The following is a 136,026-nucleotide window of genomic DNA, read 5'->3' as shown; positions in this document are numbered from 1 at the left end:
ATTCTTGCCACCTCTTCTTAAATCTTCTGCTTCTGTTAGGTCCATACCATTTCTGTCCTTTATCGAGCCCATCTTTGCATGAAATGTTCCCTTGGGATCTCTAATTTTCTTGAAGAGATCTCTAGTCTTTCCCATTCTGTTGTTTTCCTCTATTTCTTTGCATTGATTGCTGAGGAAGGCTTTCTTATCTCTCTTTGCCATTCTTTGGAACTCTGCATTCAGATGGGAATATCTTTCCTTTTCTCCTTTGCATTTTGCTTCTCTTCTTTTCTCAGCTATTTGTAAGGCCTCCTCAGACAGCCATTTTGCTTTTTTGCATTTCTTTTCCATGGGGATGGTCTTGATCCCTGTCTCCTGTACAGTGTCACGAACCTCTGTCCATAGTTCATCAGGCACTCTGTCTGTCAGATCTAGTCCCTTAAATCTATTTGTCACTTCCACTGTATAATCATAAGGGATTTGATTTAGGTCATACCTGAATGGTCTAGTGGTTTATTGCTCTCATCTCCTATACTAGCAAGGTGATGCTCCAAATCCTTCAAGCTAGGCTTCAACAGCATGTAAACTGAGAACTTCAAGATGTGCAAGCTGGATTTAGAAAAGGCAGAGGAACCAGAGATCAAATTGCCAACATCCATTCAGTTTAGTTCAGTTCAGTCGCTCAGTCGTTTCTGACTCTTTGCGACCCCATGAATCACAGCATGCCAGGCCTCCCTGTCCATCACCATCTCCTGGAGTCTACCCAAACTCATGTCCATCGAGTCAGTGATGCCATCTAGCCATCTCATCCTCTGTTGTCCCCTTCTCCTGCCCCCAATACTTCCCAGCATTAGGATCTTTTCCAATGAGTCAACTCTTTGCATGAGGTGGACAAAGTATTGGAGTTTCAGCTTCAACATCAGTCTTCCAATGAACACCCAGGACTGATCTCCTTTAGGATGGACTGGTTGGATCTTCTTGCAATCCAAAGGACTCTCAAGAGTCTTCTCCAACACCACAGTTCAAAAGTGTCAGTTTTTCGGCGCTCAGCTTTCTTCACCGTCCAACTCTCACATCCATACATGACCACTGGAAAAACCATAGCCTTGACTAGACAGACCTTTGTTGGCACAGTAATGTCTCTGCTTTTAAACATGCTATCTAGGTTGGTCATAACCTTCCTTCCAAGGAGTAAGTGTCTTTTAATTTCATGGCTGCAATCACCATCTACAGTGATTTTGGAGCCCCCAAAAATAAAGTCTGCCACTGTTTCCACTGTTTCCCCATCTATTTCCCATGAAGTGATGGGACCAGATGCCATGATCTTAGTTTTCTGAATGTTGAGCTTTAAGCCAACTTTTTTACTCTTCTCTTTCACTTTCATCAAGAGGCCCTTTAGTTCTTCTTCACTTTCTGCCATAAGGGTGGTGTCATCTGCATATCTGAGGTTATTGATATTTCTCCTAACAATCTTGATTCCAGCTTGTGTTTCTTCCAGCCCAGTGTTTCTGATGATGTACTCTGCATATAAGTTAAATAAGCATTGGATCATACAAAAAGCAAGGGAATTCCAGAGAAACATCTACTTCTGCTTCGTTGACTACTCAAAAGCTTTTGACTGTTGGATCACAACAAACTGTGGAGAATTCTTAGAGAAATGGGAATACCAGACCACCTTGCCTGCCTCCTGAGAAACCTGTATGCAGGTCAAGAAGCAACAGTTCAAACCAGACATGGAACAACAGACTGGTTCAAAACTGGGAAAGGAGTACATCAAGGCTATATATTGTCACCTTGCTTATTTAACTTCTATGCAGAGTACATCATGTGAGATCCTGAGCTGGCAAGCTGGAATCAAGACTGCAGAGAGAAATATCAATAACTTCAGATATGCAGATGGTACCACTCTAATGGCAGAAAGTGAAGAAGAATTAAATAGCCCCTTAATGAGGGTGAAAGACGGGAGTGAAAACGCTGGTTCGAAACTCAACATTCAAAAAACGACGGTCATGGCATCTGGCCCAATCACGTTATGGCTAATAGATGGGAAAAAATGGAAACAGTGACAAATTTTATTTTCTTCGGCTCCAAAATCACTGAGGATGGTGACTGTCACCATGAAATTAAAGGGCACTTGCTCTTTGAAAGGAAAGCTGTGACCAACCTAGACAGCATATTAAAAAGCAGAGACATCACTTTGCTGACAAAGATCTGTCTAGCCAAAGCTATGGTTTTTCCAGTAGTCATCTACACATGTGAGAGTTGAACTGTAAAGAAGGCTGAGTGCCTAAGAATTGATACTTTCGAATTGTGGTCTGGAGAAGACTCTTGAGAATCCCCTTGAACAGCAAGGAGATCCAATGAATCAATCCTAAAGGAAATCAACCCTGAATATTCATTGGAAGGACTGATGCTGAAGCTGAAGCTCTAATACTTTGGACACCTGATATGAAAAGCCAACTCACTGGAAAAGACCTTGATACTGGGAGGTATTGAGGGCAAGAGGAGAGGGGGTGACAGAGGATGAGGTGGGTGGATGGCATCGCTGACTCAATGGACATGAGTTTGGGCAAACTCTGGGAGATAGTGAAGGACAGAGAAGCATGGTATGCTGCAGTCCACGGTGTCACAAAGAGTTGGCCATGACTTAGTGACTGAACAGCAAGTCTGATTGGTCAAGCTGTGTCTTGTGCTCATCCGTGGACCAATAACAGCACCAAAACACTGCAAGGAGCTGCTAGTATTAGCCTTCACTGGCTCCACCCCCAGAGCTGAAAGGGGGGCAAACATTCCCAGAATAGGGGGGCTGGCCAGAGGAGGATTCTGTTGGGAAGGTATAAGGAGATGTATGGAAGCAACTTTAAAGAACTGGTGACCCTTGTTAGCTGGAGGACTGGGGGAACCCTGGGTTACACAATACTGTGTGCTCATCCAGTGTCCAATGGTGCTGGATCCAGAGGAAGAAGAGGTTTATTTGGATTGAGGGTGGAGGTATGTTTTTGGAGGATCCCTGGAGGCTTTGCCTCTGAATCCTGAAATATGAGAAAGATTTCCTCAGCCGGGAAAGTCTGGGCAGAGAGTCAGAGGGTATAGCATGAGCAAAGGTCTGTCGATTTCGGGGAAGTTGGGACCCTGGGCAGAGTAGCCTGTGGGGAGGGAGGTGGATTGTGAGATGGGGCCTCAGGGCACAGGACTCCCTCCTCCCCACCTCACCTCTAGGCTGAGAGGACCAGAATAACAGATAACATTACCAAGTGCTTGCTGTGTGTGCATACTTTCTGGGCAATTAATCCTCCTCTCAGCTCTAGGGAGAAGTACTGCTACTGTCCCATTTTACAGCTGGGGAAAGTGAGACACAGATTAAGTAATTGGCCTAAGATCATACAACTGGCCAGGGCAGACCTGGGCCACAAATCCAAGCAGTCTGACCTCAAAGCCTATGCTTTCAACATGCCCTTTACCTTCCTTGCTTGTCCCTATCCCAGCAGGGGGTGAGCAGCAAGGGGCAGGGAGAGGGAAGTTCCATCAGGCCTGTGAGTCATTTTGTGAGTCACTGTAGCTGGTGGTTGCGGCAGCAGGGGCACCTGCATCTGGCAAACAAAGGCTCAAGAAGGTTTTGTCTCCAGTGGGCCGGGAGCCGGCCCCCCTCCTGAGGCATGGGAGACAGGGAGAAAGTGGGAGAGCTGACGTGGAAGGAGCTCCAGGACCAGGAGATCTTCCTTCTTAGTACTTGAGTTCTTTAAGTCTCCGTTCTCTCTTTTGAAATAATAATAATTCTCATTATTCCAAATATCATGCTATTAGGAGGAGGCAGATGGAACTCGGTAAAGAATACAAAGCTGCTTTTTACCATGTCATTCAAAGGTTATTTGTTTTTCTTGCTAAAGCAGAAATCTTGCGTTGGAAATGTTAGCAGTGATTGCCTTTGCAGCTTCATTCTTTGTTCTGGTTTTCTTTTTTTTTTTAAATCTTCTGTACAATGAACATATTTTACTTTTTAATGGACTCTCCCCCACAAAGAAGAACATTAAAATTCATTATTAAAGTTCTGCCACGGGATATATCTACATAAACCTATGCAGATGTATGTAGAATGGCTTTGGAAGGCAACCCAGGAAAATGACTGCGTGTAGCCTAGGGGAGGGGAAATGAGAGCCTGGGGTGGGGGCGGGGGACTGCCCTTGAGCTGTAGGCTCTCTGGACTGCTTGAATTATTATTTATTTATTTTACCATTTGCTTGTATAACCTCTCAAAAACTTTTTTTTTTTTCCCAGTCAAGAGAAAGAATCAGACCCAACCACCAAATCCTCACTGGGTCCCCTGGGGACCATACTTGGGATCCATCTCTGAGCTCCTCTTCCCCTTCTCTGTTCTGGCTCTTTAAGAGATGCCTTCGGGAGGGACGACTGGAAGATTGACTTGCCTTGTCTCAAAGCCAAGTGACTGATTCCAATGAAGTGGGTGTCAGACATCTTGCGGGGAAGCGGGGAGTTCTTCCCACACTCAGCACAGATCTACTCACTGCATCCTCCACACCAAGACCACATTTCTTTTCTTTGTAGTTAATAAAATGAATTAATCTGTAACCGTGATGAGTCTTCGTTGCTGTGCATGCTCAGGCTTTTTCTAGCTGCAGAGAGTGAGGGCTGCCCTTCGTGGTGGTACGAGGGCTTCTTATTGTGGAGGCTTCTCTTGTTGCAGAGCACGGCTCTAGGCACCGAGGTTTCAGGAGTTGCAGCCTGTGGGCTTAGTTGCTCTGCTGCATATGGGATCTTCCCAGACCAGGGGTTGAACCCATATGCCCTTCATTGGCAGGCGGATTCTTAACCACTGGACCACCAGGGAAATCCTGGCCACATTTCTTAGGGCAGTATAAGGCCCTCCCTGCCTGGTCTTTCTTCTGTCCAGTTTCACCCTCTCCACCCCCTGATCTCAGACTGATGGATGGCCAGGCCCAGAAAGAGCCTATCTTCTCTCACCCTAGGTCCACACACAAGCTGTTCCCTCCACCTGAACAGTCCTTCTCCCCTGTCTGCACAGCTAATATCAACTGATTATGCAAACCTCATCTTACATGGAACCTCCTCCAGGAAGCTCTCCTTGATCCATCCTGTTAGGGGCCCTCCTCTGGACTCCCACAACACCCTGGGATCCCCTAGTGCAGAATTCTAGCTGTGCCACTTTTGCCCTGACTCTGTAGCTCTGGGTTAATGACCTAGCCTCTCTGTGCCTCAGTTTCCTCATGTATAAAAGAGCACTTAGCTCAGACTTGTAAAGATGATATGACTCAATGCAGAATGTTAAAAATCGTGCCTGGTACATAGTAAACTCTGGATAACTCTTGTTCTTATCACATGATATTTTGGAATGGCCTGTTTATCTGTCTCCCCTGCTAGATTGTTATGAGATTCCTGAACCCTGTGGCTGGGTCATGTCCTGATGTTCACTCAGGGCCTGGTACATATTAAGACAATCTTGAAAAATTCCTGTTAAATGAGTGAAATAATCTGTTCAGATTAATAAACATTTCTTGAGCACATGCAAAGCGTGTACAATATGTAACACTCCTTATCAGACATTTCACTTAACCCTTATTACAAGGGTTTGAGTTAGGTACTTGCAGCATTCCCATTTCACAGATGGGTAAACTTTCTGTCCCCTTGACCTGTTTAATTTTCTCATCACAGAACATCACCTCTTGACATATTATGCATTTATTTGTCTGTGAGAGAGCCTGCCTCCCCCGGCAGTTCTGTAAGAGCAGAGACTCTATTTCGTGTTATATTTTGCAGTGTTCACAGGGCCTAGGACAATGTCTTGCACAGAGCAGGTGCTCATTTTTTGTCTGTATTAAACACCATCACCTTTTGAAAAACCTCTGATGACTGTCTTCCACCCCAAACTAAGTTAGATGCCCCCATCTATGCTTTCATAGCACCTGGAAATTATGTGCATTTCCCCTAACCCAGCAGTTATCAGGCTTTGCTGATATTTCTTCTTAAATCTGTGGTTTTCCCTGCTTCTGGGTCGGGGTTTCGTACGTAGCAGAGCAGCTCCCTCACTGCGATCTATTGAAAGTCAGCCCTCGACACAAGGGTTTGAGAAGAAAAAAAAAAAAGAGAGAAATAAGAAAATAACAAAAAAAAGGAAAAAAATAAAAAATAAAAAAAAAATAAAAAAAAGAAAAAAAAAAATCTGTGGTTTTCTTGGCCAATTGGCAGACTCTGGAAGGGCAGGAGCTTGTGGTTAATAATAATAATAATAAACAGTGAACATTTGTTGAGTATTTAGCGTGGGACAGCTCTTTCCATGAGGTATCTATCCCACTCAGTAGTTTCAAGGAGCCTATGAGGTAGCATGTTGTCTCCATTTTACAGAGGAGGAAAACTGAGGCTCCTGGAGGTGAAGAGACTTGCTGCAGGTAAAGTGAGTAGCAAGTCACGTGCTAGCAGTCCTGGCCCAGGCAGTCCGAATTTAGCATTGGGATCCTTAACCACTACACGTATTGCCTCTTTAGAAAAGACAACAGCTATCTATGCCACAGCTGAGTGGGGAGCCCTTGAGAAATGTCTTCTGAATGCCTCTGACAAGCAGGAAACAAAAAGGTGTTCCCAGTTCCGGTTCTGCTGATTTCTGGTCCACTGGAGACAATAGGGGCGGGGTGCTGAACCAGTCTGTGCAAAGGGAGGAATCACGCAGGGTTTTTGGAAAGGACGTGACAGTGCTTCCTCCTCCTCACTCTCCAGCGCGGGTCCCAGAGGCTCAGAATCCCTGGAAAGGCCAGTGGTTAAGCCGGTACCGCTGTTGTTTCCTGGCTGGCCCAGCCCCTATGGCCAGACTTGGGGGTGGCCCCAGTGATGAGGATCTAGGAGGCTGGAATGTCTTCCTGGCTATTAGCAAAAGGGAAACCAATCAACACACTAAAAAGTCCTTTGAAAGAGAGATATCATAGAATGAGTTCCGTTGGTTCAGCCACTCCAAGAGAGAGGAAAAAAACTTCCTGGATTTCAGTTAGGAATCTAGCTTTTCCTGCCTCCAGGCCCCTATGATGTTTATTTTAATTTAAAGTAATTTCAAACCAACTGAAAAGTTGCAAGAATAATATGAAAGCTCACATTATTTATAAGCTTATTTATATAAGATATATAAATATATGTTATTTATATATGAGAAATATATAAATATTTGTCACCTAGATTCTACAAACTTTTTACATTTTGCAACATTTATTTTCTCTCTCCATAGACAGATAGATGATAGATGTTAGATATAGGTCGATAAATAAATGGATATTAGATATAGATAGATGTTAGAAAGAGATGTGGATATACATCTAATTCTATGGTTTCTGAACCATTTGAGAGTAGACTGCAGACATCACACTCCTTATCCCTTAATAAGTGAAGTTGCTCAGTCGTGTCCAACTCTTTGCGACCGCATGGACTGTAGCCTACCAGGTCCCTCCGTTCATGGGATTTTTCAGGTAAGAATATTGGAGTGGGTTGCCATTTCCTTCTCTAGGAGATCTTCCCAACCCAGGGATTGAACCTGAGTCTCCTGCATTGTAGGCAGACGCTTTACTGTCTGAACCACCAGGGAAGTCAGTATATATTTCCAAAAATAAGGGTATTCTCTTTCATAACCACAGTACGGCCATGAAATTCAGGAAACTTAGCATTGACATGATTCTGTAATTCCTGTGCGTACTGCAATCCAGTCAGTTGATGCAGTAACTCTCTTTATGATATTCCTTTCTCTAGTACAAGCTCCAGGCCGAGGTTATGTGCTGTGTTTGGCTGTTGCATCTTTTTACTCTCCTCTAACCTGGAAGAGAGCCCTGCCTTTCTTTGCATTCATGACATTGAAATCTTGAAGAAGACAGAACGTTTTACAGAATGTTGCTCGTTTGGGATGTTTCTGATCTCTCCTCATGATTAGATTTGGGTTATACACCCTCAGCGATCAGTGCAAAGAAACAGAGGAAAACAACAGATTGGGAAAGACTAGAGATCTCTTCAAGAAAATTAGAGATACCAAAGGAACATTTCATGCAAAGATAGGCTCGATAAAGGAAAGAAATGGTATGGACCTAACAGAAGCAGAAGATATTAAGAAGAGGTGGCAAGAATACACAGAAGAACTGTACAAAAAAGATCTTCATGACCCATATAATGACAACGGTGTGATCACTCACCTAGAGCCAGACATCCTGGAATGTGAAGTCAAATGGGCCTTAGAAAGCATCACTACGAACAAAGCTAGTGGAGATGATGGAATTCCAGTTGAGCGATTTCAGATCCTCAAAGGTGATGCTGTGAAAGTGCTGCACTCGATATGCCAGCAAATTTGGAAAACTCAGCAGTGGCCACAGGACTGGAAAAGGTCAGTTTTCATTCCAGTCCCAAAGAAAAGCAATGCCAAAGAATGCTCAAACTACTGCACAATTGCACTCATCTCACATGCTAGTAAAGTAATGCTCAAAATTCTCCAAGCCAGGCTTCAGCAATACGTGAACCGTGAACTTCCAGATGTTCAAGCTGGTTTTAGAAAAGGCAGAGGAACCAGAGATCAAATTGCCAACATCCGCTGGATCATCAAAAAAGCAAGAGAGTTCCAGAAACACATCTATTTCTGCTTTATTGACTGCGCCAAAGCCTTTGACTGTGTGGATCACAATAAACTGTGGAAAATTCTGAAAGAGATGGGAATACCAGACCATCTGACCTGTCTCTTGAGAAACCTGTATGCAGGTCAGGAAGCAACAGTTAGAACTGGACATGGAAAAACAGACTGGTTCCAGATAGGAAAAGAGTATGTCAAAGCTGTATATTGTCACCCTGCTTATTTAACTTATATGCAGAATACATCATGAGAAACGCTGGGCTGGAGGAAGCACAAGCTGGAATCAAGATTGCCGGGAGAAATATCAATAACCTCAGATATGCGGATGACACCACCCTTATGGCAGAAAGTGAAGAAGAACTAAAGAGCCTCTTGATGAAAGTGAAAGAGGAGAGTGAAAAAGTTGGCTTAAAGCTCAACGTTCAGAAAACTAAGATCATGGCATCTGGTCCCATCACTTCATGGGAAATAGATGGGGAAACAGTGGAAACAGTGTCAGACTTTATTTTTTGGGCTCCAAAATCACTGCTGATGGTGATTGCAGCCATGAAATTAAAAGACGCTTACTCCTTGGAAGGAAGGTTATGGCCAACCTAGATAGCATATTTAAAAGCAGAGACATTACTTTGCCAACAAAAGTCCGTCTAGTCAAGGCTATGGTTTTTCCAGTGGTCATGTATGGATGTGAGAGTTGGACGGTGAAGAAAGCTGAGTGCCGAAGAATTGATGCTTTTGAACTGTGGTGTTGGAGAAGACTCTTGAGAGTCCCTTGGACTGCAAGGAGATCCAATCAATCCATCCTAAAAGAGATCAATCCTGGGTGTTCATTGGAAGGACTGATGTTGAAGCTGAAACGCCAATATTTTGGCCACCTCATGCGAGGAGTTGACACATTGGAAAAGACCCTGATGCTGGGAAGGATTGGGGGCAGGAGGAGAAGGGGACGACAGAGGATGAGATGGTTGGATGGCATCACCAACTCGATGGACATGGGTTTGGGTGGACTCCGGGAGTTGGTGATGGACAGAGAGGCCTGGCGTGCTGCAATTCATGGTATCTGAAAGAGTCGGACACGACTGAGTGACTGAACTGAACTGAACTGATACACTCTCAGCTGGAATCTTACAAAAGTGATGCTGTGTGCTTCTTCGGGCATCACTTAAAGAACCCCCCGATGTCTGTCTGCATGGAGAGGGTGCTCTTTTTATTTTTCCTAATTTGTTATTTTATATTGGAGTATAGCCAATTAACAATGTTGTGGTAGTTTTGGGTGGACAGTGAAGAGATTCAGTCATACATATCAGTTCAGTTCAGTTCAGTCGCTCAGTCGTGTCCAACTCTTGGCGACCCCGTGGACAGCAGCACACCAGGCCTCCCTGTCCATCACCAACTCCCGGAGCTTACTCAAACTCATGTCCATTGAGTCAGTGATGCCATCCAGCCATCTCATCCTGTATCGTCCCCTTCTCTTCCTGCTTTCAATCTTTCCCAGCATCAGGGTCTTTTCCAATGAGTCAGCTCTTCACATGAGGTGGCCAAAGTATTGGAGTTTCAGCTTCAACATCAGTTCTTCCAATGAACATTTCAGGACTGATCTCCTTTAGGATGGACTGGTTGGATCTCCTTGCAGTCCAAGGGACTCTCAAGAGTCTTCTCCAACACCACAGTTCAAAAGCATCAATTCTTTGGCGCTCAGCTTTCTTTATAGTCCAGCTCTCACATCAATACATGACTACTAGAAAAACCATAGCCTTGACTAGATGGACCTTTGTTGGCAAAGTAATGTCTTTGCTTTTTAATATGCTGTCTAGGTTGGTCATAACTTTCCTTCCAAAGAGTAAGCATCTTTTAATTTCATGGCTGCAGTCACCATCTGCAGTGATTTTGGAGCCCCCAAAAATAAAGTCTGCCACTGTTTCCATTGTTTCCCCATCTATTTTCCATGAAGTGATGGGACTGGATGCCATGATCTTCGATTTCTGAATATTGAGCTCTAAGCCAACTTTTTCACTCTCCTCTTTCACTTTCATCAAGAGGCTCTTTAGTTCTTCTTCACTTTCTGCCATAAGGGTGGTGTCATCTGCATATCTGAGGTTATTGATATTTCTCCCGGCAATCTTGATTCCAGCTTGTGTTTCTTCCAGCCCAGTGTTTCTCATGATGTACTCTGCATATAAATTAAATAAGCAGGGTGACAATATACAGCCTTGAAGGACTCCTTTTCCTATCTGGAACCAGTCTGTTGTTCCATGTCCAGTTCTAACTGTTACTTCCTGAACTGCATACAGATTTCTCAAGAGGCAGGTCAGATTGTCTGGTATTCCCATCTCTTTCAGAATTTTCCACAGTTTATTGTGATCCACACAGTCAAAGGCTTTGCCATAGTCAACAAAGCAGAAATAGATGTTTTCCTGGAATTCTCTTGCTTTTTCAATGATCTAACAGATGTTGGCAATTTGATCTCTGGTTCCTCTGCCTTTTCTAAACCCAGCTTGAACATCTGGAAGTTCACAGTTCATGTATTGCTGAAGCTTGGCTTGGAGAATTTTAAGCATTACTTTACTAGCCTGTGAGATGAGTGCAATTGTGTGGTAGTTTGAGCATTCTTTGGCATTGCCTTTCTTTGGGATTGGAATGAAAATTGACCTTTTCCAGTCCCGTGGCCACTGCTGAGTTTTCCAAATTTGCTGGCATATCGAGTGCAGCACTTTCACAGCATCATCTTTTAGGATTTGAAATAGCTCAACTGGGATTCCATCACCTCCACTAGCTTTGTTCGTAGTGATGCTTTCTAAGGCCCATTTGACTTCACATTCCAGGATGTCTTGCTCTAGGTGAGTGATCACATCATCGTGATTATCTGGGTTATGAAGATCTTGTTTGTACAGTTCTCCATACATATACATGTATCCATTCTCCCCCAGACTCCCCTCCCACCCAGTCTGCCACATAACATGGAGAAGAGTTCCCTGTGCTACACAATATGTCCTCATTGTTTATCCATTTTAAATAAAACAGTGTGTATGTGTCGATGGAGAGTGTGCTCATTTTGATCACTGGGTTAGGAGGCAGTCTGGTTTCTCCACTGTATAAGTTACAATCTCCCTCCCGTGCTGGGGGGGTGGGGGTGGGGAGAGGGAAGCAATCTGTTAGGGGGCACTTCAAGGTCAAGTAAATATCCTGTTCCCGCTGATTCTTGCAGTGTTTATTTCCGATCAGCAGGAAGAGGTGCCCAGTCCTCTTTTACCTTCCTTGTCCCAGTCAGCCCTCACACTGTGAAACTGGGATGAGGCCTGCCCTAGCATACTTCATCAGCGTTCTGTGGGGCTTAGACATGTTTACCCCACCTGACCCTGTTATTTGAATCCAGGGACTCTGGTCCCTGCCTTTGGACTCAGCAGCTGAAGGGTACGGGCAGGTTCTGGGCAAGAAAGGACTCCTTTTAGAGTTTCACTTGAAAACAGAGGCAAACCAAGTGGGGGAAAAACAGTAAGTGTTGGGCTTAGCCTTCAGAACCCTGGTCATGTCTGAGATCAGCTCAGGAGGAATGGCTGTTTTCCTTCTGTTAGGGACTGTGTGTATACAAATACTGGCAGTCCTAGTCCAAATACAGACAGCCCAATAGGAAGCACAGTGCTGTTTGAGGAGTGTTGAGGAGATGAGTGATTCTTTGATATGGGAAACAAACAGATCAGCTAGCCAAGCCTCCAAGTATCACCAAGCCACCGACCAGAGGGAGGAGGACTGAGCATGTGGGATGCAGCTGGGAGAACACGGACCCGCGGCTTGCAGGTCTCCTCTGGCTGCTGAGACTCGGCCTGGCTCAGAGCTGGGGGCCGTGTTTATTCTTTTGAAGCATGAAGGGTACTTCTCAGCTTTGAAAAACTACAGTTGCTGGCTTGAGTTTCAAATAGTTCAACGCCCCCTCTGCTACCTAGCTGTGATCTGAAAAACTGGGATCGTTCAGGTCTCAGAGTACCAAATAAATGAACTGTGACTGCCCAAGGATGAGAAAGAAATGTCCTTATTCAAATCAACCTTTGTGGCTGGAAAAGATGGTCGATTTTTGTTGCAGGGAAGCTGCTGGGGGCTGGAGACCCACCCCTATGTTCTCTTGTGGCAGCAGCTGGCTGTCCCTGCACCTTTAGATCGTAGGAAATGAGCACCTCATCTGAGTTGAGGCCACCAGCTCTAGTGGTAAGAGCTACTTCTCTATGCTGAAGGTCATATCCATGGTCTTAGGTCAAGAGGCAGAGTGCGGAACAGGCATCTGGGGGAAGACGGTTGAACACAGGGTACTGCCCACAGAATGGCTATGGGTGATGGGAGGGGGTAGTGCAGTCTGGAGTCAGAATTGATTTGGGTTCAAATCCCACCTCTGTCTCTTACCAGCTATTTGACTTGGGCAACTGATTGAAGGTCTCTAAGCCTCAGTTTCTTCCTCTGCAAAATGGGGTTCACTAATAACAATGGACTTGGGTTGTAGGTATTGTATGAGATTGTGTATACAGTGTACTCAATGAAGCATATATTAAGTGCTAAATGCACCTCTAATAATAAGAACAGTGATGATGGCAGTGGTCATTATTATTATTTCTGAACCTCCAGGCTATGTTTGGCTTGGCTAGGAGGTTGGAGCTGGGATGGAGGTGGGAGTGGGGATGTGGGCCAAGGGAGCAGTGAGTGGCACTGAATTGAGGCCACCAGGCACAGAATGCCATCATCCTGATGGCCAACTCCACTAGCTCCTACCCTCATCAGCAGCCTTATTCTCAGCAACCTTGAACACCATTTTAAGCAACTGTGTATTATTGCATTGTGTAGATGAACTATGGGGGTTTTTTGAACTATGTTTTATTTGAGGAATTTTTAACAGCTGCAGAATATTCCAGTGATTGGTTGGATCATGTTTTGACATTGAAACAAAATGGTGTATTAGGATACAAACAGGCATTGGAAATACAGATCTTCAACTGTTTAGTCAACATTTTTTGAGCATCAACTTTGGGCCAGGCCCTGTGCTGTGTGCTGATCATCCAAGGGTAAAGAAGACTGACAGGGACCTGTCGTCATGATGCTTAGGGTCTAGAGGGGCTGACAAGCATACAAGCGGACCTGAGTTTAAACCCTGGCTGTGGGATCTTAGTCTTGTGTCTTCCCTGAGCCATAGTTTCCTCGTATACAGAGGCTCAGTGCAGAGTGTTACAGGCACAGTATTCGGCCAACAAACATTAGTTCTCTTTTGTACATATGCATATATACATATGCATGTATATGTGGTTTTATATATATGCATATATATGTGTGGTTTTATATATATGCATATATATAAACATATATATATATATCTGTATTATATATATATCTAATTATAAAATATAAATAACATAATTAGTAATATATACATCTTTTTTTGCCCTTATGGGTAATATAGCCATGGATAGCTTCCTAAAATATCTTTTTCTTTTGGGGATAGATTATTTATTGTCATGAGATGATTCTGTTATCCAGCTAAAGAAGATGGTTTTGCTTTCTTTCTTCCTTTCTTTGTTTTTTTAAGCTGTGCTGGAGGCTTGTGGGATCTTATTTCCTGGACCAGGGATTGACCTGGCAGTGAAAGCACCAAGTCCTAACCAGTGAACCACCAGGGAATTCCCTAAAGAAGTTTTTCTAAACCCTCTTCAGTGTTCACCAGGCAAAGAAGTGGGCAGGAACCACTGAATTGACAGGAGGTCTGAGCAAGAAAGTCAGATCTTTTGTTTCTCATCTGCCTATTTTGTGTTCCTCCAACACACCAAGGAAATTCTTGCCTCGGTGCCTTTGCACTTGCTGTTCTCTCTGCCTAAAGCACTAGATACCACCTAGATATCACCTTCACTTTCTTCAGGTCTTTACTTAAATGTCATCTTATCAGAGAGGCTGTTCCTAACCACCCACCCCCCCCAACTCCTCTCTTCATCCCCTTTCTCCTATTTCTTCTTCATAACTTTTATTATCTCCTAGCACAGGCATATTGGCCTGCGTACTGGCTTATTATGTCTTCCTAAATGGAATGATATGTTTGTGAAAACCAGGATGTTGTCTGACCTGGGCCTGGAACAATGCCTGGCATATAGGAGACCCTCAGTAAAAATTGGCATAAGTAAATAAAGACTACTCATAATATGTACAGTACATACTAGTGTCTGGAAACAGTAAAAAGCTGTTCAAATGAAAGGGAAAATGAAAATAATTGGAAACTGAATACAGTACCTTATGTGGGTGATAGGACTTTGAAGATCTTGGCTGGGGTATATGTGAGTGGGGATTGGGGTCGGAGAGGCAGTATTTCTTCCCTGCCAAGCTGCAGTGAGAGGCTAATGGCCTCTATGGGGATCCAATCCAATTAAGGCCCTGGCTCCAAATCAACTCGGGTTCCCTTGCTGGCTGCAGCAGCTTCCAAGTGACAAAATGAAACCTGTAACTTTCCCGAGATGAGACAGTCTCCAGGCGAGCAGGGCAGAAAGGGGCTGAGGGTAGGGTTTCTGCTCCCAAGGGAGCAAATCTGCATTGCATGCACATGGTTCTAATATTCTGTGTATGTGTGTGTCTATGCGTGTGTGTGTCTATATGTCTGTGTGTGTGTCTATGTGTGTGTGTGTCTGTGTGTGTGTGCATTCCAGGCAAAGTGACTGTTTACCATCCTCCAAAACCAGTGCTCACAGAGAAGCAGCTGGATGTGGTGGAAAGACATCAGATGCAAAGCAAGGGGACATGGGTTCTGAGATCCGCTCCCACAGAGCTGTGTGATAGGGCAAGAAACCAAAAAGGCAGGGAGGCTGAGACCTGCCCGGACTCACATAGCTCCCTACTACAGAGCTAGAAAGGTGACTGTCCACAAGTTTAGGCTGCATTGCCCTCAGAATGCTCTTTCCACTGTTGTTTTTTTTTTTCCTTTAAAAAAACCTTTTTTGGAAAGGTAATACATGGCCAATGGACAAAATTTTTAATTTATGTAAAAAAATAATCTATATTGTAGTAAACAAATGTACACCTCTATCCCCAGTGACCTAGTTCTCCTTTCTGGGGGTAAACACTGTGTCCAATTTCTTGTGTATCCTTCCAGAGAGAAATGCACTTGTGACATAGAGTTATGAAAAGATTATTATGATATGTGAATGTGATACACAGGCATGCAGAAATGATGCACAAGCATTACATTAAAATTTAGACTAATATAGAGAAATCTAATATCACAGGTATAGATTATGCTTCTTCATGTATCCAAGCATTTTCAAGGTATTTTGATGAATATATTATATGTGTGTATGCACTCAATTGCTCAGTTATGTTTCTTTGTGACCCCCTGGACTGTAGCCTGCCAGTCTCCTCTGTCCATGGGATTTTTCAGGCAAGAATATTGTGGAGTGGGTTCCCATTTCCTATTCCAGACTATCTTCCCAACCTAGGGATCAAACCCACGTCTCTTGCATCTCCTGCCTTGGCAGGCAGATTTTTTACCACTTTACCACCTGGGAAACGTGGTGCACATATATGTGTATCAGTTCAGTTCAGTTGCTCAGTCATGTCTAATGCTTTGCGACCCCATGGACTGCAGCACGCCAGGCCTCCCTGTCCATCACCAACTCCCGGAGCTTGCTCAAACTCACATCCATCAAGTTGGTGATGCCAGGTGATGCCACCCAATCATCTCATCCTCTGTCGTCCCCTTCTTATTCTGCCTTCAATCTTTCCCAGCCTCAGGGTCTGGGTCTTTTCCAGTGAGTCAGTTCTTTGCATCAGGTGGCCAAAGTACTGGAGTTTCAGCTTCATCATCAGTCCTTCCAATGAATATATATATATATATATTAGCAGTAGTTCTGCCCTCCTGCCCTGTCTGGATCCTTAAGCTGCCCTTCTCCCAATCTCTGGATATTTGGTTCCCAACCTTCCCCTACTTCCTGTCCCTGTTCAGTATAATCATGGGATTTAGGCACTGCTATCAAGCACGAAGAGGAACAGAAGTGATGTTAGTTCTGGAGCAAAAATTCCTGAGCTTCAGGGAGCATCCTGGCCTCTGGAAGGAGGTGCTGAGCTGAGCTGAACAGGGCCATCTCTCCATCCCCCTTTCCTCCCTTCCAGACCTCCTCCCATCATCCATAATCATGGGTCCTTTGGGCCCCCTTGCATTTTGCTTGTGTGTGGGTATGTATGTGTGTGTATATGTGTGTGCATGTGGGTGTGCTTGCAAAATAATAAAGATATTAGAGACCTATTTTAGAAGGAGCCTAGGCTGAATTTGATTCCAAGAGAGCTTAGTATGACAGCACCCCGGGATTGGGCAGAAGTATTCTGGACCTCATATGATTTAGGCAGTTACGTGAAACCGCCCTCATGCATGTTTTCATTCATTTTGTGTGTTCATCAGACACACACTGAACACCTGTTTGTCAGACACTATGCTAGGAATACAGAACTGAGTCAGACATGATCTCTACCGTCCTACTAGGAAGATGCTAGTTCATGAGTTCCTGTGGTTAGCTGAATCAGGTATGAGTGCTTTGAATTTGAAAAGAGAGCGATCACCTCCAGGCTTTCCGGAGGTCACTTTTGAGCTGGACCTTAAGTTGGTAGGATTTGGTTGGGTACTAGGAGCAGAGCCTGGGCTCTGGGGACAGTTCTAGTCCCATTTTTTATTACTTTCTAGTTTGACACTGAGCAAGTCATTTGACCTTTCTGTGCCTCAGTTTCCTCATTTATAAAACGGGGGGCTAACAGTATTTATCTACCTCATAGGATTTAATGATGTCAAACTCCTCACTGGAGGCCTTATCCTTGCTTAGAGCCCAGTGTGTGCCAACACCTCAGAATACAAGTCTTCACATGCCTGACGCCTGACGGCTTCTGATCCCAATTGTTACGGACAGAAGGAGCCTCCAGATTTGGGAGATGCTGAATGCTCTGGTTGTTGGAAAAGTTCCAGGCCATTGATGGGGTTTACTTGGTAAGTGGAGGGCCTAAGGCACCCTATAGCTTAAATCACATATAACTGAGTGCCTAGATCTCAACCTGGGTTGTGAGGAGGTAGGGGAGAGGTAGCCTGGGCCACATCCTGGCTGAATGAGTGTGATGTTCCTTTTGGGAAATAACTGTTAGTTGCAGAGGCAGCTCAGTGTGTTGCCATGAGATCAGTCTTTGTTTCTTCACATATACCATCAGACCATCACCTTGTCCTTATCTATATACTACATTTTTGTTTTTTAAAAGTTTAATCAATTGTAATTACCCAAGTAACGAGTGAATTTTCTTTTTAAGAAATTAGATTGTTGCAAATAATGGTAGTCATTCAACTACCATTCCGCCGTCCCATCTTAATTGCTGTAATGTCTGTTGTACATCCATCTTAACTTTAAGACTTTTACATGTGAATTCATTGAATATATTGTGTTTTATGCAGATGATATATTGACTCATTCTGCGGTTTTCTTTCTTTGCTTAGCTATATTTTTGAGATCTATGCATGTTGCTAAATGTAGAAGCATTTCATCCTTTGTAATTGTTAGGTAGATTGTCATTATGTGACTCTACCACATTTTATTTACCCATTTCTCATGTGATAGGGAGAAGGAAATGGCACCCCACTCCAGTACTCTTGCCTGGAAAATCCCATGGACAGAAGAGCCTGGTAGGCTGCAGTCCATGGGGTCGCGAAGAGTCAGACACAACTGAGCGACTTCACTTTCACTTTTCACTCTCATGCATTGGAGAAGGAAATGGCAACCCACTCCAGTGTTCTTGCCTGGAGAATCCCAGGGACAGCGGAGCCTGGTGGGCTTCCGTCTATGGGGTCGCACAGAGTCGGACACGACTGAAGCGACGCAGCAGCAGCAGCAGCAGAGTATATATATTTTAAGAATATATTCTAAGCATATATATATGCTAAGTTGCTTTAGTCGTGTCTGACTCTGACCCTATGGACTGTAGCCCACCAGGTTCCTCAGTCCATGGGATTCTCCAGGCAAGAATACTGGAATGGATTGCCATTCCCTCCTCCAGGGAATCTTGCTGACCCAGGGATTGAACCCGGGTTTCTTTTTCCTGTGTTGTAGATAGATTCTTTACTGCTGAGCCACCAGGGAAGCCCAATTTCCCTTATAATGTGCCTTATTTATATATAATATATAAATTACATATTTATATATTAAATAAATTATATACAACATATAAGGCGCCATATATATATATTTTTCTCAAAAACATGTTTGATAGAACTTCACATATTATTGAGGAATTTCCTATTCCCAAATATTTTTATGTTTTTGGTTGCCGTAATATCTGAGATGTTTACTTCTGTTATAATTTCAAACTGGCAGAGCTTTGAATACAGGAAGCCACTGGTTTCTAAAAAAAATATTAACTTTATATCTTATCATTTCCATGAGATTGCTTACTATTTTGTTGTTGTAGTTGTTTTGGTCATGCCATGTGGCATGTGGGATCTTAGTCCCCAGACCAGGGATTAAACCCATGCCCACTGCAATGGAAGTATGGTGTCTTAACCACTGGACTGCCAGGGGAATCCCAAGGTTGCTTATTGTTGCTTACGGATTTCCAGTTGTTTTTCTTTGGAACTAATGTAGAAGACAGTCAGCCCAGTAGATCCTGCTCCCACGGATGCTTTGTTAATAAACTCTTTTTGATGTGACTTATGACCTATCACGTCTGTGTAAACTTCCCCTTCTTTCCCTGAATCAACATAAGCCTCTGTTATAGACATTATCCCCACACTTGACAGAAGAAATTGAGGCTTGGCAAGGTGAAATGATTTGCCTTAGCTAGTGAGTGGCAGACCTGGCATTTTAACTGAGGTCTGTTATGCAAAATCTTTTCATCCTAGGATGGCGAAACGAAGGAGAGAAGAGGTTAGAGAGGGGTTTGTGCAAAAGCAGCAGAAGACGACATTTTTTGAATGCCTAAGCCGTGCCGAAAACTTTATGTACTATCTTTTTGAATGCTCATAAGGTCTCTTGGAGGCCAGCGCTATGAGCAGATGGTTGGCCAGGGCCTGGGCGCAAGGACAAAGAGATCTGGGTTTGATTATTAGCTCGGCCACTTCCCAGCTGTGTGACCCTAGGCACATTGCTAAACTTTTCTGAGCCTCAGTTTCTCTGCTGTATCCTTGTTACAGACGGTACCTAAATGGTCCTTCTCTCAAAAGTCTGTGTCCTGGAGCTTGTGGCCAAGAACATCTCAGTCCTTGGACCCACACACTGGAATTCTGTTTCTAGAGCCTAGAAAAGTTGAATTGACATGTGTCTCCGGCTCCTATGTTTGTTGAATGACTTTGCTTCCTGCAGGGGAGCCCATATCTACAGGGATGTGGGAAGTTGGTGCTTCTGTGAACACAGTATTCAGGTTAAACTTTAGCCAAAATTATGGCTGTCACAATTAGCAGGATTTTATAGGGCCTAATTTATACTGTGGGGACACATTTGAAGTTCAAAGATGCATTGAGATTTTCTATAACTGAGTTGACGGACATCACTAGTTTGTTGTTGTTGTTTAATTACTCAGTTGTGTCCGACTGTTTTTGACCCCGTAGACTGTAGTCCACCAGGCTCCTCGGTCCATGGGATTTCCCGGGCAAGAATAACTGGAGTTGCCATTAACCTACACAGGGGATCTTCCAGACTCAGGGACCAAACTCATGGCTCCTGACACGTCTCTGGCATTGCAGGTTGATTCTTTACTGCTGAGCCACTGGGGAAGCCCCCGGAGATTAATTAAGCACCTGTTACAGGTGCAATGCGAGAAACAATGGTGTGAAACTTAGGAGATGGAGGTTAAAAAGGCAATGTTTGAATTTTATTTATTCTTTCACTGACTCTCATCAAACTTGGGGCTTCCCAGGTGGTGCTAGTGGTAAAGAACCTGCCTGCCAATGCAGGAGACATAAGAGTCTCGGGTTCAACCCCTGGGTCAGGAAGATGCCCTGGAGGAGGCCGTCAAGATTATTATTATTTTATTATGTCCCAAGCACTGAGCTAGGTATAAGAAAGTATAAATAAGAATTACAGGCATACATGATTTTGTTGTACTTCATTGTATTGTGCTTTGTAGATATTCCATTTTCTTACAAATTAAAGGTTTTTGGCAACCTGGCATTGAGCAAGTCTATTGGCACTATTTCTCCAACACTTTATTTCATATACTTATTTTTTAAATGTATTTCACATCTGTAATGTATCAAGTACTCTGCTAAATTATTTGCATGTATTATCTCACTTAATCCTCACAATTACCCTGTGATATTAGTATTCTTATCACCCTTATCTTATACATAAAGAAACTGAGGCTTACAGACTAATTTGCTATTTTTCCCATTGTCAATTGAGTTAGCAAAGAATAAATATTTGAAACCCAGGTCTAGTGTACCAACAGTGTTATTTTTATTTACTTAATTACTGTATTTATTTATTTATTTTTGCTTGTTATTTTTGGCTGGGCCATGGGATCTTAGTTCCCCAACCAGGGATCAAACTTGTGCCCTCAGCAGTGAAAGCGTGGCATCCTTCCACCAGGGAGTTTTCTAACAGCATTATTTCTTTTTTGAATTTTTAAATTTTTTTTTAAAACTTCCAATTTTGTATTGGGTTTAGCCAATTATTAATGTCATGATGGTTTCAGGTGAACAGCAAAGGGACTCAGCCATACATACACTTGTGTCCATTCTCCCCCAAACTCCCCTCCCATCCAGGCTGCCATATAACATTGAGCAGGGTTCCATGTGCTATACAATAGAACAGCATTATTTTTAAATTAAAGTATGTATATTATTTTTTTCAGGATAATGCTACTGCACACTTAATAGACTATGTAGTGCAAACATAATTTTTATATGTACTGGGAAACCAAAAAATTTGTGTGACTTGCTTTATTAAGATACTGGCTTTATGAGTTAGAGGTAATTGCAGAGGGAATTGAAAGCTCAGGCTTTGCTGTGGTCATGTTTCTCCAGTATGACTATAGTGGGCAGGGATACCAGGTCTACAGGCTGAAGAAGCCTGACTCTATGGGACAACAGACCCGCTGGGCCTATCCCACTCAATTCTCCCTGGACGACAAATACTTTCAAGATTAAATCACCATCAATAAATGCTTCAAGGTGCTCGTGACCCAGCAACCTCGGCCCGTCCTCTGAGCATCTCTTAAAATCTCACGTCCCTTCTGCTGCCTGCTATCTCCAGACTTTCTGAAACCATGCTCTTCAATCTGTGAGCCTTGAAGTCTTGCTGTAACTCTTGCTTCTTGAATCCGGTCTCATCCTTGCCTTTGATCATGCTTGTTGTGAGGCAATCAGGGTAGCATCCTCTTTAAAGGGAAGATGTTTGAATCATCTTTTCATACTTTGAATCACTGCCAGGTTATTAAAATGATTTGAAAGAGAAAAAGAAAAGATACTGGCTTTATTACGGTGGCCTGGTACTGAACTCACTTCTCTAAGGCCTGCCTCTCATGTTTATTAGCACTTAGTATATGCCAGGCAGTGTATTAAGAAGCTTTACATTTATTTACCTGTTTAATCTCCATAACAACCCCATGAGATAGGTATTGTAATTATCATCATTTTATAAGAGAAAATTGGTATAGAGAGGACTACTTGCTCAAAATCACACAGCTGGAAAATAAGATATTTTGCTCAACTAAAGATGGATATAAGGTTCCTTTTACTCCGAGAATCTCACAGTATACCAAGGAAGAAGACATTGATATGAACAGTAATAATAGCTAACATTTATTAAATATTTATAATTAAATGCTTAACACGGATTATCTCATTTAATCCTCAAAGTGACTTTATTAGTTAGGTTCTATTCTAGTCTCTTGTGATGAGGAGGCTTGCTTGAGTTAAATAACTTGTCCAAATGGAGTTCAAAATCAGGCAGTTTGCTAGGGAAGCTCATGTTAGTACATGCAACACCACCTAACCTCCTTGATGGGTGATATAGAATCCAGATGAATGCATTCATTCAAGGCAGCTCCTTGGAGCAGGGGAATATTTGAGTTGGGCCTTAAAGGATAGATAGGAGCTTACCCATACCCACTAAGTATACAATGTGCTGAAGAGACAATTGTGGGTTGAAGTCTCAGCTCTGCCACCTTCCCAGCTGAATGACTTGTATTTAATCTCCTCCATTTCCTAGTTTCCTTAATTGTAAGTGTGGACAGTGAAAATTATTCATCTGAAACACCATGAGGAATAAAGTTTTTTCATTTTTTTAAGAGTGCAGTCTCAGTAGTTGTGGCACACACAGGCTTATTTGCTCCAGGGTATGTGGGATCTTCCAGATGTACAAGCTGCATATAGAAAAGGAAGAGGAATCAGAGATAAAATTGCCAGAATCTTTTGGATCATAGAAAAAGCGAAGGAAGTTCCAGAAAAACATCTGCTTCATTGACTACTCAAAAGCCTTTGACTATGTGGGCCACAAAAAAATGTGGAAAATTTTTAAAGAGATGGGAATACCAGGCCATCTTACTGGCCTCCTGAGAAACCTGTATGTGGGTCAAGAAGTAACAGTTAGAACTTTATATGGAACAACTGACTGGTTCCAAACTGAGAAAGGAGTACGTCAAGGCTATACATTTTCACCCTCTTTATTTAACTTATATGCAGAGTACACCATGCAAAATGCTGGGCTGGATGATCACAAGCTGGAATCAAGATTGCTGGGAAAAATATAAACAACCTCAGATATGCAGATGATACCATTTAATGGCAGAAAGTGAAGAGGAACTAAAAAGCCTCTTGATGAAAGTGAAAGAAGAGAGTGAAAAAACTGGTTTAAAACTCAACATTCAAAAAACTAAGATCATGGGATCTGGGCCCATCACTTCAAGGCAAATAGAAGGGGAAAAAGTGGACATAGTGACAGATTTTCTTTTCTTGGTCTCCAAAATCACTGCAGACAGTGACTGCAGCCATGAAGTTAAAAGACGCTTAATCCTTGGAAGAAAAGCTATGATCAACCTAGACAGCATATTAGAAAGCAGAGGCATCACTTTGCCAACAAAGGTCCGTTTAGTCAAAGCTATGGTTTTTCCAGTAGTCATGCACAGATGTGAGAATTGGACCATCAAGAAGGCTGAGCACTGAAGAATTGATGCTTTCTAATTGTGGTGCTGGAGAAGACTCTGGAGAGTCCCTTGGACTGCAAGGATATCCAATGAGTCAATTCTCAAGGAAATCAACCCTGAGTATTCATTGGTAGGACTGATGCTGAAGCCGAAGCTCCAAAACTTTGGCCACCTGATGCAAAGAGATGACTCATTGGAAGACCCTGATGCTGGAAAAGAGTGAAGGCAAAAAAAGAAGAGAACAGCAGAGGATAAGATGATTAGATAGCAACATCAACTCAGTGGATGTGAATCTGAACAAACTCTCAGAGACAGTGAAGGATAGGGAAGCCTGTAGGCCATGGAGTCACAAAGAGTTGGACATGACTTAGGGACTGAACAACAATATGTGAGATCTTAGTTCCCCAACCAGGGATCAAACCCACATTCCCTTTATTGGAAGGCAGATTCTTAACCACTGGACCCCCAGGGAAGTCCCCATGAGGAATAAATGTGAGTGGATATAAAAACACTCAGGTATCTGGCATGCAGCATGGGAGTTCAGTAGTTGAGATTAAGGACAGATGGGTTTAAGACCAACAGCTTGTTCCTAAGCAGCACTTACCATGCACCAGGCACCACTGCAAGCATTTAACATGGATTTACTTATCCACAATCCTATTCACTCATTAAAAATCATAACTATTATTAGTTATTATTTTTAGACCCATTTTACAGAGGAGCAAAATGAACATAGCCAAGTTAAATAAGGTATTCTGAGCCAGCAAACGACAGTGGCAGAACTGCAACCCAGGCAGTCTGACCCAGAGTCCACGTGCATAGCACTTCACTGCCTCAGTTGCAGAGAGTGGGGTTGAGACAGTCAGCTAGAGAAGCAGTACAGAATCAGGACTGGGAAGAGGCAAGTGTGCCAGCAGTGGGGGCTTTCTGGAAGTGCCATCTTACCCCTTGGAAAACCTGACTTCTCATTTAGCAGCAATCACAGACAAACACAAACCACCTGACCTCTCAGAAGGGGCGAGCACGACCTTCCAAAGGGTACGTCAGGAGTACAGGAAACTATAGCTTAAACAAGGCATATACACCCATTCCATAAGTTCTTACTGTGTATCATGAATTGTTTTATGAGCTGGGAATATTAGCCATAACCAAAAATCAAAAAAAAGTTCTGATGTTTAGTGGCAAGAGAGAGACAATAAGCAAATAAACAAGTAAAATGTATTTCAGAGGGTGGTAAGTGTTACGGAGAGAAATAAAGTGGAGTAGAATGAGGTTGAACCACTTGCAATGTTGAGTAGGATGGCACTGGGGGCGATTTCCCTGAGAAAGAGGTATGTGAGCAAAGACCTGAAGAATGCAAGGGAATGGGAATTGCAGGAATCCTGGGGGAAGAATGTTCCTCTAGGGGAGGAATGTTCCATAGAAGAAGAACAAGTGCAAAGGCCCTGAGGCAAGAGGGCATTTGGCACATTCAAAGAATAGCAAGGAGGCAGGTGTGCCTGGGATAGAGAGCAAAGGGGAGAGGAATAAGAGATGAGGTCAGAAGCGAGTGGGGATGGAAGAGGGAGGAGAACACATCTCTACCTGTCTTCAAGATCTGTGTGTGTGTTATAAAAACAAATGAATACAGAATGCAAAACATGCATGCATTTCAATACTGGAATATGAGGCTTAAATGCAATATGCTTGTGAACCCTCCCCCACATACACTTCCTGTTTCTCTCTCTTTCTTCCTCTCCCTGGACTGGCTCTGCCCATCCATGCAAGCCACATGGTGGTGGAAATTGGGAAATGTAGGTATAAGTGACTGTGATCAGATTTCTAAGCACAGGCTCTGGCTCTCAGCCTTGGAGATCATCACTGCCTCAAGGTTCTGTGGGGGAGAATGTCAGTGGCTTCGTCCCAGTTAGGATCTGCCTCAGTAAGGCCTAAAAACCCCTGGTCAGCTCATCCCTCCATGCCTTGGTCACCTCCATGTCCTCGGCCGAGAGGCCAGTATGGGGCTGTCTGCAGACACTCACCACAGGTAATAGTAACTGATTCAAGCTGAATTTGATGACCATCAGGCAACCTTTTGAAAAGAGGACTGCCTGGAAATATTCCTTTGCCTCAGGGCCAGTCTGGGGTCATCTTGGAGGTCCCATGTGATTGTTTTGGACCTGGATCTGCTTTGAACTGGTTCACTATTTTGGTTCCTTGTCAGGCAGGTAGAGACCGGAAGCAAACTTTGGTTCACTTTCCTGACTCCATGAAGAACTAACACTAGGTTCAGTTGGCACTTCAGTTTTTGTTTTTAGGTTTGGGTTCCCATCTTGGGGACAGCTTCCTGGCATTTACTTCTTTTCAACAAACGGGCTGGTCTTGGAGAGTTGAGTATGACGCCATCCTCGCCTGCAGGGGTGGACAGGGACAGTAGGAGGCCTAGAGTAGCGATAATAGCTATCACTGACTGAGCAGGACGTGAGGTAAGGAAGGCCCAGTAACAGCCCCACCCCCATCTAGAGAATGAAACTGAGGCTTAGGGAGTTGGGGCTTCCCAGGTGGCTCAGTGGTAAAATAATCTGCCTGCCAATGCAGATTCGATCCCTGTGTCGGGAAGATCCCCTGGAGGAGGAAATGGCAATCCACTCCAGTATTCTTGCCTGGAGAATCCCACGGACAGAGGCGCCTGGCAGGCTACAGTTCATGGGGTCGCAAACTGAGTGACTGAGCAGGCAGGGATTTCAGGATCTTGCAGTTTCAGGGCTTAGTCTGACTCTAGATCATGTGCTCCTAACCCCTGGGGTAGGCTGTTTCTTTAACAGAGTTCCTGCAAGAGAATTTGAGCAACACGCTATGGACTGGGAGAGGGAGGAGCTGCCGGTTTTACTATATTTTCACACGTACGTTCAATTGTTAAAACATTCTGACATGTGCTATGCTTTGAGGATGTGGCGAGATAAACCTCGGTCTGATCCTCTCAGAACTCAACCTTCAACTTAAGCTAGGAGGTGGGGAGGAGTAGCTGAGTCATGTGTTAACAGAAAGTCAGAAGAGGGGACAAGTAACTGTTTCCAGAGGGGATGACACTTGCCCTAGGCATTCATCAGTCGCAAAACCAGACCGGTGCTTACCTCCTGCCTGACTCAAAGTATACAGCCACTGTCCTCAGGGACTTCAAATCCCAGTAGAGTTTTTCCAGTTTGAAGACCACCTGCATCAAAAAGGTCCCGGTGCTTGTTAAAATGGGAATTTCTCCCTTCCCCTCGGGAGGAGAATCAGAGAATTGGGTAAAGCAGGTCCGGGTGTAGCACCCAGGTGATTCTGATACACACTTCAGGTTTGCCAGGTGGATGGGGAAAGGAAATCACTTCAGGGAAGAGGAACCCTATGGATTCCTTGAGAGTCCTTCGTAGCCTCCGGGAAAAGGCGTTCAGTGCTCTCGGAGGAGAGGGATCACGGTCCGCGCTGTTTACTGCAGGGGGCTGGGGGCTGGGGGTGGGGTGGGGTGGGGGACAGGCACACGGTAGGGCCTCATAAATATTTGTTAATATACTGTCTCCCAAGATAGACGTGATGGGAGAGTCAAAAGGGAAAACGTAGAAGTCAGAGAGGAAGGATAAAACGGTGCTTCTAAGGGGATGAAAACTTTCTCCGAAGAGGCAGAAGGGAGCTCTGCCTAACTGAGGGTGTTGGGGGGGAGGCGAGTCCTGGGGGGCTGCAGCAGAGAGGAGAGGGCGGGAGATGCCTTCTCGCCTCTCCAGGCCGGCCGAAGGCTGAGGTCACCTGGCACAGCACCAGTAGCAGCTGCGAGGACGCGCCCGCGCTTCGGCGGGAGGCGGTGTCAGGCGCTGGTCCCCGGGGGACTTTTCCCTCCGCCCCACCTCGGGAGGCGAGGCTCGGAGTCCCGCCCTCCGCTCGCCCAAGCCCTGGCTTCACTCGGTCCCCACCGGCGCCACACCCCTGAGCCGCCTCAGCAGCCTCCAGGGGTCGGAGCCATCCTTCTGCCGCCCCCCCTCCCCCGCCCCGCGCCGCACCTCAACACCCTCCTGGCCGAGGCCACGCCCCCGAGCTCCGGTCGCCCACTTTTCCTCTGGAGAGTCCGGAGAAGCCGGCCTTTGGCCCCGCCCCCAACCGAGACCCCGCCCCCGGCGCCCCGCCCCCGCGACTTGAAGGGGCCGGGGCTGAGGCCGCCTCAGAGTGGCGCGCGCGGGGCGTGGGGCGGTGCTGAGGAGACTACCCTGAGGCGCGGAGGCTGAGGCGAGCTAGACGCCGGGACAGTCCAGGGAGCTGCAGCGCGGCGGGAGCCCGTAGCCAGAGCAGTCCCGGAGCAGAAACAGCCGCCGCCGCCGTCCGCGGAGCCCAGCCGAACCGGCCATGGCGTTGTCGATGCCGCTGAACGGGTTGAAGGAGGAGGACAAAGAGCCCATCATCGAGCTCTTCGTCAAGGTGAGCGCTCGCCGCCGTCCCGTCGTCCCAGAGCCGCCAACCCCCCAGCCCTGCGCCCGCCTGGCCGCGGGGGGCGGCGTCCCTTGGGAGCTCCTCAGCCGCGGCGCCCCCACGCGGCGCAGGGCAAGCGGGCTGGAGGGGAGCTTTGCTCCCGCGCCCCCGGCCCATTGTCTTGGGCCCACCCGCGCCTTCCCGCCGCTGAGGCCGGTCGAGGGAGCCGAGGGGTGACCGGGACCCCAGAAAGCCAGCACTGCGGGGCGGGGGAGGGGGGCGGGCACCTCCTCCAGCCGCGGGGACCCCGGCGGCTGCCGCACCATCGTCCCGCGTCCGGGTGGGGCGAGCTTCTCCCCCCACCCCCGCCGCCACCCCGGGGCCCCGGAGGCCCCAGTTCCCGGGACCGGGGCGGGGGTGGGTCCTGTCACCCCTCTCTCCCCAAGCCACCGCCGGGGCGCCCGACCCCACCCCACCTCAGCCCTCGACTCTCGACCCAAGTCCACTCCCAGCCCGGGAGGCGAAGCCTCAGCCCCGTCGTGAGCTGATGAACTGAACTTCTTTGAACGCTTTCTGAAAGAGCGTGTCACTCCCGGCTGTAGGAAACGAACTTGAATTTTCGATTCCATCTGAAAAAATGTTTTAAAAAGAGCAGACATTCCTGGGCCTCCGGAAAAGACCGAGATTCCCAACTTGGGTTTTCCTCTCTTAGGTATTTTACCACCATCTGGTTTCTTGTTTCTCAAGCGTGAGTGTTTTGTATGATGCAACATTTTGGCTGCTCCCCTCGGTGTTTCTGCCTCGGGAAAGATTATGTGCCCTTTTGTTTTGAAAGAAAAACTGATGAGGAAAGAATTCGTAACTTGCTTGGGCTTTAAAGGGTTGATTTTTTTTCCCTTCTGGTCTCTTCAGTTTTTATATCCTGAAACTACCATGTTTGTTGACAAGTACTACCTCTAGCCCTTTACTTTTTTCTTCAGTATTTTTCGTTTTCTCAAAGGAGAAAGATAGAAGTTATGAACATCTGGATCCAACTGCCTCTCTCAAAACTTCTTTAAAATCCTCGAGATTTTCTTTCTTAGTCACTTACTTAAGCCAGCTCTCAGATTTAAGCTCTTAGTTGGAGAATTTGACAGAAATCCGGAACAATTTTGTTCTTTATTCCCTGAGTTTTTATTCTAAAGTACAGAAGACATTTAGGGGTGTGTTTGAGACATGGAAGGAAGAAATGCTCTGCAAGTGATGGAAACAGTGTTTTAATATTTAAAACAGTGTTTTAAATTTCTTTCAGTTATTAGTTTTAGAAGCAGTTTGATTCAGGGAAGTGAAACAGCAGACAGGTATAGAACCCGCAGAGTCTCAGTTATTTGTAGTGGCAGATATAGTACTTTGAGATGCAGAGAATGTAGGAAGAAATCTGAAATAAGAAAAAGGGAAAAAAGAAAAAGGAAGAAGCCTGGAAGGTAGCATGGAGAAGGGAGACGGGTGGGTCAGAGAGTATTCAAAAAATTTCACTGAGCCACGAATAGGATGGAATTTACATAAATTCAAAAACAGTGTATCTACTGAAAACCTAAAAAACATGTTACTTAAGCATATTACTTTAGAAGTATCATTAAATTTACAGTCAGATAAAGGTGCTATCTGTAGTGGCCTTTCAGCATTGTACTGGAGGTCTAGCCAATACAATAAGACAAGAAAAAGAAATAAAGGATATAATTACAGGCAAGGAGATCAGTGCTTAATGCCCTATTACTATTAATTTAACTCTTGAGTTAGGAGAGAGATGTGGTGCCTTGTTTCCCAGACTTGAGTCACTTGTATATATCCCTTCTTAATCTTCTGTACCTTTCTTGAATTGGTATTATTTATTAAATCCAGCTCACTTTTTAAAAAGCATAAACACATTGCCCTAAGCAATAATGCTTGTGAAACTGAATTAGGTGTGGTGATTATATTTCTTATGTACATAACTATCAAAATCAATGTTTGTGAGCCATTTAAAAGCATCTTGCTTATCAATAGTCTAAGCCTCTGTCACTGGGCTTGGTGGCAAAGAACTAGGTTCAAGTCATAGTTCTGTACTCACTGGCTAGTTTAACCTGGGCAGGTTATTTTCCCTCTCTGAGCCTTGTTTTCCTCTTTATGAAGTAAGAGGTGAAATGTTTTCTGCTGCCCCATGATTCTGCATAGGCAAAACTGATATAAATCAGGATAGCTGTTTCAAAGGGGGAAAAGGGGACACGTAAGTTGTGGTAAAGAGTGTTCTTGATTGCCAAAATCTATGTGTGGGAAATGCCAGTGGGGAAAATACCCTTGTAAATAAAATTATTTTGAAAGCAGCAAAGGGGTGGAGACTGTGGTTGTCCAGTGTGGTGTGTTAAACACCTGAGTTTGTAGCAGGAAACTGTTACCTACACCTAAAGGAAATGAGTATAAACATGCTACCTGTTTAGGTAGCATTAAATTTTATGGAAATAGGCTAGGACCTTACCAGCTAGTGTGACTAAACTCACAGCTACTTTTTTTTTCCCCTGTGAGTGTTGTTTTTGGAGTTGTCTGTTCATGAGCCCAGTGAATTCTCATTGCCTGTATAATAGCAGTGCTCCATTTTTGTTTGTTTACCCCAGCATGTACAGGATGGGGGGTACCCTCCTAACAGTAAAAGAGGCCTACAAAGGCAGTCATCCTCAAGAGTTAGGATGCCCTCTTTTTCCTACTCTGAGAAGCCTGGTATGGATTTTGATACACTAGTCCTACTTGGGGACCACTGATTAATAGGGTGAAGTTCAAGCCCTTTAGCAAGGTCATAAAGTCTCTTATCTGCTGCCAAGTTTCTAATCCAATTTGTCCACTTACTAATTGTGAGTCCCAGAACACATTACTTAAACCTCTCTATGGCTCATCTGCATAGGTGAGATATTAATAGACCAGCCTCATGGGATTAAATTAGTTAATAGATATGGTGATAATAAGCTTAGAACAATGCCTAGTTCTAAGATACTAGAAGTAAATAAATAAGTAAATAAATGCTAGTAGTGTGCCATTTTGTATATACTTATTTGTATATACATCTTCCCTACTTGATAGGCAGTAAGTTTCTTGATGGTAAGGTCTGTGTATTGTTCTGAGTGGGTACCTAAGATGGTACCAAATAGTTGGAATGAGATTGTTTCCTTCTTTCTGAGCATTTTGGTGTCGATATATGTGTCTGACATGCTTTGGAATTGAGGGCTACTTACTTTTTAGATCCTGATAGTCTGTGTCTCAAACCTTGGTCCTTCATTTGTTCAGCTTTGCTTACCCTCCAGCCTCCAAAACTGTGTGGTTTTATCTATTTTCCCTTCCATTTTTGGTACTTCTAGTCTTTTCATGTATCTGCCATATATTTTCCACCAATATTTCTTCTTGGTTACATTCAGAATTTGAAAACCCAGATTTCTATATGGGGTAAAAGTAAATACTGTGTTGAACAACAAAATGAGAGAAGTTGAGAAGAGTCTGAATCTTTGGATTTTTCCTTTGCTTCTATATGCCTAACTCCTAATTGATTCCCCTGCTGCCCTCTCGCCCCACCCCCTGCTAGAATCTTTGGTATGATGTGATGGTGTTTCTGATCTTGGGGAGGAGGATTCCCTTTGCAGAGTTTACTTTTATTGGCTGGAATGTAAAGTTGTTGGTGTTGCCATTTTGAACTGGGACACTCACTCACTATTGGCAGTCATTCCTAAATTGCTAGAATTGGAGTGGTGTAAAAAGTTAATCTGGTGCAGAGTGGCTTAACACACAAGAATAATTGTTTCTTTTGAGGTATTTGGCAGAATTTTTAATGTGCGTGAACCCTGACTGCTTGGAGCCAGACTGCATGGCTTGAATCTGGCTTCTAGTAGTGTGTCAGGGAAGTTTCTTAAGTTCTTAGTACCTCAGTTTCTTGACCTCTAATATTGAGGTGATGATAACAGCACAATTTTATGGGGTTGCTGAGGGGATTAATTGGTGATCTATGTGTATTAATTAGGGTAATCTAAGCTTCTATAATAAGTACGGTTATTTACCCGAAACAGTTGTTCAAACAAAATGGAAGTTAATTTCCTTTCTCACCTGGCAACCCAGGCAGGGTGTTCTCAATGTTGACAGCTTTCCTCCTTAGAGTCATTTAGGGACCAAAGCGCTTTTCAGCTTCTTTTTACACCAGCCCCGATGGCATTATCCTCTCAGTTAGCAGAGCTGGTAACTGAGAAATCCTGGTTGCAGCTGTTGGTGAAGAGTATGGAGGAGGCTCATCATAAGGGCACCAGCCTAGAACTTCTACCTGTCACTTCCTTTCATTCTCCACTGGGGAGAACTATAATCACATTTCATCTTACTGCAAGGAATGCTGGGAAACATGATCCAGCCATATATCATCTTATGTAAAGTATTAGGAATAGTGCTTGGCACACAGTAGAACAGTGGACACCTATTTTCATTCTTGATAATACATTCTTCTTCTTCTTCTTTTGGCTGTGTTGTGTGGCTTCGTAGGATCTTATTTCCCACCAGGGATTAAACCCAGGCTGTTGACAGTGAAAGTAAAATCCTAACCACTAGATTTCCAGAGAATTCCCAATAGTGTATTATTCATAAGTATGAGCTTCATTAATTGGATTCAGGGGATTTCGTAAATACTTAAAATTACATTTAAAATTCTATATGAATCTCTTTTTCTGGCAATTAGGAACCATTGTTCTAAAAAGTAGATGGTGGCATTCTGATTGTTGAGTATTAATTCATATAAGAAAGATATAGAAGAAAAGTTTGGCCTAGATGATCCTTAAAGTCATTTCATCTGATTATCTGTGATTTAAAGCATTTATTGGAATGAAGTAAGTGCCTAAAACCGAGTTAGTTATTATGGGAAACATAAGAAATTATTAAACATTTTCTATTTTTAGCTTTATAAATTTTATTGGAAAGAAAACAACAGTACAGGTTAGTACATGCTTAACGAGTCAATTGTGGTTCACATTAAGTTGGGCCAGGACAGATGGGTAAAGGCAGAGGAGTAAGCTTTGACTTGACTTTGAAAAAATAGCTATCATAAGGGAATTGGGAATAGCCAAGAATGGGAATGTTAGGTGTGTGTGTGTGTTTAATTTTATTTATTTATTTTGGCTGTGCTAGATCTTTGTTGCTGCAAGGGCTTTTCTCTAGCTGCTGTGCGCAAACTTCTTATTTCGGTGAAGGCTTCTCTTGTTGCAGAGCACAGGTTCTAGGACATGCAGGCTTCAGTAGTTGCAACTCCTAGCCTCAAGAGCATAGGCTCAATAGTCGTGGGATAGGGACTTAATTGCTCTGCATCATGTGGGATCGACCTTGGACCAACTCAAGTCTCCTGCATTAACAGGTGGATTCTTTACCACTGAGCCACCAGGGAAGCCCTGGGAATGTTAGTTTTGACATCACTTGTAAACTCATTATGCAGGAAACAGTAGATAGATGATACTTTCAGAAGAAGGAACGAGCAATGTTTCAAACCCATAGTGTCAGGGAGACGAGTTATTTAAAAGTTGAGAACGAGACTTTCAAAACCTAAGTCTGAGTCTCATTGTTTTCCCAACACTTCTCTACTCTTTGGATTGCTGTCTATTCATCAGCTTCTCAGCAGCATTTGGAAAGGTGCAAATGGATTATGGGCAGGCTCGCAGCTGTCTTTTTTTTTTTTTTTAACTGTGTAAATTGGGAGTTCTTCATGTTTTGTTTCGAGGGCAGGCTTTTTTTTAAACACAGACAAATGAAATTAATTTTCTATAGGCAGTGATGCTGAGAACTTTGATTTAATAATTGAACAAAAACTAACCCAACATCAAGACAATGTTACCTTGGATGAATTGCTTTGACATTATTTCAGGTTTTCAGAGGGGAAAATTCAGGAGATAGAAATGAATGTAAAAATGTGAAGTTAATGGCAACTCTATTTTGTTATGTTTTGTCTGAGCTGTTCCTGAAGACTTAACAGTGCTCCTCTGGGCAAAGGCCAAGGTGATAACGACTAAATGTAAAATTCTGAGAGAAAGGGACCCCAAATGGGTAACAGATGGGAGGATTCTGAGACAAGGTGACTGAACACATGCAAAGTCTAACATGAAGGAAGAAGATTGGTGGGAGGGATAAATTATGAGGTAAAGGTTAACACATACACACTACTATATATAAAGTAGATAAACAACAAGAATCTACTCTATAGCACAGGGACCTGTACTCAATATTTTGTAATAACCCATAAGGAAAAAGAGTCTGAGAAAGAGACTGTGTGTGTATAACTGAAGCACTGTGCTGTACACCTGAAACTAACACAACATTCTAAATCAACTATACGTCAATTAAAAAAGTCTAATAGTATGAATAATAATAGGAAAGAGCAATGCGGAGGACCTGGCTGTCACTAAAAGTTAAGAGTTGGTTTGGAAGGGTGCTTACAGAGATGTCTGGAAGCCAGTAAAATGATGGTGAGCAAGACTTTCCCATTTCCTGTTTCATTGGCAGTGTGGAACCTCAGTGTTCTTATGTCTCCTGACTAGGGAATTAGTGAGTCCATAAAAGGGAAATTTGTTAGCCAGGCTGAAGAGTGTGATTAAGGCAGATTTCAATCAAGTAGGGGAGTAAGTTAGGATGGGTTTGTCCATTGTATAGGTTCTTGTAGAAAATGGAAAGGGAGTTTCTGAAGGAAAGTAACATTAAGGTCATGAATGCAAACTGTCCAAGTTTGATTTAATAGAAATCTAAATTTAATTCAGAGATCAGTTTGTGAATTCTTTTGGAAGTTTTACTCCTTTTGTCTTTTTGGTAACTTGGCTTTTATCCCTCAGTACTCAGTACCAAGAAATGGTATACAGAATATCAATTAGCCTTATTTGGTTTGTTATTTTCCTTTATTTAGAATATAAAACCAGGAAACTATATTAGTGTAAATTGATGGCAATACCAACTTAATGTAGATAAATGAGACTGTATTTGAAAGGTGTGCCAGAGATGGTCTAGGAGTATTTTATATTTTAATATCAATATTTTGAAGAAGTAGTAATATTAGAATCAGGGCCAGGTATTGACCCTCAGAGCATATATTTTGTTCTATAGATTTTTTTTTTTTGCCGCTTTGCTTAGAGCTGAAATACAGTGTGACTCTGGGCAAGAGGTATAACAGTTTTCTTACTTTTTTTGTAATAAAATTATCACTTCCAGGTGAAATAATTTATTTTTATGGAAAGAATTAAGTTTTCATTATAATAGAATTGTAAAAATGTCAATCATCTGTAATAATTTAAGTATTAAATTTTATCATCATGTAGCATAGCTATTTATTTGTATGTGTGAGAGAAGGAAAAAGGAGAATCTGAATAAATATTGGAGACTACAAAAGCAATTAGCTGAAAGTTGAAGTAATTAAGAACTTTCAAGGATATGTGAGTTCTGTGTATGTTTTTCTTAGTTAACAACCTATTGCTTTATTATGGAGGTAGAGACCAGGGGGTAGATTGCTAGAGTGAGAGTTCGTTAAAAGCTAAAGACAACCCAATTAGCCTGTTGTGCTATGTAGGAAAAGGGAAGAGTGGTAGCTCTGAGGTTGGACTACATAGACTGATTGAGAGAAAAGAAGACAGTTAGACTTAAATGAAGTTTTCGCCTTGAATATACATATGCCCAAGACTTAACTGAAAAATTTGCAGAGACATAAACTTACGAAGAGTGTGAAATTTTGTATTATTTGATTTTCTAGGTTACAGAATATATTGGTTAACATGTGAAATGAAAGTTGCTCGGTTGTGTCCGACTCTTTGTGACCCCATGGTCTATACAGTCCATGTAATTCTCCTGGCCAGAATGCTGGAGTGGGTAGCTTTTCCCTTCTCCAGGGGATCTTTCCAACCCAGGAATCAAACCCAGGTCTCCTGCAGTGCAGGCAGATTCTTTACCAGCTGAGCCACAAGGGAAGCCCAGGAATACTGGAGTGGGTAGCCTATCCCTTTTCTAGCAGATCTTGCCGACCCAGGAACTGAACTGGGGTCTCATGCATTGCAGGTGGATTCTTTACCAACTGAGCTATCAGGGAAATCCATATTAACATAGGGATCTAAATTTTTGATTTACAGGTGTTGAGGGCTTGTTGATTCTTCATTAAATCCAGTAAAAACTAATGCTAGCCATCAATAACATAGACTTTACCGACATTTTAATTATCAGCAGGACCCTTGATTGCAAAGTTATCTAAAAAACATGACTCAGCATAAGTGGTATCTAACCTTAGTCTGTTTTAGTTTAAATATTGGCCCTAAATTTGAAAAATAATGTCATTTTTCTTCTGCTTCCTAGTATATTCATCTGTATGTATTATGCTTTTTAAAAAATGTTTCTTTCTATAAAACCAACAGTTATTTACTGTAGACAACCTGGAAAACACAGAAAAGCATCATAAAATAAAATTACTTTTGTCCCCCTTTTCTTGAAATGACTGCTGTTGCTATTTTGTTATATGTTCCAATTTTATTCATAAACTTGCATGGACAGTTTATGTGTAATGTTTTAATGTTCTTCATGCAGAATACTTGGAAGAATGAAAAGTAAAACCCAATCTAAAGTAACATGTATTGAGTTAAGTGAGTTGGTTTAAAGAAAATTAACTTTATTTAGGTTTTACCAGAGAAACTCAGATTGAATTTGGATTTATTTTCCTATTGGCACTAAAAGAACATTTACCGTGTTTGATCTTTGCAGGAAGAAGGGAGCTTTTATGTTGTGAAATCTGCCAACACCTGTAATTGCTCTTAGTATAGATATTGTTTAAATGGTTTGAAGGTAGGCCCTCCTCTGTGCTCTTTGGGAAATCCGTTTTGGAAAGTCTTTTTTTTAAGTATTTTCCCCCTCAAGTTCTATCTATTAATAGTGGTAGTTTGAGGTATGCTCATTTTATAGTTGGAAGATATAAGATGCAGTCTTTGTCTAGGAACAGTCAAGTGCAGTATAGGGATCATAATAGAAGCAAACACTGAATACTTTCCATGCACCAAGTGCTGGAAAGATAAAGGAATAAGAACAGTTTCCTTTGTCTTCAAGGAGCTCGCAAAACAGTTTAATGGACAGAGGGTGAGTAAATGAGCCCTGTTTGATGATGGTGTTTTCCATATAATACAGTGACTTTTTGTCTCATGTGCTTTTTAAAATCCAGTTGAATTAAGGTCTTAAGACACGATTTATGTGGCAACCTAAATGACAAAATTGACTTGAGAGATGAGTGAAATGTTTATGTTGTGTTAACAGATGAAGGATAGTTGGTATTACTGAATCTACCAGGTATTGTATTAGTTTGAAGAAACTTTTATCCTTTCCTTCAATAATTGTGTTATAGTCTGTAATTTTGCCTGAAATAAAACTGATACTTTAGTCATAAATCTTAAATGGATCCTACTTTCTCTAGCTGTTTATTGAATTAGATACAAAGTCCATGCTCTAACGTTTGTAGTCTTTCAGATCATGTTCCTAGCGTGTTTTCAGTCTTATCCCCCCACTGCAGCTGCAGATATGTTATGTTCTAGCTAGACTGGTCCTCAACATGCCCTGTACTTCTCTGCCTTCATGGAAGATTTTTGCTCTAGTTTCTTTCATCTGAAATATGCCAGCCTCTGGCCCTTCCTCTAGTTTCTGCCTGCTGGAATAATATTTGTTATTTTTTCAATCAGTCATTTAACAAATATTGCGATACTGTTCCTATGGACTTGGATACACCAAAGAACATTATGGCATTCATATTCAGTTGAGGGAGGCATGTTGTAAATGTATGTCTACTAGTGATAAGTAGAAGAAAAATGTGAAGAAAAATGAAGTGTAGGGTAAGGAGTACAGAGAATGATAGGGGTGCTCTTTTTGATTTAACAGGACATTCTGTTAAATCTTTAGCTCTGCAGAAAGTGGCAAATAGGGAGGTGAGGGCAGAAGCAAGGAGACTAAGTAATCTTTTATAATTCAGGCAAGAAATGATGGTGGCTTGAACTAAGGTGAGAAGTAGTCTAATTTTGGATATATTCCTAAGATGGAGATCACAGGATTTCCTGATGGATTGGATGTGGAATTTGAGAGAAGGAGAAGTCAAATATGATGCTGAGATTTTTGTTCTGAACAACTAGAATGATGGAGTTGCTGTTAGCCAAGATGGGAAATGCTTTGGGAAGGGCTGGTTCTGATGGAGAGATCAGGAATTTTGGTTTTGATATGTTAAATGTGACTATTTTAAAACCTCATAGAACCTGTTGTCTAGTGAAAGAGGCTTCTGTTAAATACACAGATATGGTATATAGTTACATTAAGGACAAGAACCAGGGTATCTTGAGAAAGAATGACAGGAAACCAATTTAAATGGATGCTTAATGGGAGCTTCTCTGGGAAAACGACTTGTAGGATGAATAGTAATTAGGGGAAGAATGAGAGGAAGATCATTCCAAGCTGGAGGAATTGGCATAAGTAAAGGCTGGAAATATTCAGTGGAGGTATTCAACAAATTGAGACTGTGGCTGAAATAGAGAGAACAAGACTGAGGTGCAGAGTGAGAAATAGACAGGCCACATCATGGAGGTCCTTGTGTGTCTTATGAGTTTTATCCTTAGTAAAACGGCAGTGTCATGATTTAATCTGCGTTTTAGGATGAATAGTCTAGCCATTTTGTAGCAGGAGTGGAAACAGGGAACACTACTTGTAGGCTATTGTGATGGACAAAGATGGTGGTGGTGGCTTGAATTAGGATGGTGATGGAGAGAACAGAATGGATTTGAGATAAATTTTGGAAGTGGAGTACATAGGAAGATGCTGAAGAAAGAGTTCTGTGAGATGACGGGGGCATCTTAGTAGGATCACTGGTTGATAGTGGTGCCTTTTATGAGAAGGAGGAGGAGCAGTGTTCAGGCTTTGACTTGTTGAGTGTGAGATGACCGAGAGTCAAGTGGACATTTCTAATAGAAAGTTGGATGTACAGACCCATTGCTTGGAAAGAAGTCTCAGGAGGGTAGGGAAATTTGGGACGTGTGTGTGTGTGTACATACTTTATTTGTTTATGTGGTATTTAAAGTGTGTGAGATCATTCTGTGAGTGAGTGAAGAGTAGGAAAAATGCTCAGGACCAAATTCTTGGGAGCTCACAACACTGAAGGTTTGTGTAATAAAGAATCTGGAAAAGGGGAAGTAGGAGGAGTTGCAATCAAGCAGTAGTGGGAAGAGGAAGACTATAAGAGCAAGGTACCAAGGAAACTAGAAATTTTTAAGGAGGGAGTGATTGGTTGTGTCAAGTAAAAGATGAGTGTTCTACTTGCTTTATCAGCCTGAAAGTCATGGGTAACCTTAGTAGTAACAGCTTTGGTGGCGAGGTGGTGGGGGGAAGCTATAATAGAGCTAGAAGAGGGAAGAGGAAGTGGGTTCAGTGAGTAAGTAAAGCCAAACTTGAACAAGAACTTTGGCTGTGTCAAAGAGACAGGTGGGTAGGTAGAAGGATACACATCAAGGGAAGGGCTTTTTAAAAAAGTTCAACTGTAAGAGCTATAATGTAGGAAGGAAAACTTACAACATCATCTTGGAGATGAAAATAGTTCTTGTGAGAATCATGTTAATTCACTGACTGAGATGCCTTTTTACTACAAGGAAGATCTGATTTGTAGATGTTAAAGAACAGATGCTTAATCTCACTGACTTAATTTTTCTGTTGCATTTTCCAAATGCACGAGATAGAAATGTAGAAGAGTATTTCATACTTAACTGAACTAATATAAATATTTATGAAGTGCTTTCTATGTGCCAGGCACCACTGTTCACTGCATTACGTATATTAACTCATTTGATTCTTCTTCAATAAAATATTTGCTGAAAGAATATATAGAAGCTTTTTTTTTTTTTTTTCCCTGTTCCCTTTAACAGGGTTGATTCCAGAGGAGACTGGGGGGTAAAGAAGAAATAAAAAATCACATTACTGGGGAAAAGCAGATGCCTATTAAATTCACAGAAATCTTCATATAGAGAATCCAGAGAAATAGGCTGAGAGTATAGTGCACATCACTGGGCTCAGTTCATATTTGCAGTTTTGATTTAGTACCTCAAAATCATTGTTACTTTAGATTGAAATGAACAGTTACCTTTTTTTCCTGGCAAAATAAAAAATTGCAGGGAGAGTCCTTGGCTGTGTTCTGGCCCTGAGTTTGTGGTTTAACAGCCGCTGGGAGGAAGAGTTGCTGTCATTGTCCTGATGACTCAGCAGGGACCCCATGCTAGATTGTAGTGTTGCCTTAATGTTGCTTGCAAAAGTTCTTTCTATCCTGTGTAATATTTGAGATTCCAGATCCCAAAATCAGAGTCAGGGAGTGATTGTTGACTTGAAGTATCATTTGTATTCCCTCTGTAGGCACTGAAATGGTCTACTTCAGAGTTGAAGATCATTAGGATTAATATTTCAAGTAAGGTAACTGAAGTGTCATTTGGAAGACTGGTTCTTTGTGTTACTTTGCTGCTACAGGGTAGTGGTTAAGAGCATAGGCTCTGAAGCCAGGTAGACTGTTTTAATCTTAGTTCTACCTTTCTGCCTGAGTGTCTCCACTGGGTAACAGTATTTACTTCTTGGATTTTGTGAAAATTAAGAGTTAATATAAGAAAAGCATTTAGTGTCTGATACAGTTTGCTTTGGGAATGCTGAGTTAAGACTGCCTATGGTTATTTTATATGTTTAACGTATATGGTTGCAACCACCAGGATGTTACTATGAGAAGCATCTGCCAATCTGTCATAGGTGGGGAATTTTCTATTCTTTATCAGAAGACCAGGTTTAGTACAAAAAAAGTCTAAGGTTAGTTCTGAACTTATTCCTGAATTTAACTTCAGTGAACCATGATCCTGTTGACACTTATTAGGTAATCAAAGGACAGTCATGTTGGACTCTGCCATCTTAGAACATCTGCCTCAGCAGCTCTTTCTGGACTTGGAGCTAAAGCTGAGAGTCTGTTATCAAGAGTGTTTTCTTATTTTTTTATTTCTTCTTTTTCTTTTCTTTTTGTGACAGCATAAAAGAAATAGAGATATCTATAACATATAGGATCTAGTGGTTCTGCAGAATTATGTTATAATTATGGATCTTTCTGTATATGTGTGTGTGTATATATATGTGTGTCTGTGTGTTAGTTGCTCAGTCGTGTCTGACTCTTTGTGACCCCATGGACAGTAGCCTGCCAGGCTCCTCTGTCCATGGAATTCTCCAGGCAAGAATATTGGAGTGGGTTGCCATTTCCTTCTCCAGAGGATCTTCCAGACTGAGGGATCAAACCCCAGTTTCATGCATTGCAGGCAGATTCTTTACCATCTGAGCCCCCAGAATATCCAATATATATATATGTGTGTGTGTGTGTGTGTATTTTTTTCCATTTAGCTCCCTGTGCTACTAAATTTCACTCTTCCTTGATTTTTATGGTAAACTTTGGCATGACTGTAATTGGTAGATAATGTAAGGATCATAAAGTGACTTTGAAATACCTCATTTTATAATGTTATAAGTTTCTTGAAACTACTTGTTTTATTCCTATGCAAGATGGAGTACACTGGTACATGAAAATGAACAGTAGGTTTTTGTTTTCCTGTTAAAGTCAGAATAATAGTCATAAGATAATAGATAGCATTGAGTGCTTGCTGTGGTTCATGCACAGTGTGCCAAGCCCTTTAACTGTGTTAGGTAATTTAATCCTCATTTAAACTCAGAAATAAGTACCATCAATACTGTTTAACACATGAGGTTTAGGTCATTTCTTGTGTATGGTCCCAGGGCTGGTAAGTAGCAGTACTGGAATTTGTACCAGGGTCTTTGTGATTCAGAGAGGCTGCGTCTTAACCACTAAGAGCTTTTTTATTTGTTTGTATTCTTTTTCTCTATTTGAAACTTGAATTTTTAACTGAGTTTTGTTTTCACTATTCACTATTTTCAGTCACCCTGAAAAATAAAAAAGAAAGAACTCAGAGAATGTTTAAGAATATTTCTAAAACACTAACCCATGGACTTAAATGGTTTTTAAATGAGTTTGGTGCTTCCAGTTCTCTTGGTTAAATTTGAAGGAAGCTGTAAATTTTGCATTACTTCATTTCTTTGCATTTTGGGAGCCTGGTTAATTAGTATTTTTTAAAGTACTTTAAGGGTTTATTTATAAACTTGTTGAGGAACTTGAACATCACATATTTGATTTTAGGATTGTTTTCCAATTTAAAAGTTTCAAACAGTCCCAAGTTTAACAAAAATCACATACTAAATTGTTAGTTTTCCTGTTCTTTTTATTTTTTAACCTCTCCCTTCAGAGGAGCCTGCACTAATCTTTGCATTGTTGATAGAAAAAAAGCAAGGAAGTTTCTTTTTGTGGAGAGAGGAAATGGCTGTTAGTTAGGACTTTATCCATATTAGGTATAAACTAAATATAGATGTGTAATCCAGGAGTGAAGTCATATCTATAAAGTTTCTTAAGCAGAGCTAATGACATCAGTTAGTGCTTTTGGATCTGGGTTTTTTTCTTTAAATTTTTGTTGTTGTTGGACTTTTGGTTCACTAAAACGTTACCAAACTGATTAGTTCTATGATCTGCCTTCCATGTCCCTTGAATTTTAAAATAAGGAATCCTTTCTTTAAGCAAACATAAATAAAAAAATTCTGGTTTGTGTGTAAGGAATAGTTGCTTATGCTTTTTTTTTTTGGCTGCACCACACAGCTTGCTGGACCTCTGTTCCCTGACCAAGGATTGAACCCTGGTAGTGAAAACCCAAAATCCTAACCACTAGGTCACCAGGGAACTCCTGCTTATGCCTCTTTGAGGGGAGGTAATAGATATGTTAGTGTCTTGACCCTATTGTTATTTTCCTATCTCTGTGGTTTTTTTCTTTTTTAAACTCAGTTGTACCCTTAAGTCTTCTTTACACATATTTGTACTACACGGCTAGACTCGTGTTGTCTTGTGTAAGAAATGTGTTTTACTTAGCATCTTGGTTTAAGTCAGATCTTAGTGTGGTCAAGTGGTAACAGGATTCTTCTGATTAGTTGGTTAGTACAAATACTGTAGCAGAACAGAATGAAGGAATAAATTTCCTGTTTCTGGGCAAAAGCACAAATGAGGACTTTTAAAAGACCCCCAAAGAATTCTTATAAATGTCAGCTCTTATGCTTCTTCTCAGAGCCCTTTGCAAGCATGCCAACACATTCAGGCATATTGTCATTATAAATATTTTAAAATACAAACTAACTGTAAAAAAGTTTATCTTAACATGCCTCAAGGGTTTTAGTTCATGAAACCAGTGCCCTCCAAGGTTTAATTTGAAATAGCTTGTGAATCCGTCTCTGACCTTGTTACTCCTTCAGTGAAGCTAATCCTTTCTGCTATCTGTCTGGAGCACTTTGTGTATTTGCATATTCTGTCACTCATTGAATCATTTTTCTTCATATCTTTGTTCCAGTTAGAATGTGAATTCCATGAGATCAGGGATCAAGGATTATTTTCTTCATCTTTTGTATCTCCTGACACAAATCTTGTTACACAGGAGATAACTCATTAATTCAGTAAATATCTATTAATGTTTTGGGACAAATTGTTACGTGTAGTCTGGGGATGGAAGCATATAAGAGAGTATGAAGCCTATTTCTGGTATTGTATTCCAAATTACCTCATAGTAAAATACCAGAAATAAAAATAGTGTTCAGTTATTGAACTTGAGACTTGTAATTTGGGTTTTATGACTAAGCTGTTCACTAGACAGATAGCTGTTATTCTAAACTTAATAATAGATTGGTTTAGAGAGTGAGAATCTTCAAATTATACAACTGGAAGATCAGGTTTAGGTTGTTTTCATCTGTAAATCAGGTGTGGTTTCTTAGAAATGATGACCACTTTAGCTCAGATTTATGTTATGTACCCAAAGTAGACTTAGTCTTGAGTATTTAGGCCCAGACAGAAAGTTGAGACCTGAGATTTCAAAATCAGGTCCAGATAATTAAATTTTCATAATTGGAAGCAGTTTATTAGAAAACAGATATAAATGGAGCCAATAAAATGTCTCAGTGATAATGGGGGCCGTTTGCCAGAGAAGTGAAAAATATTTCAGGAGTAACTTATTTGACCAGAAAGAATATATTGTATTTTTCAGATAAACTACCTGAAACATAATGGGAAGCTTTTGTTGTATCTAAAAAAATAAAAGATATAGAACTATTTTAAGTTCTGTAGAACTTAGTTCTATAGTTCTTGTACTATAGTACAAGAAAGAACTATAGTACAAAAAGAACTATATTGTCTTTATAGTATTCAAGGCACCCATGCATTAAAATGGTAAGTAACTTTTCACACCTGCAATATGTTGTTGAATATATAGTTTTAAAAGAAAAACTTATTTTGTAATATATTTTAATGAAAAATCTAAACATAGATAATCCAAAATAAAATACCAGAGAAAGATTAATTCATTCGTATGTTTATTGTATGCCAATATTGTATATTAAAATATTCTATAGCATTTTTATGACTGCAGTTTTGCATTGCTCATTATCACTATTAATCCTCTGTTCCTAGTCATTTAGAGGTCCAAAATTAGCTATTAAACAATACTATAGTGTAATGAACACTTGAAAAGGTGCTCAACATCTCTAGTAATTAGAGAAATGCACATCAGAACTACAGTGAGGTATCACTTCACACTGGTCAGGATGGCTATCATCAAAAAAATCTCCAAATAATAATTGCTGGACAGGGTGTGGGGAAAAGGGAACCCTTGTACACTGTTGGGACTGTAAATTGGTATAGCCACTATGGAAAAACAGTGTGGAGTTTCCTTAAAAAACTAAGACTCCATCTACCATATGATCCACCAATCCTACTCCTGGGCATATATCTGCAAAAGATGAAAATTCTAATTTGAAAAGATACATGCACCCCTAATAGCACTCTTTACGCTGGCCAAGACATGGGGGCAACCTAAATGTCCAGTGACAGGTAAATGGATAAAGAAGATGTGGTACATATGTACAGTGGAATATTACTCAGCCATATAAAAGAATGGAATATTGCCATTTTTAGCATGGATGGACCTAGAGATTATCATACTAAGTGAAGTAAGTTAGAGAAAGACAAATATGTTATCACTTTATGTAAAATCTAAAAAATAGAATCAATGAATCTATCTATGAAGCAGAAACAGATTCATAGACATAGAAAACAAATTTATAGTTACCAAAGGGGAAAGGGAAGGGTGGAGTATGGAATAAACATATGTACACTACTGTATGTAGAATAGTTAAGCAACAAGGATTTACTGTATAGCAAAGGGAACTATGGTCTTCCCTGGTGGTTCAGATCGTAGAGAATCTGCCTGTAATGCAGGAGACCTGGGTTCGATCTCTGGGTCGGGAAGATCCTCTGGAGAAGGAAATGGCAACCCACTCCAGTATTCTTGCCTGGGAAACCTCATGGACCAAAGAGCCTGGCGGGCTATAGTCTGTGGTGTTGCAAGAGTTGACACGACTTAGTGACTAAAATCACCATCATCACAGGGAACTGTATTCAATATCTTGTAATAACTTGTAATAGAAAATAATCTGAAATATACATCCATAACTGAATTACTTTGCTGTGTACCTTGAAAAGTGAAAGTCACTTCATCGTGTCCGACTCTTTGTGACCCCATGGGCTGTAGCCCACCAGGCTCCTCTGTCCATGGAATTCTCCAGGCAAGAATGCTGGAGTGGGTTGCTATTTCCTTCTCCGGGGGGTGTATACCTTAAACTAACACAAAATTGGAAATCAGCTGTATTTCAATTTTAAAAAAAGGCAAAAATAAATAAATAGATCAAGAAAAAAAATACCCCGTGCTGTAATGTGTATCTTTATAGCCAATTTTCTGTGCATAACCGTATCATGTAATTGTTTTTAAAGACCCTCATCTATCTCACTTATCCTCTGAATTCTTCGTTTTCCTTTATTTATGTAAGATGTGATCTCTTAGGTTCTTTGTGCTCAGTTGTGTCCAACTCTTTGCCACCCCATGGACTGTAGCCCACCAGGCTCCTCTGTCCATGGAATTTTCCAGGTAAGAATACTGGAGTGGGTTGCCATTTCCTACTCCAGGGTAGATTCTTTAGAAAGGAGGAAATTTTTGACTCGACCGCTGAATGCTTGATGGAATTTCTAGTTAAAATTGCTGGGTCTGGGAACATGTTGGTAAAGAGAAGTAGCTCTTACCCACTCTAGTTAGGCGGCTGCCGCAAGCACAGCTGGGGAGGGAGAGGTGTTTTTTCACACGTAATTGTTTTCTTCCTCTCCTAGGGTTCTTTCTGTATATTTTTTAACTCCCTTTAGGGATTTTGACTTGCATTAGAATTTCACTCATCCCTCTAACGTATTTGTCTTCAGCTGATAAGCAGAGGAGCGCTTTGACAGTTAGTGAATTTATCTTTGGTTAGAAGACGTTAAAAGAACAAGGCTTAGGCAGTGACAAAGTTTGAGATACATTTTATGTATGTGACCAAAATGAGAATATGTAATTGTAAAGGGGATATGTTTCTTTTTAGAAATAATATAATCATGCCTTAATATAATAAACATTAACTAGTTTTCTGTGTTCCTGAAATTAACTCATTTAAATGTCAAACATTCAAATTCTATATAGTTTTATCCGAAAGTGTCTTGATTCACCTCCATTTTAAGATATTTTTCCTGGATATAAGGTTTGGGGCTGATGTTTGTTGTTTTTGTTGTTACTGTTTTTATTTCAGTATTGTAAAAATGTAATTCTGTGTTTTATGGCCTCCATTATTTCTGATGAGAATTCAGATGTCATTCAAATCATTATTCCTTTGTTTGCAGTGTGTGTGTGTTTATTCTGGTTCCTGTTAGGATTTTCTTTCTTTTTTTTCAATTTCTAGCATTTTAATTATGATTTACCTAGGTGTGGCTTTCTTTATGTTACTTCTACTTGATGTTAAACTTCTTGAATCTGCAAATTTGTCTTAATTTGGGAAAACTGTCTGTTATTTCTTGTAATTTTTTTGCCTCATTCTTTCCTCTCCTTCTGAGGTTCTAATTAAACATATAGACCTTTTGATATTTTCATAGGTCTTTGATGTTCTCTTAGTTTTTTTTCCACTTGTTTTCTTCAGTTCTTCAGATTGAGTAGTTTCTTGCATCTGTCTTCACATTCATAGATTCTTTTCTCTCTATTCTACTGTTAAACCCATCTTGTGGTTTTTAAAATTTTTCAGATACTGTATGTTTTAGTTCTAGAATTTACAGTTCATTCTTTTTTTGTGGTCTTCTTTCTCTACTGAGACTTTTCTACCTTTCTTTATCATGAGCTTATTTTCATTTGTCTTTGAACATAGTTACAATAACTGCTTCAGAAATTCTTGTCTAGGGACTTTCCTGGAGGTCCAGTGTCTAAGACTTCATGCTCCCAATGCAGAGGGCCTGGGTGCGATCCCTGATCAGAGAACTAGATCTTGCAGCCCACAGCTAAAGATTCCACATGCTGCAATGAAAATCAAAGATACCGCATGCTGCATCTAAGACTCGGTGCAGCCAAATAAATAATATTTTTTAAAAAAATCTTGTCTGTAAAATGCAGCATCTGGGACAGTTGACCATGTGTCTCCTTGATTATTTTTCCTCTTGAGAACGGTTCGTGTTTTCCATGTTTTTATAGGGAATCATTTGGATTGTATTCTGGATATTGTGAATAATAAATTGTAGAAAATTTGGATTTTGTTATATTCTTCTGAAGAGTATTTTTTTTTTTCTTCTTTTTTTTTTCAGGCTAGTAGTTTACTCGGCTGAACTCAAATGTCTCTTGAAGTGAAGGCAGCTCATATTTCAATTCAGTTCTTTTAGCTGTCCTACTTGGAATCTGCCCTATGCATGTGTATGCCAGGGATCAGCCAGAGATCTACACAGAGTTTTGTGCAGATTTTAAGACTCCCTTCCTTTAGTTCTCTTTTTTGTGATGTTCGACGTTATTTTCCATTGGTGATGGTTTCCCTGAATCTCTGAACTCTGTTCTTCAGTTCTTCAAGCCAGCAGGACTGTGAATTGTTCATTGAAATTTTAGCTGCCCTGCATAGCACAAGGTTAAAAGATAAAAATTGGAGAAACTTGTCCGGTGCATTTTCTTCCTAGGTATCAGCTCCCCTCCAGCATTTGTTGCATTTGTTCATTCTGCAGTGTAGTTCACCCCAAGTGGCCGTTTTTGTCTAGATGTTATCATTGTTATGGGTGCAGAGGGTTGATCTTATGGGAACTACTGGGCCGTACTAAATGCCTCAGATTGTTTTTTTAAAGCTAACTTTGTAATTTTGGAATAGTTTTAGATTATAGAAAATTTGCAAAAATAGTGTAGAGTTCTAATTGTTTGGTTTTTTTTTTAACTTATTTTCTTTGTCATTGCGCTGGGTCTTCCTGGCTGTGCACAGCCTTTCTGTAGTTGTGGTGGGGGCGGGGGGCACCACTGTCTAGTTGTGGTGCACGGGCTTCTCATTGCAGTGACTTCTCTTGTTGTGGAGCATGGGCTCTAGGCAGGTGGGCTTCAGTAGCTGTGGCACAGCTACAGTTGCCCCAGGGCCTGTGGAATCTTCTTGGAGCATGGATCAAACCCATGCCCCCTGCACTGGCAGGTGGATTCCTATCCACTGCACCACCAGGGAAGTCTAAAATTGATTTTAAATGAAAATATTTCTAAAATATGTTAATACTTCCTGGACTTCTTAAAATGCTGAGTTTAACTGTCAATTAATGTCAGCATTCTGAATACAAATTCAGAAATGCAATGATGGCCTCAGAAACTGTTGAGCTATGTGGACTATTTTTGCCTTTCTGCTAAAGGGCCTCAGCTATTGTGCTTTTTGAATCTCCTGTGTGTGTGTGTACATATCATGGTTGCGTGTGTGTTTATGTGTGTGTTTTCTATTTCTTCCTTTGCCAGCTGAACTCTATTGATGCAGCCCATTTCCTTTAATTTTCTATTGTAATCTTTTGTGGCTTGGGTAAGCCAGATAAACAAACTCATTAAAGTTTGTTTGAAATAAGAGTAAATAATCTGAGTTTCACTGTTGAGTTGATGCATCAGGTACATGACCTTAGTACATGGTCTCGGTGACAGACATTAGTGTTTGTTGTTCACAGGCTGACTATCTGGCCATGTGCTGTCTGGTATGATAGCCACTAGCCCTATGTGGTTGTTAAGTGCTTGTTCGAATTGAGATGTACTCTAAATATAAAATACACACCAGATTTCAGAGATTTAGTACAAAGAAAATAAGCTAACAACTCTGTTGATTACATGTTCAGATGATACTAATAATATTCTAGATATATTGGATAGAATAAAATATTATTTAAATTAATTTCACTTTTTTTTCTTTTCAAAATATGGCTGCTGGAAAATTTTAAATAACATTTCTAGATCATCTTGTCATGGTTGTGGTTCAGGTAATTTAACTTACTTGATAGTAATGTCATGTGTAAGATGGTGGTTGTACCGTACAGATCATGAGACTAAGCAGGTGCCATTCCAGGTTTTCTTTATCTTGGTGTTAGAAACTGTAGAAGTGGTTAATAGCATAAACTTAAAGTTCAAACTTCAGTTCTGCCACTCCTCAGGTGTATGACCTATGGCAGGTTACTCAGTCTCTCTAAATCTCAGTTTCTTTATTTGAAATATGAAGAAAACAATACCTAACTTCATAGGTTATTGTGAGGATTAATGTATCAATAAAAAGCACTTTCCTATAGTGCAGTTGAATGAGAAAGTAACCACTAAGTTAAACAGTAGCTGTTAACCTGTTTGCAGGCAGTTTTGGCAACATTTTCATTTATTATTGTTGATTCTTATAAGGAATACTTTCAAGATTGATCCAGACAAGGAAAAGGGTTATACCTTTGGCTGTCTTTTTTTTCTTCAGTATCATTCAATATTTTTGGTTATATGGATAATTATTTGTTCTGAAGAGATAGTAGACTTTGTCCCTCCTAATTTAGGCTTTTGGTGAGTGACCGTGAACAGAGCTTGTTTTTTTCCATTATGGTTCTGTTGTTCTTAGATGGAAAGTCTCGTCATTATATATCTGGCACTTAGTTTTAACAAATGATTCTGGCTGAGACAGTTCAGATTTGATATTAATCTTGATTAGAACCTTTGTTTTCATTTTCAGCATACACTTCAAATATATAACAGAGAACAAAAGTAGTACTTAGTAGAATCTTGACTGTCATTAATTCCCTACGTTAGTTCAGGTAGTAGTTTTTGAGTTTGCATTCAGAATTTCTTTTGAGTTTTTCCTAGTGCTTGAAAAAAATGCTGTCATATTTAAACAGCTAAATCTTCTGACACTGATGAGGGGCAGGAATAAGATTATCATGTATAAACATGTGGAACATTTTCTTTAAAAATTTTCTTAAATCTTGAGAAAAAACAGTACAGAGATGTATAAAGTTAATACCCCTCTTTCTACCTTTCTCCAAGTCTGTCCTGAGGTATAAACAACGTTAATTTTGGTTTGTAGTCTCCCACACCTGAGAAAGACCTTCAAGTCAAGATTATAGCTCTCTCCTAAGAGCTGTACGTGGTTATCTCTTGAAGGGATTTCTCTTTCTGTTCTCCAGAAAAGAATAGGCAGGCACACCCTCACCTCCATCCATCTTGAGGCTTTTCTCTACCGAGTTGCTGAAACCCAGAAATCTAGAAGATACTTGATTTCTTCCTTTCCCTCACTTCCCACATCCAAACCATCCACAATTTAGGATTAAACCCTCCCCAATTCAATTTAATCCATGCATTTCTTTCCACCTTCATTGCCTCTCTGTAATCCAAGCCACATTCCACTGGGACTATTGCAGTAGATCTCTCAGCTTCCGTTATTTATCAGCTCCATGCTCCCAACTTGGTTTCCATTTGGTAGCAAGTGTTATTTGTTGTCTTAAAATTGAAATTGGATTTTACCCTCATGTACCCCCACCTACCAGAACCCTTCATTGGTATCCCATTACCCTCTCCACACAGACACACACCCAACACACACACACACTCCCCTCCCAACACACACACGCTCCCCTCCCAACACACATGTACTCATTACACACACACACACACACACACACACACACACCCTCCCAACACACACATGCTAATTCCATAAAGTTGTACCCCATTAACACACACACACCCACACACATGCTCATTCCATAAAGTTGGAATATATTCTCTTCTTGGCACATACTTTGTTACCAAGCACCTACCACATGCTGGCAATATTTTAAGAGATTTTCATATATCAACTTATTTAATCTCATAATAACTATGAAATGGATATTATTCCCATTTCATATATAAGGAAACTGAGTTCCAGAGGTTAAGTATGTGCCCAGTATCATACAGGTGTTAAGTAGGAGAACCTTATGTCAAACCAGGTTCTCTGCTTTCAGAATCCTTGCTCTTATGTTAAATGATTTGTTTTCTTTTTACATAGAAGGTGCATGGTAAACATTTGTTCAACGAATATAAAATTGTTCCCTCTGTGAGTGTAAGTTTAAACTCTTTAATTTGGTCTAGAAAGTCTTTGATGATCTGGCCCCCTCCAACACCACTTTCTCTAGTATTCACAGCAATTCAGTCACACTGGCTCTTTGTGGGGCTGGTTTCTTCTCATTCTTAAGGTCTAATCTTTTATGACCATCTTATCTAAAGTAGGTGCTCCTTGTCCTCTCTCTTAGTACTTTGTTTCCCTTTAGGTACTTATTGCAGTTTACAATTTTTAACTTGATGGGTTTATTTTGTTTTCTTCCACAATCATGAAGTCAGCTGATATCATTCTCATTCACAGTTGTTTCTCCAGTGTCAATTACCAGCACTTGGGAGATAGTGAGTCCTCAGTAAATATGTATTGAATGTTGAATAAGTAAATATATCTGGGTCCTAGGCAAGGAGATGTATATAAGATGTTTGTGAATGGGGAAAAAGAGCCCATAGCTTGAACTTCAGTAGCAAGTACTACACAGACTGCTGAAATCCTAGAGCAAAGTCTAAATGGCAGCCTATGAAAATAGAGTTAATTGTAAACAAACCAGAGCCGTGGTTATTACATCTCCTTTAACTTACCTTGTGAGTTTTCTTCTTTCATTCCGTACCACATTTACATATTTTTATTTTTCCTGCTATTTTTTTTTTTCCCTGTGCTGTGAAGCTTGCAGGATCTTCCCTGACCAGAAATTGAACCCACGCCCTGCGCAGTGAGAGTATGGAGTCCTAACCACTGTACCACTAGGGAATTCCCTCTTCCTGCTAGTCTTAACTGGAGATAAATGGGAATGTTAATTTGGATACTTATGATTGTAAATAACAGAAAACTTTGCCCCAGATTGTCTTAAACCACTAAGACAACATACCTAGTGAAAGAAGTCTAGCAGGGAGACTGGCTACTGTGTGATTTTCTTGTGTTGGTTGCAGCCTCAGTTTACTGTCAAGGTGGGCACATCAGCCACAGGTTTCTCATTGAAGGATTTCCTCTCCTGGTATGTTTGTCTTAAGAGTGAGAAACTTTTCTATGGGGACTGTTGACAAGAACTGGGTCACATGACTATACTGACAGTCACTGGCAAGAGGATTGGAACTATCATGACTGGCTTAGAATCAGTCAGGATTTACCCCTAGAATTGGAGATTGGCTTATCATCCCCTGGGTCTCTTAGGGGAGGGAGGAATGGATTGCTGATCAAAATTTCAAGGTCTATCAGCAAAAAAAATGTAAGAATGGATCTTGGGCAAGCAACTGTCAGACTTTGCTGGTAGTGGTTTCTGTGGTTTGGTAACTTTATCCCAAGGTGATTTGGAGACCTAATTAAATTTTTTGAAAAAACTTATTAAATCAGAAAGGTTTGACTTAAGTCAAATCTATACTGATAATCTTTTTTTGTGACTCAGAAGCTTTCATTGTTAGCAACCAATAGAAAGCTATTAAATAGTAAGACATTTGCAGCAGATGAAGTCTGATAGATTAAAAAAATGTATGGTGTGTCACTGAGTTTATAGTCTAGTTCAGGAGATACAGTGCAGAGATACAAATATTAGGGGCATTTCAGATGGAGGATAATGTGATTTTCGTCATGAAAGTGTCCAAAGTTATGTTGCCTGTTGTACAGGATGAATGGGAAGGGATAATGGAATAGTAGTGTGAATCCTCGTGAATATTGGTAGAGATTTGCTCTAGGAAAGAAAGAGAGAAAACTTTTTCAAGACTTCATTTTTTTAAAAAAATTATTTATTTATGGTTGCCCTGGGTCTTCGTTGGAGAAGGAAATGGCAACCCACTCCAGTATTCTTGCCAGGAGAATCCCAGGGACAGAGGAGCCTGGTGGGCTGCTGTCCATGGGGTCGCACAGAGTCGGACACGACTGAAGCAACTTAGCATGGATGCATGAATGAGTCTTCATTACTATGCCCAGGCTTTATCTAGTTGCAGCAAGCAGAGGCTACTCTTCAGTTGTGATGTGCAGGCTTCTCATTGCAGTGGCTTCTCTTGTTGTGAAGCATGGGTTCTAGGGGACATGGGCTTCAGTAGTTGCAGCATGTGGGCCCAGTAGTTGCAGCTTGCAGGTTCCTAGAGCACAGGCTCAGTAGTTGTAACGCATGGGCTTAGCTGCCCCACAGCATGTGGCGTCTTCCCAGATCAGGGATCGAACCTGTGTTCTTTGCACTGGCAGGTATATTCTTAACCACTGGACAACCAGGGAAATCCAAGACCTCATTTTTAAACACTGTTGTACACGTTTGCTGTGCTGTGCTTAGTCACTCAGTCACGTCCAACTCTTTGTGACCCCATGGACTGTAGCCTACCAGGCTCCTCTGTCCATGGGATTCTCTAGGCAGGAATGCTGGAGTGGGTAGCCATTTCCTTCTCCAGGAGATCTTCCTGACCCAGGGCTCAAACCTGGGTCTCCTGCATTGCAGGCGGATTCTTGACTGTCTGAGCCATTGTACATGTTTATAAGTTTTTAAAAAATTAAAATATTAGCTAAGGTAGACAGTTGAATCATAATTTTATCACTTATTGAAGGAAACAAACCGACAACCTTTGAAACTACTGGAGTTGAATTATCACTCCTATTTGGTAACTGGATAGTTGTGAGAGAGTTATCTACACCTTGACATTTAGCAAAAACAATTGGTTTCATGATGTATCTTAGTGATTTCTTACAACGGCATACAAGTAACTTTGAATCTTAAAAACTTTTGTAGTAACTATAGATTTTAGTGGCTTCTTTCAGATAGGTGAGCATGATAAGGGCTTCCCAGGTGATGCTGTTGGTAAAGAACTCTCCTGCCAATGCAGGAGGCATAAGAGATACGGGTTTGATCCCTGGGTTGGGAAGATACCCTGGAGGAGGACATGGCAACCCACTCTAGTATTCTTGCCTGGAGAATCCCCATGGACTGTAGCTACCAGTCCATGGAGTTGCAAAGAGTTGAACATGACTGAGCATGCACACCACACACATACAGTTTTTTAGTGGAAAATCCAGCCCATTTTGAAGTCAGGTATTGGTTCTCATCCATAAATCACAGCAGAATCTTTTTTTTCCCCCTCTCTTGACAAGTCAAATCATTTAGTAGTATAACATACTAATTAAAATGTGTAATTGTTCTTTTAAACCAGATATAGCCATCCTTCAGCTTAAAGGACTTGATCTATAAAGGATTCTAGGTCACCATAATTGTCTTTGACATTATATTTGGTCTTAAGATATAGACAGTGGCAGTAGTGGGCTTCTCTCGTGGCTCAGACGGTATAGAGAATCTGTCTGCAAAGCAGGAGACCTGGCTTCGATCCCCGGGTTAGGAAGATCCCCTGGACAAGGGCATGGCAATCCACTCCAGTATTCTTGCCTGGAGAAACCCCATGGACAGAGAAGCCTGGTGGGCGACAAGTCCATGGGGTTGCAAAGAATCAGTCATGACTGAACGACTAAGCACAGCACAGTAGTGGTTTAGTCGCTCAGTCATGTCTGACTCTTTGGTCTTAAGATAAGCTTCTAGAAGCTTTAATGTACCATTTTGTACCAAAAGATACTTGCCTCTGCTTCTTAGATTGTGTGGAATAAGAATGTTCTTGAATTTGAGTGTTTAGGCTTTTAGAGGCTTTAGGCGACTAGTTTGGTTTAATTAACTTGGCTTTTGCCAAATTTGAGGCAAGATACCTTGGCATTCCTTTAAAAGTATGAGAGGAGGCTGTTATTTATCAAATCCGCCCCTAGCAAATCGTGACTAGATTGCTGGCTTACAAAGAGCAGAGTCCAAAAGGCATCATGAGGAATTCAAAGTTTAACTGTGGAGTAAACTTCTTTCCTGTCTTATTTTTTGGCATGTTTTCACTCCATGTTAGTGTTTACCAAAATATGGTCTGCCCACCAAATGCATGAGAATTAGAATTGTTTGAAGTGCTTGTTAAAAACTGCAGATTCCTGGACCCCACCGCAGACATTCTGAATCAGTGTCTGGAGGTGAGACCTGGTAATCTGTGTTTTAAACCCACTTCCTTACAGATTTATATGTATCCTAAGGTTTTTGAGAATCCAGTTTCTATGTGGATTCCTTTTATTTTGGGGTCTTTTCCACATTCATCTATAACTCATGTTTCACTTAATTTTCATATGTTGAGGGCAGGAAGTTTTTTTTTTTCTTTCTTTTTTGGCTGAATCACACAGCATGTGGGATCCTAGTTCCCTGACCAGGTATCAAACCTGTGCCACCCACAGTCCTGCAGTGCAAGCACAGAGTCCTAAACACTGGACCACCAGGGAATTTCCTATGGTAGGAAGGCTTTTGCGGCTTCCCAGGTGGTGCTAGTGGTAAAGAATCCCCCTGCCAATGCAGGAGATATAAGACACTCGGGTTCGATCCCTGGGTCAAGATCCCCTGGAGTAGGGCACGGCAATTCACTCCAGTATCCTTGCCTGGAGAATCCCATGGACAGAGGAGCCTGGTGGGCTACAGTCCATAGGGTCGCAAAGAGTCGGACACAACTGAATCGACTTAGCATGCATGCAGGAAGGTTTTTGATTGCTTGCTTTTTGTTTGTTGTTGTTGTTGTTAAATGAAAGATTCATGTGCATGGTATGAATATCAAAAAGTATGAAAGGACATACAATGAACAATTCACTCCTCATCTCCCTGTTTTAGTGCATTGTGCGGTTCTAAGCCCTTTAATATATTAATTTATTCAGTTCTTCCAAACAGTCCAGTTAGGTAGGTCATGTTACTGTTCCCATTTTATAGAAGACAGGACAGGCCCAGAAAGGTTAAATCACTTTTTGAAAGTCACACAGCTGGGATGTGCTTGAATTGTCTGGGAATCTGACTCTTAACTCTTAACCACCATCCTCTGTTGCGCGAGAAGGATATAAGGGTTAACTAGATTAAAACATGTGAAGAGCTTGTTTTGGGAGAGTATAGAGTTCATCTTCAACATGGTAAATGTTTCACATGAACTCTTAACAGCCTACCCTGGAGTTTTGTCTAAGCCTGGTATCTGTTCCTCATGTAATTTGATACTAATCTTTTCTTCTCTAAATTGCACTGGCTCTCATCTGGAGAGTAGACTTCATGGATTGGTAATACTGAACAAGAAAAATGGTAGCAACTGAGGTCTTTTCAATGTCCTGTCATTGACTGGCTTTGTTTTATTTACATGGGCAGAGCTTGGGATGTGGTAATTCTTCCTTTACACATCTGTTGCCTTTATTTATGGAGTTATGTCTATGATGCTTCTCTTTCTCTTCCCCTAGTCATAGCACCCCTTACCCCCAGCCCCTTCAACACAAAGAAATATAGAGAAACCAAGTTAAAGCTCTCTTCCTAGGGTGTTTTAAAATCTGAAAACTATTCTGAAAACTGATTAAACTGGGTTTTCTAAGTGAGCAGTTCCTTAACCTTGAATTGGTAAAACATTAAAAATATTTATGGCACCTACCACTGACTTCTCTTCTGCACTGTAGTAGTTAATCTGGGTAGTTTCTGAATAAATACTAGTATTGGGCAATTCAAGAATTACAACAGAGGTGGGACGGGAGAGGGTGAGGAATAGAAAGTGTACAAGAAGAGCTCTCGATTGCAGATTAAACAAAACTACCCCTTTTATAAGAGCAAAACCTAAATGAATGCTAAGACTCATTATTTGTCTGGAATTAGTGGTTATTTCTGTCAGTGGTATTGTTCATGTTTTTGCTTTGATTATTTGGAATAATTAATTTTTGAGAAAATATAGACATATATTTTCTGTAATATGAACTCATAGTTTAAAAACTATATATTCCAAATTAAAGTTTTGTCTAGTGTGTATATATTTATACTTGTAATCTGTATCTATATATTTTTAAAACAGCTTTATTGAGATATTCAGATATTACTCAGTTCACCCATTTAAAGTGTACAATTCAGTGGTTTTTTGGTATACTCACAAAGTTACACAACCATCAGCACAGTCTAATTTTAGAACATTTTTGTCACTCCAGAAAGAAATGACTACCCATTAGCAGTCCTTCTCAACTCCCTTTTCTTTCCAACCCCTCTCCCCTACCCTCAGCCCTAGGCAACGGCTAATCTGTCTCTTTGGATTTACCTATTTTAGACATTTCGCATAAATGAAATCATGTGATCTTTTGTGACTGGCTGCTTTTTCTTTTTTAAATTTTGTTACTACTTTTTAAATATTTTTATTTATTTGGCTGCACTGAGCCTTAGTTGCAGCATATGGGATCTGGTTCCCTGACCAGGGATCGAACCCCGGCCCCCTGCATTGGGGGTGCAGAGTCTTAGCCACTGGACCGCCAAGGAAGTCCCTGGCCCCTTTTATTTAACATAATTATTCAAAGTTCATCCAAGTTATAGAATGTGTCAGCACTTCATTTTGTGTAGGTATACTACCACCTTTTATATATTTTTAATTTTTATAAATTTTATTGACATAGTTGCTTTGCAATGTTGTGTTAATTTCTGACATACAGCAAAATGATTCAGTTATACATATATAGTTTTCATTTTCTTTTCCACTTCCAAATGTTCATTTGTGTTGTGTTTTAGATTCCACATATAAGTAATATCATATAGTATTTGTCTTTCTGACTTAACTTTGCTTATTAAGATAATCTCTAGGTTTATCCTTGTTGCTGCAAATGGCATTATTTCTTCTTTATGGCTTAGTAATAATCCATTGTATTAGTTTTGCTTTTAAAATTTAATGCATCTGAAAAACTTGCACTTCCGGAAAGATGACGTAGTGGGTGGTGGTGGTGAGTTTCCTGAATTTTTGCTTCATTTATCCCAGACTTGGCGCTATAGAAACCGGCAACCTGGAAATACCAACAGCTGCAGACAAAACAACAACGCTAACAGAAGGCTGCTGTCTCTAGCCAGAAAGCCAGGAAAGGGACGGCCTAAGGAAGACAGAAAACTCTCAGACAATAGCTGCTCTACTCCAAACACCACAGGGAAAAATATATGGTCCTATCCCCAACCCTTGCCAGCAAAGGCCAAATGGGTTAGCCCTGACTTCCACCCTCTGGTGGGGTGATAACATTTACCAGATCCTTTACTAATGGGCATTGGGGAGGAGGGGGTCTCCAGTGTTTTGTTTTCTGGTTCCTCCTTATATCTTGAATTTCTTTGCTGAGGCTGTTGTTATGTTTTAAGCTGTTCATACTTGCTCATTGAAGCATCTTTATCATGGCAGCTTTAAAATCTTTGTCAGATAATTCTGACATTTCTGTCATCTTGATGTTGACATCTTTTGATTGCTTTTTTTAAAATTCAGTTTGATACAGTTATTGGTATGACAAGTGATTTTCAGTTGAAACCTAAACATTTTCTTTCTATGTTACAGAGCTCTGAATCTTATTTAAACCTTCTGTTTAAACTTCTCTGACATGCAAATAAGGCTTCTCTGACACTTGTCTGGAAGGGTGTGGGAGAGAAGCAGCATGGTGGGAAGGAGAAGCCAGGTGGAGATAGATGTCCAAGTAGAGATAGAAGTCCATGCGCCCCACTTGGCCTCCACTGATACCCAAGGTGGGAGGCTCCTCAGTATTGCTGGGCCAGGATCAGAGTTCCAGCTCCCCATGTGGTCTCCACTGACACCCCAGTTCGAAGTGGCCTCATTACAGCTGGTTGAGCTTCAAAGTCCTGGCTCCTCTGTTCTAGGCCTCCTTTTCTGACACCCCTCACCCCACTTCCCTCCAGCCAAGGAGAAAGGGAGGGTTCTCATCACTGGTTGGCAGTGTTGAAGGCCCTGGCTCCCTCCTCGGCCTTCTCTGACGCCATCCTGGTGTTGACATTTACAGTCTCCAGAGGGGTGATTATATTAGTTTGGGAACAAAATGTTATAAAAAGCTATGCAGTGTGATCACATGTTTAAAAGAAAAAGTAGTTTGTATGTAGAAAATAAAAATCTAGAAGAATGACTAGTGAATGGTTCAGGGGTAGGGGAACTCTGACCTTCTGTAGTGTTTCTGTTTTCGTTTTAAAAGTAATAGAGTTAAAAGACCTATACTGAGAAAACTATACAACACCGATGAAAGAAATTAAAGGCAATGCAAACAGATAGAAAAATACACCATGCTCTTGGATCGAAAGAATTAATATTGTTGAATAATCTGCATTCAAAAAACTAAGATCATGGCATTCAGTCCCATTACTTCAAGACAAATAACAGGGAAAAAAATGGAAACAGTGATAGACTTTATTCTTGGACTCCAAAATTCACTGTGGTGACTGCAGCCATGGAATTAAAAGATGCTTGCTTCTTGGAAGAAGAGCTATGTCAAACCTAGACAGTGTGTTAAAAAGCAGAGACATTACTTTGCTGACCAAGGTCCATATATTCAAAGCTATGTTTTTTTCAGTAGTCATGTACAGATGTGAGAGGTGGAGCATAAAGAAGGCTGAGAGACAAAGAATTGATGCTTTGGAACTGTGATGCTGGAAAAGACTTTTAAGAGTCCCATGGACAGCAGGAAGATCAAACCAGTCAATCCTAAAGGAAATCAGCCCTGAATATTCATTGGAAGAACTGATGCTGAAGCTGAAACTCCAATACTTTGGCCACCTGATACGAAGAGCTGACTCATTGGAAAAGACCCTGATGCTGGGAAAGATTGAAGGCAGGAGGAGAAGGGGACGACAGCAGATGAGATGGTTGGATGGCATCACTGACTCAATGGACGTGAGTTTGAGCAAGCTCCAGGAGATGGTGAAGGACAGGGAAGCCTGGCCTGCTTCAGTCCATGGGGTCATAAAGAGCTGGACATGACTAAGTGACTGAACAACAACTAGGGCAGTCTACACATGCAGTGAAATCCCTATCAAAATACCAATGGCATTTCCCACAAAACTAGAACAAATAGTTAAAAATTTTGTATGGAAATACAAAAGCCCCTGAGTAGCCAAAACAATCTTGAGAAAGAATAAAGTGGGAGAAATCATGCTCCCTGACCTTAGACTGTACTACAAAAGCTACAGTAATCAAAACAGTGTGGTACTGGCACAAAGATAGATTTATAGATTTATAATAAGCCCATAAACCCACCCACCTATGGTCAATTAATTTATGACACAGGAGTCAAGAATATACAGAGGAGAGGAGCAAAGATAGTCTCTTCGATAAATGGTGTTGGGAAAACTGGAGCTACATGTAAAAGAATGAAATTAGAATATTCTCTAATACCACACACAGAATAAACTTAAAATGGAATAAAAACCTAAATGTAAGACCAGATACTATAAAATTTATAGCGGAAAACATAGATAAATGAAGTTTTAAAGTTTACCTGTAGTGTGGTAGTGGTGGTTTAGTCACTAAGTCTTGTCTGACTCTTGGAAGCCCATGGACTGTAGCCCTCTCGACTCCTCTGTCCATGGGATTTTCCAGGCAAGACTACTGGAGTGGGTTGCCCTTTCCTTCTCCAGGGGATCTTCCTGACCCAGTGGTAAAACCCGTGTCTCCTGCATTGCAGGTGGTTTCCTGCGTTGCAGGCAGATTCTTTACTGCAGAGCCACCAGGGGAGCCCAACTTTTAGTGTGGATTTTGTCTAAATTAGCTGCTAAATTCATGAAATGACTTCCCTTGATTAGATTAACCTAGAAGTCATATAGAACAATCGTTGACATAAATTGCAGCAATGTTTGGTTGGATCTGCCTACTAAAGCAAAGAAACAAAAGCAAAAATAAATAAATGGGACCTAATGAAACTTAAAACTTTTGCATAGCAAAGGAAACCAACTACAAAATGAAAAGGCAGTCTACTCAATGAAAGAAGATATTTGCAAATGATAGACTGATAAGGGGTTAATATCCATTAATATCCAAAATATATAAACTGCTCATACAACTCAACATCAAAACAACCAGATTAAAAAATGGGCTGAAGAACTGAATAGACATTTTTCCAAAGAGGAAATGCAGATGGCCAACAGGACATGAAAAGATGCTCAACATCACTAATTATCAGGGAAATGTAAATGGAAACCACAATGAGATATCACCATACACTGATCAGAAAGGAAATCATCAAAAAATGCAGATAGCAAATGTTGGCAAGGGTGTGGAGAAAAGGGAACCCTTAGACACTGTTGGTAAGAATGTAAATTGGTACACCCACTGTGGAAAACAGTATAGAGGTTTCCTCAGAAACTAAAAATAGAACTACCATGTGACCCGGGAATTCCACTCCTAGGAATATATCTGAAAAAAACAAAAACACTGATTCAAAAAGGTACATGCACCCCAGTGTTCATAGCAGTATTATTTACAATTGCCAGGGTAAATAATATGGAAACAAGCTTAAGAGCCCATCAACAGATGAATGGATAAAGAAGATGTGGTATGTATGTGTGTGTATATATACACACATATACACATAACATACAACGGAATACTACTCAGCCATAAAAAAGAATGTAATTTTGCCTTTTGCAGCCACATGGATGAACTTGAGGGGGCATTATGCTGAGTGAAATGAGTCAAACAGAAGACAAGTACTGTATGATATCACTTATAAGTAGATTCTTAAAAATGCAACAAACCAGCGAATAAAACAAAAGAAGCAGATTCACAGATTTAGAGCACAAACTAGTGGCTACTAGTGAGGGGGACGGAAGGAGAAACGGGCAATAGAGGGGTAGGAGTAAAAAAGGGTTATTTTGGGATTATATGAAATTGTGTGAAACTTTGAAAATTTTTAAAGCACTATAGAATTTAAAGAATTTTTCATTTAATAAAAAATTGAATATGTGTATGTTACTATTAGAAGAAATTAAAAAAGCAAAACTTAAAAAAAATGCTATATGTATGCTTTTTTAAATGCTATATGTACCTATTAAAATGCTATATGTTCATTTTTGTCATCAATACAAAACTGAGTGTAGAATAAGATAGCATGATTCCCAGTTGTAGTATGCTTTTTGTATACTACGTTATACCAGAATACTCTCCTCAGTCAGTTGAACCAACTTTTCATTGTAGTTGATACTCAAAAGATTGATTTAGATCCTTCAACTTTGTTGAAATGGAATTTTATTAGTACAACTTGGATTAAAGGAGAAAGTTTTATGACTACTGGAAATTTGAGTTTTTCTACAGTTTTACTCTACTTTATGAAAACATCATCTGACTCAGTTCAGTTCAGTTGCTCAGTCGTGTCCGACTCTGCGACCCCATGAATCGCAGCACGCCAGGCCTCCCTGTCCATCACCAACTCCTGGAGTTTACCCAAACCCATATCTATCAAGTCAATGATGCCATCCAGCCATCTCATCCTCTGTCGTCCCCTTCTCTTCCTGCCCCCAATCCTTCCCAGCATTAGGGTCTTTTCCAATAAGTCAACTCTTCGCATGAGGTGGCCCAAGTATTGGAGTTTCAGCTTCAACATCAGTCCTTCCAATGAACACCCAGGACCGATCTCCTTGCAATCCAAGGGACTCTCAACAGTCTTCTCCAACACCACAGTTCAAAAGCATCAATTCTGCGGCACTCAGCTTTCTTCACCATCCAACTCTCACATCCATACATGACCACTGGAAAAACCATAGCCTTGACTAGATGGACCTTTGTTGGCAAAGTAATGTCTCTGCTTTTAAATATGCTATCTAGGTTGGCCATAACCTTCCTTCCAAGGAGTAAGCGTCTTTTAATTTCATGGCTGCAATCACCATCAGCAGTGGTTTTGGAGCCCCAAAAAATAAAATCTGACACTGTTTCCCCATCTATTTCCCATGAAGTGATGGGACCAGATGCCATGATCTTAGTTTTCTGAATGTTGAGCTTTAAGCCAACTTTTTCACTCTCCTCTTTCACTTTCATCAAGAGGCTTCTTTAATTCTTCTTCACTTTCTGCCATAAGGGTGGTATCATCTGCATATCTGAGGTTATTGATATTTCTCCTGGAAATCTTGATACCAGCTTGTGTTTCTTCCAGCCCAGTGTTTCTCATGATGTACTCTGCATACAAGTTAAATAAGCAGGGTGACAATATGCAGCTTTGACGTACTCCTTTTCCTATCTGGAACCAGTCTGTTGTTCCATGTCCAGTTCTAACTGTTGCTTCCTGACCTGCATACAGGTTTCTCAAGAGACAGGTCAGATTGTCTGGTATTCCCATCTCTTTCAGAATTTTCCACAGTTTATTGTGATCCACACAGTCAAAGGCTTTGGCGTAGTCAATAAAGCAGAAATAGATGTTTTTCTGGAACTCTCTTGCTTTTTCGATGATCCAGCAGATGTTGCCAATTTGATCTCTGGTTCCTGTGCCTGACTAGTAACTCCCAATTTTCTAGTGGTCTTATGACTTTGGAAAAACTTATTCATGGCACTTTTTCTTATTTGAATTGTTTTGAGTTTTAGGAGAGTAGTTAATAAAAAGCCTTTTTCTGAATTTGTATTGGAGAGTGCACATACTATGTTTTTTTGGGTTTTTTTTGACTAATTTTTTTCGCTGCACTGGGTCTTAGTTGTGGCATGTAGGATTTAGTTTCCTGGCCAGGGATCAAACCCAGGCCCACTGCATTGGAATGCAGAGTCTTAGCCGCTGGGCCACTGGGGAAGTCTCCTACATGCTATGTTTTTACTTGTGCATAAAGGAAGGTAGCTTGATGAGGAGTATGAGGTGTGTAACAAGCTTTTGCTATACCTGAAAGAGAAGTAAAGTGGTTAAACCAGTAGAAAATTATAGACAAAAGAGATGAAAACACAGGGACATTTGTAGTCTGACCAGGTTTTCATGAAGCAGTTCATGTACCAAGATCCTTTGGTCCATACTCGAGGGTACACTGTGCAGACTGACACTGCTGTCACAGAGACTTGGAAAATATAGTTAATTTTATAGATTAAATAAATGGAATAGGATGAAGATGATAAGCCAGTCTTTCTCTATCAAACTACTGCTTTTCCAGTAAGTCTCAATTTATTCTACTTTTTCTTATATTTATACTTCTGCTAAGGATATTAAAACCGGGAGGGAAAAAAATGCAACAAATAAAATTGGGGCATATGAAGCTACAGGTTTGTATGAAAATATGAAAATATTAATCATCAAGCTGTGTGGAAAGGTAGTGTGTTAACCTTTTATCTATGATGAATTTAGTTGTATGTTATCCGTGTTCTATATGTTGTTTAGATGGTCAGCGTCTTCTAAAAAGCAAATTTGGATGCCAATTTATTATACATTTAACCTAGTGGGATGACTTGGTACTGTTAACTGACTTGTGCTCTGAAGAAAAAAATACTGTCCTAACTTTTCCACATCAGTGTTTCTTCGTGTGCCCAGCAGGTGCCTCACTTTGTCTCCTTGAAAAGTGAAAGTTAGTTGCTCTGTCATGTCTGACTCTTTGTGACCCCATGGACTGTGGCCCACCAAGCTCCTCTGTCCATGGAATTCTCCAGGCAAGACTACTGGAGTCAGTTGCCATTTCCTACTCCAGGGGATCTTCCCAATCCAGGGATGGAACCCAGGTCTCCTGCATTGCAGGCAGATTACCATCAGAGCCACGAGGGAAGCCCCTCTTCAGGTTGTTTTTAATCACACCAAAGTTTAAGAACTAGACCTTCTTTAGGAAGTAAATTTTTGTACAAGTTATAGTATTAGAAATGAATATAATTCATACTGACTACAATTTGGTGTTTTGTTACTCATAAAGAATGATCAAAAAATTTTTTTATGAAACCAAGCATATCCCGTGCTATGTGATTAGGGTGGAGTTCTGAGATCCTCCTTGTATGCCCATGTATTTTGTTGGTTGTATCAATATTATCTTTAATCAGGTAACTGCTTTTAACTCCCCTCCATTTCCTTGTTAGTATAGGAATTAATGACTTTACTAATGTAGCATTTTACTGAAATGGCTTCTGAAGTTTTTGAGAATTACTTTAGAAAAATAAACAGTATTTTTACCAGCATCTTTGAGTGGCTTGTTGAACGGTAACTTCTGTCTCTATTCATAGACTTCATGGTGAAGAGGGCTGTGTTGGCTGCTGGTCATTGTCAGAGTGTTCTCTTCTACCCTGCTGGCTCTTTCTCTCATTTCCTGCTCCCTCCTCTCTCCTTTTTAAACTCAGGGACCTACATGATGGAGTTAAAGATTGTCTCACTCTGATTTTTAGGAAAATTTTGTGTCATTGTTGAGCTCAGTGAAATCAACTGCTTCATTTATTAACTAGGATTACAGATAACTTGGCTTCCCTGGTGGTTCAGATGGTAAAGTGTCTGCCTACAATGCGGGAGACCCAGGTTCAATCCCTGGGTTGGGAAGATCTCCTAGAGAAGGAAATGGCAACCCACTCCAGTAGTCTTGCCTGGAAAATCCCATGGACGGAGGAGCCTGGTAGGCTACAGTCCATGGGGTCGCAAAGAATTGGACACGACTGAGCGATTGCACTTTCACAGATAACTTACTCTAAAGATATCTTTTGTTATTTTCTTGTTCCCTGAAGGAATGTGTAAACAGGATATGGGATTTTAATAATGAATAATTTAAAAATTATTATTTCAAATTGGTGATTTAAATATTGAGGGAGGTTGGTGATTATTTTACTCTTTGGAGGCAAGCACATGTTTCCTTTTTTATGTTGCCCTGTAAAGAATACTGTCTCATAGAATAAGAAATGACTTACATTTCACACAACCTGTGATAGTTTTTGCCCCAACGCAAGAATATATGTTCTCCCTAGGGATTGATTATACCTGTGCTATCCAAATATGGTAGCCATTAGCCACATGTGGCTGTTTAAATATAAATTAATTAGAAGTAAATAAAATTCAATTCAGTTGAACCAACTACATTTTAAGTAATCACTAGCCATGTATCATAAATAGCTACTGTTTTGGACAGTGGTAACTCAGGTAGTTTCTATCATTGCAGAAAGTGCTCTTGGACAGTGCTGTATTAAGCTAGCCATTTTTAAGAAGAGAAAGAGGTGAGAATTCTCTGGTGGTCCAGTGGTCAGGACTGTGCGCTTTCACTGCTGAGGCCCCGAGTTCAACCCCTGGTCAGAGAGCGCTAAGATCCTGCAAGCCAACGAGGCACAGCCAAACAAATAAAAGCGAGAAAGAGGCCAATGAAAGACCTGAGTTTCTTCCTTCCGCAGTGCAACTTTTCCTGTCTCCTCGTACCCTTGATTAAAAATTCAGAAAAAGGTCTGTAGTTTTGAATATCATCACTTTGACATTTTTTTTAATGTTCATTTCTGTTTCCCAGGCTGGCAGTGATGGTGAAAGCATAGGAAACTGCCCCTTTTCCCAGAGGCTCTTCATGATTCTTTGGCTCAAAGGAGTTGTGTTTAGTGTCACAACTGTTGACCTGAAAAGGTAAGATTTGGTTATAGTTAGGGACCAACTTGAGTACATACTTTACTGTTTTCAGTTTGATCCTCTCCCCATCTCTCACTTTGCTTGCATATGTTCTCTAAAGAAATGTATTACAATTCAGCTGATTGATGGACACATTTAACTTGCATAAGTATTATGGATAATTCACAATGTCAATATATGGCATACGACCACTCTGTGTTTTTAAGAACTTATTGTATGTTTACCCTATATTTCAAGAGCAGCACCAAGAGCTATTTTAGTATAGATGTAGTGACATCTTTGACGTTACAGGATAAGCATAGAAATATGAGGAACTTTCTAAGCAGATGACTTCTCATGTGTTAGTAAACACATGGCTTATGTATCTGGATTTTTAAAGCCAAGCATGGAATTTTAGGAGGCTGATTACTGCTGTGGTCTTTTTCATTTAATCTACTTTTCAGGGAATAATAGGAGTTTTCTGTAATATGATTTTGACCATATTTGGTTAAATACAATTATAGAATAAGAGCAATTATCTTGCTCTATGGCCCTGTGATTGTTCTTGCTAGTTGAAGGATGTTTCTAATTTTCTCTCCATAGACCAAATTGGAGAGGGCTATGAAGAGCCCTGATAAGCAGTAAGCTATTTTCCTCAGGAGCTTCTGTTCTCCCCTAGCAAACAGATCCGAGGCGAAGAACATTCAGACTTTTTTTAAAAAAAGGTTTAAGCCAAGGGTTGAGAGCATTTATACCAATAGACAATTTAGGATGTGGCAGTGAAAATGTATTCCTCTTGACACAAATGCCACAACACGCTTTGCTGTTTATTTTTTAAGCATACCAATCATGAACAGTATCCAAGAAAAAATATTGACAGGCAATCGCTTGGTGGGTAGCAGAATTCATGTGCATTCTTCTGGGCATCCCAAGGTGAGAATTATCTGACAGCTGTAATCCCATTCCCTGTTCTCGGTTATCATTCTCTGGGACCTTAAAAAATTTTTTTTGCTTCACTTAATTAGATTTTGAGCACTTAAAATTTCTTTATTGAAAATAAGTCATAAAGTCTTCTAGGAACCCCTTTGGTTATATATATGAACGTAGAAGTAAGCCTTGGAAATTATAAGAATTAAAACTACAGGATCATTTGAAGAAAAACCTAGCTCATATTGGACAGGACTGTTGTAAGAATGAAATAATTTATAGTTACCCTTCTATTACTGTTTTTTTCCTACACGCATTCCCAAAGGGAGTTTCCCAATATAACTCCTAAAAATAGACCATGCCGCCAAGCACACACCCTTAGTGTGTCTTAAAATACATGGATTCCTCCTATTCCATTTTTGGCTTAGAGCAAGTGAGTTGACTTCCATGCTTTGAAAAAAACCTTCTTTGAACAGCTCAATACAGTGCTTGATTGTGGTACATACCAGTAATAGCACAAAAAACGATGGGAATCTGGTTCAGAAAAGGAAGTGAACTCGTAACAGCTGTTTCTAACTCATCTGTTTCACTTTTCACTTACAAACTTTTTAAGACATTATTCCTGGAAGTTGATTGATATTTGAGGGCTTGTATATGTTTAGGGCTTGTATATGTAATGTACCCTACATGTAAAAAGTGACACATGAGAAGTGGGATGAAAGATTCAGAGTTTCCTGACATAAAATCTACTACTCAAAGAAGATATATGTTTATTTCCTAGAGCTTTGTGTTAAATCAACAGAGAGCACTGAATATTCGAGCCTACATTCTTTAGGTTTCTTTAAAAATCTTAGGTCTACAGTATATATTTTTTAAAAAAGCTTCTTAAAATCAATTAAAAGTATACAGCTAGTACATGATAATGAGTCCCTTTCATTCCCAACCTTGGTCATCAAGTTCCCCTTCACAGAAATAATTGAATTTAGGTTTGATGTTTATCATCCTTCCAGACGTTTTCTATGAGTTTCACCCTTAAATGGGCTTCCCAGGTGACTCAGTGGTAAAGAATCTGCCTGCCAAGTAGGAGACATGGGTTTGATCCCTGGATCGGGAAGATCCCCTGGAGAAGAAAATGGCAACCTACTCCAGTATTCTTGTCTGAGAAATTCCTTGGAAAGAGGAGCTTGGCGGGCTACAGTCACAGAAGAGTTGGGGTCGCAAAAGAGTTGGACACGACTGAGCAACACCACCATCCTTAATATGTAGTCTTAACTAAGATTTCAAAGAGAAAGTACCTCAAGAAAGTGAACATTGGCTCAAAAAAAAAAAAAATAGAATAAAGTTGTCACAGAAGAATAAAACATCATGTAGTAAAAAGTACCTTTCATAGTTTTTAAAACTTTAAATGTGACTGTTTTTAGAAAGCTGTGGGGGAGAAAAGATTGGGTGTCGACAGTGGTTATTTTCCTGCTTTTTCTGATAATTGCCTAATTTCTTGGTGAAATGTGCTGATCCCAGAACAAGCCAGTGGAGAGCAATAGAAATCTACTGAGAGTGTTTTAGAAGCCCACTCTCTGCTCTGAAAAAATTATTGTTACATGACATTTCACCCGTAAGAACAAGCCAGTTTCTAGTTCTGGCACTGTATGACAGGTTCTCTTTGAAGCTCCACTGGTGTTAATGACTATGCGGGTGGTATTCATATGCTCCTGTGAGACCTGAAGCAACCTCCCGTTGCTTGCCTGCCAGTGCTGCCTTGATACTTTTGTGGCAGTAATTACTAAACCTAATTTTCGGTTTATACAGCAATCATATTACAGAACTTTTAGATTAAAAAAAAAGTTTGTAGGCTTTAGGAGGAATTTAAGTTTTTATCAACTGCCATTTAAACAAATGCTTCAGGTAAATGTAAGTGAAAATAATACAATGTGGGGCACATTTCAAGATGTTATCACATCATCAAAAGGGGAGCAACCATGGCATAGCAGAAAGTGTGAGGGGCAGAGGCCTGGATTTGTGCAGAGAGAGCCCTGTCCCTGGTTTCCCTGGGACCTCGGGCAAGCTATCTCATCTTCTTGGAGGTCAGTTACCTCATTTTTAATCTCAGGAAGGAGGAAGGGAAAAATAAACTGACATTTCTTCAGTGTCTATTACCTGTTAAATATCTTCAGGGTACTTTTTAGAAACCACTCGTATCAAACCATGTTCAGACCTTTCATTGAATAGAATTGATTATTTTATCACACTGGTGTTAGAGGGCCTTTCTGGCTGACAGGTTCATGGCAGTGATCGAGATCTTTATTTAAAGACTTCCACCATCCTCACTATGCTCAGAAGTTCCTAAATCAGAGAAGCATCATTAGAGCACAGATAAGCCTGAGAGGTAGGCTGGGGGGAGAGAAAGAAAGCACGAGAACAGTGATGAGAGAGAGTCACACTGAGACACTGACTTGGATATAGCTGAGTGTGGCCATGTGGTTGTTAGGGTAAACTCCTCTGGTTTGGGGAATTGAGAGTAGAAATGATAACTTTAAGAAATTAGCTTTTTATTTTAAAAGCAGTGTTGTATTACCAGTGCATAAAATTCCTCCTCCATGATATTCTCAGAGAAAATAAGTAAATTGGAGACTACCTTAAAAGTCTGGGCAGTATTTGTTTCATTTTCCATTCCTATCTTAAACATTGAAACTCTCATCCTTTGTGGTGTCACTAATTTCCTTCTGCTTTAGAAGTCTGCATCCCATTTGTAACATTGTGTGAGTCAGACCCATAGTAAGTTGCCATTATCATGGCATAAAGTTTGGATGATTACTGTGATAGTTTAAACTTTAACAATTTTGAAGTAATTTAAAATGTTACAATGGAACTATGAAGCTGATAGCTCTGTATATCTTAAAAGGATTTATAAACTTAGAACAAAATCTGATTTCTAAGTATATTCTTCAGATAATTTGCTTTCATTATCATGTCTCTGTGGTTCCACCCTTCTGAAAATAGTCTTTAGCAAGTTGAGAGATCAGTTTGAGTTCCAAGTATGTCTTCAGTAAACAGCAGCTTGAATAACACGTACAGAGAGACTAAATGGAGTGGAACAGTCCAGCGTTTTAGAGAAATCATTCATTTCCTGCTGCTGATCAGGCAGGAAAGTACACTCTGTCCTTTGCCTTTGTAAAGTTGACTTGTGCTACATGAAGCCCTTGTTAGAATGAATGGTCCTGCAATTGAAGATACATGTCTCATGAATGCATTCTGAATGACACGTATACTCTGTGTGTGTGAGAGAGAGACAGACAGACAGACAGACAGGGAGGGAGAATTTCATTGCCATGTGTCTTTATGTTCTTTTTCAAGACGATTTCAAAGACGGAAATCCTGTTGAGGTCACTAAGAGCTGGATTAGAAAACTGGATTGTAAATGAAAGGTTTTCTAAACCTGTTATCAGTGTGTGTACGTGAGTGCTCAGTCACTTGAGTCATGTCCAACTCTTTTCGACCCCATGGACTGTAGCCCGCCCGGCTCCCTCTGTCCATGGGATTCTCCAGGCAGGAACAGTAGAGTGGGCTGCCATCCGCTCCTTCAGGAGATCTTCTCCACCCAGGTATCGAACCTGTGTCTCCTGCACTGTAAGTGGATTCTTTACTGCTGAGCCAGCGGGAAAGCCGTTATCAGGATACATTCTGCTTATAAACTATAAGTCTGTTAAGAATTATGAAAGTTGTATTTGATGCCTTTTCATAGATGTTATTTTGTTTTAAAATGATTGCTCCACAAATTGACCTTAAAGTAGACAGGGATCAGCAGTATGCCACATTTGATCACAATAAATAAAATCCTTGAACTGGTTGAACTGGGACACATAGGCAGATGCTTAGTAACTGGGATCTTGGTGTGTGTGGTTTGATGTCCACAACAATTCAGTCATTCAGTTAGTGACTTAGTATTGTCAGAATATAGCAAATCTAGTGAAGAATAAGTAATAGGAGTAAAGTGATCTGAACCAAAAGATTTGTGTTACTTTTTTTTTTTTTTTGGTTATTTGCCATATACTATGTCTAGCATTCTCTTGACTTGTGTAAATTAATTTTATGTCTGAAAAATCAACACCTTTAAAGTTTTAAAAGGAAACTCAATTAACAAACAAGTCTACATCCTTAGTATTTTTTTCTATTTAGTGAGTCAACTAGTTACAGTTGGTCATTTTTAAGAACCAGCTCCAGTCTCCTGTGGCTGTGCTATACTCATTTTTACCAAGCAGCTGGAACTGAGCCACCAGCCTGAGGGCCTCCAATTGTTTGTGCTGAATTAAATTTTAATTGAAGTTAAGCCACTTAAGTTGCTTGAAGTATTAGCTTCTATAAGGTGCCTCCTTTTCATTCCTTCTTTCTCTTTCTGTTTCTTGTTTTAGTTTTCTCTTTATATATTTCCTTCTCTTCATCTGGAAACAAAATAGGCAACAACAGAATAATCTTTTTTCATCTAAATAGAAGACTACTATAAAAAAAGACTTACTCTGATGAGTAACTGTGAAAATAAATAGACTCTGAAACATTGGAGAATATTCATGCTCTCATATCAAGGCATGAATTCTGCGCACTTTACTTTCCTAGATATCCGTTAAGGGAAACATTTGAATGAATTTGAATGAATTGCTGAATGCTTATTGAAGGCCTTTTATGAAATAAACCAAAGATGTCCTGAAAGTTTTAGCCATTGCCTGTTCAGTTTCATTTTTCTCACACTGCAATTCTTGAAACATCAAGTTGCTGTGAAGCATCTGTAAAAATGAGCCTTTGTGGGTCAAACAAAACACCTGAGACCTTAGAGTGCCAAGTGAGGACTCGAAGTTGAAGAATCTTAGATTCTATCTAGTTGCTAACTTGATAATAGCTTCTAAGTGAGTCACTTCAGTGCTTACAACTTGTCTATTTGAAATCTGCTGATCTGTTTAGAGGCATTAAAGTTTCTTCTCAAATCTACTTTCACTTGGAGCAAGGACCTAGGATGATTGTCCTTCATCTCAACAGTTAATCCTGGAAAATAGTTCCATCACCTTAAAAAAAAAGATCTATGTAGCCTTTCAGCAGAAACAAGGACTATTCACTAGTCGTGCATGGTTTCACTTTACTTACACACTTCTGTGTTAATCAAATGTCTTAGTACCAGCTAATGCTAAATAACCATCAGACTCAAATAGAATTTTGAACCATCAGCTTCAAAGAGTTTAAAATTGCCACTTTCATGAACACTTGTATAAAGTTTAGTTCACTTTCATACCCATTATTTGATGTGATCTTTACAGGCAAACCAAGTCTTATATCCATAATACAAATGAGGAAATCTAGACCCAGAGAGGTTGTGGTTTATTTAGTCACATAGCCGATGAATAGAACTGTTCAATTTGGGACTTTAACCAGGTTCTTTTTATTTGGTTTTTTGGTTCTTTTCTTCTCTACCATGCTAACTTTATCCCTCCTCTAACAAATATTTTTGTTTGGAAACCTTGAAAATTGTCATAATTTATTGTAGAAGTAATAACTGCCATTTATTTTGCCACCCTCTCTTATGGATTATTTTACAGCATTGATTTCTTTCTTTCTTCTCCTTTACCTGACTCTGTCCTGTTCATGAAAAAATGATTACCTTATACTTAAGCATTAATGGACTCTTCGTTAGTCATAAGAATGTTAGTGGATATGTTTTATAACTTTGAAGTGAGAAAGGTGTCTTCCAGGTGACCACAATTTGTGTGTGACAGATTAAAGGATGTTCTTATTCATCACTGGCATTGATGGAAGATACGTGTATTTTCCTTCTCTTGTATGTTTTATACAGTTTTATTAGCCCTCCTGGCAGTGATGAGATACTGTTGTTCTTTCTTACCTTTGTGCTACTTTCTTAACTTTTTTAAGTGTTAAGAGTTGAAAATAAATATATAAACCCTAAATTGTTAGGGTTTCCGGACTCTTGATTTTGTGTAAGGTCTTTCTGAGTTGAGGAAATAAATATAAGTGGAAACAAATGTGATTCTGAGTGAGAATATGAGTGGGTGACTTGAAGACTAGAGATGACTACCGTCTTGGACGTGCTAGACCCTTTAGTGATCAAAGGAGAGGTGGTTAGGATGATGAGTAAGAAGGAATAACAGGCAACCAGTGGGAATTCCCTGGTGGTCCAATGGTTAGGGCTGCCGTGTGCCCGTGCCCAGGTTCAGTCCCTGGTCAGAGGAACTAATATTCTGCAAACCATGCAGTACAGCCAAAAACAAAAAAAGAAACCAGGGAAATGAAAAACAACAATTCTAATTTGGAGTTGAATACTTGTATAAAAGTTACTGGAACCCTCTAGTTATACCTCACTGTTCAACTGAATGTGCATCTGGAAGACGTGCTCACGTTCCATGTATTCCGATGATTTTGTGCCCAACTTGACCTTGTCCAACTGAAGAATGCTCAGTCAAAGAATAAGAGTTGAAAATCAGATCAGATTTTGACTTTTAAAAGTTCTCTTTTGGAATTTAGGTTATTGCAGAAGTTGATAAATAGTCTTATTTTTCTTTGGCTTGGGAAGGAGATATGCTGTAGAACTTGAGTAGAGGGAGGCCCTGAGTTAGAACATTTGAGCTCTTTGGATAATTACTAAGTCCTTGTATATTTGATTGGAATATAATAGTAGATGAGGCACTCTCCAGACCTAAACTGAGAGAGAGTTAATGTGGTGTGGGTGGGGTAAGGGGAGGTAAAGAAAGGGAGAGAGAGAATTGATGTGAATAAGCCCAGGGGAAATTGATAAGCTGGACTGACTATAGATTTTAGGGTATACTCTATTTTAAAAATTCTTTTTAATGACAAAATATTTTACCTTCATGATAAACTTAGAGATACCCTTTATTTTATTCAAATTGTGTGCATTTGTGGTAAGGAGGGAAAGAAGGAAGTTCTGTACTAGGGGAAAAGTTCTTTGAAGCAATGTGTTATTTTTTTTAAGTTTTTTAAGTTCATCTTCTTAATTTTAAGAGTTCTCAAACTCCCTGGTGGCTCAGATGGTAAAAGCGTCTGCCTACAATGTGGGAGACCCAGGTTCGATCCCTGGGTCGGGAAGATCCCTGGAGAAGGAAATGGCAACCCACTCCAGTACTCTTGCCTGGAAAATCCCATGGACGAGGAGTCTGATAGGCTACAGTCCTTGGGGTCGCTGAGAGTCGGACACGACTAAGCGACTTCACTTCACTTCACTTCTTCAAACATATACAAAAATAAATCAGCTTCCTCATAACTTCAGTTCTGTTATCAAGATTTTGCTTCCATTTGCTTTGTCCCTTTTTTTGTTTTGTTTTTTCTTCCCTGAAATATTTCAAAGCGCACCCCAGGAATACTGTCATTTCACCTCTACTTATTTCATTGTGTATCTCCAAACAGTAATGACATTTCCTTACCTAACCACAATGCCATTATAATACCTAGTTCCTAGTGTATAATCCAGTTTCCCTGTTGTTTAGTCACTCATTCATGTCTGACTCTTTTGCAACGCCATGGACTGTAGCCCCCAGTCACCTATTTCCATGGAATTTTCCAGGCAAGAATTCTGCAGTGGGTTGTCATTTCCTTCTCCAAGGGATCTTCCTTGAGACCCAGGAACCGAACCCGCAGCTCCTGCCCTGTCTCCTGCATTACAGGTGGATTCTTTACCGCCGAGCCACTGGAAAGGTTCCTCCCCCGACCCCCGCCCCAGTTTCCTTAGTTGTCTCCAAAATATTTTCTCTTTCACTGGTTTGTTCAAATTAGAAGTCAAACAAATTAAACTCATATTTGGTTGTTATGTCTCATAAATTTTTCTTAGTCTACAACAATCCTAACTCCCACTTGTGGCTTTTTGTCCTTTTGCCATTGACTGGTGAAAATCCAGTTAGTTAAACTGTAGATTGCCCCAAATTCAGATTTGGCTGACTGCTTCCTTGTGGTATCTCTTAACTTTGTCCTGTAACTCCTCATGTTTCCTATGAATGAACTTTTTATAGGAAAAAGGAGTCCCAGGACTCCTTTATTCTTTTAAATTATTGATGACCACAAAGAGCTTTCAGTTAATATTGATTTTACTATATTAGAAATTAAAGTGAAGAATAAAATTTTTAAATTTCTATTTAAAGTTAGAAATTTAAAATAATTATTTACTAATTCATTTAAGTAGAACAATCATGAACTCATTGTCATCGCAGTTTTTTTTTATTAAAAATAACTTTATAAACCCATGGCTGATTCATGTCAATGTATGGCAAAAACTACTACAATATTGTAAAGTAATTAGCCCCCAACTAAAATAAATAAATTTATTAAAAAATAAATAAATAAATAAAAATAAAACTGCAAAAAAAACCCAACTTTATTCTCCAAAACAAAATTAGTGAGAAGAGTGGCATTGTTTTATATATTTGTACATATCTAATGACCGCCTTAATAGAAGACAGATTCTTATATCTGCTTCTGTATTTGTTACTTTGTGATATCACCAAGTAACCTATGGAAAACTCCACTATTTAACATGAGAGTAAAAAAGGTACATGATGTCTTTGTATTATTTGAGTGGTTTTGACCTCATGGACTATCTGATGAAAAAGTGAAAGTAAAAGTTGCTCCGTCGTGTCTGACTCTTTGCGACCCTATGGGCTATACAGTCCATGGAATTCTCCAGGTCAGAACACTGAAGTGGGCAGCCACTCCCTTCTCCAGGGGACCCTGGTTCCCTAGATCACAGACTGAGAGACAGCTGCCCTAGGAGGCTTGATTTGGTAAGAATGCTTGTTAGGTGGTGATGTATGCTTCATGTTTTACCATTAGGATGCACACCATATCTGGTCATGTTATTGATTCTAGGATTCATTGGGCTTAGGTGAGGCATTTTGCTTTTTAATAGGGCAGCATACCAGTTTTACCATTTTTATTAGTGTTCTGTGTATTTTCAGTTTTTCCTAATAGAAGGAAAATGTCTTCATTATTTTTGAATTTCTTTGATAATTAGATTTATAGACATTTTTCCATGTGTTCATTTATCTGTTGCTTATCAATTTATTTTGACCCTACCTATTAGAATTTTTGAATTTGGACAGAGTCCTTATTACTATCATATTTTGTCCATTCTGTGTTGCCTTTTATCTTTGTTTATGCTGTCTTTTATATATTAAAGTATTTTGATACTAGCCATATCTTGTGATTTTTTTCCATCAAGTCTGGACTTGGAAAATAGAAAGAAGTAACACTTGAATTTGAAATGTTATGGAAAAGGACTGTGGGAATCAGCTATTCCTCTCCCTTATTTAAAAAAAGGCCTAGAGAAGTTATAGGTTGTCCATCTTTACACAGTGAGTTGGTGCCAGGGTTTAGACTAGAGACTGACTTTCCCAAATCTTCTTCCCCTCATTCTATCTCCATTTCTAATAAGTACCTCAGTTAAATTTGAAACATGAATGAAAGACTTTGTAATTAAAATCAAAGATTTTAAATTTTCTTATCATAAATTATATGCTTTGTGGAGGTTTGCCTCTTACTACAGTACTGTTGTGGCTGTTATACTTAGTGGAAAAAGTATATTTTTTCTTATTCATTTTTATATACTTTAAAATTTAGAGTCACTCTGAGAATGTAAAGTATTGTTGCCTTCTTTAGTTAGAGTTAAAAATGACCTGATTTTGACCACTGTTTTGCCTAACAGGAAGCCTGCAGACCTGCAGAACTTGGCTCCGGGGACCCACCCACCATTTATAACTTTCAACAATGAGGTCAAAACGGATGTAAATAAGATTGAAGAATTTCTTGAAGAAGTCTTATGCCCCCCCAAGTGAGTATTCAAGAAACTATGCCTGGAAATATTGCCGTCTTTTTAAAGCTTTGTCTTATCTGGCCCTTAGAGACATTTCTCTTGATTGTCACAGAATTAAGTTGGAATGACTAGGACTGCTCTTCATTCATTATAATGCTACACAGATGTCAGAATTGGCTGCTGGCTAGGCCAGGAAGCCATACTAAGAAAGGTAGGCATCGGATTAAGCTGGAGAATACCTGGTGAAAGTAGGTTTGGGATATGTGAGATAGGTCAGGAAAGACTGATTATTTGAGGTCTCAAAATGAGAGTGAAATTTAAGGATAAGAAGAGATGGGGAAAGACATACTCACATTGAACCCAGCCAGAATGTCTAGGCAGGAGTGTGGTACAGGTTGCTGGGAGATTCCCTATCAGGCCATTTTAAAGGTAATTTTCTGAAGCTACTACCCAAGGGCATTAACTTTTTAGACTGTGTCCCTGGGATTCCATTTATATATATATATATATATTTCTTAGAGGTGTTATAGATCACCTGGTCCTGCATATTAGCCCACGTGGTTAATGATTTTAAAGTACTCAACTATTGCCTATAATGTGAGATGTAGTTGAGAAATAAATTTACTGTAATGACAGTTACCTAAATTGCAGCTATGCAGGTTTGCATCATAATGTAATCTTGGCATAGATTCAAAGCCTCATTGATTTCTTTTAGGCTTTTCCAGTTTCATTATCCTGAAAACCAGGTTTCTTCTTTTTAGGCCCAAGCCTTTTCTTATTAGTTGTCTTTACTCTCCACACATACAGATAAATTTCCCTGGAATGGGATTATTGAGTTAGAGAGTTCTAAAATAATAGTTACTCAGTATTCATTCTTTCATTCACTGGTTTATTCTGCAAACAGTTACTGGGCAACAAAGCTCTATGGATACAATATGAGATAGTTCCTGCTCTCCAGAGGTGCAGTTGAATATGGACAGATAGTGGTGCTATGGGAAGGTGAGTGGACTCAGGAAAGGCTTTAGAGAAAGAGATAACATTTGAATTAAGCTATAATTGAAAAAAAAAAGATTGGCATTCAGCAGGTGAATGAGAAGATGACAGACACTCCAAGCAGAAAAATAATTTTGAATAAACGGTTTCTTTGGAGGACCTAAGGATGTGCCTGGAGCGTAGCAGGCAGGGTTGAAGATGGTGGGCAGGAAGGCTACCAGGAGAGACATGAATAATGACACCCCCGTCTGCAACTAGTTCATCTTCAATTGGGAACAGAATTTGCCCTCTATTCAGCAATCTTATACTAAGCTTAAATGTTCATTTTCTTAATCCTGTATTCTAAAGTTTATCCTCTGCCTTCCTGTCTTTCTGAGAACCTCAAACTTATTTTGTCTCTACTTTCCAAGAGTCCTAACCTAGCTTCTATCCCTAGTAAAGTTTCTGTAGACCAATATCTATAAAACTATGTTTGACTTTTCCTCCAGACCACGGATATAGTTAGAATACTGATAAACTGAAACTAAGATCTTTATAAAATAGAAACTGAAGCTTTATATACATCGGTAACGAACTATTATGAACATTCATTCAACTTAGTGGAAATAACTTTTGAGAGAACATAGAACCTGCCATATCTCTTTTTATCCTTTTTTATGTATGTATGTGTGTATGTATGTATATATGTGTATCTTACCCTTTTCATTTTTAAAGTCTGTCAGCTGTGAGGAAAGTTCCACATTCACTAGTTTATCCTCAGACGCTAATAAAAGTAGTCTTTCTTTCATAACTGTAGATTATTGTATCAACATTAGATTATAAATAGAGAAACAGTTTGAATGACATTCATTCTCTGGGAGGGAAACTGTATGTTGTTTCAAATCATAGTCTGAAATGTTTATTGTGTAAATCCTTCCAAGGATATTTACGTTTTTGAAGTCAGTATGCTGATAACATTATATACCATTTCAGTAAAATGGGGGCATTTTTACATATTCTCTGCTAACCTTCTTCTTCAACAATATCAGCAATAACAACAACAACAAATTTCATTGTTCTTATTTTTTCTAAGAGGGAATAAATAGTAATAATATTAAAGTTATTAATAAATAATAATATTAGCTCCATAATAAATATTAATGGAGCTAATATTAAAATATTCTAAGTTTTTGGCATCCAGGACTCTCTAAGACATCATAGCATTTTTAATTTGATTTGGACTTTGAAAATAAACATTTTCACTTTTTTTTTGGCCACATTGTGTGGCTTGTGGGATTTTCATTCCCCAACCAGGGATTGAATCTGGGTGCTCAGCAGTGAGAGCAGAGTCCTAACCACTGGACCACCAGGGAATTTCTTCACTTTGTTTTTTATATATAGAAAATTTAGCTTCATTTCATTTGGGCATATTTAAAGAGATACTCGAACCAGAGATGATCTTTTCGTTTAAATATTTAATTTAAAACGTGAGAGATCTTTCTGTTATAAAGGGTTCATAATCACTAAATTCTCTTTGTGGTTAATTTTCCTTGTTTTTATGTTGATGTTTCTGATGGCTCAGATGGTTAAAGAATCTGCCCGCAATGCGGGAGATGTGGGTTCAACCCCTGGGTTGGGAAGATCCCCTGGAGAAGGGCATGGCAACCCACTCTAGTATTCTTGCCTGGAGAATTCCATGGACAGAAGGGACTGGCAGGCTACAGTTCATGGGGTTGCAAAGAGTTGGACACAACTGATTGACTAACAACTTTGATTTTATATTTTGAAGAGAGTTTCTAAATAAAGTTAAAAATTTTACTTTAAATAGAAGGGAGTATTTTTGATGTTACTAATGCCTCTGCTGTTGTTAACTAACATTCAAGTGCTAATTATGCGCCATGCACTGCATTGTGGAGTATTTTGTGGAGTATATCAATCCTCTCCAAGACTTTATGGAAAAACTGAAGATGAGTAATTAAAATAATTTGTCCAAGGTTTCACAGTTAATGGTGGCAGAATTGGCATGTGCATGCTGCATGCTAAGTCGCTTCAGTTGTGTCCGATTTTGTGCGACCCCATGGACTGTAGCCTGCCAGACTCCTTTGTCCATGGGAACTCTCCAGGCAAGAATACTGGAGTGGGTTGCTGTCCCTCCTCTAGGGGATCTTCCCGACCCCGGGATTGAACCTGCTTCTCTTATGTCTCCTGCACTGACAGGCGTGTTCTTTACCACCAGCGCCAACTAGGCAGAGTTGGCATACTTACTTTCAATGCTAGTATATGCCTTCAAAAACCTATGTTTTCTCTTCTATTTTTCATTTGGTTGAGTTTGACTTTTGTTAAAGGTAAAATGTGAGTCTTTAATTGGAATTGTGCTTTAGTGAGTACAAAATGGAAGGCTAGCTCAAGTTTAGAGGAAGGGTAGGATAGAAAGCAAAGGGGGTTTGTTTTACTGTGATGACCAAGTGGGTCTGGAAGTGGTTGTCCAACTTAATTTAGTGAATCCTTTTTAAAACGTAGGGGAGGTTTAACTTCTGATGAGTTTTTGTTTATATGCACGGGAGCAGCATGTTTGGATTGAGAGTACTTTGCCCTTAGTGGGTTCTGTAACCCATAATGTGAAATGCTGATCAAACAGCTTGTCCTCTGTCATGCAGACTTGCTTTTAGAGGAGGAGAGAGAGAGAAGGAAGTGTTTCTGGGGTCATCACATGCATTCTTTTCCCTTTCCTCTGTTCTAGGGCAGTCAGGGATCAGCCTTTTCTCTAGGATGAGGTCTTGAGGTCCTTAGCTGATTCTGTTCACACTGGTTGTAAGCCTTCTTGTTTCCAGGTAGGAGGAGGAGAAAAGGCAGAAGAGTTGTATAAGTTGGTGAACTAGAATCCAGCGTTTCTAATAACATGTTTTTGGCATTTAATGAAACTGAGAACAGAGGGGTTTTTATGTGAGCATTTCTGATTTAATCGTGACAAATACAAGCTATTCTAGAGTTGTTAAGAATTTAGAGACTAATGAAAAGCTAAAATCAAGGAGCTTTTGCTAGTCTAGGTAACCTATAGGTAACTATAGGTTTTAACGAAGAAACTGTCTTCTCTTCTGGGGTATTTTTTTTTTTCAGTTTCCCCCTTGCTTGAAAGAAGGAACTACTTTGCCACGCACCTCCCCCACCTCCACCAAAAGCTTTTTAAAAACTTTGAAATTTGGATTTTTAGCTGAAGCAGGCTTGTATACTTGGCCAACTTACTGATAAAAGGAGAGAAGGATAGAGGAAGCTAGATAATTTTGGAGAAAAGTTCTATAAACTGTTAAGCCTTTTTTCTTTCTTTTTTTTTTTTAAAGAGAAATAACAGTGAAACTTGAATTTACAGGAGTAATTTAATAGACTTGTATAACCACACTTTATTCTCACATTAACACAAGAAAGGAGAAAATGTCTGAGATCTTTCTTAAAGGATGGAAATATTCTTAGCTGCTGCTGCTAAGTCGCTTTAGTCGTGTCCGACTCTGTGCGACCCTATAGACGGCAGCCCACCAGGCTCCGCCGTCCCTGGGATTCTCCAGGCAAGAATACTGGAGTGGGTTGCCATTTCCTTCTCCAGTGCATGAAAGGGAAAAGTGAAAGTGAAGTCGTTCAGTCGTCCGACTCTTAGCGACCCCATGGGCTACAGCCTCCCAGGCTCCTCCATCCATGGGATTTTCCAGGCCAGGGTACTGGAGTGGGGTGCCATTGCCTTCTCCGGTATTCTTAGCTAGTCTACCCTAAATACTAGTCAGTGACGTGATACAGGATGTGATAAAGGACTGATCTTCAAGTCTCAATGCCCTGGATGGGCATGTCTGTTCTGTGGTTGACAAATAGCCTTTTATTAATCATTTACTTTAGGTTTTGTTAAATGTTAAAGTAAATGTTCATAATAGTTAAAGTATTGCTTAGTCAAGCAGTTTGCCAAAACTACTACTAATGAATTATTAAAATCCAGTGTTTGGGGGAAATGCAAAAAAGTTGACAGCTGATTTTGGGCCTAATGGTTTAGTATTTGATTTATCTTTTTGAACTTGATCTGTAATAAAACAAAAACAACAGCACTGGACCTTGGGGACAGGAGATGTGAGTTTGATGATACTTTTAATTAGTCCAGTGATTTGGGGGTAACTATGTAAGTTTTTTGGAATATGATTTCCTTTTAGCAAAATGAGAGATTCAGGTTGAGTGGTCTGTTGTACCTATAGTATTGTGTGCATTAAATTAATAATACAAATTTAATTGTTTGTCTTGGAGAAGAATAGGGCATGTTTAACCTGTTTTAGAGAACAGTAGTTTTTGTTTTTTTAAAGAGTTGTAATAGTATCTGTTTCCATGTAATAAAGGATACACTGATTGCAAGTCCTTCATTTTTACCTGCTCATTAAAATAGGTCTCTGGTAAGTATGATTCTGTGTGTTCGTCTTTATAACCCCAGTACTTAGTACAACTTCTGACACGCAGTAGATACCTAATTATTAGAATAAATAAATATTTGCATAAAATGAAGATATAAATAATCTATAATTCAAATCTACTTTCCTATAAGTTATTTTGAGAATTATGAAGTTTACTTCATTAGAAAAAGTAGGTACTCTTAAATATTGGTTGGGGAAAAGAAGAGTAAATTTGGAAACTTGGCTAGAGGAAGTCATAGGTATATTGAAGAGGCACTTTTGTTCCTTGCACTATATTTTCTTTGGAATGAGTCAATGAAGGCACTGTATTATAAGTGGTGGAAATATTTAAACTACAGGCTGGTTATTTTCATAGTCAAGGGAAATCCAGGGATGTTGAAGCTGGAATTAACTGCTTCAGCTCAGGCAGGGGGGAAAAAGAGAGAGATGGTAAAGTTTTCTGTAGTTAACAGGAAAAAAAACATGTTATATATGTATATATAAACACACACATCACATATATATATATAATATACATATACATACACTCAGGTGAAATTTATTTACTGTTATCATTCACTGAAAAGCTCATTATGTAGTTAATTTAACTTTTAATTATAAAGAACCTTTTAAGCTTAAAAATAGATATTAAAAAGGAAATAACTTGAGCATATAGGTATTCAATAGATACTTTATATTCTCCTTCCCAGTATAGTACTGTCTAATTTAGAAGATACCTTTTCTTGAATTTAAAATGGTAAACGTAAAAAATATGAATATAAAAACTAGCCTGAAACTACAACTTGCAACTGGACTAAATTTTTTTCCTAAAAATACCTTACTTTCATTTTTAATTTAAAGAAAAGTGGTAAGAAAGCATCTTAAAATGTATGAATAAATCTGAATAACTAGTTCAATGTAAGATTTTTTTCTGTAGTTTTACCGCCCCAGTCCATTTTCCAGGGAAGTTTTGCAGGGCTTTTAAGAAAAGATCAGTCTTTCCTAAAGTGTTGCTAAGAGTCTGAATTTCTCTAGTTCTGACTGCTTGGAGTTGATGCAAACTCTGCTGAAGGGAAAAGTAAAGAACTGGGCTTTTTCATGTGTATTTTCCAATTTAAGGAAGAAATAAAAATTAAGTATGTGTGTTTGAAATTTAAGTATATAAAATAAATGTGTGTGTGTCTTTTTAAAAAAGCTGTTGTGTCATGAATGTCTCTTCTCAAAGTAGAAAGACTTTGTAATAACGCAACAGAGCACTTGTTAGCAAAATTCCTGATGTCTTATTTTTCTGTTGCTCAGTGTCACCCTTACAATATTTTGTATATGGGACGTTTTGGAAAATCCTGAGTGTAGGGCTAAAGTGAATGATCGGCCTCTTGCTGTTTTTGTCCTTAACCTAAATTTGGCCAGTCTAGATTCTTTTCCTACTGCCAGGGTTCTCTGGTACTGTTGTACACGGCTGGCTCAGTGCATGGCATACCAAAGATGTCTGTTTGGCATTCCTATCTGAGAAAGCTCTACAGTTGAAATGTGGCTAGTGCAACTGAGGAAATGAATTTTATTATGATTAATTTAAATTCCTATTTGGATAGCCGCAAATCACTAACGGCTACCATGTTGGACAATTCAGATATATAATATTTCCATCAGCACAGAAAGTTCTCTTGGACAGCTCTGCTCTGGAGTTCTCTTACTAAGACGCCCATTGGCTTGGCACCACTAGACTGTTTTCCCAGCATTTTAATTTATAAAATGGAGATGGGGTGCGGATGCCCTTTGGATGCCAAGAATATTAATATGTGAACAAAAGCACTGTGCAGAACTTTGTTTCCTAAGGAAAAAGCACATCTTAAAAATACTGTGGAAAACTGATGATGGCATTTCTTAGAGTAATAACTGTTAAAAGATGTCTAGTAACTGCTAGCACAATGGTTTGATTGAGAGGATTTATGCTAATGTATCTTTGGAGGCTCTATAATCCATTATTACATTTTTCATTTAGGTACTTAAAGCTTTCACCAAAACACCCAGAATCAAATACTGCTGGAATGGACATCTTTGCCAAATTCTCTGCATATATCAAGAATTCAAGGCCAGAGGCTAATGAAGGTAAAAAAAAAAAAACCAAGTGGTTGAATTAGCAGTGCAGAACAAGTCCCTCCTACCAACCCCCCAAAAAACCTCCAAAACAAAAACAGGAATAAAGATCAGAAAACCCTATTATGACAATGATTATAAATTATTACTTTGAAGGCCATTCCTTAAAGTATTAAAAACTAGCTTTCAGAGTTGATCAGAGATTTGATGATAAACCAGAGTAAGTCCTTAAATTGTTATTTTTCTCTGTTTCTTGTTGATTAACTGTGCCTAGCATAAAGTGGGTGTGTGATTAAATGTTTATTGAATGAATTTGTTTTCATATTCTTCTGAGAAGTTACCATGAAGGGAGCTATACAGAAAATTACAGTGTCTCAGAAACAATGGATTGGGTGGTTGTAGTGGTTGGAATAAATTGATATAGCTTAATTTAAACTATTACTAAAGCTTTTGTTTATTGTTGGGTGCTAGGAACCTAAAGTCAGCCTGGGTGGATTTTTGTGCTAATTACCCTTACGAGCAGCTTTTGGAGTTGCTCTAAGAGAGCATTTGGACACACCCGCCTTGCAAAGGTCTCTGTATCCTAAAACTAAGGTTTCCGCTTCAAGTCGTTATTTCCATGGTGAGAGTGGTTTGTGTAGTACGGATGCTACCTCCTCCTTTTATTTATTAAAGGACACTGTCTCATCATTTCATTTACCAAACTTACATATAGTAAAGGGAAGTCTCTTTGAAAGAGGTCCCATTGAATGAACCTTGTCTTAACTACACCATTCAGTCGTTTCTCCTTTTCTTCTCTTTGGGATGTTAAGCATTGGTCTTTCTGCCAAAAACTGTATAGAGAGAGCATTAGTGTTTAATTAAAAGTAACAGTAATTACCAAAGAGCCAATTCCTAAAGACACTATAATCCATCATAATTTTAGACTATTTGGTAGCTTGAGTGGGGTTCTTTGGGTGGAGTTTATGGCTGCAAATGAGCAAGAATACCAAAGGGAAAAAATATCTCAGTGCCAGCTGAGCAAGAATAAACATCTTTTAAAAAGTTGATACATTTGCTGATTTCCTTTTGTTATTTCAGTGGGTAGATTTCCAAGCTATTCAGGCTTTTAAAAATTATTATTAAATTTTTAAATTGCAGCATTTTACAATTTAGTATTGAATTTCAGCAGTTTCTGGAATAATATTCGCTGCATGAAATCGTGTTTCTATAGGGAAGGGGAAAACTTTAGTGCTCAGGCCTGTCTTACATCTATTAAATGTATTTTAGTAGCTGCCATAGCTAGGGAGCAATTTTCCTTAGTAATTGTCTTTTTTTCCTGACTAATGGTCCAGTGTGAGTCTTTTATACACTCAGTTAACAGTTCATTGGAGCCCCTCCTATCCATAGACAGTATCTCTTCTCTGTTCTACCTTCCTTCCTGCAGGCAACTGTTCTCTGTACATCCAGATGTTCTTGCTGAACATCTTCTGTGAACTTCTATGAAATCTTAGTTAAAGTCATAATGTTTTTATTTCTCAGTGTAGCTCTTGGAAACTAGAGGGTGGTTGAATTTCTTTTGATGCTTGGTAAAGAGGAGAGGGAAATAAATGTGTCTGCTTTAAAAAAAATTGCTTTGAGGGATGGGAATAGGGGAGGAGACTAGGGGAGCAAGTGACTCACTTAAGTATAACTTTGTATTCTATTTTTTCCTATCAATTTGTTCCTGTCTTAAGTAGCTACCTACGTTTACTGTCCTTCAAATGCTGTAACCAATAAGAACAAACAACATAATGGATTACACCATGCATAACTTAGAAGGCTTTTTATATTAAATTACCTGGTGGTAAATAAGAATTCTAGTTGCCAAGCAACTTGCCCCCACACTGCCATGAGACTTTAGAAAACAGTATTCCAGATCACTTTGGAGCTTAACGGGTTTCCCTTGTGTATATTTGTTGCAGGTCTTTTATCTGTCTGTTTAGTACAATTAAATACCTTAAATAAGGCTTCATGATCCACCTCCTTATTCCCCCAAATAATAAACAACCTACATACACATCAATAGATCTGTCATTTTACATGGTAAATCAGAGTAGGCAAGTCTTTGATTGGTTTTAAAAACCTATTAAACATTTCACAAAATTCAGTATTTGGACAATTTTAAGGCCTTTTAAGACCTACTTCTGTCTATGTAAGGGTTAGATGTTTGGATGCTTTAGCAGTTGGGCTAGTGAAAGCGAAACAGAAGGGTCAATGCTTATATCAGGGTACAGAGTAAGCAAAAAAGATTTAGAGAATAAAATAAAAGGAAACATAGATAAAACGTATAATTCTTTAGTAACATGTCTAAGGTGACGGAGAGTAACTGTGTTTTCTTTTGAAACATTAAAGGAGAAATTAATGGGTAATTTTATGTGATGGGTTAGGTATGACCTGTCCCAGATCTCACACGTTTGTTTTTGAATTCTGTGATTTCGTTAATTTATATAATTTATGAAGCTCCCAAATATAACTCATAGATAATTTGTTAGTCTGTTGATGTTTATAATATTCTTAAGAGGTCAGTGAATTTAGCAGTGATGAAATCTGCCATTATATCCTCAGAGGCGTATCCCATAATGTCCCAATTCCCATTTTTAAATGGAGGCAAGGACTCTTTAGGTTCTGATTCGTTCCTTTTTATTCAAGGTTTATTCTCCCTCCCTACTTACCTCCTCTCTTGTGTTGCCTGCCCCTAGCCGAAAAGTGTGTGAAATCAGAGGATGGTTGTTCATCATTGTAGCAGTAAAACTGCATTGGGTATTTAATCGTGTTTAAATACTTAATATCTCTCCCTGTTTTCTGCTAATGTGTTACCAGACCTTTAAAAATTGCTTGTGTAAGATTACCTCTTATTAAAACTAGCAGTAGCTTTAAAATAGTTTTATTGATGTAAGTGCACATAATTTTTTTCTTCACTGTAAATTATATTCTTTTTCTATAACAGAAATTGTCTTGTTATAGTTAATGCCTTCTGCCTTGTTCTTACTCATTCAAATTACACAATTCAGAGAGTAATGCATGCTTGTTGAAGAAGTTAAAATAGTACAGAAATTAATAAAACTTCAGTGTCCTTTTTGAGTCATATCATATAACCTGTTCTCCAACAGTTAGGATGTCTCCTTTTTTCTATGCACACACATTGTACTTAAATGTGTATTTATGTGTGTGTATGTATATATGTACAGCAGTTGTCTTTATCATGCATTATATGGTAGAAATACTTCCATTTCAAAGTGTAGATCTACCTCACTTTAAGACATGCTGCTTAATATTTCATAATAGGGATTTTTTAGTTAACTATTTCACTACTGATAGACATTTAGATTGCCTCAAGTTTTTTTATTATGACAAACTATGCTGCCACTGATGTCCTTGTGCTAGATTTCAAATAGGTCAAAAGATTTTGTTCTCCAAAGACTATACCAGTTTATTGTCCCACCATGAAGGTATTCATTTCCCCACAGTTCTGATCCTGGTGTGTTTGTGAGAGTGTTAATATTTTGATTTTTCACAATTAAATTTAAAAATTAATTGTATAGCCTCTGTTGTACTTAGTAATTTTTTTTTTGAGAACTTTTGAAATACTTTCTTAGAGATACAGCATTACTACAGTAGGGGTATTAGAGAATAATAGTGCTTGTTATTAGTTACAAAAGACAAGGAGCTTAAACAAAAAAGGAGTTCCTTTCTGATGGCCTGCTACTGCCTTCTAGTGGTTAATCTTGAGATTTTCATCTTAACCAATTTCTAATTCCTTTGTGATGGTTTGCCTTCAAAACTTTATTATGTTTATTAAATGATGTTCTTTAGTTCTTGTTACCTCATTTTTTAGTTCTCATTACCTCATTTTTCATTGTTGTCCATTCTTTATATACTTACATAAAAATTGTATCAAACTAGTTCATCCTTCTTTGTTTTCATTAATACACCCTTTATTCCAATATTCATAACTATGAAAAATCACTAACACTGGTCGAGTACAGCAAGTCGACTTCGTTGCAGATATTTTGCTAAGTCCAGAATTACAGGGCAGCGATTGTAATGTTCTGTTAGCCTCTAAATTTTAGTATAGTATAAAATTTAGAATAGTATAGTATAGAATTATAACATTGTACGTTATAAACCTTGTAAATTTAGGATATTTTATTTTTCTTTTGGATACTTTTGAGAATTAATTCAGGAAAAGGATTTATTTAGAGCAGATGAGAGATCATAAACTTGCTCAGACTGGTCATGCCACTCAAGTGCCGTTTGAGACATTATTTCAGTGTTTGAATTCAGTATTATTTTCCTTGTAGGCCATGATCCTGTTCGTTGTAATCTGATCAAAGAACAAGTCCTTGTATCTAATGTGTATTTATTCTGTATTCACTGCTTTTGACAGAAGCATATTGAATCTTCAAAAGTGAAAGCAAGCACTTCCAAGTATTTTATTTTTGCCTTAAGATGTGACACTTATATTTACAGCCTGGATCCATATAAGGGCTTCCCTGATAGCTCAGTTGTTAAAGAATCCGCTTGCTGTGCAGGAGACCCTTGTTCGATTCCTGGGTCAGGAAGATCCGCTGGATCCATATACTTGCTAACCAGTCAGCTTTTTCTTACTGCCTCCTCTATGAGCCTCTGAAATTCACAGTTCACTTTATAATTTCAGGCAGTTGTAACAAGTCAAATTCCAAAATGTCAGATCTCCTTTCTTTGATGTTGAGAAAGGGCAAATTCTCTTTTCCTTTATCTCAGTATCTATAAGATAGGATAATATCTACTCTATGTCCTGTGGCTGCTCTGAGAATCAGTTCTCTTAACATATGTTCATCAAGTTTTTCAACTGAAAAATAAGAAAGTAATGATTAATTGTTTTTTATTTATGAATTTTAAATGGTAAAGGCAAAATAGACATTTTTAAATAAACAGAAACCAAACATTCATGTTAGCAGACTCACACTAAATGAAATACTACTAAAAGTAGCTTTTCAGGCAGAAGGAAAATGATTTCAAATAAACACCCAGAGATGTAGGAAGGAAGAGAAACCAAAAAGTAGTACAAATATATTACAAAATATAAATGAATACTGTCTGTATAGAATAGTAATAACTTCTGAGATTTAAAATATATGTCAAATTAATACAAAAAACACTAGTAGCATGTGAGTGAAGTGAAAGTCACTCAGTCGTGTCTGAGTCTTTGCGACCCCATGGACTGTACAGTCCATGGAATTCTCCAGGCCAGAATACTGGAGTGGTTAGCCTTTCCCTTCTCCAGGGGATCTTCCCAACCTAGGGATCGAACCCAGGTCTCCTGCATTGCAGGAGCCAGCTGAGCCACAAAGGAAGCCCATGTGAGACAGGAAGGCAATTAAATACAGTTAGAGTGTTCTAGGGCTCTTGCATTATCCTGGAAATGGTAAAAGTTATAATTAAGCTTTAGTAAATCAAGGAAACAAATTCTAGCCAAAAGTGTAATACATGAGTAGAGGGAGAAATGAATAATAATTTTTTTAAAAAATTAATCCAAAAGAAGGCAAGAAAGAAGAGAACAAGAATAGGCAAATAGAAAACAAATGTATGATGGCAGTTCTAAACCAGAGTTTGTTTAGATGTAAATGATTCAGATACTCCCAAGTAGAAAACAAAATTTGCTAACAGGATTAAAAATAGTTGTTTATGTACAAGAAGAAATACTCCCCTTCACACACATTTGAAATACACATAGATAGATAGACAGATCAGCAAACCCAGGAAAGTTGAATGTAACAGTGTAAATACTAACCAAAAGAAAGATGGTAAAGCTATGTAGACAATGCACAAAGTAGACTTTGAGGAAAGAAGCATTGCTAGACAGAATGAAACATGTTTCAGAATGATTTAAAGAGACCAACCTACCAGGAAAATAAAATAACTCTAGATTTATATTTATAAATAAACTACCCTGGCCTGGAGAATTCCATGGACTGTATAGTCCATGGGGTCACAGAGTCGGACATACCTGAGCGATTTTCACTTTCACTCTCAAAATATATAAACCAGATTGATAGAGCTAAAAGAGAACTAAACTAATCCACAATCTTGGTGGGAGATCTTAACTGACTCCTTTAGTAACTGTTCAGTTCAGTTCAGTTCAGTTGCTCAGTCGTGTCTGACTCTTTGCGACCCCATGAACTGCAGCACGCCAGGCCTCCCTGTCCATCACCAACTCCTGGAGTCCACCCAAACCCATGTCCATCGAGTTGGTGATGCCATCACCATCTCATCCTCTGTCATCCCCTTCTGCCCTCAATCTTTCCCAGCATCAGGGTCTTTCCCAATGAGTCAGCTCTTCTCGTCAGGTGGCCAAAGTATTGGAGTTTCAGCTTCAACATCAGTCCTTCCAATGAACACCCAGGACTGATCTCCTTTAGGATGGACTGGTCGGATCTCCTTGCAGTCCAAGGGACTCGCAAGAGTCTTCTCCAACACCACAGTTCAAAAGCATCAATTCTTTGGCGCTCAGCTTTCTTTATAGTCCAACTCTCACATCCATACCTGACTACTGGAAAAACCATAGCTTTGACTTGATGGACCTTTGTTGGCAAAGTAATGTCTCTGCTTTTTAATATGCTGTCTAGGTTCGTCTAACTTGTCTTCCAAGGAGCAAGCTTCTTAATTTCATGGCTGCAATCACCATCTGCGGTGATTTTGGAGCCCCCAAAAATAGTCTGTCACTGTTTCCATTGTTTCCCCATCTATTTGCCATGAAGTGATGGGACCGGATGCCATGATCTTAGTTTTCTGAATGTTGAGCTTTAAGCCAACTTTTTCACTCTCCTCTTTCATCAAGAGGCTCTTTAGTTCTTCTTCGCTTTCTGCCAAAAGGATGGTGTCATCTGCATATCTGAGGTTATTGATGTTTCTGCCGGCAAACTTGATTTCATCTTGTGCTTTATCCAGCCCAGGCGTTTCTCATGATGTACTCTGCATATAAGTTAAATAAGCAGAGTGACAACATACAGCCTTGACTTACTCCTTTCCTGATTTGAAACCAGTCTGTTGTTCCTTGTCCAGTTCTAACTGTTCCTTCCTGACCTGCGTACAGGTTCTCAAGAGGCAGGTCTGGTGGTCTGGTATTCTGAGCCATTAGGGAAGCCCATAAAGCTGAACCATAAAGCAAATCTGAAAAATTTTCCAAAAAAAGGAAATTGACATCATATCAACCACAAAGAAAATAAGCTAGATATTGATAGCAAAAGTACAGCTAGAAAATTTCTACATGTTTGAAAAATAAGCAGTGTATTTCTGAATAACCCATGGGTTGAAGAATAACATGATGAAAATACACCACGTCTAAATTTATATGCTATCATTTGGGCTTCCCAGGTGGTGTTAGTGGTAAAGAATCCACCTGCCAGTGCAGGAGACACAAGAGATGCAGATTCAATCCCTGGGTTGGGAAGATCCCCTGGAGTAGGAGGTAGCCACCCATTCTAGTATTCTTGTCTGGAAAATTCTATGGACAGAGGAGCCTGGCAGGCTACAGTGTGTGGGGCCGTAAAGAGTCTGACAAAACTGGGTGTACACACACACATACACAAAGCTTCATTTAGAGGAAAATTTATAGCTCTAAATGCATATATTAGAAAAAAGGAGCTAAAAATTGGTAACCTTAAAGTATCCACCTCAGGGATTTAATTACATCAGCAAATTAAACCCAAGAAAGTAGAAGGAATGAGATACTCAAAGAGTAGAATTTTATGAAATAGAAAACAACTAGGACAGGATTAGCAAAGCTAACAGTTCTTTGAAAAGTATAATAAGAAAATTGATGAATTCTTGACAGGAAAAATCAAAATAAGTAAAAGAAGACAATGACCAATATTAGCAATAAAAGGGAATTACTACAGATCTTACATTTAAATGATTTGGGGAAGATATTATGAAAATGTTTATGTTTATAAATTTGAAAACACTATTACATAAATTTACAGAGAGTACCATGTAAGAAAATTGTTACAAGATGTGAATTGTCTTATATCTATAATTAAAAACCGTCTCACAAAGATGGCTTCCCTGATGAACTCTTCTAAGTATTTGGGGAAGACATAACATCAGTCTTGCATATACTCTTCCAGGAAACAGAAAAGACGAAATAATTCCCGGCTTGCTTTTTGAGGTCAAACGATACAAAAACATCAAAAGGAAGGAGTCTTTCAGGCCATTCTCTCTCAAACATAGTCATAAAAGGCTAAAATGAATATGTCAGATCCAGCAATATGATAAAAGATAATACGTATAACCAAGTTGAGTTTAATTCAGGAATGGAAGATTGGACATTCAAAAAAATCTATTCAAATTGTCACAATAATAGAATAAAAGAGGAAAATTATATTATTTCAATTGATGCAGAAAAAGTACTTGATAAAATTTAATATTTATTAAAATGTTTATTTTTTAAAAGTGCAAACTAGATATAGCAAGGAATTTCTTTAATCTGACAGAGAATCCACAGAAAAGTCATACTTAATAGAGGAATAGTGAAAGATCTCCCTTCAAACTGAAACTAGAAAGCAATGCTATTGTCACCACTTCTATTTAGCATTGTATTGGTGGTTTTAACCAGTGTAATAGGCAAGAAAAAGTAATGAATTGTATGAGACTTGTGAAAGAGGGATAAATTTGTCATTATTCTTAATAGAATCGAATATGTAGAAAATCCAAAGTAATCTATAGACAAACCCTAAGAATTAAAAAAAAGTGAATTATCAGAGCGATTGCATATGAGGCTATTATAAAAATCAGTTTTATTTGTGCCTGCTAGCAAGGAGCAATAGAAAATGTGATAAAAATATTATGCAATAAAAAATATCAGATATTTAGGAATAAACTTAACGAAAATGGGCAAAATTTCTACATAGAAAACAGAAGAAATCTCTTTTAATTTCATAAAATTGAATAAAATTAAATGATATTCATAGATTGGGACACTCAAAATTATAAAAATGCCAATTCTCAAATTGGGGTTGTGTTGAATCTACAGATCATTCAAAAGTTCAACAGTTTGTGTGTGTGTGTGTGTGTATGCTAACACACATGTAAATTAACATGCTAATTCTACAGTTTATTAGGGAAATGTAAAAAGCAAAATGGCTGTCTGAGGAGGCCTTACAGATAGCTGAGAAGAGAAGCGAAAAGCAAAGGAGAAAGGGAAAGATATTCCCATCTGAATGCAGAGTTCCAAAGAATAGCAAGGAGAGATAAGAAAGCCTTCCTCAGTGATCAACACAAAGAAATAGAGGAAAACAACAGGATGGGAAAGACTAGAGATCTCTTCAAGAAAATTAGAGATCCCAAGGGAACATTTCATGCAAAGATGGGCTCGATAAAGGACAGAAATGGTATGGACCTGACAGAAGCAGAAGATATTAAGAAGAGGTGGCAAGAATACACAGAAGAACTGTACAAAAAAGATCTTCACGACCCAGATAATCACGATGGTGTGATCACTCACCTAGAGCCAGACATCCTGGAATGTGAAGTCAAGTGGGCCTTAGAAAGCATCACTATGAACAAAGCTAGTGGAGGTGATGGAATTCCAATTGAGGTATTTCAAATCCTGAAAGATGATGCTGTGAAAGTGCTGCACTCGATATGCCAGCAAATTTGGAAAACTCAGCAGTGGCCACAGGACTGGAAAAGGTCAGTTTTCATGCCAATCCCAAAGAAAGGCAATGCCAAAGAATGCTCAAACTACTGCACAATTGCACTCATCTCACGTGCTAGTAAAGTAATGCTCAAGATTCTCCAAGCCAGGCTTCAGCAATACGTGAACCGCGAACTTCCAGATGTTCAAGCTGGTTTTAGAAAAGGCAGAGGAACCAGAGATCAAATTGCCAATATCTGCTGGATCATTGAAAAAGCAAGAGAGTTCCAGAAACACATCTATTTCTGCTTTATTGACTATACCAAAGCCTTTGACTGTGTGGATCACAATAAACTGTGGAAAATTCTGAAAGAGAGGGAAATACCAGACCATCTGACCTGCCTCTTGAGAAACCTGTATGCAGGTCAGGAAGCAACAGTTAGAACTGGACATGGAACAACAGACTGGTTCCAAATAGGAAAAGGAGTACGTCAAGGCTGTATATTGTCACCCTGCTTATTTAACTTATATGCAGAGTACATCATGAGAAATGCTGGGCTGGAAGAAACACAAGCTGGTATCAAGATTTCCAGGAGAAATATCAATAACCTCAGATATGCAGATGACACCACCCTTATGGCAGAAAGTGAAGAAGAACTAAAGAGCCTCTTGATGAAGGTGAAAGAGGAGAGTGAAAAAGTTGGCTTAAAGCTCAACATTCAGAAAACTAAGATCGTGGCATCTGGTTCCATCACTTCATGGGAAATAGATGGGGAAACAGTGTCAGACATTTTTTTGGGCTCCAAAGTCACTGCTGATGATGATTACAGCCATGAATTAAAAGACACTTACTCCTTGGAAGGAAGGTTATGACCAACCTAGATAGCATATTTAAAAGCAGAGACATTACTTTGCCAACAAAGGTCCATCTAGTCAAGGCTATGGTTTTTCCAGTGGTCATGTATGGATGTGAGAGTTGGATCTCCTTGCTATTCTTTGGAATTTTGCATTCAAATGGTATATCTTGAGTACAAAATTAAGCAGGGCAAAGACTAACAGAGTTTTGCCAACAGAACGCACTAGTCATAACAAGCACCCTCTTCCAACAACATAAGAGACGACTGTACACATGGACATCACCAGCTGGTCAATACCGAAATCAGATTGATTATATTCTTTGCAGCCAAAGATGGAGAAGCTCTATACAGTCAGCAAAAACAAGACCAGGAGCCTGACTGGCTCAGATCATCAACTCCTTATTGCCAAATGCAGACTTAAATTGAAGAAAGTAGGGGAAACCACTATTGGTTTTCAGGTATGACCTAAATCAAATCCCTTATGATCATACAGTGGAAGTGAGAAATAGATGCAAGGAATTAGATCTGATAGAGTACCTGAAGAACTATGGACAGAGGTTCATGACATTGCACAGGAAGAAATAGAGGAAAACAACAAAATGGGAAGGACTAGAGATCTCTTCAAGAAAATTTAGAGATACTAAAGGAACATTTCATGCAAAGATGGGCACTGCTGCTGCTGCTGCTGCTAAGTCGCTTCAGTCGTGTCCGACTCTGTGCGACCCCATAGATGGCAGCCCACCAGGCTCCGCCGTCCCTGGGATTCTCCAGGCAAGAATACTGGAGTGGGTTGCCATTTCCTTCTCCAGTGCATGAAAGGGAAAAGTGAAAGTGAAGTCGCTCAGTCGTCTGACTCTTAGCGACCCCATGGACTGTAGCCTACCAGGCTCCTCCGTCCATGGAATTTTCCAGGCAAGAGTACTGGAGTAGGGTGCCATTGCCTTCTCCAAAGATGGGCACAATAAAAGACAAATGGTATGGACCTAACAGAAGCAGAAAATATTAAAGAAAGGTGGCAAGAATACACAGAAGAACTATACAAAAAATATCTTAATGACCCAGATAACCATGATGATCACTCACCTAGAACCAGACATCCTGTAATGTGAAGTCAAGTGGGCCTTAGGAAGCATCACTACAAATAAAGCTAGTGGAGGTGATGGAATTCCAGTTGAGCTATTTCAAATCCTAAAAGATGATGCTGTGAAAGTGCTGCACTTGATATGCCAGCAAATTTGGAAAACTCAGCAGTGGCCACAGGACTGGAAAAGGTCAGTTTTCATTCCAATCCCAAGGAAAGGTAATGCCAAAGAATGCTCAAACTACTGGCACTCATCTCACACTCTAGCAAAGTAATGCTCAAAATTCTCCAAGCCTGGCTTCAACAGTATGTGAACTGTGAACTTCCAGATATTCAAGCTAGATTTAGAAAAGGCAAAGGAACCAGAGATCAAATTGCCATCATCCACTGGATCATCGAAAAAGCAAGAGAATTGCAGAAAAACATCTACTTCTGTTTTATTGACTACGCCAAAACCTTTGACTGTGTGGATCACAACAAACTGTGGAAAATTCTTCCAGAGATGAGGATACCAGACCACCTTACCTGCCTCCTGAGAAATCTGTATGCAGGTCAAGAAGCAACAGTTAGAACTGGACGTGGAACAATAAACTGGTTCCAAATCGGGAAAGGAGTATGTCACAGATGTATATTGTCACCCTGCTTTTTTAACTTATTTGCAGAGTACATCATGCGAAATGCCGGGCTGGATGAAGCACAAGCTGGAATCAAGATTGCTGGGAGAAATATCAATAACCTCAGATGTGCAGATGACACTACCCTTATGGTAGAAAGCAAAGAGGAATTGAAGAGCCTCTTTATGAGAGTGAAAGATGAGAGTGAAAAAGTTGGCTCAAAGCTCAACATTATGAAAACTAAGATCATGGCATCTGGTCCCATCACTTCATGGCAAATGGATGGGGAGACAATGAAAACAGTGACTTTATTTTGGGGGGCTCCAAAATCACTGCAGATGGTGACTGCAGCCATGAAATTAAAAGACGCTAGCTCCTTGGAAGAAAAGTTATGACGAACCTAGACAGCATATTAAAAAGCAGAGACATTACTTTGCCAACAAAGGTCCATCTAGTCAAAGCTCTGGTTTTTCCAGTAGTCATGTATGGATGTGAGAGTTGGACCATAAAGAAAGCTGAGCACCAAGGAATTGATGCTTTTGAACTGTGGTGTTGGAGACTCTTGAAAGTCCCTTGGACTGCAAGGAGATCCAACCAGTCCATCCTAAAGGAAATCAGTCCTGGGTGTTCATTGGAAGGACTGATGCTGAAGCTGAAACTTCAATACTTTGGCCACCTGATGCGAAGAGCTGACTCACTGGAAAAGACCCTGATGCTGGGAAAGACTGAAGCCAGGAGAAGGGGCCGACAGAGGATGAGATGATTGGATGGCATCACCAACTCAATGGACATGAGTTTGAGTAAGCTCTGGGAGTTGGTGATGGACAGAGACTGCATGTGCTGCAGTCCATGGGGTCATAAAGAGTCAGACACGACTGAGCGACTGAACTGAACTGAAGGTTTCTTAAGCTGAACGCAAAGTACTGATCATAAAAGAAAAAAAATAAATGGGACTACATTAGGTTTAGTAATTTATGTTCATCAGAAGTCATCATTAAGCAAGTGAAAAGCAAGAAGGAATGTATAATACATGTAAGCGCAAAGAATTTGCATCTGCAGTATATAAAAAACTACAAGTCAGTACAACAGATAGTCCAAGAGAAAAATGAGCAAACAGCACTTTACAAAAAGAGGATATCCAATGAGGCAATAAATAGGAAAAGATTAAAACTGAATCTGTCATCCTCAAAAAGGATTAAAATTAAAGAGACTAGACCAAATGTTGAAGATGTGAAGTCACTGGAACGTCCATACACGCTGCTTGCGGTGCTAAACTTGGAAAACTGATCAGTTTCTACTAAAATTGAACACATGCATACCCTATAACCTATACCTCCACTTAAAAAGGCTGAAGGGACTTCCCTGGTGGTCCAGTGGCTAAGACTCCACACTCCCACTGAAGGGCTCACCCTGAGAATCTATTGTTGATCAGCTTCTCTATTCTGCTTTCATTTTCCCAGGTATAAACTCAGAGAGTAGGGACCTTTTATGTTTTCTTCAGTAGTGAATTTAACGATGCTTAGAACAAAACTTGGCATGTACTAGGACTTCAATTTGTATTTTGTTGAATACTTCTATGCTTCTTTTTCCATATTCAGCTTGGTTTCCAAGCTCAGAAGGTTTTTACCTCCTAAGTACTTCTAAAACCCCTTTTTATACCTACAGCCCTCTACCTAAGACTACCATCTGTTGTCTGAACTACTTTGAAGGGATCAAGGGATGAGTTGGGGGGAACAGTCTGGAACAAGTGTTGTGTTTGGACATTTATGTTGCTGGTGAAATATCTAATATATAGCATGTAAAACTTTGCCTTTTTCTGTAATGGATCCAACTTTATTCAAACTTACAAGTAATATGGAGTGTCACCTCATGGTTTTAACTTTCTTTTATGGCAAGTACATGTATTGTACTCATCATTGTGAACTCCTCTATTCTGTGAGTGGGAGGTAAATGTGGGTTGAGAAGATAAAAGGTAAAACAAGTAAAAATTTTAAACAAGGGATAAGTGAGGGTCTGTCTTCATTACTTCATACCCATTCTAATGGTGCTCCCGTCCCCTTTTCGCTAAGGGTCACCAACCCTGACTTTCTAGGTATACAGAGTGGCTGCATTCTACTACTCGCTGAATTATAATAATTACAGCCTCTTAATCTATTTTGTGGACTTCCTTGGTGGCTCAGTGGTAAAGAATCCACTTGCCAGTGCAGGAAATGCAGGTTTGACCCCTGGGTCGGGAAGACCCCCCTGTAGAAGGAAATGGTAACCCAGTCCATTACTCTTGCCTGGTAGATCCCATGGACAGAAGAGCCGGGTGGGCTACAGTCCACAGGGTTGCAAAGAGTCAGATCCGATTTAGTGAATAAACAACAACAAAATCTATTTTACTGAAGAGGGCTCCAATTCAGTATTGTAAATTGAACTCTAATCTGACCTGTGTTTTTCATATTATTATGCTGCTGCTGCTGCTGCTAAGTCGCTTCAGTTGTGTCCGACTCTGTGCGACCCCATAGACGGCAGCCCACCAGGCTACCCCGTCCCTGGGATTCTCCAGGCAAGAATACTGGAGTGGGTTGCCATGGCCTTCTCCGGTGCATGAAAGGGAAAAGTGAAAGTGAAGTCGCTCAGTCGTGTCCGACTCTTAGCGACCCCATGGACTGTAGCCTACCAGGCTCCTCCGTCCATGGAATTTTCCAGGCAAGAGTACTGGAGTGGGGTGCCATTGCCTTCTCCGTCATATTATTATAAGATAGTGCTATTTTTGGCTCCATGTGTATATTAAGGCAGTGCAAAAACTTCAGGCTTCTCTACTTGGATTGGTGTTTCTTAACATATTTCATGGATATAACTCCAAATATTTTTATAGGAGCAGAACTTAAAATTGAGGGCAAAAATCTCTGTCTCAGCAAGACTTTCTTCCCTAGATTTGAAATAATAGGTTTGTCTTTTCTCACCCATTTTTTTTTTCCAGTTTAGACACCAACTGTGTTGGGCCATGATGCATTTGTGTATAGAGCATTTAGTTATTAGCAAATGTTTATAGATGACACTATCTGAAATTATCATACTTGTTTTTATATTTATCTGTAGTTTTACCTTTAAATTTGTTTGTCTCATCTCTCTTCCCCAAGTGAATAAATAAGCTCCATGAGAGTAGGAACCTTGTCTGTTTTTTACCCCAGTGTCAGAGACCAGTTACTGACTGAAGGAGTAATGGCTTCTAGACTTTGGGGATTGGGTGGTTTTCCTTCTTATAGCATTTCCATCTTTCTTTCAGCTTTGGAGCGGGGTCTCTTAAAAACACTGCAGAAACTAGATGAATATCTGAATTCTCCCCTCCCTGATGAAATTGATGAGAATAGTATGGAGGACATTAAGTTTTCCACACGTAAATTTCTGGATGGCAATGAAATGACACTAGCTGACTGCAACCTGCTGCCCAAGCTGCACATTGTCAAGGTAGGCCTGCAGGATGTGGGGTCACGTTGCTATTAAACCTAATACCTCTTTACTAAGACAGGACTTCCCCTGTGTGTAAAACTTGGCTGATATTCTGACACTCACTATTTAGAACCTCCAAACAGTGTAACTTAATGTTGTCCAGGCAATAGGTGAAACACCCTAAGGTGTATTAAATGGAAAATTGTGTATTAAAATCAATGCCTATGAGAAATGGAAAAAATTTTTTTTTCTATGACTGCATAAAAATTCAAAGTAACTTTGAAGTGGTTGCTACACTGACATACAGCATCAAACTTGGTTCTTTGATCACCTGGCTTTTTCTTTTCAGGCAGAAAATATTATTGAGCATTTATTGTGTGAATACATTTACTGGGCTTCCCAGGTAACACTAGTGGTAAAGAACCCACCTGCCGATGCAGGAGACATAAGAGACATGGGTTCGATCCCTGAGTTGGGAAGATCCCCTGGAGGAGGGCACAACAACCCACTCCAGTATTCTTGCCTGGAGAATCCTATGGACAGAGGAGCCTGGTGGGCTATGGTCCATAGGGTAGCACAGAGTCGGACTTGACTGAGTGACTAACGCAAATGACAGTGTGTGAAACACTATGGATAGTTGTGCACTAAAGATCAAGGTCAAGAAAAACAGATCTCAACTAGTGTATATGTTTGCAGCGATATCTTTTTCAATCCATCTCTCATAATAATGGAAATAAAAACAAAAATAAACAAATGGGACCTACCTAAACTCAAAAATTTTGCACAGCAAAGGAAGCAAACAAAATGAAAAGACAACCCACAGATTGCGAGAAAATATTTACAAACATTTCATGATTTTTAACAACATCAAAACAACCCAATCAAAAAATGGGCAGAAGACCTAAACTAGTGTGTATGTTTTAAAGTATTTACCCGGTGATTACACTTGACTGTTTCTCTTTTTGGTAAACACAGGCATTTGCAGTCACCACCACCCTTCTGAATCTCTGGTGTAGTTTGTGGTCCTTATCATGATTTTAACATCTAGTTATAATGAAGGGGACAGACTTCAAGTAGAGGCAGTTTTGAGAGATTCATGGAATTAATTTGCTCTAAAATCATATATATGTCTGGTTTATAAGACATGGCATATAAGCATTAACTTTCAATCTCTTTGTATTTCAGGTGGTGGCAAAAAAATATCGTAACTTCGATATTCCAAAAGGAATGACTGGCATCTGGAGATACCTGACTAATGCCTACAGTAGGGATGAGTTCACCAACACCTGCCCCAGTGATAAGGAGGTTGAAATAGCATATAGTGATGTAGCCAAAAGACTTACCAAATAAAAGAGCACTATGAGAGAAATGTCTTCACATCTCCCCTGCTAAGAACATACTTTCCCTCTGCTCCTCTTCCTAGAAAGTAGAAACTTTGTTTGGCACGAACATGCAGTTATTCCAGATTAGGATAAAGGATAGACAAGGTATAGTAGCTGTCTTGAAATATATATACTCCTAAGCAGTATTATTTTAAAATTTCTTTACCCTGCCTATATCTCCTAGCCCAGATCCTCCTCTCCTCCAATTTGGAGACACTCTATCACAAAGTTTCACTTTAAAGGTAGTTTGCCATCCCTCTGGAGCCCTCACCACTGTGTCCATTCACTGTATCGATGACAGAACTTTTGAGGTGCACTGTTCAACTGTTAAAATAGTAACCATAGAAAAGTAAAAAAATAAATAGTAGCCATGACCCCTTCAGTCAGGCCCAAACTGGTGCATAATGCGTGGTACAAGGAATATTTATGTATTTTTGGAATTTTATAATATTTAGTAAGAGTATATGAAAGGATTGCTACTGTATCAAAATATTATATTTCAGTTTAGTCTATCCTGGATATATACTAAAGGATGTTACCACCCGAGGAGAGTGCTTTCTACAGAAAGTCAGTGCAGATTTTGTTATTTTACTTTGTACATGGATTTTTACTTTTGCCTGAAAGCATTTTTCTTTCATACTAATGATAACATCTGACACTACGTAGAAGCTGTAAGTTTAGAGGGAAGGATGGTATTTTCAAGATCTTCTCAAGCATATTATGAATATAAGAAAAACCAATGGACACCTGATACACTCAGTCTAAATGTGTTACTGGTTATATGTATTTTGTCCAGTGCCATTCATTTGGAACATTATTGCTTTCTTCCTTTATTTTAAAAGTGCTCTTTTTTAAGGTAAGCATCAGCCTTGCTGTCTGTAGATCTTTTGAGCAACACTACATAAACTGATATTTAGTTCATTTAGCCCTAGCAGTACAATGATTAGTAATGTAAAAGTTAACCTAAGGAATATAGCATGGGTTTATCAAAATATCAAGTAGAATTTTGTTTATAAAGCATATTTAATGTGGGTAATCCAAAGAGGGCAGTATAAATCCTATATTAAAAACAAGATAAAACAGGTTGTTATCCCACCCCCATTTACTGTTAGACTTCAGGTAGAGGATGGTTCGCTCCTTTTGGACTCAATTATAGTTGTGATGGTGACTTCATATTTACTGCAGTTTTGCCTAATCTCAATCATTGCATTTCCTTCAATTAAATTTTTCCAAAGCTACATTGAGGAATAGCACTCTGCATGTTTGTTTCTTAAACTGAAGTCCTAAACCAGGAATTTTTTGTGTTGTAACACGGGAGGATAAACTTGATGAAAATAAAAGTTTGCTAAGTATTTATTCACTTAAAAAAAGAAAAAAATGACTTTCTGTGTACTACTCCAAAGACTGTGGTTGTGACTATAGTAATGTTTTTGGTCATTTTTATACCTAACTTGTTTAAGAAGTGCTATTTCTCATAGGCTGTTTTTGGAAATTTTAAGTATATTGCTTTAAATGGCAATGTTTTTTTCCCTATGATATGTTAACATTTAGTAAACACTGGCTTTATGGAAGCAGCCTGATTTTTTTATAAGCATTATGCATTTATTTAAATCTATCAGTAATTAGCTTGGTGTTGAAAGATAAGAAAAACTCCATATTGTATCCATTTGGCTCAGGGAGATTTCTTTGCTTTACCTTTTTTAGAACTCCTTATTGCTGATCAAAAGTTAGGGTACCCACCCTTTTGTAGTAAAGTATTGGATGATGACTTATCTTGTTCCAGGAAGAAGCACTATCAGGTTATATATTGAGAAATTCTATGGCAGCAGCTTTCGTGGGTGAATTGCATCACCTCTGCACCAGGACACATAGACAGCTATCTTCACTTTTCACTTACTTTTGCAATAGGACTAACTTGGCGTCAGGTGATACTGAATCTTGCCTCATAGCTTAAAGCATAATTCGGGAGAAGTAGGGCATCTGTTTCAAGTGGATGGTGGACTAAGTGATGCAGTGTAGAGCTAATGAGGGAAGAGCTCCAGTCCTCAAAACGGGGACGAAGAATACATTCTGAAATTCAGTGGTTAAGAGTTTCACTTTGAATGTTTATTCTCTTCTTCTTTTTAAAAAATGTACCCCATGATTAATTACACTTGGCTGTCTCTCTAGATGTCCAAGGAAGGGAGGATCTATCTGTTATAATTTTGATGAAGGCAGAGTTATATTTCTGTCAAAAGACAGATCTTATTACTTCATCAAGAAAGTCAGATGAGATTGAGATTGGCAAATGGACAAAAGATAGTAAAAAAAGATGATTCTAGAACATACCTTTTTTACCCTATCTTACATTTGTGGAAAAATCATAGCTTACAATCTTGGGAGATTTGGGACATGAAAAATTTTCATGGCAGTTCATGTAGTGTATGGGTTGACATAATAGAAATCATCTGATATTATTTCTACAACTACTGAATCATTCCCCCCTTCATTTAGACCCCTTTTGTTCCACTTAAACCAGATAAGAGTCTGAATAATAGACGATCTTATAGTTTCCAAGGGATTCTGAGAAATATTTGTGTTCAGCATTTGGAAGGCTGTCTACTATTTCAATTGATATAACTTCCCCCTTTAAAAAAAATATAGATGTGGATTTTCTGTATAGTTCTGTTATTTTCTTCTACCAAGATTGTTGACTTTTGTGATAAAATTCATACAAGATTTTATTTCTTGGTAACTTCGGCTTATACAACTATCTTTAAACCCTTGAGCAATCTGTATACAATGAAGAGGTTTCTCACATTTATTCTTACACTCATTTGATTGACTTTAGAATTTAGGCACATTTACTTCTGTTTTGATCTCTTTAGAGCTGCATGTAGATAGCTTTTATTTCTGTGCATTTAAAATAATCCATTTAGAAAATATCTACATGGTAAAAATGAGAGACATAGAAATTATTTTTTCATGAACATTTTGATACACATTTCATCAAGTTTATTGATTAACCAATTTCTTACACTGGTTATAATCAGTATTTGATTTAAAGAGAGGGAAGCATTCATTATTGTTATACCGTATCGTCATTTTTATTCCATCCTTTACAGATTACCAACGTTGGGGCTATCAAAATTATACTTTTATTATGGAAAAAAATTTCAACTCCCCCAAATCATAATGTTGAACAGAATTGAAGTTTTTTTTTTTAATTACTTGAAAAGGAAAATGAAAGCTTATTATAGAATGCTTGTATTTTCTTTTCTCTCTCTGGAACCAGTATATTGCTGGCAGCTATTGTATTAAAAAATAAAGTATATTTTCACTATCATAAAAGGTTCTTTTTTCCCCCCTTCATGAAAATAAATAACAATTTGGGGTAAAAGTGTTTATTTGAGACTACCTTTGTTTTTCTTGGGTGGGCAATTCAGCACATTTACTAGATTAAAGGGAAAAACCATACGATCATCTCAGTAGGTGCATAAAGTAACTTACAAAAACTTTCGCGGTACCCATTCTTAGCAAAACAGGACCAAAGATTAACTTTTTTTTAACCCAATGAAGACATCTGCCAAAAACCTACAGCAAATTTCATATATAAATGTGAAACAAGCCCTCTCATTTAAATCAGAAGCAAAATACGATTGCCTTCTATCACAGCTGCTGCCAAGTCACTTCAGTCATGTCCGACTCTGTGCGACCCCATAGATGGCAGCTCACCAGGCTCCACTGTCCCTGGGATTCTCCAGGCAAGAACACTGGAGTGAGTTGCCACTTCCTTCTCCAATGCATGAAAGTGAAAAGTGAAAGTGAAGTCTCTCAGGTCGTGTCCGACTCTGTGCGACCCCATGGACTGCAGCCCACCAGGCTCCTCCGTCCATGGGATTTTCCAGGCAAGAGTACTGGAGTGGGTTGCCATTCCTATTTTACATAACTACCGTATTAGAGGTATCCTACACCAATGCAGTAAAATCAGTAAAAGGAGTAAGGAATGGAAAAAGATGGACCAAGTGACTTCTGCTTTGTAGATGATACATATATAAAAAAGAAACTCAAAATAACCTATTAGAAATAATAAAATTCAGTTGCTTACTAGATATAAGATTGAACTATATACTAACATTAACCACATTACAAATAAATAAACTAGTAACATTCATTTCTTCTAAAAGAAAACTGGGTGACAGAAAAATGGATGAAAATTGTCAGTGTTACTTTTTTGAGCTTTTGGAAATTTGTACCATAAATACATTACCTATTTTTAAAAAGTACTTTTAAAAGATCATCTCTAAGGTATTTGGGATAAAACCTGATAAAGTATGTGCAATTCCTTGATGGAGAAAAGTACAAAATATTATTAAAGGACCTAAAAGAAACCTACTCAATGGATAGGTATACCACGTTTGTGGATGGAGAATGTAAAAGTTATAAGAATTTCAATTGTCTTAAGTAATTTATAAATTCAATATATTTTCCCAACAAAATCCCAAGAAGATTTTTTTTGGGACACAGATAAATGGATTTAAAACATTCATGTGTAAGAAGTAGGCTCCCCAAATAGCCAACATATTTCTGGAAGGAGAGAGACAGAAAAGAAACTTGCTTGACAGGATATAAAGTCTTAAAAGCTTAATATAATTGATGGGTAGGATATATTAGGTAGCATCAACACAACACTTCTGCTGCAACTACCAGAAAAAACTGGTTTAAAATACCAGGAATTCAATACTGCTTTTAAACATCAGAAACCTGTGGAAGCAATAAGGACTAAATGAATTGGATTTCAGAGAAGGAAGCCTTTCTGAGGTAAATTGATGGTCTGGCCATTTTTTCCTTAAGGAGCATTTGCTGTTTCTGGGCCGAGAACTGAAGATTGGGTTTAACCCATGCAGAGGGGCACTACTGGGTAAAAGAAAATATAAGGTCCTTGGTGACGGCATACTGGAAACCTGAGACACCTTAAATAAATGAGTGATTTTCTCCCAGGACATGTGCTGAATTCCAGAGCTCTACATGCCATGCCAGAAGCTAAGCCCAGGGCCACCAAAGGCAGAGTGAAATGTCCCACAATGACACAATACTTAGGAGACAAAATTTCATTAGAAGGCAGGCTTACCTGAAACAGCAGCTGTAGCTTAGTGGTTGCCTGTTACTAGGGTTGGGAATTCACAAAGAGTCAGACATGACTGAGCAAGTGAACAACAGGGTTGGGAGTGGGAATTGACCGCAAACAGACATGAGAGGTCTGTTTTAGATACAGGTTGTAGATAAGGGTCTAGTATCCAGAACGTATAAAGAATTGTTACAACTCAATAATAGACAGCCCAACTGGGGACTTTGCTGGCAGTCCAGTGGTTAGGACTCTGCTTCCACTGCAGGGGGCATAGATTCAATCCCTGGTGAGGGAACTTAAGGTCCCTGCATGCCATGTTGTATGGCCAAACAAAACACCACAACCCAATCAGAAAATGAACAAGGGTTTAAATGTACATTTCTCCCAAGAAGATCTACAGATGACCAATAAACACTTAGAAGCTTAACATTATTAGTCATTGGGAAATATAAATCAAAAGCCGTAAAAAACACCCTTTAGGATGGCTATAATCAAGAAGACAGACAATCAGTGTTTGCAGTGACGTGGATAAATTAGAACTCATCCATACATTGCTGGTGGGAATGTACAATGGTACAGCCACTTTGGCAGTTCCTCAAAAAGCTAAGCATAGAACTAGTAATACTTACCCAGCAGTTCCACTTCTAGGTTTATAACCAGGAGAAATGAAAACTACATCATTGTACTTAGATCCTCATGGCATGGTTTTTCATAGTAGCCCCAAATGGAAGCAAATAGTCATCAACCAGTGACTGGATAAAATGTCCATATAGTGGAATACTATTTGGCCATTAAAAATACTGATACAACCTACAACGTGAATCTTGAAAACATGCTCAGTGAAAGAAGCCAGACACAAAAAGGCTACATATTATATGGTTCCATTTACATGAAATGGCCAGCATAGACAAATCTATAGACAATAAATTGGTGGTTGCTAAGAGCTGGGGAAGGAGAGAATGGGAAATAACTGCTAGTGACTACAGGTTTCTTTTTGGAGTGATGAAAATGAGTGTTCTTGAATTAGCTAATATTGATGATTGCACAACTTTGTGAATATACTAAAACCCACTGAGTTGTATACTTTAAAAGGTAAACTTTATGATATATGAATTATATCTCAATTTTTAAAAGTTACAAGGGAGCCAATCTGCCTATTTAAAAGTTTTGGATAAGCAGTGTATAGACAGGTTGATTGGCAAAGCTGCTGCTGCTGCTGCTGCTAAGTCTCTTCAGTCGTGTCCGACTCTGTGCGACCCCATAGACGGCAGCCCACCAGGCTCCGCCGTCCCTGGGATTCTCCAGGCAAGAATACTGGAGTGGGTTGCCATGGCCTTCTCCGGTGCATGAAAGGGAAAAGTGAAAGTGAAGTCGCTCAGTCGTGTCTGACTCTCAGCGACCCCATAGACTGTAGCCTATCAGGCTCCTCTGTCCATGGGACTTTCCAGGCAAGAGTACTGGAGTGGGGTGCCATTTGGCAAAGCTAGTGATGTCTATTTCCTTTGTATTTGACTTCAATTTCAATTTAAATGTCATCCAGAATATATTCTTAAAGAAGAAAGGGGGGAAATTGTGCTAATGGCTGCCCAACTGTATAAATTTACCAAAAAAATTTAATTTTGTTTGCCTAACATGGGTGAATTCTGCAGTTTGTGAATTAGACCTCAAGCTATTTGAAAAGAATATTGCAATAAAAGCTCACATCTGAAATTAAGAACTCACTGTGTGGGTTTAACAGCAGAGTGCACAGAGCAGGAGATAAGCCAACAGAAAATTTCAAATGGAAGCAAAGAGTAAAAAGAATGTACAAACCAAACAAAAAAACAAGAGCATAAGAAACACGGTGACACAACCTAAAGATACATGTAACTGAGGTCCCAGACAACAGGGAATGGGGCAGAACCAATGTTTGATGGAATAATGGCTGAGAATTTTCCAAAATTGTTGACAAACTTTAACCTACAGATTCATAAAACTCAGCAAATTCATTATGGAGTAAAAGCAAAACCAAAAGGCACACTTAAGAATGTCTTAGTCAGACTGCTGGAAACCAAAGACAGAAAATTCTCAAGCCGGCCAGAGAGAAATATGTAACCTTTGAAGGAGCAGTGGCTGACTTTTCAGCAGAAACTCTGGAAGCCAGAATCTTAAAAGTCCTGAGAAAGATCTGCCAACTTAGAATTGCCAACTTAGTGAAGATATTCTCAAAAGCAAACTAAAGGCATTTTCAGACAGACAAAAGCTGAGAGAATTAAGCACCAGCAGACATGTGCTACAAAAATACTTAAGGAAGGACTTCAGCCTAAAGGAAAACGACCCCAGGTGGTAGTATAGAACTGGAAGGAAGAATGAAGAGCAATGAACACGGTAAATATACAGGCAAATATGAAAGAATATTGACTATTTTAAACAGCAGTAATGTCTTGAGGACATATATTGTTAAAATATAGTGTGGAAGGGTAGAAGAAAGGGTTAAGTGTTTGTACTTGGCAAATGGTAAAAGTACTAATTTTAAAAAAAAACTAATAAATCATAAATATTGTAATCTCTAGAGAAGCTTAGGTATTGTTAGGATAACTTAAAAAAAGCTTAAAAATCTAAGCTTCAAGAGTATATTAATACATTTCAAAAAATCTAAGATGCAAGAGGAAAATGGAATTTTTTAAAAATCCAGGGACTCCAAAAGAAAAAAGGACTAAAGGAACAAAGGATAGGACTAATTGGAAAAACAGCAAAAGGTTAGCTGTAAAGTCTACACCATTAGTTATAGTCAGTATAAGTGGGCTAAACAATCCAACTAAAAGGGCGTATGAAACTGTTTAAATAATCAAAACCCAACATACAACATTTACAAGAAACAAACTTTATAATGACACAGAAAGTTTGAAATTCACGGATGTAACAGTTATTTCATTGACACAGCAAACAGGAAAGCAGATGTAATCATCATAAAAAGCAGGCTTTGAGGCAAGAAGTATTTACCAGAGACAAAGAAGGACATTTTACAATATAGACATGTATAATGCCCTTTTATAATTATGAAAGTTTTATTCACTAGGAAGATACAAGAGTCCTAAATTTATACTCATCTAATAACACAGCCTCGGATACATACAGCAAAAGTTAGTGAAGCTGAAAGGAGGAATAGACAAATTCACTATCATAAGGAGATTTTTAACAGCTCTCTCACTAACTAATAGAATAAGCAGGAAATGAACCACACACACACCCACATACTCAGTAAGGAATAACTCAATTAACTAATTTGACTTAATTGACATTGGAACATTACATCTGACAGCTGCAGAATGTACATTCTTTTCAGGTGCACATGGAGATTTTAGCATAGCAGTCCATATGCTGGCCCAGGAAGCAAGCCTCCACGCATTTCAAAGGAGTGGCATCATACAAAGTAAGTTCTCCCAATGCAGTGGAACTGAACGAAAATAGGCTTGGATGAAAGACAGCAAGAGGGCTTCCCTGGTGGCTCAGTGGTAAAGAGTCTGCCTGTCAACGCAAGAGACAGGTTCGACCCCTGCTGGGGGAAGTTTTTATTTTTCCTCTGCATCGGAGCAACTAAGCCCTGTGCCACAACTAGTGAGTCTGTGCTCTAGAGTCCAGGAACTGCAACTATTGAAGCTTGCCCACCCTAGAGCCTGTGCTCCACAACAAGACAAGACAGGGCAATGAGAAACCCTTCCACCACAATTAGAGAGTAGCCCCCCTTCTCCACAACTAGAGAAAGCCCGAGCAGCAAGGACAATCCAGCACAGCCAAAAATAAATAAAATTATATATATATATATATAAAAGACAGCAAGAAAATCCCCAGGAAAAGGAACCAGTTACAGCAAGTTCAACAAGCCCTCACCCTACAGTGAAATTTAAACAATTTAACACAGACATATGTGCACTAAGCCAGGAAGCTGTTCTAAGCACTTTTACATGTATTAACTCAGTCTTCCCTACAACCTTGTGGGGTGGAGACTATGATTTCCATTTTATGAATGAGGAAACTGAAGCACAGGGAACTTGCTCAAGGTCACACACACAGCTAGGAAGCGACAGCAAAATCAGAGCCCTGGAGCAGTGCTCTGCCATCTTTAGAAGTGCTTCTATACTTTTCTCAGTAGGGTGGGCTTGGCTCCGACCCCGGGACAGCCAAGCTATTTGGGTTGCCAGGGTCTTCCCGGTAGCTCAAACGGGTAAAGAATCTGCCTGCAACGCAAGAGATCCGGGTTCCATCCCTGGGTCAGGAAGATCCTCTAGAGGAGGGAATGGCAGTCCACTCCAGTCTTCTGGCCTGGAGAGTCCTCATGGACAGAGGAGGCTGGCTGGCTACAGTCCGCAGGATCGCAGAGTCGGACACGACTGAGAGACTAAACACTACTAGGTAAGCAGAGTCCAGCTGGAGCAAACCTGGCCCTGTGATTCTTTCTCTGCGGTGTCTGGCAGGGAGCCGAAGGTAGAGGATCCAGGCCCAGGCAAGCCCCGTAACCCCCCAACCACCACCACCACCACCACCGGGGATTTACCCACCCAGGGCCTTTACCACCTAAGATTGAAGGGAGAAGGGGACGACAGACGAGGAGATGGTTGGATGGCATCACGGACTCCATGGACGTGAGTTTGAGTAAACTCTGGGAGTTGGTGATGGACAGGGAGGCCTGGCGTGCTGCAGTCCATGGGGTCGCCAAGAGTCGGACACGACTGAGCGACTGAACTGAACTGAACTGAACTGCGGAGGAGGCGGTGGCCGCGCCCTGGTCCCCGCAGCCAGGCCGGCTCTCCGGGCCCCGGGACCGTCGCTCCGAACGACCGGCAGGGGGCGCAGGCTCCCCGGCCTTTCGGCCCAGCCGCCGCGCGCCCGCAGGGGCCGTGACAGCTGCAGGACCTCGTCGGTTTGGGGAGCCGGCAGCTCGGCTCAGCCGCGTCGAGGGCTTCCTTCCTCTTATCAGATCTGTCAGGGCTGCCGCGCTGTGAAGGCGCCTCCGGCCTCTTCCCTCCTTCCTGTGGCGAACCGACGCGCCCCGCGCCGCCGCTCATCTCCGCCCCTGCAGCCCGCCGCAGGCTCAGCGGGCCCGGCTCGCACCCTTTTCGCGGGGTAGGGGCCGGGGGGGTGCGGGACCCTGCTTTGAGGTCAGATCGCCGGGGGGCTCTGGTTTGCCCACCCGCCTCCCGGCCCGGGGCCGCGCGCGGAGCCCGCTTCTTAACAGGTCTTTGCGCACTTCTGCACGCGCTCGGCCCGCGGCGGCTGGAGGAAGCGCCTCGGAGGCGAAACTTTTAGCAAGTCTGGGGGTAGTTGGGACGCGAGGCCCGGGGTGCAGCCGACGTTAAGGCCCCGGCCTCCTCCCCGCTTCGCCCTCGCGTCAGGGGATGGGTCCCTCACCCCCGGGTCCAGGTCCCGCAAGGTGCCCCGCTGCCCGCCGGCCGCAGAGGAGACCCGCCCGCACGCCTCCGCGAGGGGGGTTCCCGCCCTGAACTTGACCCTGTCCCCCAGGAGGAGCGCCCCGCCTGCAAGACGGCCTTGGAGGGGGGACTGGCCTCAAGGGAGGCGAGGTGCCTTTGGGAAGGCCTTTGAGGGCGGGGGTCGGGGATGGGAAGAAAAAGCCAGCCACCCATTTCTGATCTCATTTCTTATAAGAAATGCACCTGCTTCCGTTCCTTCCAGCGTTTCTTTGTTCTCCAGGTTCCCCAGTCAAAGAAGAAAAAATGCTTTTCCTTAAACACCGTGTGCCCTACTCTTGGTGATCCCATGGACTTGTAGCCCGCCGGGCTCCTCTGTCCGTGGAATTCTCCAGGCAAGAATACTGGAGTGGATAGTCATTCCCTTCTCCAGGGCATCTTCCCAGCCCAGGGATCGAATCTGGGTGTCTCGCATTGCAGGCGGATTCTTCCCCTTCTGAGCCACCAAGGAAAGCCCCTGCCAATTTCCCGACTTTATATACATATAGGTATAAATATATTTTTAGTATAGGTAACTGTTTCATCTTTTCAGCTTGTCAACAGTCTCTTGGAATATTAACCTCATTTTAAAGATAAGGAACATTGAGCATCCAGAGGTCCAGTAATTTGCCCAAGCTCATGCAGTCAAGAGCGGATGGAGGCCATCTGGCTCCAGAGCACTGGGCTCCTGGCTGTCGCCTCTCCAGTGTTGGAAGGGGCTCAAGTTGGGGACACAAGAAGGCTGATTCCGTGGCGCTGTGGTGGAGAAGCCCTGAGCTTCCCACTGGACTTTTCTCGTGGGGAGTTTGGGAGTTCCTGGTTATACCATGCCCAGCTCGTCTCTGAAGCGCATGCAAGTGGGGACAAAGCAAGCGGAGCTCAGGGCTCTAACACCAAGAACCAAGCTTCAGGGCCGGCGCTCCATTTCTGTGTGATCGAGAGGGTCCTGGTTGATAAGAGGGGACTCTGGGAGGCCCGGGAGAGCAGGAAGGGCCTCTCCAGCTCTTTCTCAGAGACAGACGTGCAACTCCCCGCTGTCTGCAGAGGTCACTGTAAACCAGCGAAACCACCTTGCTGCGGATGAATGGGAGAATTCTGGACCAAGGAGGGGCAAGAGAAGAAAAGCCCAGGGTCCTCTCCATTCCCTGCCCTCACTGGAAACACTGACATTTCAATGAGTCATCTCATTTTCTGAAATCATTGACTACAAGAGGAATTGTTGCTTATCTCTACAGATGCTCCAGGAACCCAGGGTCTTAAGTTTGCCTAATTTAATTACTAAGATTGACGATAAAGACAAAAATGTCAATGAAGTGGAGCCCAGCTCATGGGTGCACATTATTGATTTGGTTTATCAATAGAGGGTGTTTTGCTTTTTTCTTTTTTAAGAAAAATTCTGTCATGTTCTGAAGATCCCTTTCACCTTGGGATTCCAAACCCAACGTTCACTATCAGATGCTTTTTAGAAATCCTAGTGACAGCAAGCTAGAAATACTCCAGCACCTTTGGTTCACCCAAGAGTGAACTAAGGATGAGTGACTTGCCCAGGGTCCCGTAGGTAGTTAACTGCGGCATGAGGACTCCCAGGACAGGGCTTTCAGGACTAGACAGCAGCTTTGGCATAAACACCTGATGGCTCCTGGGTTGGGGCAGAGTTGCCACAAAAATCCCTTTTTTGATCTCCTTGTTCTTGGCTTTCAGGGAGTTCTCCTTTGGGAGGCTTGGGTTTAACATAGTCTTTGGCATCCTGAATCTTTATCTCATGTGAAAAAATGCTTAACTGTATGATATGCTCCATTCATTTAAAAATAACATTTGGAGCTCCTCATGGGTTCAAGGCACTGGCTGGATGTGAATAAATAGAGACACATGATTTCTGCCTTCTGAGACCTTCCAGGGTCACGAGGGAGAAAGACATATACACAAATAACCAGGCAATAAAAACAGAAAGTGAGAAACCATTCACAAGAGTCTTAAAAGCATTATTCATTCATTTGCTCATGAATATTTGTTGAACCTATGTGTCAATTCATAAAGGGAACAATTGCTTTTCACTAGAAAAATCGACTGTATCAAGAAAAATAACTTTTTTTTTTTTTTACAAATTTTGACTACTTAAGTGATTATCAAAGTAATTCTGCACACTGAAGATTTGGAAAGCACAGAAAACGGTAAAGAAGCACATATACAAATTTCCCATAAGTTCACCAGCCAGAAGCAATCCATGTGTGGTGTGTTTTCCCTTCTATTGGCTAAATTTTTTTTTTCTTTAAGAAATTGAGAGCTTACTTCCCACTGCAAACCTATTACCTCATAAGCATTTCCCCACATCGTTTGGAACCCTTGACTGTTATAAGGTTTTTTTACCCAGTGCTTTTAGTCACATGGACGTACGGTAATTGCCTCACTCACTCTCCGGCTGTAGGTCACTTAGGTTCTTTCCAGCTTTTCGTTATAGCCTGTTCACATTGCAGCAGACATCTCTTTACGTACATCCATCTCCAGCCGCATGTCAACTTTCAGATTTTGGAGAAAATAATCAGAAATATGAGTCGAAAGTACAAACATCTCAAGAAGATTGATAAATATCAACAAATTATTTGCTGAAAAGTTTCTAAAGAAACAGTTAAAAAAAATGTGAACAAAGTAGGAGCATTTTTCAGACTTTTGATAAAGATCACCAAGTGGCTTGCCAGAAATAGCTCACGAATTCATACGCCCCAGTGCCTACACGAATGCTATCCCTCTGTGCTCCAGGTCGCAGGGAGCAGTGTCTGTGATAGCTTAATCTATCTCATTGCTATTTGCATTTCTTTGACCTTTAGAGAGATCGAGCATTCTTTCCCCCTCCAAATGTTTGTTAGCCTCTTATATTTGCTTTTTATTAAGTCATTTGCCCTTTTATCCATGAGCATCTTTGTATATGTATCTTTAAAACTGATTTATGTGGGTTCTTTATAAAGTAAGGGTCCTCACCATCTGTCTGTGGTATTTGTTGCAAACATTTTCCCGCAGTTGTTTGTCTTTTACTTTTGCTTGATTTTCTTAATCTCACCGGAATTTCTTGTTTTTATGTAGCGTGGCACCGTCAAGCATTTCCTCTGTGGTTTCTTCCACAGCTTTGAAGCTTAGAAAGCCCTTCCCCATGTAAAGATCATTTGGTGAAGGGAGTTCCCAGGTGATAGATACAGTGGGCCCTTGGCCAGGTGGCCGGAGGTGACACAGTCTGGGGTGCCTGGCTTGTATTTGTCACTTTTTACCATGCTGGGCCAGATCAGGGACACTTTTTAAGGTTGTGCTGGGGGTTACAGGTGGGGGAATCCACCGACTGTTTTTGAGCTGGGAGAGGACATATGGAAGGAGTGTGCCAGAGTCTGTGTCTTCAGGATGCTACCGAATATTGTAATGTGTGATTTCTGCTGAGAACAATGTGGAACCTGTTCTGGAAAGCTGTTATGGGAAATCCAAAATTTATAGCTCAGTGAAATTGGAGAATTTTCTCCACTGTCTTCTGAGCCTGCAGCTGTTTGGGGAATTGAAGGTGATATTTCTGATTCTATTGCTATCAGCACTGGGAGGGCTCCTCCAGGCCCACACATTTCCTTACTTCACAGCAAATTAATAATACCTGCCCACCACGTAGCCGACACCTCCTGTCTGCCTGGCCTAGCTTCTCTCCACGCCCAGCCGGACTGCGAACCTTGAGCACGGGCGCCCACTTCTCTGCTTAATGAGGATGGCAGTTTCAATAACTGATTCTGCTAGAGAAACCGCACTTGAACAGCTTGTGAAATCTCTGGGAAGGCGTTATTCTGGGTGGTCAAATTTGGGGTGAATAAAAAGCTTACTCCTTACAGGATCGTATTTTATTTTCTGGTTAGACCCCCCATGAAAATGTATTATACCTCTTGGCCCTTTATTCATTCTCTCTGACAAGACAGTATGATACATTCCTAAATGAAATACTTAGAAGATTTTTAAGTTGCCCAGAATCCCTGCCTCACAACACAAACATTTCATCTTTTTTCCATCCTGCCTTCTGTGTGTGTTTTACAGGACTGCACATCATTGTACAGGCTCTCCTGAAGTTCTGCCCTTTTCATGGCCCAGAGCCTCATTTTAGGTCTCTAGATTTCAAACAGTATCGATACAATGATCATTGAAAGACATTTCATATTGAAATACAGTGTGCATACAGACTAGAGCATGAATCATAAATGTACAGCTTGATGAGTTTTTACAAAAGAAACATACCCATGATCTAAACTATACAGCCCCCAGTCTATGGCCATACCACCCTGAATGTGGCCGATCTTGTTTAAACTATACAACCCCCAGCCCATGAAGCGGAACTTTATCAGCACTTGGAGGCCCCCTCCTAACTGGTCCCAGTGGCTACCCTGCTTCCCCTCCCAAAAAAAAGAACCACTATGCAGACAGCAAAGATTAACTTTGAGTGTTTAGGATCTTTGTGCCAATAAAATCATAGAAAATGTCCTCTTTGGTATCTGGCTTATTTTGCTTAACATCATGTTTGTGAAATTCATCATGTTTATGAAATTCATCGTGTTTGTGAACTTACTGCTATTGTATGAATAGCAGTAGTTTAATCACCTTTTTCTTTTGCTGCTGTGTGAATTCTATCGTGTCTATTGCTTTCAAACAAATGACCCAAATCCAAATCCTAGTGATTTAAAACAATGGCATTTATTGTCTCTCATAATTTCTATCTGTTAAGAATGTCAAGAGCAGCTTAGCTGTGCAATTCTGGCCCAGGGCCTGTCATGAGGTTGCCCTTGAGATGTCCGGTAGGGCTGTGGTCATCTGAAGGCTTGACTGGGGCTGGCCATCCATTCCCAAGGTGGGGCACTCACCTGGCTCTTGGCAGGAGGCCGCAGGGCCTCTTCATGGCTTGGGTTTCTTTACAATGTGGTGGCTGGCCTCCTCCAGAATGAATGGGGGGAGGTGCAACATCTTCTAAGACCTCTCCTTGGAAGTCACACATGGTCGCTTCCACCCAACCTTTCTGGTTACCAAGTCAGTTCTATTCAGCATCAAGAAGGGAACTTCACCAGGGCATGACTACCAGGAGGTGAGACTCACAGAGGGCAACTTGGAGACTGGCTGCCACCTATGGAGAAACTACTCATCATAAAAAGTCACTTTCTAAAGCATCTCCCATCACATTGTTGGGGCTTCCCCTGGTGGCTCAGGTGTAAAGAACCCGCCTGCAGTGTAGGAGAGGTGGCAGGAGACGTGTATTTGAACCCTGAGTCGGGGAGATCCCCCGGAGAAGGAAGTGGCAACCTACTCCAGTATTCTTGCCTGGGAAATTCCATGGACAGCCCATGGGGTCGAGTTGGACGCGACTTTGCGACTAAACAACAAAATCACATTTGTCGTGTTATAAGTCATTTGCTCTTGTAGTTAATACCGACACGAACATCTTTATGCATGTCAATTTCTATTTTTTTCTGCTGAAGTAGTTCTTAGAAATACATGCTTGGGAATGGAATTCCTGCTTCAAAAGATCTTAACCTGTTTATGAGTCTCGCTCTATTGTTACCTATCGTTTCCAAAAAGGATTGTACTGATTTTCTGTGCTACCGGCAACCAAATGGCAGATGGGATCCACTGCAGCTTTATCTGCATTAGGCATTAACACTTCCAGATAAAACACTGTATACAGAACATAAAATGATCTTCTGTCATCAAAAGACTTGGCAAACAACAGCTGGAAGGGCAGCTGTATTGTGAGAAACTGGTGACTCTTCTCTAAGAAGCCCTAGATAATGGATACTCTAAAGCAAACTGGTTCGCTTGTTTGTTTGTTTATTATGTGTCGGGTCTTAGTTGCATCATGTGGGATCTTTCGTTGCAGCACACAGACTCCCTAGTTGTGGCACTTGGGCTCCAGAGCATGCAGGCTCAGTTGCCGTGGGGGTTTAGTTGCTCTGAAGCATGTGGGGTCTTAGTTCCCGGACCAGGGATCAAACTCATGTCCCTTGCATTACAAGGTGGATTCTTAACCACCGGATCGCCAGGGAAGTCACCGAACTGGTTTTGGAGCTGCATTTTCTGCCACCTCTTGGAGAGGCAGCATGGTGAGTGGAAAGTTGCTTTCACTCTCAGCGTCCCCATCTGTAAAATGGGGATCAAGGCACCAAACTCCTGGGGTCGCTGTGAGGACTGAAGAGATAATGAACGAGGGGTGCCTAGCCCTATGCTTGCCACACAATAGGCACCCAACAAATATTGGTCATCCCCCTTGCACCCTCTCCCATTTCCTCTTCTTATTTAACAAGAGTCACACAATTGACCTTCATTTGGATGAAATACTTCGTGCAATATGTCCTTGGTTTCTCTTGGAGGGAAAAAAAAGGCATAGTAATTTTTTCCTGATTATAACACTGGTGTGTGCTCACCCAATAAAAATTTGGAAACTGTGGGAAAGTACAAAGAAGGAAATAAAAATTACCCGCAATTTCACGCCTCCGATCTGCCACTGTGAACGTCTGGGTGTGTCCTCAGGGGTGTCGGGGCCACTGCTTATTCTCAGAATTCTGAGGTGTGGCTCCAGGCCAGCGTGGCATCACCTCTGTCCGGGCCCTGCCCTGGTGATGCTGAGGATGGGGTGCGCTGGAGCTGTCAGGTCCCAGCTGTGACCACCCTCCCCCGGCGGCCTCACCTTTTGCTGCTCACAGGAAGCAGATAGGATTTCAAGACGTCCTCACTGCCCGCGGAGAGCAAGACCACGTGGGGCAAGCCCTGTGGGGCGAAGGGCGGTCTTTGTTCTTCCCCTTTCCTCTGCAAGGCCCTGACCAGACTCATCCAGACTTGGGCACTTCCTGTCTCCGGGCCTCAGTTTCCTCATCTGTCCGATGAGCAGCTGGGCCTTGATTTGCAGGGTTAACCCTGGGTGAGCTTGGCGGTGTCTGTGTCATCTGTACACACACGTGCGTCTACTTTATTCCTCCGGTGCCCGTCCCTTCTCCTCCTTAGAAGAAGATGGGCACCTCCCCCAGCTTCAGATCATGCTGGCACCTGGACCATCTCAAATCAGGCTTCTCAGTTGCTCTGGGAGTCTCGAGTCAGGTAAAGAGCCCTTCTGAGAGCTCCACAAGGAGGAAATGGAACAACATTGTGTACAGGCCCCTGTGCTGATACAGTAGAGATGTCACGGTGCCACTGGTGGAGGGGGACTGCCCAGGTTCAAATCCCAGCTTTGCCACTAACTGTGTGGCCTTGGGTAAGTTCCTTGAAGAGCTGTGTCTCACTCATCTGTAAACCGGGAAGGATGAAGATGGTAATGTGTGTGTTAAATCGTATGTGGATTAACTGAGTTAATATGCCTAACATCCTTGGCATGTGGTATGGACTGTTATTGTTCAGTTGCTCAGTCATGTTCGGTTCTTGGCAACCCATTGGACTGCAGCACTCCAGGCTTCCCTGTCCCTCAGTATCTCTCAGAGTTTGCCCAAACTCTTGTCCATTGAGTCAGTGATGCCATCCAGCCATCTCATCCTCTGTTACCACCTTCTCCTCCTGCCCTCAATCTTTCCCAGCATCAGGGTCTTTTTCAATGAGTTGGCTCTTCTCCATCAGGTTTTGGAGTGTCAGCATCCAAAATGAATATTCAAGGTTGAGTCCCTTTAGGATCGACTGGTTTGATCTCCCTGCAGTCCTATGTGGGTATTGGTGTTACTATACTGTCCAGAAGGTAGTCAGTGATCTGAGATCTGTGCTGTGTAGAACTGTAAGCAGTTTCCAAAAAATGCAAATGTGATTGACATGGAAAGTGAGTTTCTTCTCCGTCACCTACTCTCACACTCCAGAAATAACCACTGAGAATAGATCTGTGGGCCACCTTCCAGAACATATATGGGGACTGTTCTCTCTTAAAAGCATTACATATTGTTCTGCAATTTGCTTTTTCACTCAGGATGTTGTTGAACATGCTTTCATGTCACAAGGTGCAGAGATGTGGCTGTTAAATTTATGCCTCTAACTCCCTGTAAATGGACAGTTAGACTAGTTCCATTTTTTGACTATGCAAAGTACAGCAAGGAACATCCCTCTCTAGAGTTTCTCATTCCCGAAAGAGTACCCCGGGGCGAGGGGGGTGGGGGACATGAGCTGCTCATTGTTGCTACCCTGGGAAGGTCCAGCCAGTGCTAGTGAGTGTTCTGAGTAGATCTACTGTGTCAGCCTGGGAGGACCCCCTCCATATCCCCAAAGGAAATAGGAGTCCGCCCAGGAGGCTCCCTCCTGGAGGTGAAGACAGCAGTGCCCCTTGAGGAGAGGACAACGGGCACTCAGATGACCCCAGAGCCCCTTTCTCATCATTTCCTTTCAAAAATTATTATTTAAATATCTTTATTATAAAAATGTCAAGCATGTATAAAAGATGCAAGACTAGTCTAACATACACGCACACAGTAGTAGTAGTAGTATCAGTCGCTCAGTCGTGTCCCACTCTGCAATCCCATGGACTATTCAGTCCATAGAATTCCCCAGGCCGGAATACTGGAGTGGGTAGCCTTTCCCTTCTCCAGGGGGTCTTCCTGACCCAGGGACCTAACCTGGGTCTCCTGCATTGCAGGCAGATTCTTTACGGACTGAGCCGCCAGGGAAGCATATATGCATATACCTACCATTAAATGTTACGACTGTTATCGCTTGGTCATACGTGTTTTCCCCATTTATATTATATCTTTCTTTATCTCTAGCCCTATAGTTTGGCTGGAATATTTCAAAGTAAGCTGTAAACTTCACAATATATCCCTCCTAAATAACTCAACGTTCATCTGCTAAGAATATAGATATTCTTCTATATAACCCAAGACCTGAGGAAATTATAAAGCATTTCCTGATATCATCTAATAATAAATGGATTTTCAAATTTCCTAAGTTGTCCTCCATATAAATAATTTTACAAACCAGGCAGACAGGCTCCAGTGACCTGGGGCTGGATGACAGTCCTTGGCAAAGGCTGATACTGGCCCTGTGACGGGAAGTGGCCTGAGCTCCGCAAAACCCATCACTACCCGTGTGGTGCTTTTGAAAAGAGTAGAAAACATGCCCCTTGTGGGCACAGCTCACATGCCAGTGTGCCTGGCTCAGCGGAGGCAGGTTGGATTCCAGCCCCAATGCTGGCGACAGCACTTTGTGCAGTGCGCAGACTAGGCAACTGCATGTGGCAACCCTGCCTGGGAGGGGCAGTTTGGTCAACAAGGCAGGGCAGAGAGAGCTTCCAGCCTGAAAGTGAGCAAGGTAAGTGGTTAACAGTGGGCTCCCTACCACCCAGAGACAGCAGTGACAACCCCGGTGTTTACTAGGCATCTCTCTGTGCTGAGCCCTGTGCTGGGCGTTGTCCCAAGTTCTCTCGTGTGGTTTCATTGGTGCCAGTGTTACCCTCACTTGAGGGATGAGAATACAGGCTCAGAGAGATTCGGTCATTTGCTCAAGGCTGCACTGCTCATAAGGGGCTGAATCAAGGCTTGGTCCTGGGTCTGTTGGCTCTTGGGATTGTGCCTTAAGAACTGTGCCCCAGGTGGCATTGTTAGGGGCCCAGGGGCGCATTCCAGGGCCAGGACATCAGGGGTTCCGTTTAGCAAATCTAAAGTGGGGTCCGTGCAGTCAGGTTTCAAATGAGGCCCTCTCCACCCACTCCAGGGCATACTCATGTGCCCCCTACCCCCACCATTTAGGAACCACTGGGGCACAAAAAACATCTGGAAATCCAGGGCCCCGCCCTCTCTTGGTGGCTGTCGGTGGCTGTGTGCTGACCTGTAGGTCCCCAAGGCAGAAGTCCCCCCACCTGGAGGTGCAAAGGGGCGTCAGGATGACGGTGGGCATTCTGTGACTGGGGCCACAACGGGTCCCAGTCTTGTCGCTCCCCCTTCCCTGGGGCATCAGACACGGGGCAGGGTGGCAGGAAGGAGGTGAGGTTGGGTGTCACCCACAAAGGCACCCAGCTGTCCTGGTGACCCTGCCAGCTGTGCGGCCCCTGAAAGACTGGGGAACGCGGCTTGCCCCCAGCTCCCCCAAAATGCAGTGATGTTGCTGGTTCCTCTCCCCCTGGCCATGACCATAACTGGGGTCTGGGGAGCCCTGGAGAAGGGGTGCAGATGCTGAAGTCTGCGGCCCTGATGCCACCCCCCAGGCCCCGGCCGTCCTCCAGACAATGAACAGTTTACCACCTGCCTGCCCAGAAGTTGGCTCGCAGGGATGTGGGTTCTGACGGTCACTCCCTCTTGGCAGAACCGGTTGTTAACTTGGATGAATTGACTACATGGCCTCTGCCGTTTGGGTAGGTGCTTGAGAAGGCTGGGGTGCGGCCTTGAATAATTTCAACTCTGCACTCAGCAGCCTGGGACTTGCCAGGTTACCTGTTCTCCAGAACAAACATCAGAACCTGGAGCTGTTTCTCAATTGTCAGATTAAGTGATATTTTGTATCAGGGGTCCTAAAAGAAATCAGGCGGGGCTTCAAGGAGATCCACAGCAGACCCCAAAGATACTTGGATCGTGACTCCTGGATTGTTTGTTTTGGAGGGAGAGGCAATTAGTAGAAATTCTTGGCTGCTGCCTGAGCTAGGGAGGCTCGGGGTGAGGTGGAGGGCGCAGGTTTGGGGTTGCAGGAACCACGTTTGGTGAGGCCAGTGGGTAGCATCAGACTGAGCCACAGATGGTAGGGAGGAGGGACCCCAAGATTCCCAGAGAGGAAACTGAGCCTTGGAGCGGTCAGGGGTGAGCCCAGGGTCACACAGTTTGAGGCAAAGCTTCTAAGTACAACTGAGCGGACACCAGACATCTTTCCAGGGCGCTCCTTGTCCCTCCTCCTGGTGACAGACCACCCCCTCCCCCCCAATTTATGCCAATGGTGGATGCTCAGACTCCATCCTCAGGGGGCCCGGGGGGGTCTCTGCTCTGATCCACGTTCACTTTCCCTTTCTGACTGCCGTCTAGGTGACCTGCGGTAACTCAGGCCTCACCCCAGCTCCCTAACCCTACTGCGGACCGTCGCTGAGCTCCTTGGACAGGCCTGGTCTCTGCTGGGACACTGCTCAGCTATCCCTCCCTGATCCCTGGTGCTCTGGCTTCCTCGGTCTTCTTCCATCTCCCTCATATCCCCCCCCACCCTCTCCCCCAAACACAGGGTCTCCCAAGGTCCCTGCTGATGATTATAACATGACATAATACCTCCTATTTACCAAGACTGTGCCAGGCCCTGCAGCTAAGCGCTGACAAATCTCATCGGGCCCTCAGGCCATACCACGTGGGGAAAACTGTCTCTTCCTGAAGCCAGGGGGTGGGGCGCTGGTAATTTTGGACACCACCCCCCAACTCCCCCATGGAGGACCTTCTGATGGTCTTGAAGATTTGGTCAAGATGTGTAGATGAGTGTGAGGGAGAGAAGTGTCTTGAGCCAGGCCCTTTTCCTCTGCCCTTTGGGAGGGGCAGGGGGACAAGGTAGTGAGACCTAGTTGTCCTGCGCGGGTGACCCTGCCCTGGAGGGTTCTAACCAAGGGAGTCTGCTTGGGATGATCCCAGAGTTCTAACCTTGCAGGTTAGGTCTTTTTCTCCCCAACCCCTTTCTTCTGGGAGCAGTTCTCTGTGTGTGTGTGACTGTGTGGCACACATGCGTGTGTATCCACCGTGATCCAATTTCCTGCATCTCGAGACTCGCCGTCCCCTAGACTTTCCGGAGACGTCCTCGTTAGCGGCCGCGTGGTTCGTCGCGTGAGGGGATTTAATGCGGCTCGTAAAACACCGGCTTGACAATGTTTTCTTTTCCCCGCTTTTCTCTCTCCCGGCAGCCCGGGTTTCTCCCCTGCATTTGGCCAGATCTATAAAATAAATACATCCACTGCACGGGAGGAAGTGACCTTCAGGTCTGGGGGCCTTTTTAATGGGGCCTGAGCTCTGCTGACAGCTCCTGGCTTCCCGGCTTTACCCGCTGAAGCCCTCCAGTCACCCCCATTTCTTGCTCGGAGTTACCAGCTGAACCTCTGTCATAACTTCCAACAGCTTTGTGCTTGCTTTCTTTTTTTTTTCTCCCTTTTTCAAGTAATAAAAAAATGTCTGTCTGTCTTTAAGACTGTATAGAACCCAGACCCGGATGTCCTTGTCTCTTCTGGTCTGAATGGCCTGCACTGTCTTGGGAGCAGCTATGGATTTATCATCCCTCGTCTGGAGTAGAAATTGCTCAAGGCAATTCCCTGTTGGAATCTTCTATGCTCCCCCCCATCCTTGGCCGAGGCCCCTTCGCAGGGGGCTTGGGTACCCATCTCAGGAGGTGGGCGTGTGTCTGAGGACATGTGTCATTTTCTTGAAGCAGGAGGCCTGGCTTGCTACAGGCCCCTGGCAAAGGTTGAGTGAGTGAATGAGCAAATGAATGAGTGAGTGAATGCATGAGTGGATGAAGATGTGCTGAGCAGTCTGTCCCCACGTGGGTGGATCATCCCAGGGGGCACCCTATTCAGCCTTCCTGTGGCTCCACCCCTTCCTCCTCTGTGACCTGGGGCAGTTGGCGTTTCTAGGAACCTCAGTTTTTCCATCTGCTGACTGGGGATATCACCTGCCTGTTTCCCATCAGGGGCCTGTGAAGGTCAAGGTAGAAGGCAGGAGGGAAACACATCCTGGAAGCACCAGGACATCTCTGAGCCAAAGTGCTGATGGGAAAATCAAGTTCAGGCCAAGCCACACAGGATGGTGATGTTCATTTTTTTAACTCCCCATCCCCCCCCCGCCACCGCCCGCCGCCGTACCCCTTCCCCCGCCTTATCTCTCCAGATGCGGTGGAAAGGTCTGGAATGGAAATTACTCACCAAGCCAACAGCGGTTGCTAGGAGCTCTTCATCTTTATTTGCAATGTTTTGGTAACAGGAATGTACTGAGGTTGTACTTTTGTATTGAAAAGCTTTTAATTTATTTGCAGAAGAATAAATAACATTAATCGTGGTCTCCATTGACTGGACTCTGGCTCTGTAGCAGACTGTGAGGGTTATTAAGATGTCCATTTTCCGGGTGAGGAAACCAAAGCCCAGAGGAGTGGGTGGCTGTCCCTGGGTCATACAGCCAGGAAAGGCCGAGGCCAATTCTGGCTCCCTGCACAGCTGACCCCTGCGGGACAGTTGGTCCCTAAGCAGACCTTGACCACAGCAGCCCCTGGGTGACCGGCTGGGCAGGGCAGGACTCAGAGTGGCTTCCTGGCACAAGGCGAGAAGCAGCCCACAGAACGTGTTACCAGGGCCGGAATTCACAGCATCCTGTCGAAAAGCGGGCAAGGGTTTTAGCATCAGAACGACAGGCTTGTGTCCCGGTTCTGCCGCTTGCTGGCTGTGTGACCTCAGGCAGGTCCCTTCACCTCTCTGAGCCTCAGTTTGCTCATCTTCGAAAGGGCTGAGAAACCACCTACTGCCGGGCTTGTGTGGACTGAATGTGTTGCGGATCCGAGGACACCATGTAAGTTGCCAAGTGCTGCTCATTTGTTCCTGGAATGAGCATCTATAACACACCTGCTTTTGTGCCTGGCAGGCCCTTCTCACAACAGATGGAGTCCTGGTCCCCCGAGGTGACCTACGAGGCTGGAAACCGGCAGTCAACCCGAAGGCCAGGGAGAGTTTTCCGGGGTGGTAAGCCGGTGTGGGGTGGAGGGTGGGCGTGGGTGGGACACAGCCGCCTCCGAGGCTGGGCGCTGAGTAGGTGGCCAGCGAAGGCCTCTGGGGAAGGTGACATCTGACCGAGGCTAAGACGTGGGAGGTCAGGGTGGGAAGCTCTTTAGGGGAGTGCCCCGGGCAGGGACAGCCCCGAGGAAGGGAAGAGCTAGTGTGGTTGAGGTGCTAGGAAGGCCAGGGCAGTGAGAGCAGAGAGAGCATGGGGGGCTGGGCCGGAGCTGGAAGGCCTCATGAGGGCCGCAGACGGCTTTCCCAGGGCGCACATGTGACTCCTCGACGCCCCCCATCTTGGGCCGGGGGGCCCTTTGCAGGGGGCTTGTGTATCCATCTCAGGAGGTCAGCGTGTGTCTGAGGACATATGTCATTCCCTTGAAGCAGAGAGAGGCTGTCCTGCTGAGATCGTGGAAGAGCAGGAGGGCTTTGGGCAGGGCTGCTGGGAGGCGGGAGGAGGAGACACCTGTCCGGAGGCCCTGGTCCCTGGGAGCAGCCAGGGTGGATTAAAGGGCAGCAGTGGGGCGCAAAGTGGGGGCGCTCAAGGGGCAAGAAGAGCCTAATGTCCCCAAATTTGGGAAGATGTGGGAAGGCCCAAAGTGGGGCCAGAGAGGGACCCAGGAGGCCCCAGAAAGGGGCTCAGAAAGGTGCCCAGGGAGGCTCCGGAACGTATTCTCCCAGGCACCCTCATCGGAGGCAGGGGTTTGGACTGGTCCCTGGAGTTGCCACACCCTCAAAAAACCCCAGACGTCTAATGCCCATCTGCGGATCATGATCCTTAGCAAGATGGGTCTTTCTAGAAATGACATTTTCTCCCCAGCACAGCTGATGGGGATTTGAAAGGGGTGCCCGTGGGACATCTCTGGGAGGGCGCCCTGCGGGGGTGGAGCCTGCCAGTGTCACTCTGGCGCCCTGAGCCGTTTCCTCCCTGCCTTCCGCTTTGCTGGGAGGCTGGAGGCACTTGTGCTTGCAGAACCCTCCGCTTAGCTCTTGGCCCAAAGTGAGGAACCGACAAGGGGGCTGTTCCAGTCCTGGGTCCCCCAGTCACAGGATCACGGACTCTCAGGGTGGAAGGGAGGTCCAAAAACCCATCCCTCCATCCACTGACTGGTCACTTCTATGGAGTCCTGCTGGGCATCATCCACCTCAGCTTGGTTTCCTCTGATAACAGGATGCTCACTCCCCACCCCTCGAGACAGCTCAGTTCAGTCTTAGGCAGGTTTGTTGGCAGTTCTCCCTTTTGCAGAGCCCAGCTTTATATCCTTTATCTCCTCTAGGGGTTCCAGTCCATTCTCCTGGGACTGCAAAGAGCACGTGTGGGCCTCGTGCTTAGTCGCTCAGTCGTGTCCGACTCTTTGTGACCCCATGGACTGTAGCCCGCCAGGCTCCTCTGTCCATGGGATTCTCCAAGCAAGAATACTGGAGTGGGTTGTCATGCCCTCCTCCAGGGGATCTTCCTGACCCAGGAATCGAACCCTCATCTCCTGTGTCTCCTGCATTGGCAGGAGGATTTTTTTGACCACTGAGCCACCTGGGAAGTCCCTGCATAGAGCACATCACGTGTCTAATCCACACACAGATTACAGTTATCTGGGTCTGCTCTCTGGTCCCGCCAGCCACCCTCCATCAGGATGCTCTAGCTCTGATCTCCCAGCTCCCACCCCTTCATTTGTCTGGGTTCCTTTTCCATGCAGGGCTGAGCACAAGACTAGGTGCAGAATGCAGAGAAGACACAGGAGCCTCCAACCTCCTCTTTGTACGAGGTAGGCTTATCTGACATCGGGGCCTTTGCCAGCTCTCTCCCATCCTTTCCTTTCTTGGGCGTCCTAAAAGCACAGACACAGCTGTCTGAGGCATGGAGGGGGCTCCTAGACTGCCCCTTTCCTTAGCCAGAGGAGGGTCAGGCTGAGCCAGCCACATGCCCAGAGACCAGAGGAGACTCCAGCCAACTGTGGGCATTTTTAACTGAAAACATGTTTTCTTCCTCTCGTCTTTAAGTGACAAAAATAAAACAAGCTCGCTGTAAAAATATGAAGCAGTTCCAAAGTGTATAGAGTACAAAGCAAAGGCCCTTTTCATAGCTCTCTCTCCCCAAATCTTAACCTCTGTCAATAGATTGGTGGGGCTCCTTCAAGCATTTTTCTTTCCTCATGGAAGTAAATCTCTTTTCCTCCCAAAGGGAGCGCTACACACAGTGATGGTTCATTTATGAGGAACAGGTTTCCACGTCAGCACCTTGAGCACAATCTTATTCTTTTTTTTTAAAAAAAAAATCAAATATGAAAAACAACTTTACTGTTCTTAGAACAATGCTGTGCCCATTTCAGCCACGTAAACAGCATAAAGGATTTATTGTGAAAAATGAGCTATCCTTCCATCTCATCTCCCACCCTGCCCCTGCCACTGACCTTTGCTCTGAGCTCTCTGCACCCCAAACACACAGGGCAGACCAAGTCACGTTGAATTTGGTCAAACAGCTGCCCGGGGGTGGGCCGACTATGCTTTACGACTGAACTCCTGCTGACGTCACTTAGGTTATCTCTAACTTTTCACTTCTGTTCTTGTATTTTTGGGCTGCTCCGTGGCGTGTGGGATCTTACTTCCTTGACCGGGGATTAAACCCATACCCCCTGCACTGGAAGCGATAGCCTTAACCACTGGGCCACCAGGGAAATCCCTAGCTTGTCACTTTTAAATGCTTAGGGCTGCGTAGAAAACCTTCTCAAGGGTGGGCTGGCCAGGCCACAGCAGCACCAGTCCCTGCCAGGGTGCCAGCAGCCCTGAAGACCCCGATTCACTCCTGGGAGGTGGCCGGGGACAGGACAACACAGGAGGAGAAAGGACACCAGGCCAGGAGTCAGGAGGCCTGGGTTCAGAGGGAGCCATTTCCCCTTTCTGACCCTTGCTCTTCCTCCTCAAATGAGGATGCTGGCCCAGAGGGCACTGGCGGCCTTTCCTGGCTTGCATCAGACCCCAGGGCATAAAATCGCGCAGAGTCTTCTCCAGTGCCCTGCAGTTCTTCCCTGCCACTCAGAAGGGCTCTCTGCTCTGGTGACCATGAAAGGCTACTGGACTTGTCTGATGGTCTGGAGGAGGTTCAGTCTCTGCTCTAGGACCTGTCTGGGGGGAGGCAGCCTGTCCGGTGCCACGTCAGAGGGAAGATGGCCCTGGGATGGGAGGGGAGGACCTGGGTGAGAGTCAAAGGCTTACGAAGGACCTTCTGGATCAACCTCTATCCCTGCTTTCTCAGGACAAGGCTTTTCACGTGGCTTCAGTAAGGGCTTGTGTCATTTCAGGCCCAATTAAATAACAGACACACTCTAGGTATTTCAGATTGTTGTTGTTTAGTCACTAAGTCTTGTCCGACTCTTTGCAATCCTATGCACTGCAGCATGCCAGGCTCCTCTGTCCTCCACTGCCTCCTGGAGTTTTCTCAAATTCATGTCCATTGAGTTGGTGATGCTACCTGACCATCTCATCCTCTGCCGCTCCCTTTTCCTTTTGCCCTCAATCTTTCCCAGCATCAGGGTCTTTTCCAATGAGTCTTTTCGCATCAGGTGGCCAAAGTATTGGAGCTTCAGCTTCAGCATCCGTCCTTTCAATGAATGTTCAGGGTTGATTGACTGGTTTGATGGCCTTGCAGTCCAAGGGTATTTCAGACAGATGTACTTAAAACAGGGCACTGGTTCCCCAGGTTGTTTATGGGGAGCTGAGAAGCCAAAGCAGGGAATGATGAGTCAACCCAGAGATCAGCCACCATGGGAAACTGCCACCACCCGGGGGTGGAGGGACCAGGGGAGGCACTGGGGTGTGCAGGGCCCAGGATCCCAGGCTACTCGGTGCCAGCTGGCACCTGGCTGGGTGGAGCGCAGAGGAAATGCAGCAGCGTCCAGTGACCCCCCACCCCCTGGGGCAGACTTGAACTCGAGAGGAATAGTCCAGCTTTTCCGTTTATGCCTCCCTCCTCCATTTCCCCCGGTACCTTGACGGGGCAGAACGTAACTGAAAACTGTCTGGCAAGGGAGCCTGGGCAACAGAGCCCACAGGCATCAACCCCCTCTGCAACACAGACAGGAAAGTGTTTGAGGCTGGAAGCCCACACCTGGCCCATGACTATTTGTGCTTAAATGTTCCAGGTGCCGGGGAGCTCACTCTCTAGCCTTAGGGGCGGCAGCAGCAGTCTGTTTCACTGCCTGCTGTGTACAAACACCTGCTCAGGATAAAGAAGTGTCTGTGACTCCCATCCTGAAGATGAGGGTTTGCAGCAGGAACCCTTTGTGTAAGACAGTTGCTTCATGCCTCCCGGCTTTGCTCATGCTGCCATAACGGCCAGGAATGCCCCTTCCACCCAGCTGACTCTCACCCATCTGATGAGATTCAGCTCCTCCAGAAAACCTCCCAGCTCCCCATCCTGGGTGATGGCATCCTGTTGCTCATTGAAAGCACCTCATGCCTCCTTCCCTATTTAGCACTAAGTACATCACGTCACGCTCGAGTCTCCCTGTTGGTCCATCTGATTCATCGGGGCGTAGAACTTGACGGACTTGACTTTGCCTCCCCAGTGCTAACCTACTAAATACTTTGCATACGTTATCGAATTCTCCCAACTACAGGAAGTTAGCTACTATTATCCTCATTTCTCAGCTGGGGAATCTGAGGTTCAGAGAGGAGAACATCCACGCCCTCTTGGCTCTGGGAAACAGAGCTGGGATCTGAACCCACTTCTCATCTGTGAAGGCCAGGTTCCGTAAGCGCGGGGCCAGCCCACACGGTCTTGCCCCAGTATAGCTGGGCAGTGGAGTGGAAATGCACCGACTACCTCCCTGGGAACGTTTTCAGTTCAGCTCTGGTGCCTCGTCCCTTACCCTCCGTCCAAGCCCCTACGTCAGTCCCCTGCAGATGAGGAGGCCATCCCCATGGCCACTTCTCCATTCTGAAATGACCAAGAGGCCAGGCTGGGGCAGCAGGTCTAACCACAGATTGACAGATGTTTCCACGTGTGGAAGTGGGGTTTGAGCCTTGACGTGTGTTTTCACGGTTCCCTTTTCACTCTCTCCCTCGGGTAATGTGTCTAGTCGTGGTCTTGATGCTCTGAGGTGTTTCATGTCTATTGCACACACTCCTTAGACTGTTCTTACCACTTTTTCTCATTAGCAGAGCACTTTCTAATTTGCATAGCACTTTTATACGCAACAGCTCAGTGGATCTTCCTGGCAAACCTGGGACCTGTGTCTGTTTAATAGATGGAGGCTCAGAGAAACTAAGAAAAGACAGTGACAACAATTTGTTGCCCTCATTATCTCCTTTAATCTTCCCAGCAGCTATATAAGGTAAATGATATTTGCGACTCCATGACTGTAGCCCACCAGGCTCCTCTGTTGATAGGATTTTCCAGGCAAGGATACTGGAGTGGGTTGCCATTTCCTCCTCCAGGGGATCTTTCCGGCCCAGGTATCGAACCTGGGTCACCTGCATTGCAGGTGGATTCTTTACTGACTGAGCCACCAGGGAAGTCCCCAAAGGATATTATCATCCCTATTTTATTTTATTTTGGCCACCCCCTTGGGGAGGCATGTGGAACTTTCCCAACCAGGAATCGAACACATGCCCCACTGCATTGGAAGCTTGGAGTCTTAACCATGGGACTACCAGGGAAGTCCTCCTCCCTATTTTAGAGGTAGGAAAACTGAATCTCAGAAAGGATAACTGACGTGCTCAAGGCCGCACAGCAGCAAATCCAGACCTAGAACCCATCTCGTGATTCCTGGCCCAGTGTTCTAACCAGCTCTTGAGAATAGCCGTAAAACTGGAAAAAACAGATTAGTATATTTCAATAAATCCACATCACTGAACATAGACATACTAATATTTTATATATCTTAGGAAATAAGAATGCTGTCAGTTAAACTAAGACACGGTACTTTATCACTTAGAATTTGTTTCCTACTTAGTGAAAGAACCCTTTTAGACTTAGATGCATATCGTATATATGCATATTTATATACAACACTCTTGTATATACATAAGAGGAAATTTGTATGAAAACAAATTTATGTGAAATGAAACTAAATTTATATAAAAATAAACTTCTTCACATACAAAATCTGACTCTGACTTAAGGAGCAGCCAAGGCTCATGCTTTTTCACACAACATCTTCTGCTGTGCCAGCCAGCACTGGTGATACAGACCTCGCTCTCCCTTTCTGCTTTTAGAAACATTTTATGGAACCAAAGCCTTCATAGAATAATATGCACAAATCATAAGTATTTCTGATAAGCTTTTATCCATGTATGTGTACATGTATGATCAGTGATAGGCTGATTGTTAAGTATTAATGGCTAGGACTTTTGCAAACCAGTTTTTAAATTAAACTCTTAGTTGCCACGGTGGGAATATTTACACCATGGAAATTGACAAGTGCTACAGTTCAGGGCTCCCCATCCCCACCACCCTCAGAGGTTGGTATACCAGCACCCCCTCATTGACTGTACCCATCATCAGAAGGGGGGGCAGAGGATGGATGGCATCACCGACTCGATGGACATGAGTTTGGGTAGACTCCGGGAGTTGGTGATGGACAGGGAGGCCTGGTGTGCTGCAGTCCATAGGGTCACAAAAAGTCAGACACGACTGAGCAACTGAACTGAACTGAACTATCAGGATCAGGAGCGAGTTTTCCAGCCTCCAGAAGGCCCCTCTGTGCTCTCCTAGCCCATCTCCACCAAGGAATCTCTGAAGCAGCATTTTTTTACAAGAATTTCAGGTGAGGGTCCTTATACTGGCCCTGCCTTTTGCAGCTCTTCCCACATTTGATTCCCAGTGAGGAATGCGGCTGAACGCGTCTGTCTGCTTTACCCACAATCGGTTGTTTCCTAAAGGTTAAAAGAATGCTTCTCTATTGTCTCTCGAGTTTTCTTCCAAGCCACAGAAACCCATCCCAGAGTGCTGGGCAGGCAATAGTGACTCCATCCAGAGGGCTCCTGGCCAGCAGAGACTGGGAGACACACTCTGATTTCAGAGCTATTAAAATGTGAAGGCCATGCCTCTTAAGATGGCTGAGATACAGGGTATTATTACTTTTTTGATCATCTTCCTTTGTGGAAGCAATTTCTTTTGAGAAGCAGCTTGTCTTGATGATTAAGCCCCGTGGAGCGGAAGCATCTCGATATTCCTCATGGCCAGCAGTCTCAGTGGTGGTCCCGTCCCTAAGCTGCTGGCATCTGCCCATTTCTTCAGGGTCAGCTGGGTGTTACTACCTCTAGCCGCGACCTGGAAAGAGAAGGAAACCATGGCTCTGACACCAGACTGCTTCTGGATCATCTTTTCTGGGTGCAGATGAAGGCAGGGCATGTGCCCTCTGGGAATGGTGCAAGGTGTTCTTTATGGGCTTCCACCGCAGACACACCCCTGTGATGACTATTTCAAAGAGTCAGCGTCCTCTTCCCAGCCTAGCAGTGACCTTCTGCAAATTTGCACGTGTGTGTTCCAAGCTGCTTCAGTCGTGTCCGACTCTTTGTGAGCCTATGGACTGTAGCCCACTAGGCTCCTCTGTCCGTGGGATTCTCCAGGCCAGAATACTGGAGTGGGTTGCCATAACTTCCTCTAGGGGATCTTCCTGACCTAGCAATCGAACCTGCATCTCTAATTTCTCCTGCATTGGCAGACGGGTTCTTTACCACTAGAGCCACCGGGGAAGCCCCATATATTATGTTCCCTTAAAGTCCAGCATGCCATTGACATGGAGAAAGTGCCCAGGAAATATTTAAATGAAGGAGCCAATGACAGACCTGGGTGGAGAGATGTCATTCTGCAGCCTGCCTGACTCCTTGCCCTGGAGAAAAACCACTTCTCTGAAATTGACAGGAGCAACTAAGATGGTGTGCATCCTGGCTTCACCTGAGCTTGGAGGGGTTCATTGAAAGCATCGTAGGTGACCCCTTTGGAGACCTCAGGACCACTCCTTCCTTCTGTATCTTGATTCAGGCTGCCCTACCCCAACCCTGCCTGCCAGGGCCAAGTCCTGGGTCTCTGGCAGGTCGGGCTGAGAGTGACAGGGAGGATCAGGCTGAGACCTGCTCTGGAGCTGGGGGAGGGCATGGCAGGACACAGCATCCAGAGGGAAGCCGATCCAGAGCAGTGGGTTTAGATCAAACTGCAGAAGAGCAGGGAGGTTGCAGGAGTTTGCTGGAGATGGACTGAGTGGGTTGGATTACTGGGAGTCTGGAAAGGACCTAGCATGTTCTTCAGGAGCTGGGGGGAATCAGAGGGAAGTGCGTGGACCAGAATGTCCAGGCTCAAGTACCAGCCTGGCTCCCCCCCCATCCTCACGACTCCAGGTGGCTACTGCCTTTTCTGGACCTCAGTTTCACCACTCAGGTGATAACCCTGGTTCTGCAAACCTCCCAGTTGTGGTTGTGGGGAAAAATTAAAATGTGCTTATGTGATAGTGAGTCCTTGTTCAGGGGCCAGACCCAGAGCACTTGTCATGAATTAGTTCAGGGCTTCTCAAAGTGTGGTCCAGGGACCAGCAGCAGCATCAGCCTCACTCAGGAACTTATTAGAAATGCAAATTCTTGGGCTCCTGCTGAATCTGAAGCCCTGGCAATGTGGCCAGCAGTTTGTATTTGAACAGCCTCTCTAGCAGATTCTGGAAACCTTAACTTTGAGAATCACGGCATTAGCTTCATGGTTTGCTCATTCCTGCTGTGAGGCGAGTGCTGTTATCCTGAAAGAGTGAAAGCATCAGTCATGATGGATGGTGCCCAATTTTTCCAGACTCAAAATCAGTTTTTTGAAAAACGATATGATTCATATATTGTACAGTTAACCCTTTTACAGAGTGTGCAATTCAGTGATTGTTAGTATATTCACATTGTCATGTAGCCATTAGCACTAATTTCAGAATATTTTTATTGACCCTCAAAGAAATGGTGTACCATTTAGCAGTCACACTTCATTCCTCTTTCCTCTTAGGCCTTAGGAACCATTAATCCATTCTGTTTCTAAGGACAGACTTCTCTGGACATTGTGGACAATAGACAATGTTAATGTCAATGTCTATTCTGGATATTTCCTAAAAATGGGATCATAGTAATATGTGCTCTTTTGTTTCACTTATGACTTCCCTGGTGGCTCAGAGGTTAAAGCATCTGCCTCCAATGCGGGAGACCCGGGTTCGATCCCTGGGTTGGGAAGATCCCCTGGAGAAAGAAATGGCAACCCATTCCAGCATTCTTGCCTGGAGAATCCCATGGACGGAGGAGCCTGGTAGGCTACAGTCCATGGGGTCGCAAAGAGTCGGACACGACTGAGCGACTTCACTTCACTTTCACTTTGTTTCACTTAGCATAATGGTTTCGAGCTTCTTCCATGCTGTACTTGATTCCTTTTTATGGCCGAATAGTACTCTATTGTATGGATATACCACATTTTGTTTATACTTTCTACTACTGATGGGCGGTTGGATTTTTTTCCATTTTTTTGTTAATCTCATTGTGCACTGAATGTACAGTGTTTTGCAACCATCCCCTCTACCTAGTTGCAA

The 136,026-nt window shown here is 41.5% G+C and overlaps 1 protein-coding gene, 4 long non-coding RNA genes, 1 other non-coding gene and 1 pseudogene across 7 annotated transcripts; 6 read left to right on the top strand and 1 right to left on the bottom strand.

Annotated features, from left to right (window-relative positions):
* The first annotated feature begins 21,587 nt into the window (after positions 1 to 21,587).
* On the top strand, positions 21,588 to 21,782 carry LOC145543831 (H/ACA ribonucleoprotein complex subunit 3 pseudogene; annotated as a pseudogene).
* An 894-nt stretch (positions 21,783 to 22,676) lies between these two features.
* On the bottom strand, positions 22,677 to 27,746 carry LOC145543832 (uncharacterized). Its single transcript, XR_014081085.1, has 4 exons — positions 27,485 to 27,746; positions 26,833 to 26,912; positions 25,741 to 26,110; positions 22,677 to 22,939 (listed from the first exon to the last, which is right to left on the bottom strand). It is a non-coding gene; the product is annotated as an uncharacterized LOC145543832 (long non-coding RNA).
* Positions 27,747 to 27,898: 152 nt separating this feature from the next.
* On the top strand, positions 27,899 to 105,642 carry CLIC4 (chloride intracellular channel 4). Of its 2 annotated transcripts, none has more exons than XM_081586676.1 (6): positions 27,899 to 28,134; positions 66,980 to 67,042; positions 77,655 to 77,780; positions 85,155 to 85,261; positions 100,713 to 100,894; positions 102,062 to 105,642. In XM_081586676.1, exons 1-6 carry the CDS (start codon positions 28,076 to 28,078, stop codon positions 102,224 to 102,226), a joined length of 702 nt encoding a protein of 233 aa, XP_081442802.1. In that variant the 5' UTR covers positions 27,899 to 28,075; the 3' UTR covers positions 102,227 to 105,642. The 2 variants fall into 2 exon arrangements, with proteins under 2 accessions (XP_081442802.1, XP_081442801.1); XM_081586675.1 differs by having other exon boundaries at positions 27,899 to 28,147; positions 66,933 to 67,042.
* Positions 42,532 to 45,998, top strand: LOC145543833 (uncharacterized). The gene is made up of 2 exons (XR_014081086.1): positions 42,532 to 45,558; positions 45,899 to 45,998. It is a non-coding gene; the product is annotated as an uncharacterized LOC145543833 (long non-coding RNA).
* On the top strand, positions 59,725 to 61,942 carry LOC145543834 (uncharacterized). The gene is made up of 2 exons (XR_014081087.1): positions 59,725 to 60,095; positions 60,802 to 61,942. It is a non-coding gene; the product is annotated as an uncharacterized LOC145543834 (long non-coding RNA).
* Positions 105,643 to 126,025: 20,383 nt separating the features above from the next.
* Positions 126,026 to 128,754, top strand: LOC145543829 (uncharacterized). Its single transcript, XR_014081083.1, has 3 exons — positions 126,026 to 126,278; positions 126,351 to 126,448; positions 127,759 to 128,754. It is a non-coding gene; the product is annotated as an uncharacterized LOC145543829 (long non-coding RNA).
* A 6,850-nt stretch (positions 128,755 to 135,604) lies between these two features.
* Positions 135,605 to 135,676, top strand: TRNAW-CCA (transfer RNA tryptophan (anticodon CCA)). Its single transcript has one exon. It is a non-coding gene; the product is annotated as a tRNA-Trp (tRNA).
* Positions 135,677 to 136,026: the final 350 nt, after the last annotated feature.

The sequence above is a fragment of the Giraffa tippelskirchi genome, chromosome 3 (assembly GCF_054371585.1).
Source record: "Giraffa tippelskirchi isolate mGirTip1 chromosome 3, T2T-mGirTip1v1.2.pri, whole genome shotgun sequence".
NCBI lineage: Eukaryota > Metazoa > Chordata > Mammalia > Artiodactyla > Giraffidae > Giraffa > Giraffa tippelskirchi.
This window is presented reverse-complemented; position numbering and strand designations above follow the sequence as displayed.

Coding starts and splice junctions, on each gene's coding strand:
- CLIC4 (XM_081586675.1), top strand. CDS start 28,076: ATGGCGTTGTCGATGCCGCTGAACGGGTTGAAGGAGGAGGACAAAGAG. Junction 28,148..66,932: donor TCATCGAGCTCTTCGTCAAG/GTGAGCGCTCGC, acceptor TCTGTTTCCCAG/GCTGGCAGTGATGGTGAAAG. Junction 100,895..102,061: donor CCAAGCTGCACATTGTCAAG/GTAGGCCTGCAG, acceptor TTTGTATTTCAG/GTGGTGGCAAAAAAATATCG.